General features: G+C 36.2%; 1 protein-coding gene across 1 annotated transcript; it reads left to right on the forward strand.

Annotated features, from left to right (window-relative positions):
- Nucleotides 1–3,870: 3,870 nt before the first annotated feature.
- Nucleotides 3,871–105,676, forward strand: LOC149540582 (uncharacterized). The gene is made up of 7 exons (XM_089801668.1): nt 3,871–3,950; nt 6,589–6,959; nt 7,055–7,448; nt 7,588–7,649; nt 70,609–70,690; nt 104,718–104,894; nt 105,294–105,676. Exons 1-6 carry the CDS (start codon nt 3,917–3,919, stop codon nt 104,837–104,839), a joined length of 1,065 nt encoding a protein of 354 aa, XP_089657794.1. The 5' UTR covers nt 3,871–3,916; the 3' UTR covers nt 104,840–104,894; nt 105,294–105,676.
- Nucleotides 105,677–144,179: the final 38,503 nt, after the last annotated feature.

Below are 144,179 nucleotides of genomic sequence, written 5' to 3' on the forward strand. Positions count from 1 at the left end.
CAAAGAGTTCTTTCTCTTATCCTTTGGTCTTGTTCTAAAGCTATCGATCTTCTAATATCCATCTCGTCATATATCACATGCGGTATTATTTGATTTACAACAAATTCCTTTTGAACTTTAACAAATATATAATGATAGGATTTTCAAGAAAAGCTTGATCATTGTCCTCATACCTTGCATAATATTTTTCAAGCTAATAAATTTTACCTTCATTTTCTATCTTGTTGTGATATTTTTCAAAACAACTTTCCATTTCTTCCTCTCATCTTGTTGGATAACCTACAAAATTTCTGTCTTATCTTTTTATGCTACCTCTTCTTTACCCTTGGTTTCTTAGTTTTCTTTGATTCATCTGTAGTCTTTGTCTTGGTGACCTTAGCCTTCTTAGGACTAGATCCTTATGCTTTAATTTACGTCTAGTTGTTCATTCAAGGGTAGTTTGTATTGGTTTCTTAGTCTTAATTAGAGGGGTTTCCCTTTTGAAATTTTTTATACCTTGGCGAGGTTGTGGTGTAACCTCTATCTCAACAACCTCAACAATAGACGTATCTTGCAACTCATGAGCCTTCATACCCTCTTCAAAACTATCAAAGTTTTGGTATTTGTACCACCAATTTGTGCCTTGAGAATAACTTTGTTGCCCTTCTTAATTATTGTCCACTATTGTTTAGCAATTCCTTCCTTTTTTGTAATATTTTATACAAACGTTTCTAGCTTCCTTTTCCTATAATCTTTGTAAAGTCCTCTTACTTGCCTAAATTTCTCTTTATGTCTTCCCCATCTCTCTGTTGTAATGTCTTTAGGTGAAAGATAACATGATTGTGGCGTACTATTCAAGCATTTCATGACTTACCTTATAACCTAGTGGGTGTATCCAAATTTCTTTTGGTTCAATTACTTCCATGCATGTAAAATAAGTCTCTACCATGAAGCATATTGTCTTTACATACTTATCAACAATTTTCTTTGGAATTATAACTCTCTATTTTATTTCCTTTTGAAATCCCTGGAATAATCCAAATAGATCACTATTAGTGTTACCTTCTTATTATATGTGATAGTATTTTATAATCAATGCAGTTGTTGGTAGATCATCAATCCATGTACAAGAATAGACTTTGGGGAATATATAAATTATGTGAAAGAACATGTGAAAAATTAATGATCCAAATCTTAAAAAATGTGTCTTGTTATGTTTTATCCTTCTCAAATTCACTAATAACATTCGCTTAAGAATCTCACACATCAAAGTGTTCCTCTTCAACCACCATCGAATGCACAAAAGCAAGGTGCATCACATAAATAATGTACAAACAAGGAAAATGATTAAAATGCTAGTGATGAATGCACAAAAATAGTGAATGTGTGCATAACCCTACATAAAATGTATACACACAAATGACCTGTAGATGTCTGCACACATAAAAAATTGGAAATTTTGTGAAATTTTAGGGCTAGGGATGCAAGGTGGGTGCAAAACATGTATGCAAAAATGTTGTAAAACAATAAAATCTTATTACTAATACACTAAATAACTTATATTCAATTTCATATGCATACCCAATGAAGATTACAAGAACAAGCAAACCAAAAATACAAATTCTATCTTAACATACCACTTGTAGCTTATGTCCATTCTCCTCTTAACTTCAAGGGTACCTTACTAGTATGCTCTTAGATATTCAAATGTACTCATTTTTCAGGATTCTACCAAAGTTTTGGAGATTGTAGGATTTAATGCAAAATTAGAATGATTCCCAAAATGGTCAACATGCAAGGTTTATGATGATTAATGGCTAATTGATATTGATAATGATGAACTAGATGATTATAATGACTTCTCAAATCCTCACAAATGTTCATACAAATACTATAATACTCTTAAAATGAGAAAATTCAAGATTGCTAATTAGCTTCCATGTGAGGAAGGATGCTCCTTTTAAAAACTTTTGGGGACCTTAAGCCTAAGTGGCAAGATCTAACAATGGAGAATGAAAATTGGAAAGATCAAGGGCTAAGTTTGACTTTGTTGGAGAGGTTGAGAGGAATATGGATTTAGTTCGAATGTTGTGAGAGGAAGAATAGGGAGAATGTTACCTTGACAAGAAAGAGTTTGATGTGGAATGAAAAGGCACATGTCGTGTGTCTCAAAAAAACCACATAGAATAAGGTAGAGAGACCCATTCCTCATTAGACTCTTTGTACAAGTGTCACATGAGTCACCTCTGTCCACATGAGATGGGTAGAGAAGCTCCTAAATGATAGACAAGGTAGCATAGACTAGGTCACTTGAGGACACGTGGTCATAAGACTAAGTCTCATAAGGCCACATACCCCTTGTTGATCCCTTAGAAATATGACTCGTGGGTGAGGGAAAATAGGTGTATTAAATAATAAAATAAAATAAATTATCTTAGCCTAGATGACATGTCAAATGACTTGGACAAGTGAGGTGGAAGGTAAGGACTTAATTATAGGGTGAATGTGTAATTAAGTAATTAAATATATCACTTAAAAGGATTAATTATAGAACTTAGGATAATAAAAGCACACTAGGTAAATTAAGTAATTTTTTAAAATCATAATTAGAGGAAATAACCATTAATTAACTATTAACTATTTAATTACTTTATCAAGCTAATTTTAAGTGTATACAATATCTATAAATCCTAGCTAATTCCTATTCATGATAGGATATTAGGGTTTTCCACACCAATTGTAGTTTGATGGAGTATATAGTAAAGGACATAGGTAAAAGCTTAATGCAACTTGGTCAATTTTGTTAAGCTATATGGTTACAATTTTTGCTTTTGATTACACGGAGTGATGATATAATTTGGTTTGTGGTTTTTGTTATGTTCAACACTTTGCATTTACAATTTCTCTTAAGGAGATTTTGGACATTACCTATAAAGATCCCAAAGCGTGATAAATTAGATGTTTCCTAAGAAGTGTGATTCATCTAAATACAATTGAGATTTGGGTGGGAGGACAATAGTAACTAGAGTGCACACAACCTCATCTGATTAAAATTAAAATTTAGGGTTTATGATCACCTAATCAATTCTTAATCCTTGCATCCTAGATAAATTATATGATCTTCTAGGTTGGTAGGTTTCTTAAATACTTCAACACAAGCCATGGATTCTTCTTATAACGATTCTCTTTGGTTTCAAACAATTCTATTGTGATGGACAAGGATGCTATAATCACACTTGATGATCACTGATCATATGAAGAAGAAATGTTATACCATTGCTAAAATGTATGTATTGCTTAGTTTTAAAATATTGCATTTATTTCTAAATAATAAATTTTCATCGTAATTTTTTTCGATAGGTAATCGGTTGAAGTTAGAGTTTTTATTATTTATTATAATTATTTGTGGATATTAATTATTATTTTAAGCATGTGTTAAACTCGAGTAGACTTGAATCCAAGACCTCCCATATAAGAAAGTCACAATTTACCTTTGTATTGTAGACTTTTAAAGCTATATTTTTTTAGCTTTAATGAAAATCTACTTATTTTTTATATAATTTATTATTATTATTTTATTTACACTTAATACCATATTTATCATATTTTAAAACCTTCCACCGAATATATAAACTATATAGTAAGATATATTTCTTCTATTTTATTGTTTGGTTGTAAGATTTTATTACCCTCTAGTAAGTAACGTTATTATTAATTTTTTTTATCTTGTGAAATTATTAATTTTTTCTATTTGTGTGTAGGGTGACCGTAACACGGTAGGCTATCGGTCGATTAACTGTCAATCGTCTAAAACCGGTCTAAAAATTCCTTCGATCGTAGGTACCTGCCAAAGTTCAGATATATCTAAATTTTATTATTAGGTTCCGGGTTGCTGCTGCAATTTTTTGTCGTTGGAAGCGGATTGTGGTGCGGCACAATGGCGGACCCTTACTGGAGATTAGCGGGTGCAGGTGTGAGATGGTTTCCTCTTCATCACCCACTCCCTGTAACTACAAACTATATTTCCAGTCTGTGTTGTCGATTAAATTGGGCTTTTTCTATTGCTGAAAAGAGGTCTGCTTTTGTGGGTAGACGTCTCACGGTGGCAAACACTAAAACCGAGCTTCGTACATGTTTTACCGATAAATATTTTACGAGTTCAGAGACATATTGTAATAAACATATACAAATCAAACGTCTTATGAACACAGTGAGGAGGTTTCAAACTGTTCCTTCTTTGCAAGCATGATTCCCATCATTGAATCTATATAATCTCTCGATCGACAAAGCTAGGTGGTGGAAAGTCCATGTCCATAGCCATCACCCAAATTACCATCACACAGCCTTTGCATTGGGAAATTTCCCAGCCTCTAAGCGCTGTAGTTTTCCCTCGTGTATACATTTTGCCCTCTTCTTGAAGCATGAAAATATGTACTACTATTGGGAATGGAGATGCCAATTGGGAATTGTCGAGGTGCAGCACTGGTTCACCTAGCAAAACCTTACATACCAAGCGATTATTACACAAATAGAGAAAAAACAATCTACTCTCTACAACCACTGTTGGCCAAACACATTGCCCTTTTTATTTCTACTCGATTATGTGCCAGGTTTGGGTTTTAACTTCAGCAATGAGTGTTGCTTAATGTCACGTTTGTTCCCTCCCTTTAACTAATTTTCTAACCTTTGGTATTTCCAGTTACTCATTGGTGGATGATAGTTCGAATATTGGTTGAGGTCCTTTCTAATTTATAGGTTTTGTTTTATATCTATAGATCCCAGCTCCTTCCCAATCATTTTAGGATATTAGGGTTTGCCTCGCCATCTTTGTGAATCGAGATGGTTCCAACTGTAGTTTGGCGGAGTATATAAAAGGATGGCGAGGGAAAAGCTCAATGCAACTTCGTAATTGTTCTTAAGCTATATGGCTTCAACTTGTGCTTTTGGTTACATGGAGTGAGTAATGATATAATTTGGTCAGTAATTTTGGTCAGGTTCAGCAACCTCATCTCAATAAAATAAAAAAATTAATGTTCAAGGTCACCTAATCAATTCTTCATCCTTGCATTCCAAATAAATTATATGATCTTTTGGGTTGATAGGTTTCTTAGATGCTTCAACACAGTGCCCATCGACTTTTCTTCTAATGGGTCTCTTTGGTTCCTGGCAATTCTATTGTGATGGGCAAGGATGGACAAGGTTTTGAACTTCAGTAAGCTGCATGGTGCAGATCTGGATGTTTACAAATTTCTTTTCAGGCTTGCCAGTCTTCGGTTACATCTGTTTTTCTATTTTTCCTTGTTATTAATTCTAGACAGTGATTCCCTGGCCGCATTGTTGGAGCGATTCAAGAAAACATCCAGCGCCATCTGATTAGGACTTCAATTTAGGCTCTGTGATCGCATAATCAACCAGAGAATTTCTATGACCTTATAGTTATGGGTTAGTAGTATGAATACATACATCAGCGCAGTGCGCATGGGCTTTTCTTTTAATGGATATCTTTGGTGCGGGGAGATTTTATTGTGATGGGCAAGAATGGACAAGGCTTTGGCATTCACTAAGCTGCATTGAGTCAATCTGGATGTTTACAAACATTTTTTCAGGCATCCAAGTCTTGTGAGACATCTGTTTTCTCAGTTTAGCCTTTTCAATATAAGAACACTTGCATTTGTACAAATGAGATGACAATGTGCATGCCTGCAACAAAGTTTTTTTGATGAATAGTTATTCTCCATTAATATTAATATAAAAGTACATATTCAAAGAAAAAAGTTTGGCATATGAAATTATGCCCATGTTTTCAATCAAGACTATTCCACCGCGACATCATCCACTATTCTTGTTATCAGACTTCTTGTTCAACTTTTCCTCAACTCTTAGGGCAAACTGGTATGCCTCCTCAATACTGGTCATTCAAACCAGACTCAGCTCCTCTTGAATGCTTGGCCTTAACCCATTAAGCTAATGGGCGACTTTCTCCTTTCAGCTTCCGCATGGCCGGTTCTAATGAGAACTCGGTAGAACTCTTTAGTATACTCTTGAACAAATCTTCCTCCTTGCTTCAACCCTTGCATTTTATTTAGAAGATCAAGCGCATAATATATTGGAATGAATTGTTGCTTTAATTTAGCTATTATCCGATCCCATTTGGTGATTTAATCCTTTCCTCTTTTATTTCGCTCTAATTGAATCTCCTGCCACCAGATCTTTGCATGTTCCTTCAGTTTCGCCTATTGCTTTTAGGAGACTACCAGTTTTATTCCTTGTTTGTGCACCTCTGAGCATTGGTATTGTTTCTTTGGTTTTGGATTGCTTTGAGATATGTCTTTAAAGGGAAGGGTGGAACACTTGTGACTTTGCTATGCGATAGCACCTATGAGCATTAGAGATATGTCTTTAAAGGTAGGGTAGAACACTTGTGACTTAGCTATGCAATATTTTAAAACAAGTGACTTCATTCTTACTTTTCTTCCTAATGTGATTACTCTCACGAATTGATCGTGGATTATTGAATATTTTGGTAGTGTCTCTGTCTGACTTTCTGCTAGAAAAGGGTTTACATTTTAAGCCCGTATGAATTTTGTTGTTGATTTCTTGATGTTACAGGTGGTCTGCCACAAACTGGAGGACTGGACGCTCGTCATGATTTTCCCGAATATAATCCTTTTGAGACAGCTGGTCGTGATATTCCTGGTTATCTGCCTCATGAAAGCTCACAGTCAGCTGTTCGTGACCTTTCTGGCTATCTGCCTCGTGATACTGTTCGTGACCTTCCTGGTTATCTGCCTCAGGAAAGCTTGCAGCCAGCTGTTCGTGACCTTCCTGGTTATCTGCCCCGTGAAAACTCACAGGCAGCTATTCGTGACCTTCCTGGTTACCTATCTCGTGAAAACTCACAATTTGATGATAGAATTGGTCATTCAGTGTGGAGGGCACATGACCCACTAGGTCATCCTCCTGAATCTCTACGAGATGGGGTAGTTGTCCTTGCACAACTGTATTCTAGTTTCACAATTCAATTGTTTCTCTTGTCTAATTATCTCTAAAGCTAACATGTTCAAATTCATGGTAGGTGTCTCCATATCGAGCTGCTGGTCGAAATGCCAGTGAGATTGGTGGCTCTGGAGTTGGTTTAGGCGGGGTAACTGGTAGTTTTGGTCTGGGAAGTGGTTCTGGAACAAGTTTGGGTGGGGTAACCGGAGCTGCAGCATCAGCACGGATGATGGCATCGGCCTTGGAAGATCCAGTTCTGATGGCACAGAGGCAAAGTGTGGACCCTGCTTATGCTGGAAGGACTGCAAGCTCAGAATATTATGCCTCAAGAAAAGATGCATCTTTGCGCTTGCTGGATAGTTCAATGCCAGATGCTTCATCAAGGCTACCTGAGAATCTTAGGCCTAATGTAACAACAAATACAATATTTGTTGAGGGGCTTCCCCCTGATTGTACTCGTAGAGAAGTTGCTCGTATCCTTCATATGGCCGTATGATTTATCGTTTATGGCTTGTCTACCCTTCTAGTATGTTTTAGTTATTCAGGAATATAGAATGTATTTAGTTTAGTTCACTTCGTGTTTGAATTTGTTTTCTTAACCATTGATGGCAGATATTTTTCGTCCTTTCATTGGGTTTAAGCAAATCAGAGTTATACATAAGGAACCTCGACATGTAAGATTTCCATATTCTCCTGAAAACTGTATAGATGATGAGATGCATTATTTCATTGTAAATTGGCTCTTAGCTGTGTTACCTGGTTGAAATTCAGTGAGGCTAAAATTCATCGCACTTAATTTAAATTTGTTTTGAAAAATATTAACTTTAATTCTCACATACAAAAATAATTATAATATGTAATATCTTCACAGGATACATTAGAAGTTATCATCCACATATTTGATATTTATAAAAGCTATGTGTCGAAAACTGTAATGCTTGGATGTTCTATTGATCAGCCAAAGAGTTGAATGTATGTAGTTATAAGTAAATAATGCGATAGAACCTCCCCCATCTAGCTTCTTATGGGAAGCTTCACTATTAACTCTAACAATTAAACTGACATAATAATTATGACTTATCAACTATGTGATGTAATATTTCCAACAGCCCCCCATTAAATCACTTTGAAGACTTGATTCAACTAGAAGACACTCATAGGTCACATTCTTAAATTCCTGTTGCATGATATCATTAGTCAGTACTGATCCTCAGTCACGTAACTGTCTATTTTTGTGAATTGAGACATTCCCTACAAACAAGTAGTGCACTCGGTATGTGAGTTGATAGACACTCACTACCCACAAGTACAAACTTTGCTTGTGAGTTGAGACATGCTTATCAGTAAGCATAGTTGTTGAACTTGGACTTGGGCACTTATTTGGCAGCATGAGGTTTTGACTTGGACTTTGGACTTAACAAAAACTTGGCAGCACTCTACAAAATTAAACATAATTACACAAAAAACTGAAATTAATGCATATACATTAGTGTTAATGTTTCTATAATGGTCATTCAGTTTGGATCTTTCGTTTTCATACGTAGTTCTTATTTAGAATTTTTTTTCAGTCTTTTGTTTCTGTTTTAGATAGTCTGCATGTATCCTCTATTTAGGGAGTATTTCTCTCGTTTGTTTAATATGCAATATCAATCTAAGTTACTTGTTTGGGTTTGGGGACGGGATCTCGAGAACGCGAACCTAGTATGTGGGTATGTGATTGTTTTAAGGGTTTGGGTACTTAAGGCACATGTGTGTATAAATGTATGCATTATAGATACAAAAAAACAAAAAAAAAATACAGAATTGTAAAACTAAATCATTTCATATTATTGTTTTGGAGTAAAATGGAAGTCCTTTAATGGGATGTAGGCCTCCACTTTATGTGCACTAAGCCATTCAAATACAGGAGAAAGAGGGGCTTCCAAGCATAACTCTCAATAAAACCTAGATTTGATCAGCAAAACCCAAGTGTAATAAGGGATGCCAATACAAAACCAAGGTCCTATCAAAGAAGTACACTAGCAAGGCCTCTTTCATGCAATTTAGATCTAATTAAAGATGTGTAAATGCAAAGATGCAATTGATTTAATTGAATAAATGAGAAGAGTAAAATAGATCTAGGTTCTAAATGTAAGTAAACAACTCAATTAAGATATAGATTTAAACCAAAAGTATGAAACAAAATGAAATATGAAAGACTCACCTTAAAATGTGCAAATGGAGGATGTATTGAAGCCCTGAAAACAACAGATCCAGGCCTGTTTCTGAATATTTGATTGTGGATTCCTGAAGAAGATGACAAATTGAACAAAACCCAGAAATTGTTTTTTTTGGAAAAGCAACAAGGTCTAGGTTGACTTGGCTGTAACCTGACCGGTTAGGTTTCTGCGAGGTCACCGTGTACCAGGGGCATTGTAACAAAGTCGAACCAACTCCTGTAGAAAGCTCTTAGAAAGTTATTTCTGTATTTGCAATCTATCATGCTCCTACACACAAAAAATGAAGGGTTTTTGTTGTTTCGTGGATGAGAGCTTGCCTTTGTCAAGCCCTAGATTGAGTAATCAACCTTGAATTGAAATATAATTGACAAAGGAAATACTTGCATGTAGTAGGACTGAACAATATCAAGTAAAAGATACAATTACCTCCATAGATGCAATTGCATTCAATATGTGATCAAGTATGTAAATGGAATAGCCTTGACTCAAAGAAACCATAAGGAAATCAAAGAAACCGAAACTTCCTGTATAGGAATGTATGTGACATGCCATGGATGAATAATAGAAGAACTTGAATGGATTGGAATGATGGATCTTCTCCTTAGAGCCAAAGTCCACTACCACCTTGAAGGAAGAAGCTTGATGCAAAAAGGAGATGCTTAGACTTGAATACTTGAAGATGCTTACTTGAAGAAGAATGCCTTGATTGCTTGCTTGCTTGTGGATGTCTTGTAAAGATGAGATGTGAGAATGAAGCCCCAAACCTCCTTTTATACTAGTTTTCAGGCGGGAAAACAATTTGGGCTGACCGGGGTACAAAATAAATCAATTGGCAAACTCGAGGCCTTTCGGCCCCGAACCCCGCAATCACTGGGGACAAGGTTGACCTAGGAGACGGAGAAAACATGCCTCAGAAAGGCCCATATGGATGTGCAGATAAAATTGGAAAGTACAAAGCCTACTAGGAGTTGTGACCAAAAAGGTTGCAAAATAATGCCTAGAAGACCATATCAGAAGGTGAGTGATGATAAAGAAGCATTAGATGGAAGGAAGAAGGAGAAAAGAGACCGAAACCACACTAAGGAGGGCTAAAAAGTCTCAAAATGAAGTGCCTACATTTTAAGAGATACATTTAGCCCCCACTTTAACGAGAGTATGAGGCAAGTCATACTCTCAATAAAGGAAGGAGAGAAGAAAGACAATGTTAAAACAAGATAGAACATCACCAAGCTTAAGGACATAAGCCTCCAAACCTAGGTTCCTAATTCCATTCCCATGTGTAAGAGTAGGAAAACAAAACAAAACAGAACAAAAAGGAAAACAAAAAGAAAACAAAGATAAAATCAAAACCCACAAACTAAAACCCAAATCAACTAGTGAAACAGACCTCAGTTTAAGAAATGCCTCACCCACTAATATCATATTTGGAAGGCTACTACAAAGCATAAGAGATCACATAGGAAAGGCTTGAGCACCATAAAGAACTACGTTCGTCATGACCCTATCCCATCAACATCAGAGAGAGAGAGAGAGAGAGAGAGAGAGAGAGAGAGAGAGAGAGAGAGAGAGAGAGAGATTATCTAGCCCAGTAAGGTTTATGTTTCTTACTGTGAATCACAAAAAGTAAGGATTGAATGGTCTAACCGGTTTGTGTGCCTGATAGTCAATCTTGAAAAAAAAAAAAAAAACTAGGATCAAATAGTCTAACGAGTTTGTGTGCCTAGTAGTCAATCTTGTGTGCCCATCGATGGTTTATGCATGCATGTGTATCCGTATTAGTTACCCCATGGTTGTCAACTATGTACAAGGAGGGCATATATATGCCCCTTTCCTTATGATGACTATGTAGCCATAGACATCATAAGGAAGAGAATCAAGGATAACTACTTCTAGCAGCAAGGAGATATGCTCTATCAACAATGTGTACCATAAACTTAGCAAAGAGAACCTACTCTTATAAGCTAAGAATATAGATAAATTATGAAAGGATATGTCGCTTATGAGAAGAGACCCTTGTAAGGAAGAGATCTTGTGGACAAGACATCTACCTTCAAGAGAGGTGTCATGAACAAAGATGCCAACTTCGAGACAAAAAGAGGGGAAGAAGATCAAGAATGCACCTATTGAATACCCTGTGTATAGGTGGAATAGGGAGCCTTGGATGAAGGATGACAAGCTTTAGAGCACAAAGTAAGGGAAAATGATTATAATGAACACAGCTTTGCAAATAAAGAAGAGGCGATGATCAAGGACATGTACCTCTTGTATATAAGAGAGAGTCATTGTCAAGACACCATTCCTTATAGGAAAAGAATATCGCATGATAAACAAATGCCACTGTACTAAGGAAAGTTAATGCTTAGACAAAGAGAGATAAATAATGTACAAAAAATGTTGCCCCCCAAGTGTGAGGCAAGAAAGAGAAATCTTTGGTGGAGTCTATAACAAAATCTCATAAGATATAAAGATGAGTTGTAAGAAACAACCAATAGACGTGCACAAAACTGAAACATCCCATATCCAGCAAGAAAGAGAATAATATCACACCATAGAGGAAGAAACATCATAGGATATCAAATTCTAACAACATAAGATGCAAGGAAAGGTATCACGGATGAAGTTAACTATAGATGAATTACTAAATGAGAAACATGAGAATCCAAGGTATAAAAAGACATTTGCTAGGCATAGACACACAATCCTGCATGCAACAAAGCTTTTCATAGCCAAAGATAAAAATGGACATTAAAAGAATGCAATCTATAGAAAAATGGAGGAGTAAGATGAAAGGATACCATGTTATGCCCTCTTAGTTATTACGAAAGGAATAACAAAGGAATAACGTATCCTTGAGAGAAAAAAATCCAATATATTTCCTAAATGAGAAATTCTTTATAATAAAGATGCACTTACAAGCATAAGATTTTATACAGGACGCTAATCCCTACATAACACAATAAATGCATGCAAGAGAAAACATCAAATTTATAAGAGAATGCCAATTCATAAAGGATATTGGAAAAAAGAAGAGAAGAGAATCACATTAAACCTCATGTGATTTCAAGCAAACATAAGATTGCACTTGGGATGTTAGTCTGCAAGTAATCACAATAAATGAATGCAAAAAAATATGTCATCATATAGAATGAAAACAAGTCATCAAAGGGAGAAATATGGATCCTATGATATAGATAGAAAGAGGAAATAAAGCCCTTGCCCCCAAGGTGGGAAGACAAGGAAAATGACTATTATGTTACTCTCAAAGTAGAACAATGAGCCCCCAAAAGATAGGCTAACATTGTTACATAGCTAGGAGCAACATAATAGGAATGTGGATTTATCAAGTAAAATGATCATGAAAAAGACACCATTCAGCATTGTGAATCATATGAAACATAACATAAGAAGTAAATTGAAAAGGATGAAGATCTATTAGGTGTAATTAGATGGAAATTTAAAGAGAAGCACTCAATATGCATATACTCCTCAAATAAAGGTGTCGGATGCACAAAGTCAAGAATGGAGAATGTTGGTGTAAAATCTAGGGTTTCCCAATCTTGAAGAGTTGAGAAGCCACTTACAGAGTCAATGTGAGTAGGATCCTTATGAGCTAAGTTTGAACTGGTGAAAATATGGTCATAAAAATCATCTTTGTCAACAAAATTAGAAGAAGCATCAAGGGTGTGGTCCTCTACCACTAAGGCACTCTTAAGGAAAGGACAAACATAACTCATCAAAGCCTCATCTATGGAAGGAATATCAATGAAATGCAGAGAAGTGGTTGATCAGAAGCAATAACCTTATCATCTTCATGAGCAAGGGAATAATGTCCTTTTCTAAGGGTTCATCCCAAATAGGAGAATCATCCAAGGAAGGAGGAAAGCACACATTAGATGAGGAATTTTCATGAGGAAGAGAGTAGTCAATATTCCTATCCAAGGGCTCATCCCAAATAGTAGCACTATCAAGGTTAGGAATATCATGAATCACTAAAGGTTGATTGACATCATCTTTAAAAAGATAAGCCTCAATAAAAGAACATATTGAAGCATCATCATATGCATAAAATGGAATATCTTGAAGATCATGAAGATAACTTGAAAAGAAAGATAACAATCCCATTGAAAAAGAAATGCAATGACTATAAAGAAAATGCAATCTAAAATGAACTAGATGCAATATTTTTTTTTTTGAATTTTCAAAATGCAAATATATGAAATGCAATCTATATGAAAATAATGCATGATGAGATCTAAATACCACTAATGCAAACAATAGCATACAAAGTAGATCTAGATACACCCATAAAACATCTAATGTAAAGAAGGCAATAAGGGAAATCAAAAGATCTAACTCCAAAATCCACAAGAAGAGGTAAAGAAGTTGGGTTCACCAAAATGTTTAGTGGTGAAGCCGATGCAAAAAAAGAGAGATCTCAAGAGAAAAAGATCTAACTCCAAGAGAAGTGGGTAAGATGTCAGGTTCACCAAAATGTTTAGGGGAAAATGGGGGACACTTTAATGGGATGTAGGCCTCCACTTTATGTGCACTAAGCCATTCAAATAGAAGAGAAAGAGGGGCTTCCAAGCATAACTCTCAATAAAACCTAGATTTGATTAGCGAAACCCAAGTGTAATAAAGGGATGCCAATACAAAACCAAGGTCCTATAAAGGAAGTACACTAGCAAGCCTCTTTCATGCAATGTAGATCTAATTAAAGATTTGTAAATGCAAAGATGCAATTGATTTAATTGATTAAATGAGAAGAGTGAAATTAATCTAGGTTCTAAATGTAAGTAAACAACCCAATTAAGATATAGATTTAAACCAAAGTATAAAAGGAAATGAAATATGAAAGACTCACGTTAAAATACGCAAAGGAGGATGTATTTAAGCCCTAAAAACAACAAATCTAGGTTTGTTTTCGAATACCTGACTGTGGATTCCCAAATATAATGACGAATCGAACAAAACCCAGAAACAATTTTTTTGATAAAGCAACAGGGTCTAGGGTGACTTGGTTGTAACTTGATCGGTTAGGTTTCCGCGAGGTCATTGTGTACTGGGGGCATTGTAACATAGTCGAATCAACTTCTCTTGAAAGCTCTCGGGGATTTAAGTCTAGATCCACAATCGCAATTCCGCTATCCTGCTCCTACATACAAAAAATGAAGGGTTTTTGTTGTTTGGTGGATGAGGGCTTACCTTGGTCAAGCCCTGGATTGAGGGATCAACCTTGAATTGAAATATAATTGATAAAGGAAATGCTTGCATGTAGTAGGACTGAATAATATCAAGTAAAAGATACAATTATCTCCATAGATGCAATTGCGTTTGATGTGTGATCAAATATGTAAATGTAATAGCCTTGACTCAAAGAGACCGTAAGGAAATCAAAGAAGCCAAAACCTCATGTATAGGAATGTATGTGACATGTCATGGATGAATAATAGAAGAACTTGAATGGATTTGAATGATGGATCTTCTCCTTAGAGCCAAACTCCACTAACAACATGAAGGAAGAAGCTTGATGCAAGAAGGAGATGCTTAGACTTGAATGCTTGAAGATGCTTGCTTGAAGAAGAATGCCTTGCTTGCTTGTGGATGTCTTGTAAAGATGAGATGTGAGAATTATGCCCCCAAGCCTCCTTTTATACTAGTTTTTGGGCGGGAAAACAATTCGGGCCGACTGGGAAACAAAATAAATCAATTGGCAAACTTGAGGCCTTTCGGGCTTCGAACCCCACAATCATTGGGGACAAGGTCGACCTTGACTTGGACTAGGTCGACCTTGACTTGGACCAGGTTGACTTGGGTCAACCTTGACCTAGGGGAGGGAGAAAACAAGCCTCAAAAAGACCCAAAAGGATGTGTAGATAAAATTGGAAAATACCAGACCTACCACGAGTTGTGACCAAAAAGGTGGCAAAGCAACACCTAGAAGACCATATTGGAAGGCAAAGGATGATAAAGAAGCATGAGATGCAAGGATGGAGGAGAAAAGAGACCAAAACCACACTAAGGAGGGCTAAAAGGTCTCAAAATGAAGTGTGTCTATTTTAAGACGCCACAATTGTAATGCTTGATCATTGATCTATGTTCAGGATTCCAACGAAAATCATTAGATTGAATTAGTTAATTACAAAATGGAAATGTTGTTCATGAAACATGATTAAATGTTGAGAATTCATCAATCATCACAAGGATCATAAAAAAATCATTTATGAGACTTTCAATGGCTACAAGTAGATCTTCATAATGAGTGAGCAAAATGAGAGGTAAAAATGAAATGAAAGTGTGTATGAAGGCCTCTTTTAGGGCGTTTTACGGTAAGGAATAGAATAAAATTAAAAAAAAAGTTCTCTACTCAAGTTTGGGCACACTTCTTTATCTGGGTCGTGGGTTCTCACAGGTTCACCTGGGTACTTAGTGGGTTCGCTCAAGTACTTAGTGGTGCACTGGGTTCGTTCTGGGTGCTCATAGGGTGCACGCTTAGCATTGTGGGTGTGCACGGGTTCGCGGGTGTGCAAACTTGGGGACATCCACAGTGCTGGGTGTGCACCCCGTGCACCCAACATGAACCCACAGATGAGCTTGTATTGGGTTCGTAGCCAAACCTGATGCGAGGGCTCATGGTGCAAACCCATTAATGTAGGTATCAACCGGTTATCATTTCATGGTATCAAAGCCCATAGGTTATTTTTTTGGCGACTATTTAAAATTTGTAGTTTGAATACTGGAAATGTATTTCCAGAAGTTTTAAACATTTTTTTATGGAGAATTGTGAGGTTTATCTAGAAATTTCTTTGAAATTTTTAGAAGATATTTATTGATATTAATGAAGTTTTCAGAACAGATCAAGGGTTTCTTAGTTCCCATTTTTCAGATTTAGCTTCAAATTGTGAGTGGAGGTTTTTGAGAATTGGAGCTTGTAGTTTGTATCTGTTTGAAATTTGCACAGTTTTCTACAAAACTGTGATCTTTTGCACTTGTTTTCCAAATATTTTAAATGGTTTTAAATATTTTTTTCCCTGAAAAATCATGATTTCTTGTTTTATGACAATTTTTGAAGAATAAAAATTGTGGCTTTGGCAGCTTTTCTTTTACATCTGCAAGGGTTTCATGCAAAATTTTTCATCGAAAATCGCGGGTTCTTGCCATCGGAGGGTTCTCTGATTTTTTACCACAAAAATCATGGAAGGGTTTTCTGATTTTTTTCACAGAAAATCAGGAAAGGGCTTTTTGATTTTGTTTACAAAAAATCATTGTGATGGGTTTCTTGATTTTTTTCAAAAAAAGTCATGGAAGGATTTTCTGAATATTTTCCTCAAAGAATCATGGTGGGTTCTCTCTAGATTTCTCTGTTCGTGGGGTTACTATTTTTGGGCAAATCAAATAAAGGATTTTCTGATTTTTTCTTCACAAAAAAATCATTGTTGGTTTTCTCCAGATTTCTGCATTCATTGAGTTTTATTGTTTTGCCACAAAACAAAGGTTTTTGCTGATTTGTTTTACAAAATAATGTGTGATTTCAGCATCACATTGAGATTTTGACGATTTTCCACAAAATCATGGTGCTGTCTTACAACTTTTCTTTTGAAGTTTTTTTGGGATAAAATCGTGGTTTCTTGCTGCTTGTTTTGGGTTGCTCCTAGGGTTTCTAGAGTGAATGGTGTTTTGCAAAAGTTTTTTACAATAATTTTAGAAAATCATGGGTGTTTGCCAACGATTTTTGGCAAAATTGTTGTTTTTTCAGAACTGTGAAGCTTTTAAAGCTGATCTCAATGTCTTTGGATAAAGGGCGGGATAATTTTGTTACCCAACATCAGGTTGGAAGGATTATGGTAAACTTGGTCATATCCACAACATCTTTAACACCAGGGAGGGTCTTAGCAATAGTCTCATGTCATATAGCATTTGGAAGAGAGGGTGGCGACTTTTTATTTATTCATTGCCAAATGACCTATAGATTATGTCAAGTCTTCTGTAGTGTAGTTAGTAGAATCACCATTAAGGGAGGGTGTTAAAGTAATTATGTAATGTTTCTACAATTTTCTTTCAGTTAATACCTTTCATTGTCGTTGTTAGTTATTATTTAGAATGTTTCTTTTGGTCTTTCATTTGTGTTACAGAAGTTTTGCATGTAATCTCTATTTAAGGAGTATTCCTCCCCTTTGTTTAATAATTAAATATCAATTGGTTATCATTTCAACAATTCTATTTTTATTATTAGTTAATCATAACTTAAATACTATATTTGTCATATGTCCTTCAAATGACCAAAATAAAAAGTCTCATGTTTCCAAGTTAAAACAATACATTGTACTACTGGAAAGTTATAAATAAAAACAATGCTAACTATCAGCAAATGTGAGAAAATAGCCAATTGCTTCTACATCCTCTTCTTTCCCCTTCTAGTACTACTACTGTGCATAAGGGTTGCCATGATCTTGTCATCAACTCTAAAACATTTCAAAGAAGTAAAACTTTTTGGGCACACGAGGTATGCCAAGCATAGTAGTGGTAAATGCACATGGGAACAACTCCCTGTTCCATGCTAGTTGGACCTAGTTTATTCAGTAAACTTGTCAAACTAGGTCAAATAAGATACTGGCCAAGAAACAACACAATTATGAAAACATGAATTCAAAACATGTTTAATTGAAAAAAGTGGGCAATTTTTCCAATTTTGTGGGTTCTTTCCTATATATTCCCTAGTATTGATTATCTTGCAATTTTTTTTTGACTTCCAGGTAGCAGTTGAGAAAATTTTCAGAGTTTCTAGTCCATTATACTATAATATCCCACCTCAAGCCATAAGGCTTTAACTATGCATTGGCTGTTGTTTTCTTGGATTATCATAGAGGAAGAGGACTTAGAGCATTATTGGGTAACTGTTAGTCTTTGGCTTATTCTCTATTCTATTTCTAAGCTGCAGGGTTGTTTTATACAGCTGAAGTGATTTTAAGTTGTGGGTATGTCTTTTTATGTAATTAGCCTAAAGACTTAATATTTACCTCTTTTATTTTTAATACCTTAAAGAGATATATTTGAAGTGATTTTTATTAAACATATCTGCAAAACTCAAGGGGGCAGTGGAAACTAAGAAGCCTGTTGGCTCATATTTGGAGCTTGGATTGGGCTTGCATCGAATCTATGGCTGGGATTAGATCATTATTTTGGGAGTAATTACATAACATATTAGGGAACGGGGGTACTTGGGTAGGGTATGGGTACGGGTCTAAATAGGGGACAGGGGTCCTTGGGTACGCCAATTTTTTTAATATAATTTAATATTTTATAGAAAATTGAAAAATATGAGTCATGACAATGGTTTTCCAAAACAAGAACAGTGACAAAGTTTGTAGATGTAATGTATAGTTTTCTGTTTCAGATTTTCAATATGCATGTAATAATAATAAATGCTAAATGTTTAGATGAAAAACAAAGAAGGTAGACTCTAAACATGAACAATAAGATCATAAATCATATAAGAATGAGATATTGCAAATGATAAACTTCTGACTTGAACAATGATAAAGTTTACAGTTAATCAGTATTGTATCAAAGTTTCAAACTAATTACGTATTGGATTAAGCTTGATAAACAACAAGCTAATACACGAAAAAAAACCCAAAACCAAAATCAGAAATCTTAAACAAGGTACTTAGCTATTATGATCTCCACTGAATACCCGGTTCTTGTGTATGTGGGTACTTGTCCCAGGGGTGTGGTATACGCACAGAAATATAGACACATGATTGCTACGTTAATAATTGTAGAATTTAACAATTTACAATGTGTGAAAAATAGTAGAACTGCATTGGAAGATGGCCCAAAAAAGGGGTTGCTAAAATACAAAAACATAGCATGTCTTCCTCATTTGGCAGTTCTTATTTACATCATTTTTAAAAATTAAGTTAAGGAAGATTTTATGCTATTTAAAAAAAATTTAAATTATGGAAGATTTTATGTGGTATCCAGAAAGGTTGGAAAATCAATGCTTTTTGGGCAGGTACGGTATTCGATGTGTATCCACATCATATTGGATATGCATACGAGGATACATGCGCCCAAGAGAGGCAAAACCTTATTTGACCACTTTGAACATAGGCAAAGCCTTATTTGACCACTTTGAACATAGCAAAAATACACTGCCATATAAATAGTTGAATATCATATAAACTCGAATCTCATGCTTTATATTGAAATTTAAAGAAAAACAGTAATAATGTCTTGTTGCAATAATAAGCCATCGTTAATCAAATATCGTATGGCTCATCAAAATTATCATCACCACCATCATCCATATTATATGATCTATGTTGTGGTAAATTAAAAGAGCCACAAATAGTGTCACTAGCACTAGTACTAACACTAACATTGCAACTAGTGATCACATGTTCTCTAGGTGGCTCGTAGTCATCATCGACATCAAGTGCAAGTTGCAACAAAGTGGTAGAGGAAGAATCCAAGTCCATATTCTCTAGGTTTGCTATCCTACTTACTCATCTCCCTTTGTTGTAGCCATTTTCTTTGTAAGGAGCTGCAATTTTGAATGCACAAACACCAAAGTCCTCTTACCTTTTTTTAGTATGGTCTATTGTACTTTATTGAGTGGATGGAGTGTGTACTCCAATTCCTTTTAGATGGAGATGAATTAGCATACTATTAAGACACAATTAGAGAGTTGAGTTACAGATTCAAAACATTAAACTATAAAATTAGAATGTAGAGAAAAAAGATAAAAGTTTTTTTCTTTTTTATAAAACTTGTAATAAATTTTTGATCTCAAGAGGGTGTAGGTGTGTATGTTCCCCATGGAAGTACTACCAGTTAGGAGCATCAACCATATACTTGTTGTGAAGAGCATAAAGACTGCAATCACCGGAGCATGCCAAACCCATGAGCTCAGCCCTCATCTTACCCCACATTTCATGATCACTTGAGCAACTTCAGAGTCTCTACATGTGTCAGATTTTGTGACAACGTAAAGGAGTTGATAACTATAACATTTGGGACACAATTCAAAGACAAGAAGATGCAACCAAAGGATCATTTTGTTTCATCTCTTTATATTGATTTGGTGTAGTTGGATCATTTTGTTTTATTTCTTTACATTGGTGTAGTTCTTTGATTTATTTTTCCTTTTAGGATCTTGCTATTTTTGATCATTTTCATCTTCTTAACAATCGAGTCAATGCCATCATATACCTCACGCAAACAAAGCTTATTCATGTCAGTATAAAATGTCATGATCTGTTTGGGCTCCATGAAATTGAAGAGAATATGCCTAACATGTTCCCTCCCAAATCAAATTTAGGATCATTTGTTTGATCTTGGCTACCCTTGCTGTGCTAGATTGCCTCTACATGGACCACTTTAGGTTGATTACCAAGATAGAAAGTGCCTTATCAAACTTCTTGAGTCGTCTCAACACAATTGTATTGGAGGCAAAATGTCATGTCCCCTTCTCCGCACTAGTGTTATGGCGTCGGGTTAATCTATCTCCACATCTGGATAGATTAACGACATCAACAGTTAGGATGCTTACTAGTCACACGAAAGATTTATCTTAAGTTCATCATTTATTAAATTAAAGGTTCTTTGATAAAGTCACTTAATGTTTATAAAGTCATTTATTTTATAAAGTGACTTAAGTGACTACAGGACAAAATTGTTGTTTTATCCCACATCTCGTATTCCAACGTCTTCCCCTCACTTTGAGGTTATAAATAAGAGAGCTTGCCTTGGGATTTACACACAAGAATTTATGAACTGAATACAATGTCATGTGTTGCTTCAATGTGATAAGGAGATGCTTTTGAAAGCAAGAAACTTAGGGGCAGTGAGTTACTATATTCTACATATGATAAGGAGATGCTGGCCATAATGCATGCCTTAGCCAAGTTTAGACAATACTTGGTGGAAAGTAAATTTACAGTGAGGATTGATCATAATAGTTTACGTTACTTCTTGGAATAGAAGGAGCTGAACGAAAGACAACAAAAATGGGTCAGCAAGGTCCAAGCATACGATTTTGACATTGAATATGTCAAGGGGAAAAATAATATAGTTGCTGATGCACTTTCCTGAAGACTCCCAGTGGTAGAGTGCTGTACCATTTCCGAGATTTCAGCAGATTGGAGATCCCAACTATTAGTGGAGTATTCCAAAAATACTCACGCATGTCAGATTATGGATGGTATACTTCAGGATGATCGATACAAGGTAATGAATGATATTATATATTATAAGAACAAAATCTACCTAGTACCCGAATCTAAACTTAAAGGGGATATTAAGCATACTATACATGATGCACCCTCAGCAGGACACCCATGTTTTTTAAAAAACCTACAGGAAGATTAGAGAGATATTCTCATCGAAGGGGCTAAAGGATGATGTTTTACAACATGTTAGAGAGTGCCAGACTTGTTAGCAAAACAAGTTAGAGCAGGGCTTTCTCGCAGGTTTACTTCAACCTCTCCCTATTCCAACTCAGAGATGGGAGAGTATCTCCATGGATTTTATAACAGGGTTGTCAAGGGTCCAGGGCAGAGATTGCATTTTTGTGGTGGTAGACAAATGGACTAAGTTCACGCACTTTTTTGCTATTGCTGCGGATTGGTTAGTCTCTCAGGTGGCCGAGTTGTTCTTTCGAGAGGTTTTTCGTCTCCATGGATTACCCAGGACTATTGTGAGTGATAGGGACAGCAGGTTTCTCAGCACCTTTTGGTAGGAGATTTTCAGATTGACAGGTACAAAGTTGACCCCCAGTACTAGCTTTCACCCATAGACAGATGGTCAAACCGAAATAGTGAATAAATGGGTGAAGGGGTATTTGAGAAACTACATTGCAGGTCAGCAAAGAGCTTGGGTTAAGTGGTTGTATTTGTGGGAGTATTGCTATAACTCCACATATCATATGCCTATTCGGATGACTCCCTTCTGTGCTCTTTATGGTTACGAACCTCTCTCTTTCATTGATTTGGATTTACAGGACAACAAGGCTCCCTTAGCCAAAGATTGGGTTTAGGATTAGGGATAATATTCAGTAGGCGCAAAACCAACAGAAGCTATATGCTGATCGTCATTGTTTAGAGCGGAGCTTCGAGATAGATGACCCGATCTATCTTCGTCTACAACCATATAGACAGAGCTCCTTGAAGAGAAGTGGGTCAGAAAAGCTTAAATCCATATTTTACGGACCTTATTGCATCATTAGGAGAGTTGGTGAGGTTGCTTACGAGTTGGATTTGTCCGGTGATAGCTGAATCCACAACGTATTTCATGTCTCATGTCTCAAGAAGGCCATTGGCTAGCAGATTGTTCCTTCAGAAGGTTTGCCGCCACTTGATGAGGAGGGTAAGCTTGTTTTGGAGCCAACTGAGGTGATTGAGACCAGGGAAAGGAAGCTGCGAAATAGATCTATCAAAGAGTATCTGGTTCGTTGGAGAGACTTACCATATGAAGACGCCACTTGGGAAGGTGAGTCTATTTTGCAGCATCCAACATTGAGATTGGTTGAGGGCAAGCAATCTTGGGAAGGGAGGACTGTCATGTCCCCTTCTCCGCACTAGTGTTATGGCGTCGGGTTAATCTATCTCCACATCCAGATAGATTAACGACATCAACAGTTAGGATGCTTACCAGTCACATGGAAGATTTATCTTAAGTTCATCATTTATTAAATTAAAGGTTCTTTGATAAAGTCACTTTATGTCTATAAAGTCATTTACTTTATAAAATGACTTAAGTGACTACAGGACGAAATTGTTGTTTTATCCCACATCTCTTATTCCAACGTCTTCCCTTCACTTCAAGGTTATAAATAAGAGAGCTTGCCTTGGGATTTACACACAAGAATTTATGAACTAAATACAATGTCATGTTTTGGTTGCTTCAATGTGACTGGCTACAAAACTCTGAGGACAAAATCCCTCGAGTTATTCAAGGAAGTTGGATGTCACCCCAACTTATGTCCTTGGAACTAGTACATTACACAGGCATAAATTGGCAAGAAGGTTCTGGCACTGAGAACTAAGTACAGTCAGAATTTCATGGTGTGAATCAAATTATTTTATTTTCTATGTGGAGGAATAGTGTTTGATTGATCAAGCCAAGCAGTTCCGGACTAAAGTTTTCATAGCAGAGACCATAGTGAACGTTCCTGCGGGTTAGTAGTATTCGCAGTTTGTAGAAGTTTTGGAAGGCACTTTTGGGTCTGAACTGATATCCATATCTTTTTCCCCAAGGTCATCCTTCTCTCTGCGCAGATGTACAGGGAGCAGCTCCTGTTATATGGTGGTGGACTGACGGCATTATAACTGTTGGATATGTTAGGAGCTACGAGTCGGTTCCCTCTAGTTGGACTCATTTCCAACTCGCACACCAACAGTGAAGGCATGGGCTGTTGGAAGGAGGTGTTACCTCAAACCAAGCCGCATGGTATCCATTCTTGCACGGGTTGAATATATTCACTACCTCAGTGAAGTTAACTATTAACGACACAACATGCAGTTTGAAAGGGAGCAACGACAGTAGCTCCTCCGTATAACCTCAACACGGGTTGGTCACTCTCTATTTGCTCCTTGCAATTTCCTTATTTGTTTACACCTGCCATTATTGTGATATTGCAGTTTAACTTTCGAATAAATGGAGATTAAATGATTTCCTGTCATTACTCTGGGTATAAATATCCAACGTTAGTTCAGTCTGATTTCTTTCCGAGTGGATTTTTAATGTTTTGTCATTGGTTAACTATATCTATTCCTAGTGTTTAAATTCCAAGTAGCGGCTCAGTTAGTTACTAAACATTAATACATTGAAGAGATTAAGTTAGCATAACAAATATTCGATAAAATGTCTCAATCTCAGAACTGAATTTTGTGGTAAGTTTTAGTCAAGTTTATTACACAAAACAAGTCTGAAAACCCTATTTGAAAATAAAAAATAAAACTCCAAAAACTAAAATTAAAAATGTTTACAAGTGAAACATATTTATTATTCAACTTACCTTTAGCACCTTCAATTTTGGGAATATTCTAAATATGCCTTTTGACATATGGTGGTTGGTGACAAACATTTAGATGTCTTTGGCCTCAACATGTGCCTATTTAAATGATTTCCTGTCATTACTCTGGGTATTAATATCCAACATTAGTTCAGTCTGATTTCTTTCCGAGTGGATTTTTAATGTTTTGTCATTGGTTAACTATATCTATTCCTAGTGTTTAAATTCCAAGTAGCGGCTCAGTTAGTTACTAAACATTAATACATTGAAGAGATTAAGTTAGCATAACAAATATTTGATAAAATGTCTCAATCTCATAACTGAATTTTGTGGTAATTTTTAGTCAAGTTTATTACACAAAACAAGTCTGAAAACCCTATTTGAAAATAAAAAATAAAACTCCAAAAACTAAAATTAAAAATGTTTACAAGTGAAACATATTTATTATTCAACTTACCTTTAGCACCTTCAATTTTGGGAATATTCTAAATATGCCTTTTGACATATGGTGGTTGGTGACAAACATTTAGATGTCTTTGGCCTCAACATGTGCCTATTTGATCCAATCAATTTTGTTGCTAATTTTTGTAGCATTAGGGTGGAGGAGTGAATAGCCCGAGGGGCTCAAAAAATGTGTGACTAATGTTCCTTAACCAATAACACAAAAATGCTATATCTTTTGCTATTGTTTATTACAACTTGCACAATGTTTTGAGGGCCCACTTCTCTATCGGCTTGACAAAGCATGTTAGCAATAAATGCATCATCTTTCTACTCACCTTCACAATCCATTGCTCTCAAAAACATTGCCCCTTTAGGAAACATTGCAATACATTGGTCAATGATTGAATCTTTGCATCTTTGTATCCATCGAAAATGATGGACAACCTTGTTTTGATCCACGGATTCCTTATAGGCTTCAAAGAGTCCTTTACAAATTTCATTCTTTATCCTATAAGGTGCTACACACCTTTACAAAACTGAGAACCCTTTTGGAGCCTAATTAATTAATTTCAATATTTTTGGCCAATATGTTAAGTAAATGGTATTGAAGGCCAATCCCTTCACATGGGCACATCTCGCTATATCTTGATCAACAATCTCTTTAGACACGTTTCAAAATGCCTTTTCTAGTGATCCCTTTGATCTCATGTGTAGAGGCTATAGGGCAGCCTCAAGTATGGACAAAAAATGATGGCTCTTTTAATGTTCAAAACAAGGTGGTGGTGGTTATCCTTGGAGATCCTTTCTTTAGGAAAGGATGATTTGATTTATGCCTTGATATGTGATTTTCTTTATCTTGCTCCTTGATAAATACCAAGACTATTTCATTTGGAGGGATTTTATCATTTGGGCCTGGACAAAATTTGATGCCTTGTTAGGGAGCTCACACAGAGGGCTCTTTACATGATTGTGTGAGCTTGAGTATCTAGCTTTATAATCACTATGATTTTAAATTTAACCTTCACCACTTGGAAACTGTTGTACCATTTCAACATTATATCAAAAGGGAGAGCTTGGGTATGTTTTAAAGCAAGGTTGGTACATAGAGCTAGAATCAGTTACCATTGTAATACTCTAAACAACTTCAAGTATCAACAAATTTGAAGAATTAAAACATACAAAGTTTGAAAACAAAATAATAGTAAAAAACCTTAAAAGCTAATTATTTTAAAGAAAGTCATGTTTATAGATACCTAGAATCATAAAAGCATAAATCATTTTGGGAATTTTTTTGCAAACTTAAGAGTAAATTTTTTTTGAAAAATTGCGGAAAAAATTGGATTTACAAAAAAATATAAAAACTTGTAGAAAAATAGTCAATTTTTTTCCTAAAAAATTAAAGGGCATTTCCACATCATAGATATATTAAGAGCAAATAAAATCTAAAGTTCAATCAATAAATTATAGAGAATAGATTTTTACATCATTTATATCCATATTGTTTATAACATTGTTCAAAACATACTACAATAGCATAAAAGATAACTAGTTGGATACAATGTCAATGTCAATTATATATATTTTGCCACTTTGTACAAACACAACCTATAAACTAAGTATGAAGTTCTAAAAACTCAAATGTAGCCATTGACATGCAACGAGTCATGAGGCTCAGTTGATGCTTCTTCTTGAAAAGTCCCTAACCTAAGTCCTTCAAGAAGACTACTTGAAAAGTTGTCTCTTTCCATGATTTTCAAATCTTCATGCTCAAAAATTGATGCAGGAGTATCCTTGGGTCGTTGGCAATCTTGCATCACCCTAAAATATTTCCTTTCAGTTTCTCTGTTTACTACTTATTTGGACAAATTTCTTGTTGTTTTAGGTTGCGATCAATCCAATTAGTCCATTTTCTTATGCGATCCTTATGGCTTGGGCTAGGCATCATGGAGATTCCTTGTGTAGCATCACATCTCATTCCAGTGTTTCTAGATGATGTTATCTTAAGATTTGTCTTGTCCTATATTGACTTTCCTGTTCTAACGGTCAGGGTGGGAGTTGTGGCTTGCGATGAAGATTCTGGAAATGTGATGCGAAATGGCATATTGTTCTATGTTGTAAAACATTTGATAGACCCTCTTGTATGTTTGCACGGCATGATGTATTGATTTGGGGTTGTTCTTATGAATTTGGGTCATAACCTATCTCTTGTATGTTCACACGACATGATGTATTGATTTGGGGTTGTTCTTATGAATTTGGGTCATAACCTATCTCTTGTATGTTCGCACGACATGATGTATTGATTTGGGTTTCATATGAATTTGGGTCATAACCTATCTGTTTGTAATGCATTTCCTTTGTCTTGGAAATTAATGATCAGATAAGATGACTTGTGGTTGGCGACCTTGTATAAATGTAGGATAGTAGTTCTTGTTGAAGTAGTGGTAGATGACAAGGATGCTAGATAGGTAGAAGGTATTTAGTAGAAGCAACTGGGATAACTAGTGTTTGTTTGAAGTTGCATAATTTTGAGGGATGATCAGTTTCAAATAAGTTGCCGAAGGCAGTGAATGCACCAGTTGTATATGACAATGGCTATGTAATGTTTGTATTTGTAGGTCAACTTGATGTTAATCCAATGATTTTCTTCCTTTGTTGTTCATTGCTTGTTAGCTTGTTTGGGCATTTCTACTAGGTTTAATCTGGCTGAGGTCAAACATCTCCTTTGGGTATTCTATTCCCTTGATTGCGTCAATTGGTATCAGAGCAGAACAAGCACTTGGAATCCGGTGTCTCTAACTTGCATGCTTCATTGTTGTGGAGTGGCAAAAGATGAGATCCGATCCACATTTACCGAAGGATAGTGCAAGGTGGCAAGAGGAGGATTGGTTGCTGGAAAATTGAAGATCACACTTGTGTAGCTAGTTATTGGGTGGTAGAAGATCAAATTTGACTTGCAATTATAGAGGGTTGCCAAGGAGGATTAGTTGGTTGACAAGTTGATAGTTTCCTAATTAACGAAGAGACCGAGTTGCTTGAGGCAAATTGTTGGTGTTCGTAAATTATCAGATTGGATTAGGGTAATTGACACTTCTAACCAGATTGTCGAACCTGAGGAATAGAAGATTGGCATCTTGGTAAACATGTAGTCTGGAAGGATGAATCCTAGAAGACTAGAGCAAATGATGGAGGATTTTCGAAATGAAAGGATTGAGATCTAGAATGCTTTGGCCTTGCTAGGAGGAATCTTGAAACTAAAGATGAATTTGAGGAAGCTGCTAAAGATCTTGAGACAACTGAAGTTGAGATTCCATTGAGAGCTATGGCACAAATGGGTAAGAGTCATAGAATTGATGTTGCATGCTCTTTTGGTCCTTTAAATTCGAAGGAATTGATAGATTGGATTAATGAACAAGAGGATTACTTTGAGCTTGAAGATATTAGAGATCCACATAGAGTTAGGTTAGCACAAATTAAGTTGAAGGGTTATACTACCTAATGGTGGAAAGAATTGCAAAAAATAGGGAAGATAATGGTGAACCTAAGATCACTAGATCGAAAGTAAGGCTAAGTTCATACTAGAGGATTATGAACTGGAATTATTTAAGAGATTGTAGAACTTGAAGCAGAAGGATTTGACAGGTAAGGAGTATATTGAGGAGTTCTACAAGATGACAATCAGATTTAGGCATTGAAAGTCATCCAAGGAAAAGGTGGCTAGGTATGTTAATGGTTTGAGACTTAACATACAAGATAATTTAAGTATGTTGGTGATTAGTACAACTGGGGATGCTTATCAGAATGCTCGGAAGGCATAAGATAATATGAATAAAAGACAAGCTACCCCTAGGGTTAGTGATAAACCGATTGTTGATAAGGGCAAAGACAAACTTGTGATTGAAGAACAACTTGATCAAAAGATTCATGGGAAGGGCAGAGGCGATAGTCAATTCAAATGTACTTGTTTCAAATGTAGGAATGTTGGTCATAGAGCTTTTTAATGTTTGGTCAATACAAGCAAAGGAAAACAAAACCTAGTGGCACATAAGGAATAAGAAGAGAAGGACGAACTTGTTGAAAGAGAAGCTGCACATGATATGGGAGAATCTCTTATGTTTAGGAGAGTCATGTTGAGCAAGAAGGAACTGGAGCCTATGCAGAGAAGGCAGTTTTTTTGAACTATTTGCAAGTCTGGAGGCAATTGTTGCAAAGTGATAATGAATGGTGGAATGATAACCTTGTATAAGAGGAAATGGTACAGAAGTTGGGATTAAGGAGAATCAAACATCCTTGCCCCTATGGGATAAGTTTGTTTCAGGAGAATCATATGGTACAAGTGAAAGAGCATTGTTGCATTAATTTCAACATTGAACCTTATAAAGATGAAGTATTGTTTGATGTGGTTAACATGAGTACTCCCCATGTTTTGCTGGGTAGACCTTGACAATATGATGTTGCTAATAGTCATGATTGTTGAAGGAATGTTGTTTCTATCATCAAAGATGGTTGAAGATATACTTTACTTCTTTTGAAGGAGGAAGGAATGAAAACCAAGAACCTAGGTAGTACAATTGTTGAGAAATTTGATGAGTGAATGTGAACCAGTGAAGTTGAATTCTAGTGACAATCCGATGATGATGCTACAATAGGTTACTAGTGAAATGGTATTAGATGAGCAACAAAATCTTATGAGTAGATTGGATGTCAAAGGTGGAGTCCAACAACAAAAGTTGAAGTAGGTGTTAGTTGGAGATTTTAGAGGTGACAGAGACCAAAACATTTATAGTAGTAGCATTAAGAAGCCTAATGATGGAGTGTGTTCTTCAGGATTTGTGGATTTGCGTAGTCGACACAGTCATTTCCTTCCTAATGGGGAAGATGTGTGGATCAAGAATGGGCATGGGCTTTATGTTCCAAATTCTGTTAGATGTTCATAAGTTCCTCTTATTGAACATCATCTATTCACTTGGATAGCTAATGCAGGAGCATCCTTGAGTCGTTGGCAATCTTGCATCTCCCAAAAACACTTCCTTTCGGTTTATCTATTTACTATTCATTTCGACAGTTTTCCTATTATTTTAGGTTGTGATCAATCTAGTTGGCTCGTTTTCTTATGCGATCCTTATGGTGTGGTCTAGGCATCATGGAGATTCGTCTAGCTTCGTGTCCTGTTCCAATGTTTTCGGATGAAGTTATCTTAAGATTACTCCGATTCTATACTGACTTTCCTATTCTGATGGTCAAGGTGGTGAGTTGTGGCTTGTGATGAAGATTCACGACATGTGATGCAAATGACGCATTGTTCTAAGTTGTAATATGTTAGATCGACTCTCTTGTATGTTTGCACGACACAGTGTATTCATTTGGGTCTTGACCTATCTATTTGTAACACATTTCCTCTGTCTTGAAAATTAATGGTTGGATAAGTCGACTTGTGGTTGACAATCTTGTATAGGGTAGTAGTTCTATTTTAAGCAGAGCTTGATGGCAATGATAGTAGATGGTTAGAAGTTATTCTGTAGAAGCAGCCATGGTAACTACTATCTGTTTGAAGTTGCATAATTTTGAGGGATGATCAATTGCGAATAGGTTTTTGAAGGCAGTGCATGTATTTGTCTTATTGCAGTTGTATATTGACAATAACTATGTAATATCTGCATTTGCATGCCAACTTGATGTTAATCCAGTGATTTTGTTCTTTTGTTGTTTATTGCTTGTTAGTTTATTTGGGCATTTCCATTGTGGTTTAATCTAGCTACTAGGTCAAACATCTCCTTTGGGGCTTCTTTCTCCTTGATTGTGTCAAAAGCATTATCATCAACATCATCATCATCACTTTGAGGCGCTCTTAGACTTTGGATCTATCTCGTTAAGGTCAATTGGGCAGCCATCTTCATTAGTTCCTTTTTTTTTAATGTAGAAATTAGTCTTTTCCTACAAGTGTAAAACACAATGAGTCATTAAATACAACTTCAATTTAGTGCAAGTTATGAGAATTCCTACCTTGAGCTTTCATTAGCTTCAAGTGAAGGTTGTGTTGAACAAACACCGAGTGATTCATTCATTTTTGTGTTAGAGGGTTTTGTTTCTTGGAATGCATGTGTACAAAAACACTCAAATTACACTCACAATAGATGATCTACATGGCTGGTTCAAGATGTGTATTGCCATACACCTGAGATTTTTGTATTCATGACTGAAAAATTCCTACCTCTGAGCTGAAAAACTCATTATAGGGAGATGATATCACGTGATCATGTCAACAAAATAAATTAACTATTGGTGAATTTATAATGAGCCCTATGATTATCGGGCATACTAAGCGATAATCATCTACAACTTCCAATCTGTTATGTGAAGTAAATCATTCATTCAATCCGTACTGAAGCGTACAAGGTCGATAATGATCAGGGATAAGCAGCCCGATCTAAGATAAAGATATAATCAGATTTTCATACTTGGTTTGATTAGATTAATACAAGGATGATCTCAAAAGAAGTTTATGGCAGGATAATTTAATGTGTATGTATATGTCTGTAGAGGTATGTTAATCAGTTCACATGGTGAACTGATATACATACACGCACACACATATGCGTACAATTTACCAGTTGATTTTTCCTTGAATTTTGATCAACGCTATCATGTCTTAACACTCCCTCTTAGCTAGGGAAGATAATAAAGTATGAATTGGTGTAATCACCTAACTTGTGATATCAAGGAGTATACAAAACAGACATTTGTATATCCTAGTTATGGTTTGTTACTGACATCACGTCACATGATGTCTACCATAACCTATCATGGCATGTCCGCGGATATTACGTCACGTAATATCCACCAGATAATCTCATTAAGAACATATTGATACACAACTGATATCAAGCTAGCATGATATCTATCCATAAGTTCAAGAGATATTAACTATCAAGACATTTCCATGAATATCAAGTCAACATGATATTTGTCATGATAGTGAACATTGTAAGGTCATCACCTTACAATGTTGAATACAAATGTATATTGTTAGAAAGATCGTCACCTTTCTATACAGGGGGCTCATAAAGTCATGGAGTCACACACATGACGATGAAATATTCTACATGGAGTCACCATGGATTCTCTCACATGGTGCTGTCATGGCGTCATACACATGACATCCACCATGAACCATATTAGAGGGTGGTACAAGGGTTCCACTTTAAGCTTCTCTCTCGTAGAGAAGAATCCAATAAAGTACATTTCAAGTAGTTATTGATGCCAAGACTCCCTCTAAGCAAAGGCTTTATTCTTCACAACTCCAATCTAGTCTCCAAATGTACAAACTAAACTTTGGTAAGAGACTCGGTGAGAATAGCATCGGTTGTTAAATCTTCAGTGATAATGTACTCTAAATGAATAGTATTTCAAGTATCCATCTATGGTTTAGGCATTTGCATAAAGACCTTTTAGTCTGCACATATGGAAGCTCCTCTCATGAATCATAGTCCTCGGATTGCTACAGTTTCTTAATCAGTAGAGAATCCATCTTGACATGGTCTACTCCCTTTGAATAAATATGATCAAGATCCGCAAAATATCAACTGAAACATATCCTCTATTTGCTCCCTTTGTCACAAAAGCATACCACCTTGTCCAAGGTTGCCTCTAATGAAATGTCAAGCTCCCTCTTGATTTAGAAGGATATACTCATAATCTCAATCATCAAAGATATTCGCTTCAAGAGCTTCTCTTTATCTAGCATGGTCATCAAATGACTAATGAATTCTAGATCAAAACTTCTTTGGATGTATTGTCATAAGATATAGTCTTGCATCATATATGGTAGCATGCTTGATGTAGCTTTTGTCTTTCCCTGCAATTACACCCTCAGAGACAAAGGAAAAGATCAAGGTACAATAACTCTTTTACTACATATAGAAATACAATTAAGAGAGAGAGAGACTGCAATGAGTAGATAAATGTAATACTCAAGGATAATAAATACTTATCCGCACATCAAGATCTTTGATACAAGTTGCTCCAATGAAGGTCCATATGCGTCAAATCAGAAACTGCCTCGATATAAGAATTTGTCAAATAATGAGAATGGAGTATTGGTGATTATTCCCCTCCAGAATGTAAAATTCCCACTCTTATATCATTGAGCAATTTTGCGTCACATCAAATATGGAAAACCTCTTTCTATTCTTTTTCTTCTTGGAGCTCCCCTTCTTTTCCCTTTCCATTGTTTTCTATATTAATATTGTTTCCATGATCAGATGAAGAGGGTGGTCAATGGCGCTCAACTTTTTTGTCGCCTTGGTGCAACAAAAATAATTACCCCCATAGATAAAATAAACACCCTTGCCCAACTTAGGAATAGGCCCATCAAGCAAATTGTCATACGCACTAAATTAGCCAGACTCTGCAAAGAAGCTAGAGAGTAGTTAGAGTACTGATACTTCTAAGATCATCCAAGGTACCCCTCAATTGTGACCCATGGGAACTATGGGCACTCAAAACCTGCAAGCTGTTGCTATTCTGATTCCCTCTACATTCCTTTTCTGTTGCAACAGACCCATTGGATTGAGACACACCAGAACTGAACTTTGATGTTAGCACAATATCGGATAAGACCATTGGAGACTTGTGTTTAAGCACAACCCACAATCATATTTTTGCTCAAGCAATTCTCTGTTTTTAAATTTGCAGTTGGACTCTGTCTACACGTCTCATTAAGGTTTCCAATTTTTCCTCATTGTACGTTCATGAATCTCTTGACTACGTATAATACAATATTTTAAAAATTAATCTTTCCTGCGATATAGGGATGGATGTTGTGTCACAAATTTCACTCAGTGACTATACAATGTCAAGTCCCCCAAAGACACTCTGAATCATAATAACACGAGGATGCCCCCCCATCTTGGAGACGGGGACACATCGGGACTTGGAGACTTCGTTCCCTGTCTCCAGCGGAACCACTAGATTTTGCCACCTCTGCTGAGGATGGGGGGACATCCCAGTGTTGATTATTTGCTGATTTGACTATTTATGTTCAATGTTCGATGTTCTAATTCAATGTAATGTTCAAGTATTTACTCTTTTACATCTTTATATCTTATATTGCAATATATCTTTTCATAACTAGCATTTTAACTACCATATGTATAGTATATACAACCCCTCCCGTCCCACACCATTGTCCCCCCTCCGTCCCCCTATTGCCCCCAAATTAAGGCTCCTCTATCCCTTCGTCCCGAAAACTTGTCTCCGCGTTTTGCCATTGCTCTGTCCCCCAGGGTGGTGTAACTATGCTCTCAATGATCAAGCCAAACATATATACTATCATTATGCCAAATTTTTGAATCACCATTTTGACAACAAAATAAATGCATTTATGTCATCCTGTATATAAAATTGGCAAATAAGATTATTAATAACAAGATGGTGCCATTATTTACTATTTGTAATAACCTTTCAAATTGACATTTCCCCAAATATTTGGAGCATAGCTTCTTGATAATCCATAAACATTCCTCAACGTTGGTTGTACCAATCTTAATGGCTCTTCCATTCTTCATGAGTATCCCTATGAGACGTGCCCATTTTGAAGTAGAATTTAATAATAAGTAATAAATGAACAATAGAATTTTAAATAATAATATAAGAAATGTTTAATAAATAAAATCAAATAATTCATCCATATATATATATATATAATAAATTCAATATGACAAGAAGTTGATGAAAGCATAATAAACAAATAAATAGTATTTATGATACAATAATAATAGAAAATACTATAAAAAATATATAAATAAAATATATGCTAGGGCACCCTATTGTTAGCACCTTCCCAAGGCTGTAATTAGGGGAGAATTGCTAGGGCACCCTATTATAGTAGCATGTTAGGGAGAACTGCTACAAGGGCACCCTATTGCTTTATGATTAAGGGAGAATCGCTAGGGCACCCTATTGCAAAAGAGACCTAGGCTGCAATAAAGGGCGAATCGTGAAGGGCACCCCATTATAACAACAGTTAAGGGAGAACCGCCTAAGGGCACCCTACTGTGATCTAAGTGAGGGAGAACCGCTAAGGGCAACCTATTGCAAAAGTAGTTGATGGATAACCGCTTAGGGCACCCTATTAGAGTAGTAGTCAAGGGAGAACTGCTAGTAGGGCACCCTATCACGTTGTGATTATGGGAGAATTGCTAAGGCACTCCACAATAGAGTAGAGATTATATCTTAGAGGCCTTAGTATGAGATAAAGTCTATCCTAAGGATTCAACAAAGATGGACAATCCTAAAAGGATATCCATAGAGGCTTAGGACGAAATAAAACTTCTCCCAAGGATTATGAGATGAGTACATCCTAAAGGGGTGTTCATAGAGGCCAAGGTGATGGATGTGCCCTAAAGGGTATCCATAAGGTCTTGGAAGAGATAAAGTCTCTTTGAGAAATCATAAGGCTACTCATTAGGACCCATTATGAACAAGGCAATGTAGAGCAATAAGATTGGAAGTACCATATTACATCAAGATAAGTTTCATCTATCCATTATTCTTAGTAATTTTAATTATGATCTTCAGATTTAATTAAGTTTATACATTTAAATATATAACAGTTCTAACCCTAACTGGAACGATCATTTCAGGATCATATCATATCATATTGAAGAATTGCATTGCTTGAGGACAAGCAATTTTTGGGAAGGGTGGACTGTGATGTGCTCGTTTTGACGTAGAATTTAATAATAAATAATAAATGAACAATAGAATTTCAAATAATCATATAAGAAATATTTAATAAATAAAATAAAATATTCATCCATATTAAAATATATTATATATATATATATAATAATAATAAAAAATTTAATATGATAACAAGTTGATGAAAGCATAATAAACAAATAAATAGTATTTATAAAAAAATAATAATACAAAATACTATAAAATATATATAAATAAAATATAGTATCGAATGAGGCACTACCCCCTCTAATTGAGTTACTATAGTCAATTTTCATAAAGCCATACAGCCGATAATATCCGAAATAATAGCCTTCCATGGGAATGACGCGGTCCATCCAGCACCTATGCGGCAGTACTAACTAAGACAATGGCATGGAATTTGCATGTCCAAAGCACTGACAAGTCTGAATTATCGATAATCAACGATTAAGTTAGTATTGCAGTTTGGATAGCACAATTATGATGATTTAATTCAAGAGACATAACGCTTGCAAAGAGTCACAATCTTCCAAATGGAGATAGCAGATACAAGAAGACATTTGAACTCATTAGGAGATTTTCATACACGGAAAACAAAGGGTATATTTCAACGCAGCAGACACGTCTGAAACCACGCTAAAATCAGTAGCGTATAAGTAAGGAGGAAAGCTACTAAAGAAAGGATATCAGCGACCAAATCGGCTCCCTCACAGACATCGAATAGGAGGATAGGAGATCAAGAAGAAGATTTTTTTGGAATACTCTCGAAGGAAGCGATTACTTCACTGGCACAATTCAGTTGTGGAATCCTAAATACATTATTAGTGTTACTGTTGAAAGTATTGTAAATTCCGTGCTTGTTGATTACATCTATATCATCGGAGCTTGACCTTACATATCATTAATTACGAAATTGGAGGTTTGTAGGAATTGTGAAATAGAATAGAAAGGAAATTATAAACAATTACATCTTCATCAGTTCTTCCGTTGTGTTCATATCATAATTATAAAATTCAAAATATATATATACAAACAGAAAGAAGTCTACATCAGCGCTTATATGGAGGAACCATTTTAACAGATGTAACAAGAGGAATTGGCAACTACAATCTAACAAGGCATTAAGATTACGGTCCAAAGAGATATATTTAAAATAGACTTCATAATCATTGAGACTGCAGATATAGATGCTATCACAGATTACCATACAGTGACATTAAATGGAAGGAAATGAAATATAATTGCTGACAATAAAAAGTGTAGTATAATCAAATACTTCCACTTCCAAGCATCAACCATATTGATTTGCTACAGTTTTTGAGATATTGATAGCCTGAAGTCAAGAAGTGTAACAGATAATAGTACTGTATGTATTTGATAGAAATTTTTCTATATATTTTTATATCAAAGGAAACTTTCATAAACACCAAAGTTCTTGTAAACTAATTTTTCATCATCTAAGCATTAGAGTTAATCAAACTCTTTAATTCAGAAAAAAATGTATTGACTATAGAGGAAGTCCTTGAAATTAAATTTAGAAATTTTGTCCTTTAACATATAGGATTGGGAAAGGGAGAATACAGTGGTATCAGAGCGTAATCCTGCCATCCTTTGAGTGAAGGCTTATGAAAACTTACGAGCGGAGAACAAGGAAAACTACAATGAACGAGCTAGCAAATGAGATGAGATCCTATATGGAACAAACCAACCAGACCAACCAAGCTATATTGAATCAAATGGAAAAATCAAATCAAGCACTTCTCTAAGTATTGCAAGATATGGGAAATTCTATCAATAATTTGAGAGGTCAAACCAACCCGGCAAGAGATATTAGTTCCATTCACTTAGAAAATAATAATGTGTTTTCTGCAACCGGAATACCACAACCATCATTCCTACCCAGAGCAGAACTACCAAGAGAAGGAGGAAAAGAGCAACCAATCACTAGAACTGATGATATTGCAAGGGCATATGCAGCTCTAGAACCTAACATTAGAGAAGTGGTATCATTCAGAGAATTTTGTGAAGATAAATGAAGGGGGACACCCAAAAGGCTTGTAAACGAAGAACTCAAACATAAAATCAATAAAATCAAAATTCCAAATTTTGATGGGTTGGAAAAGATTATACCACACCAATGGTTAGAAAAATTAGACAGATTTTTTACTCTAAATCCCATGACGGAAGAAGATGCCTTCCAATTTGCTGTAGTCCATCTAGAGGGAGCGACACATGATTGGTGGATCCATGGATGTATCTCGTTGGGACACAAAGATGTAAATCTTATGAAGAATTCTCCCAAAATCTCATGAACATATTTGAGGATAAGGACATTGAATGGTATTTCCAAGAACTAACTCAACTCAGACAAACTGGAAAAGTTGTAGAATTCGCTCACAAATTTCAAGATATATCAGTGATGATCCTAGACCTTTCACAAAAGAGACTTACTCATATGCTTATAGAAGGATTAAAAGACTCCACCAGGTACTCTATAAAACCACATGAACCTCAAAACTTGGAAGAAGTAATCAAAAAAGCAAAAATGGTGGAATCAAATGCTTTATAAGAGAGATCTAAGAGTTTTTCAGCAAAGACGGAGTATATAAATGAAGACTCGAGAAAAGACCATAGAGAGAAAGAATGTTATTCTACAAAAGGAAATGGAGCAGATGACACCAATGCCTGAGCAAGGAAGCCCAAAAACAAAAAGAGGACACATTGAAAAAAGGCATATGCTTTAGATGTAGAGGCCCTTGGGAACCTGAACATAAGTGAGAGAAGAAAAGTCAACTTCATAAAATAGAAGCAACACTGGAAATAGACAAGGAAGAAACTTTAAACAAGAGTGCAATGTGTGATCAAGAGAATCTCAACAATATCTAAGGAGAATATGGGAATGGGGACACATTGGAGCTTTAAGGAAGTTCAACCTTAGTCATACCCTAATTAGGAGATGTAAATATTAAACAATACATGTATGCAAATATTTTCATGATTATTAATGGAAATTTAATATTTAATTTAAATCAATGGAAAGAGTGGCAATTAAGGGAGAATAGTGGGGGCACCCTATTACAGTAGCAAGTGGCACCATTATAAGGTTATTCTACTGCACTGCAAATTAGGGAGAACTGTTAGGGCACCCTATTGTTAGCAGCTTCCCAAGACTGCAATTGAGGGAGAATTGCTAGGGCACCCTATTATAGTATTATGGGAGAACTACTAAGGCACTCCACTATAGAGTAGAGATTATATCTTAGAGGCCTTAGGATGAGATAAAGTCTATCCTAAGGATTCAACAGAGATGGACAATCCTAAAAGGATATCCATAGAGGCTTAGGACGAAATAAAGCATCTCCTAAGGATTATGAGATGAGTGCATCCTAAAGGGGTGTTCATAGAGGCCAAGGTGATGGATGTGCCCCAAAGGGTATCCATAATTTTTTGGAAGAGATAAAGTCTCTCTAAGAAATCATAAGGCTACTCATTAGGACTCATTGTGAACAAGGCAATGTAGAGCAATGAGATTGGAAGTACCACATTACATCAAGATAAGTTTCATTTATCCATTATTTTTAGTAATTTTAATTATGATCTTCAGATTTAATTAAGTTTATATTTTTAAATATATAATAGTTCTAACCCTAATTGGAACGATCATTTCAGGATCATATCATATCATATCTATGAATTGCATTGCTTGAGGACAAGCAATTTTTGGGAAGGTTGGACTGTGATGTGCCCATTTTGAAGTAGAATTTAATAATAAATAGTAAATGAACAATAGAATTTCAAATAATCATACAAGAAATATTTAATAAATAAAATCAAATAACTCATCCATATAATAATATATATATATAATAATAATAATAAAATTAATATGATAACAAGTTGATGAAAGCATAATAAGCAAATAAATAGTATTTATAATACAATAATAATAGAAAATACTATAAAATATATATAAATAAAATATAGTATTGAATGAGGCACTACCCCCTCTAATTGAGTTACTATAGTCAATTTTCATAAAGCCACACAGCCAATAACATCCAAAATAATAGCCTTCCATGGGAAAGACGCGGTCCATCCAGCAACCATGCAGCAGCACTAAGGAAGACAATGGCATGGAATTTGCATGTAACTGACAAGTCTGAATTATCTATAATCAAGGATTAAGTTTGTTTCACAGTTTGGATAGCATGATTATGATGACAATTCAAGAGATGTAATGCTTGCAAAGAGTCACAATCTTCCAAATGGAGATAGCAGATACAAGAAGACATTCGAACTCATTAGGAGATTTTCATACACGGAAAACAAAGGGTATATTTCAACGCAGCAGACACGGCTGAAACCACGCTAAAATCAGTAGTGTATAAGTAAGGAGGAAAGCTACTAAAGAAAGGATATCAGCGACCAAAACGGCTCCCTCACAGACAACGAATAGGAGGATAGGAGATCAAGAAGAAGATTTTTTTGGAATACTCTCGAAGGAAGCGATTACTTCACTGGCACAATTCAGTTGTGGAATCCTAAATACATTATTAGTGTTACTGTTGAAAGTATTGTAAATTCTGTGCTGGGGAAATACATCTATATTATCAGAGCTTGACCTTACATATCATTAATTACGAAATTGGACGTTCAAAGGAATTGTGAAATAGAATAGAAAGGAAGTTATCGACAATTACATCTTCATTAGTTCTTCCATAGTGTTCATATAATAATTATAAAATTCAAAATATAAATATTATTATATACAAACAGAAAGAAGTCTACATCAGCGCTTATATGAAGGAACCATATTTACAGATTTAACAAGAGGAATTGGCAACTACAATCTAACAAGGCATTAAGATTACAGTCCAAAGAGATATATTTAAAATAGACTTCATAATCATTGAGACTGCAGATATAGATGCTATCACAGATTACTATACAGTGACATTAAATGGAAGGAAATGAAATATAATAGCTGACAATAAAAAGTGTAGTATAATCAAATACTTCCGCTTCCAAGCATCTACCATATTGATTTGCTACAGTTTTTGAGATATTGATAGCCTGAAGTCAAGAAGTGTAACAGATAATAGTACTACAAGTATTTGATAGAAAATTTTCTATATATATTTATATCAAAGGAAACTTTCATAAACACCAAAGTCCTTGGAAACTAATTGTTCATCACCTAAGCATTAGAGTTAATTAAACTCTATAATTCAGATTAAAAATATATTGACTATAGAAGTACATGAAGTTAAATTTAGAAATTTTGTCCCTTTAACATATAGGATTGGGAAAGGGACATTACACCCCAAATCTGCTTGATCATTGATCGCTATGTTTATCTATATAATATATACTTATTGCTACTAAAAGCAACTAATATAACTGTCTGACCTGCACAATCATAGAATAATGGTTCAGGGTTTCTACAATAAATAAGCTTAGAAGCATGACATATCTCTATGATTTATCAGACAAGTCTTTTGCAGTGAACACTTCTGTGATTATCTCCCATGGATGGAAGTCTCCAGTCAGCAACATTCAGGACCGGAATAATGAATTCGGCAACAACAGAACCATTCTCTATCACCGCCTAGAATATTTGAAGGGAGGGTGAATATGATCATGGCGATTTCTTAGCAACCTATGAACACTGACATGACAACCCCATAAGTTTTAATTACTCTTCGAAATATAGTCACAGGTCTTATATATATTCAAGTCTTTTCCATCTCTTGCTTTATCTTATGTTTGTTGTGATTTGGGTCCCATCCCTTAAATAGTGTTATGTGTCTTCAGTATTCACAAATGGGCTCGTAGTTCCTACAGTCGGTGCATTAAATACGATCAGGATCATCCATTATACACGTCTCCTTAATACTTTGACTTTTCTCTCCTAGTTCGGTGGTTATCATGCCATTCACCTTTGTCTTATTTGTTTGTATTTGTAAACACAATGAATGTTGCAGAAAGAAGAGATCATACTAATAGTTTCATGACTTCTTCAGCATTAACATATACCTTGAATGGAGGAATATTTCCAATAACCAAGTACAAATAAATAGTCACACAAAATTACAGGTATAATGATTCCATACTCTGAACTTTTTGCATCCCTTGATCGATGCTGAAAGAAAAAACACAATATTACCAAATGTCTTGATATCGAATTATTTTGTTACCCACAAATTTGCAAAGTTCAAACTGGCGCTCCTCTGTTTGGGTTTGTGGATGTGCATCCAGTAAAAGGTAAAATTCACAACCTGGAGAAACTCACCACCAGAGAGCTGCTGAGATGGTATTTAGGGGATATGCAGTTAAACCACAAAAATTAACAGATAGGTTTCTTGATGCCCAGTAAGAACCACGACGTTAATAATCAACAAACCTTTGAAGAATCATTCTAGTTCTGGTGATATTCATCCATGCAAGGGTCTGTAGTCTCTAGAGTTGTCACGCTAAAACACTATACACGACATGTGAAAATATATTGATCACCAGTAATTCCTTTCTTGTGTATTCTCATTTGAATGTTGCTCAAGATGGACTATTCTCTGGCATATGGTGATTGTCGACAATAGTGGGACTCATAGACCGTAGTCATCTTTCTCTGTGGTTCTTTACATGTTCTATATATAATTTCCACCACCAAAGATGATACTCTATGTTGCAAACAACTTTAATATTTATTTGCTATATGAAGCTTTAAGCATTGTAATAAGTTGTCTTGCCTGAACACAAACATTGCCCAACACAACTCGTCAATTCCAGAGATATACATTCACAGCTCTGATACCATGTGAATTTATAATAAGCCCTATGATTATAGGGCATGCTAAGCGATAATCATCTACAACCTTCGATCTGTTATGTGAAGTGGATCATTCACTCGATCCTTACTGAAGCACACAAGATCGATAATGATAAGTGATAAGCAGCCCAATCTAAGAGAGATATAATCAGATTTTCATACTTGGCATATCAAATTTATACAAGGATGATCTCAAAATAAGTTATTGCCAGGATAATTTTATGTCCATGTATATGTGTGTGTATGTATGTATATTAGTTCACATGGTAAACTGGTATACATACATGCACACACATATGTATATAGTTTGCCAGTTGATTTTTCCTTGAATTCTGATGGACATATCATGTCTTAACACTATGAAATTGTTTTAGAGTCTACTTGCTTGGTTGTTTTGCCGTGCAACCCTAGATGAGAGAAAACCATGAGTTGGCATCATGTAAAAATATCTTCAAATCTTAACAATTTTGCTGGACATGCCAACAAACTAAATGGACTATCAAACGTTTATAGAGTCTGGCTGGTTATAAGGTTGCTTTGTGTTCCTTGACAACCCTAGAAAGAGAGAAACCCCTTGCTTGCTTATATATTTGCAACTCTGACATAACAACCTTCAATTCCTTTGTCCTTTGAAACATTTTTTCCATGTACTTGGACAACCCTTGTGTGATCACAACATCAATCTTTTACAAAATTGTGCTGTAGAAAAATGATGAATTGAGAAAATATCCTTAGAACATGAAGATGGAAGTGCATATGTCCGTTCCATGTCCTATCAATTATGTCCCATGATGGCTGATACCTCATCCTATCATTTTCCAACCTACCCTTCATCATCTCCTGGACCCTTTCTTTATCTTCATACAAATATCCCATCGGGGACTTATCCCTATCTACGAGTCTCAAGACTTATACTAGAGGCTTTCAGAATTATACCTCCTGTTCAATTGGTTCCCAATAATTGGTAGAATATATGTAATTTGCCACTCTCATACCATTTGTTTGAGTTAAGATGCTTAAGTCCAGCTACTCGGCTGAAACAAACATGCGTCTCAAGTTCATTTTTTATTGAACTAAAGTTTGTAGTGCAAGCGTGTTGCATACCTTGTCACCCCTGGTTGAACCAACTCTTTGTGCCTCGTGAATTGGTGCATGATAATCAAAACCCTTGTGTGATTGTAGATAATTTTGGTAATAGTGTGAGCCTTTTGCAATGCCTCCTTCACCCATTTAATTTTTTCAATGCCCTCTAAGGTTAAGCCAAGGTAATATGTTGCTCATGAGGTAAAAAACACAGAGGGATATTTGTTTGTCAGGAGTTTTTCAACAACAACACAAATAGCAACATTGTTTGTAATAAATTGAACCACATCTTGTGGCCCCACATCCATGACTATTGAGTCATACATCTCGAACAATGCAGTTGCAGTTTTCGTTACATGTGATGTGTAGAAGTTGTCAATCCAACTTCATGAAGCCAAGAATCACCTGCATGCAAAATAACCTGTCACAGGGAAGAATGAAGTAAAAGGCAAGAAGATGGCTGTGAAAAATATGAAAGATTTATTTCTCAGAGAATGGAATCAATGAAAAATACAATGGATTAATCCTTACAGAAGGAGATCATGCAACCCTAAAGGGAAAAATATTTAATAATTAAAAACAATTATTAAATGTGAACAATGCATAAAGTGATATCTTAAGAAGGCATAAAAGGTAAATTAATCAAATAATTAAGTTAAAACCTTTTACTCTTAGACCTCCCTTTAAGATGAGGGATACTGCAGCTACAAACAATGCATGAAAAAAGTAAAGTAAACTATAATGCAGAAAACAAACTTGGGCTATGACAACATGGCCCCATGAGGTACCCAATCAAAAGCAAATCTCTGGAAAGCGGACAAATTCATTAAGGACTAAAGAGACAATCTCAATAGTGTGATGTGGGGTTTATTTTAAGAAGTTTCAGTAAAAAATGCTTAAGAGGGAAAAACTTCCTGCACACAAAGACATGTTTTCTAGTAGACACCAATAGTGTATCATATTTGCAGTACAACCTAGGACATATATGTTTTGAAACAAGGAAAATATATGTTTCCTAGTTGACATCGATAAATATATTATACAAGCAGTACAACCTAGGACATTCTGGTTACCATCAATAGACTATGAAGCTGATGAAGACACAGTAAGGATATATGCTAATGAAGTGTTGTCAAGACCTGTATATGTCACAACTTGGAGGTTTGGATGAAGAAGCATTTGCAAAAATCAAGATGGAGCTGAAGAAACCAATTATATAAAGAAAATCTCAAAGGAAGATGGGTATGTTGTTGCAAAGGTTTGGGAGTGCAGAACCCAACACACCAATGGTCAAAATTGAAGAACCTGAACAAACAACTCCTATTGACTTGACTGGCGGAGATGTCGAAGAAAAAGATACACACTCAATAGAGAGACCTCATCAAGAGAAAGGTAAGGGAAAGACACATGGACCCCTAGGAACAAGAAAATCCAAAAAGGTCGATAAGCAAGAGTTCAACAAAGAAGAGGAGGAATAACACACGCTAGAAGAGACAGGTGCAAAGGATGTTGAAGACGATGAACCTGATAAAGTCAAGGAAAGCAACACTACTACATTTGCACATGTAGATTTTGTTGTGAAGGATATCACAAAGAATGAAAGACTAAATGATATAGCAGGCAACTATGAACTCTAGGATGATAAGGACAAGAGAAAGATAGAGGAAGCAATTGTTAGACATATGGATGATTTCGAAAAGACACCAAGTGAAATCTATGGGACAATTCTCAAAGAGCTCTACTACAAGATTGAGGGATGCATTGAAGATGAATAAGGAGATTCTGGAAAGAGCACTCATGGAGTTAACTTCTGAATTAAGCAAAGAAGAAATTGAAATATTTGTTGAGGCAAGTAGACAAGATTTCAATATCAGAGACAAGGCTGCAAGAATTATGATTGGAGATAGTTAGAATGTACATGATAAAACTGAGAATAGATGGAAAGAGGTAATGGCAACACATGAAGAGATAGATGGAGAATAAAATGAAATGGACAAAACTGGTGAGAGCAGGTTGGATAAACCTATCCTACCTCAATCTTACATTCCATCAGAATTACTTGGACAAGTCAAGGATGATACATACAAACAACAACAGGTCAAGCAAGGGGAAGAACATACTGGTGATGATACAGTAATTGTAGAAGACATACCTATGAGGAAATTGATCATACACCTAAAGCTCAACCGATCCAATCGGTTACAAAACAAAGTGTCAAGACTGTAGAAGAATCAGTAACAACAAAGAGAAAGCTAAGTCTCTGTAGTACAAGTGAGAGAAAGAATAGTAGATCTATGACAAAGGTTGTCATTGTTAATGTTTGGTAGCTTCAGTCGGTTAAACCTATGAAACCAATATATATATATATATATATATATATATATATATATATATATATATGTATGTATGTATGTATGTATGTATGTATGTATGTATATGTATATTAATATATATTTAATATATGAGATATTATATATTTATTATTTTATTAATTATAATGGAGAAACATATCTCATGAGGAGACATGTCTCTCCATGTGTCATTTGCAATACATATAAGAGCAGATTGATGCATTTGAAAAGCATATACCAAGATGGCAATGCAACTACATTTGCAATTGATCATAAGACAACAACATGGTATCAGAGTCAGGTTGCAAATGAATAGAATGAAAGAACTATTTTGGGCATGCTATAAATGTGTTCCCAGATTTGACTACGGTGTCTAGTGAGGAAGAGCCAGTTCGTGACGTGGTTGAAGAATCGAATGCAATGTCGGACTTCAGGCTAGATCAATCCATAGACCCGAGTGATTATAAATCTCTCATTTAGGTGACAATAGCACTTGCAATTGCGGGCGCAAGCTTCCCTATGAAAGTTGGCGTGGGTTGGGCAAGGCTTAATGCACTGCAAGTCGAATATGACAGACAATGCACGAAAGGAAGAAATATGAGCAAAGAATCAAATAGTATTGGAATTCTGCCACGTAGGAAAGGGAAAAGCCTATATTCATTCAAGTCATGTTGGAATGATATTCAACACAGGACATAAACAAGTTACACAAATCACGAGGATTTCCATCAAATAATAAATATGGAATGAACATGTGTTTGAATATTCTTTGCCGTTAGAGGAATATAAACGTTAGAATAAGGAAGCAATTAATTTAGAGAAAATGGACTTTACTATGGTAGGTGATCATACACACCGAAATTAGATAAGTTATCAAGAACTAATAATGATAAGTATGTACTGTAAGACATTAGACACCGATAAGGTATATTTTATTTATAGTATTTATTCATTTCATACATATTGATATATTATAGAATAATATAAATCAAATATAAAAGGTTGACATTATTTGTGAATAATTTATTAAGGAGGATATTACATTTAAGATATGAATGATTTACTTAAGAGTATTTATATTAAATAAATGAAAGTTATGTTAATAATAATCATTATCTTGTGAAATCAATCAATTAAAATTTTAATGTTCTTATAATTATTGAAGATATTTTATTATAATTATAAGAATTATGTGCCTTGATCTTTTCCTTCGAGAATGTTATTGTAGGAAAATGAAGATTGATTCAAAGGGAGATTGAGATTCAAAAGGAGCCTGACTTTTCAATGGGTGCAACTTTGAAAGAGAGGGAGTAGATATAGGAGATGGTTCCATCAAACTTCAGTTATCTCAGACGTATTGATTAAGAGGGAGTAGATCATGTTGAAGATGGATTCCCTAGTAATCAATAAATTGTAGCAGTCAAGAGGATTGTGATTCTTGAATGTTCTTTAGAACTATATGGGCCTACCCTTGTATATTGTGAGGAAGTGACGACTTCCAAATAATGTCACTGGTATTTGCAGAAGTTATTGAAAGGTGACGATCTTTCAATAACCTAATCTATTATGATGGATATCTTACGATGTCTATGCAGATCATGATAGATTATACTTTGTATGTGGATGTTCATATGGTAAGCATTATGAGAATGCATGTAAACATATTTTATGAACATTTTGAGTACATGGTGAATGTTATGCAAACTGATGTTCAGGAGGCCATTACACAGAGTACTTGGTGAATATCAAATGAGTTGACATTCTTGAGGCCATTACTCACAGTACTTGGTGAACATCTTGCTGCTCGACATTTAGGAGGCCATTGCTCAAAGAGTACATGGTGAATGTCAAACGAATTGACATTCAGGAGGCCATTACTCCCAATATCTATAGATTACATTGAGGTAATATATGGTTATATGTTTATCCTCCCTAGCTAAGAGGGAGTGTTAATGTTTGGTAGCTTCAGTCGGTTAAACCTATGAGACCAATATAAATATACATATATATATATATATATTACATATATAAGTGTGATATAATATATATATGTGTGTGTGTGTGTGTGTGTGTGTATTAATATATATTTAATAATGAGATATTATATATTTATTATTTTATTAATTATAATGGAGAAACATATCTCATGAGGAGACATGTTTCTCCATGTGTCATTTGCAATACATAAAAGACGAGATTGATGCATTTGGAAAGCATATACCAAGATGGCAATGCAACTACATCTACAATCGATCATAAGACAATAATAGTCATAACGGAAGAAGTAGAAAATGAAGAAGATGAACTTGAAAATGTGGACATTTCAAAGCTAAAACCCAAAGAGCTACCTAAGTGTTCTCCAAAGCTGGAAAGAAAGGCAAACTAGGGACAGGCTAAAGGTTAAGAAGAAGAAAGCTAGGATAATAGAGGCAATGAGAGATATTCCTGGAGAATTAGTACCAGATGTGGCATATGATCTGAATGAAAGCATCATTGATTAGATGAACACATTGATTAAGACAATTGTTGAACAAGTACTAGAACTAGAGACAACTGCACTAAAGATGGCAAAAGAGAGTTATGAGAGGAAGAAAATAGAAAATCTAATGGAAGCCATAGACAAGGACATGGTAAATCTATTAGATGAAGTCAGTGAAGCAAAGACAATCAAAATATCAAAATTGTTAGAATTCATAGATGCTCTGGATAAATGCAAATATGCAACACAGAAGGAGATGGATTCATTAATTGAACAATTTGAACCAATATCAAGCTCAACAATGGAATTCATCTCAAAGGTAAAGGTGATCACTCTAAAGATCAGACAAATACAAGCTGAAGAAAAGGCAAGGATAGCTAAATTGATGGAACTACAATCATATTTATCCCCTACATTAGAGAAGATAGAACAAAGTGTTTAGAATGCAGAAGGCATACTTAGCCTACCAGATATGAGTGCATTGGATTCAATGGAAGACATAGAGGAAAATTTGCATGAATAGTTAATTACACTGTCATATCTGAAGAAGTAATTGAAAGACTCAATGGAGAACCTAGACAAAATTCAAGGAAATATTTGAAAAACTGTGAAATACCTTTGTCATTGATGACAAAAAGGAGGAGAGAATTCTATGGAATAGTATAGAAAGGGGGAGAATACTACAAACATAGGGAGATCATGGAAAATAGAATGAGAAAAGATTATGATCTAAGGGGGAGAATATCCACATAGGGGAAGCAACTAACATGCAAGAAAAGCAAGGTAAATGGTTTTGTCATCAATGCCAAAGGGGAGGGATTGTTGGCATTTGGCAAAGACAATTTGATTGACTGGAAAAGTCAAATAGGTGATAGGTTTGGTGAAGCCAAATAAGTTCCGTGAAGCCAATTAAGTAACAGGTTGTCATTGATGGCAACTTAGTCTCAGTAATGGAAGGAATTGATCAATATTGGTGAACTAAGGCAAGACAAATGATCGGTGACACTTGGTCATGACAGTAAGTCAAGGACAAATGATATGTAATCATGAGGAAGTACAAATATTATGGATTGATCGCAAGAGAAGATGAAATGGTGAACAAGTTTGTGATAGCAAGTTATGATGGTGCAAGGTAAACCATAATCTACGTGTTAGAACATGATTAGCTGACATGTTCAAATGTTACTTGTGATAAAAGAATGATAAAAGGATTTGTATAATCGATGCGGTCAATGACAAAATAAGTAATGACAAGCGTGTTGATTAAATTGTTGTAAACCCAAGTAAATCTTCCTTATTATTTTGATGTTTCCCCTCATCAATGGGATTGAGATAAAGGTCAGAGAGTAGATTGAATAATTCCCGATTTGGAATCTCCTTTTGCACAATACCTTCTAGTTGGGACCATATTTGATCCGTTATGGTCTTGAGAAGGGTGATACTAAATTAACAATTGGAATATAAAGTAAGACAAGTAAGAAGATTCAAGAGGGAATGTCATACGGGTCAAACACGTTTTGATTTATCCGGGGCATTACACAAGAAGATCCAATGATGAACAAAGACAAAGATTGGAAACATGTCAAGAACATAGAGATATGTGAAGAGAGAAAGGTAAGAGCGCGAAAAACGTTTAATTTGAATGTAGGGATGAGATTAAGCAGCAAAAAGAGACGAAGCGACAAAACAATGAGTATAGGTTAAGGAAGACAATCAGTGTGGACAGAGACATAGAGAGAAGGTAAGACACAAAAGGAAAACCATTGGTGAGAATAGACAAAGAGGTGATAATAATAAAGAACTATGAACTAGAGAGAAAGGAGATAGAGACATGAATGCATTGTAGAAGGAAAGGTTGAGCAATGGATTAATATAGAACTGAGTAGAACAAAAGGGATTTGACTAGCAAGGAGTGCTCAAGATAGGTCAATCAACTTACTGATACCTAACAGTTTCAGTAAGGACAATCCCTTAAACGTGTGGACCTTAACCAGTCTCTTTATTGTAAAATCCTTTAACAGGGTGGACTCTCAGAAGGAGTTCTAAATCCTTTAATTGAGGTAGATCCTAGCGGATCTTCTTGTACTCCTAATAGTGTACAAAACACTCCTAATAAGGTGAACCCTAGAAAGGGTATTTGTAAGCTCATAACAGGGTAACATGTTAACTGCAGTGAAAGGCTAGTGGGTATTATCCCCACCGCAAGTATTACCTGTTGGTATTTTTGCCATTGCACCAAAAGCTCGAGCTATCAATGGACATCACAAACACCAGACTTACCCAAATCCATGAGAGGCGGTTAAACCATGTTTCGAACCTCGAGGGAGGTGCTGACCACCAAGTCAACATTACCTTCTAACATGGGGTTTCTATGATACCAAAGTACTAGTCTTATGTGTTATGTGTTGTGAATGAGCGATGAACTTAGTTTATTTCATTTTAGCAGTTATTTGGTTAATGTTTAAAAGAACAGTTTGATCGGTAGTGTTGAATTGGTAGTTTACCTATTGTACTGATTCACCCCCCCTCTCAGTACCATTTTATACCAACAAGAAGTGCATAATCTGTACTAGTCAAGTACAACTTGTACATAAGAATGAGGATTCAACCTTGTCAAGTACGATGTGTTTCGGCAAAGGCCAAATGAGAGGGTCAAGTGGTAGGACAAAATACATAAAATATAACATTTAGGTATAACCATACTTTAAGTTATATTCTATGTATATATAGTTAGGATGATTGAGAGTGGTTCATATCTCTAGGAGTATAATGGAGATTCTTGAGTTTAGAAGATTCTAAAAATGTTTAAACTCCACCAAATTTCAAGAATCAACATGTTTCCATCACTGTTCTCTTTTAGGTTAAAACTACATCTCTTCTTGCTTTGCTTCTTCACTTCATCCTTTTAAACTTTGACAATTTTATTTCTTCATAAATCTCTTGGCTTCAATTCCACATCCTTGACTAGCTTGGCACAAATCTCACTCATATCACTAACAAAGTTGGCTCCTTTTTGAGCCAAAGTAGCCCAAACTCATCTAGACTCAGGGACACGACAAGTGCCACTAAATTAGGACTACCTGGGACAACTACCCCATTGCTAAGAAAAAAGAGGGGGTCCTCCTTTCCAATGGTGTGATGGTATGAAAACCTCACAACATGATCTAGCTCCAAATACCTACTGCTAGTAACTTAGGAGTGGGCAAAGTCTCCATAAATGTCAACTTTGATCATTTGGCAATACCTTAATTGTACTTATAATTGTAACAGACACAAACCTCTTGTTCCCAAGTACATAATGCACTAAAATTATCATTCATTTTGTGTGAATTTTTTAAGTCTACTTAAAGGTCATTTCATCTAAGAACCACAATATGCAAAATTAAGTTCCACAATGTGTTTGCTATTTTGATTTTTGTATTTAATATTGATTTGTATAGGAGACTTGGAAAATGAGTTTGACAATATTTAATAGAGGACTTAAAAGTTAATGCTAAAGGGGAACTTGAGTTTGTTTATCATTTATGTCTTGTAATTGAAGTTTGGACTCAGTTTCTCTTTATATGCACTCTACTTGGCATGAAATAATATTTATCTTTTTTCCCCATGTTTTATAACTTTCAGTGCCTTTTATTTATTTTTGGTGATTTTCTTGTTTAAACATGTGTAATTGAATTCTGTTCACGTGCACTTTTGTTTTGATGAATGAGTATAATACTACTATACCAAGGCTAGTATAGTGAGCTTGTCTATGGATGATTAATGACAGATCAAAAATTTGCACAAGTTTTTTATTACTAACATAATGATGCCAGATGCCATTTTTGGCCCCAAGCGTTTCCTCATAAAGCTGCCATACAGACATATCAGTCCCATCCACCAAATATAGAACCTTGACCAAGGCTCTGAAACTTAAAAAGTAAAACTATAGGAAGTCAAAAGTAACAACGAAAAACAAAATGAAGGAACAAATACATAATTCATTGTTAAACTTATGCTTATAATTGTTAAGTATCACCAATGTATGATTGATAGCCACCTCATCCAAAATTGCTTTTGTAACCCTCTTACTTCTAGGTTCTTTGGAGAGTCCATTTAGGCATTGTTCACAATCATCTCCACCAGAGAAGGAACTAAAGCCATGATGCTTTTGTTACAAGATTGAAGAAGAGTTGGCAGATTAACGGATTTTCGGATGATTGATTGATTAACAGAGGAACAAATGTGTTTCTTATAAAGAATTACAAGGACGACTAAAGACGGAATTAGAAACAAAACTAGAGACATGATAGGAAACATTCCTATTTGCACTGAAGAAAAAAGAGACGGGATAGGAAACATTCCTATCTAGACTGAAAGACAGACTACAGACAAGTAGTTGACTATTATAGAAAGTATAAGATATTATCTTAATACCCTCCCTTAATGGTCAACGTACGGATGTCGGAACATTCTGTGATAACTGAGACCCTCCTTGGATCTACAGAATGCTGAAACCAAGAAGCTTTGCCAGAAGAGTGCTATGACTCAAAATAAGTTGCATTTACAAAACTTCGTTTTTGTGGGAAAAACGGTAAAACCCAGAATCTCACGCAACCTTGCGTATTACATACAACTTGAAATGATTTTTGAGGAGAAAATCAACAAACCCAGAAAAATAGAAACAGATTTAGAAGGCGTAAAATGCAGCTTCGCCTTGATCAGGACCCGGAGAAGTTGGACGTTGCTTAACACCCAGAACAAGTTGATCAGTGTTTCAATATTCGAAGATTGCGATGATGCGCTACTTCCAGGTTCCATAATTGCGACCATTGAATTTGGAATTATGTTCGAGTAGAATATTTGTCAGAGATGCCATGGCATGTTTCTTAATGAAAAACTGTGAAAATCTGTGAAGGCACGTTCTTCGAGGCAAAAATACGGAAGACTCAGAAGAATCAAAGAATGACCCAGAAGAGAGCTCGAAAAACCCAAAAGGAATCTGCTGTCATTTTCTGGATCCGCTGGCTCGAAAATCGAGGCACAAAAATCGAGGCACCCAAAAAAACGGACGACAACCCAGTTGAGCTCTCGGAAAACCCATCAAGAATTTGCAAACAAAATATTTTTTCGACCCCAAAAATTAGGGTTTCAAAAAAGAACGGCCCTAGCTGAAAAAAGCTTGAAAAAACTTCAGATTTCTTGATAAAAAATGGCAGATTTTTCTTCAAGGATCGATGTGCATGGATGAATGGGGCTAGAGTGTGCTGAACAAACACCAAAAAACGGCGTGAGTTTGCAGAGCCGAATGCAAAAAACCGTCTGCAAAAAAAAAAAAAACGTTTTAAAAATAAAAATAAAAATTATTGCTTTCGTCTTTCACTGGCTGAGGGTCTCGGTTTTGCTTTTGCCCTTGAAAAACCGTGGACTTGAACACGCAAGCCATCTCTCACTGAGCCGAAATCAGAAAACCCGTCATTTTTTTTTAGCACAAAAAAAAAAACGTGAGTTCCTCAGCCACAAACGTGAGTTCAAAAAACACGAGTAGGAAAAAGAAAATTGCGAGTTGCAGATGAAATCGTCCACGATTTCCCTCAATTTGCAGATTTTGCAAAAACAAAAAAATCTTCCCACGATATTCAAAAAAGAGACCTAGCTGGATTTCGAAAAATTTGAGCAAATAATTTCGAATGAAATTATAAATTTTTCAAAAAGTTCAAGAACTAGGCTTTGATACCATGTTACAAGATTGAAGAAGAGTTGGTAGATTAACGGATTTCCGGATGATTGATTGATTAACAGAGGAACAAATGTGTTTCTTATAAAGAATTACAAGGACGTTGTTTCTAAAAGAAACAACGTAGACTAAAGACGGAATTAGAAACAAAACTAGAGACAGGATAGGAAACATTCCTATCTGGACTGAAGAAAAAAGAGACGGGATAGGAAACATTACTATCTAGACTGAAAGACAGACTACAGACAAGTAGTTGACTATTATAGAAAGTATAAGATATTATCTTAATAGCTTTGTCAAGTGAGGAAGTTCGTGGTAATTAGTGTTGTCTTTGAACACAGAAGCTCCTTGCCAATTCTAGATAAATTCAATTGTTCCTTTTGTGTTTTCAATTATAGATTGACTCATTCAATCTTCCTAGTGCCTTTAAACATCAAAGCCAAGCAATGTGTAGAGCAAGGACTTTGACAAATAGTCGGTTGTCTCTCTTGAATAAGATTCATAATGCTATTGTGTTGTTTACAACGATATGGACTAACATTCTCTACACCAATCCTTAGATCACCCTCTCTAACAAATTGCACAAAGTCTCAACATTCTTGACTTCATGTGAGGCATCTGCAATCTTCAAGAAAATGTGTGGACCACTCAAGGCCACTTAAAGTTAATCAACATCTTATTTCTGTCATTTAACTACCATCTAATATAATGTTGCAATATTTTTCTCTATATTTCCCTTTGATCATTAAACACAACCTCTGTCTTTTTGATTGCTTTCTTGAAGAATGGGCCATCAAAATCCTTAGCTAATATTAGAGTCATAGACCCTACTGTTATAAATTGCTAATGCACTACGAACCCTTCCCAATATTGTTTGTTCACTACATTGAAGGGAATATTATTGTCACACTAAAAATTTGAAATGATTGAGATAATTGATACTTTAAAACCCTCCCTAAATGCTTATTCTATTAACTGCAAGTTTTTCTCAAATTATTACAAACAACAAACACAACCTATGATCTTCAATGCCAATCACAATGGTTTTCTTGGATTCCTTATAAATAATGTGACTCTTATGTTCATTGAAGGTGATGTGCAACTTCAAACAATTGCACATAGTCTTAACTCAAGTAAATTTAGCTCTATGACCAAAACAAAGAATGCATCGAGAAACACAAGATTTCTCGTTATAGAGGTTAAATGAACAAAGCCCTTATCAATAATTTTGTACTCTTGAATCTTTGATGACCACTGAAGATTATTGAATCAGATCATGAACCAATCTCTTCCGTTTAAAACACTAAGATGTGCCAGAATCAACATAGTGTGCATAATACTTGACTTGATCTATTGGTCTTTTGGCCATGAATGCATAGAATGTCGACACCATTGAATGCTTTGTGACATGAACTTGTTGTTGAGACCCTCCCTTGTTGGATTTTTTATTAGATTACCGCCCTCTAAAGATGACAAGGTTTACCACAATAGTGACATGTGATAGATTTGAACTTTGTCCATTTGCTGAGTGGGCTTGCTTTTGCCTCTGTCTTTACTAATAAAAGCTTGTTTGACATTGGCTATCTCGTTGTTGCTACCAAACTGTTGCTTCCACTTGTCCTGCCATAAGAGCTTGTTACCAGATCATCAAACCATCAAACTTTAGATCAACATTGGCAAAGGTAATCTTGAGAGTTTTGATGAAGTGCTCATAGGATCATTTTAAGCTTATCAATGCGATGACCGCCATATCCTCTTCTTCCGTGCAACCAATGGCCTTCAATTTATTGTGAATATTTTTGATCTTCATTAAATGATCCTACAAAGATATCTTGTCATTCATCATAGTTGAGAACAATGTCCTCCAAAGATATCTTGTTGTTCATCATAATTGAAAACAACATATTTTTAAGGAAGAAAGCTTTGTTGACGTCTCATGCAAATTTTTCAAGCGAGTCCAAATCTCTGCAATAGTCTTGCAAGATGGCACTTTTGGAAGCTTCTCATTAGTGATAGATTACACGAGCAGCTTAATTGCTTCATGATTACCCTCATCGAACTTGTTCTGGCCTTTACTTGAAGTTGTGGAAGAGTAGGCTTAGCAAGAACAAGTTGATCAAGACATTGATACTCAATAATGGTGAGCATCCTCAGTTTCTAAATATTGTAATTCTTTCTTTTGAATCTCTAGCTGCCTTCTAGTATGATGTTTGTTTGTTCCCACTATCCAAAGTCATTCAAATCTAGTTTGACACGCGCTCTAGGGGATTGAAGGACAAGGGAATGACAATTAGAGTTTCGGGGATGGGTGATAAGGAGGTCTAATTTGGGGGATCTTGGGGGGTGAAGATGGGATAAGGTCCAATTTGTGTATCTTCAACTTGTACTTATTGCTTAAGGAGCTTTCGTCTCCAATGTAATATAATCAATCAATTATCATTTCACCATTAACTTTTTCTTGATTCACATGCGCTTTTTTTCCATCCTCCATATCTTCTTTCAAACGAACTCCTCTCGTTTATATCTTATGTTTGAGAATTACAACTCTTCATTTCATGCTTGTTTGAGCCTTCATTAAACTTAATTAAATTTCAATTATGTTAATTTTTTATTTTTATTTGTTATTTATTATTCAATCCCATTTCAAAAAGGGTACATTATAACATATGTTGCAGCTAAAAAACAAGCCTAATCACATTTCTGCTCCTGTTTTTCTAATATTCTTCCAACATTGTACTGATCCATTGTAAGATTCTCAACCAAAGAGAAGCCAATGTTCTGATCAATGAAATGGTCAACAAACAATGACTAAATCTATTAAAACACTTCTAAATCTATTATCACACCTTGAATCCTTTAGGAACAGAGTCATGGTCAATCCGCCCTTGTTTATAAATACTTAAAAATTAATTGTCACATAGGAGATTCTACTTGATAGAGCTAAAACACTGGACACTACTAAAGGTTTTTACTTTTTTTTTGGGTATATCATCACTTAGAGCTGCTTTTGGTATATCTTCTAATTGAAAACCCCTACCACCCAATGCTCTTCTAGCAAACCCCATGCAACGTCTTCCGCACAATGAACAATTTTTCTTAGATAATTTTGTGACACCGAGCTATTGTACTTAATATCCTTTCACTTATCTATGCTGCACTTGCTTGCTATGCATTTACCCAAAGTCCAAAATATCGTTATCGATAACTTATCATCAAGGGCAAAAAGAAGATATCAGGCAATATCATAGAGAAGTTAGGAACTTCTCGAGAAACTATTGGGAACTTAAAAAAATTGCTTAAATTTAATTAGAAATGCATTTTTTAGCAAAATTCAATAAGGAGATGCATTTAGATATATATAAATACAAATAGGGTATAAAATTGCATCCTCATGCAAATGCTGATGTTTGGTAGCCATAGTCCAATAGTTTGAACCTTAAAGCAAACAAAAAATAGAAAATTGTCATTGTAAAACTATAAGCAAATACAAGTACAACATTAAAATAGTCTATATCTTCCTCTTCCCCCTCCCAATAGCTCTAGAAATAACTACAGGTGTAGGAGGGGGTCTACCCCTAGAAGTCTGTTGTGGTTGTAGCTGTGGCTGTGCCTCCTCCCTTTGCACAATTGGCTGTGACTCGACCTCCATCCTGGATGTAGATGGTGCTGACAATGGAAATGACTCCTCATCATCTGTGTCCTCTCTCAGTGTCCTCATCCTCCTCTTGAATGTCATCTAATTTTGCTGTAAGTCCCCTCTCCATAGTCTACCTCTCCAAATCGTAGATTTCAGCCTCTATGAACGATGATTTGTGTCATCCAAATCAAGTGGATAAACTGGTGCTAACTCTACCTTTCTTATGCACAACTTATGGTATTATTACACAAAGACAAGGTCATTGAGACATTTCTATGCTAACTTGTTTCTCTTCTTCGTGAAAATGGCCTTGAGTAAGCTCCAATTATGCTTGCAATTAGATGAATTACACGATTGGCATAAGATGCAAATGGCAAGTTTTGGTAAATTTGGGACATTTTCACCCCAATTTCGCCACCAAACATCTGTAAGATAAATATTAGAGGGTTAGAAAGCAAGGTGAAAACATATTTAGTAACTTGTTTTTTATCTACTAATCATGCATTCAATGAGCCACCCTTGGGGTTTGAGTGTTTCTTCCTCTTCTTGCCAAGTTTGTGCAGAATTAGCGTGCTCGTTGTATTTTGGTACACTTCCATCTTGGCCACAATGAGGCCTCTCACCTTAACCTTGGGTACCATCCTTTGCATGCATTTAGTAAGTTCCCTTGTGACCTCTCCACTAGGATCCCCATTGGATGGAGAGAAGCTAAAATAGGGGTTGGGGAAGTACCTCGCCGCATGAATAGGTTGGTGGAGTTGATTGTTCCACCTCTTATCAATACTTTCCCATATGGAATCATATTTGAGACTGACTGTAATAATTCCAACTCGTTATAACTTCATCAAAGACGAAATTATTTTATAATTCATTTGTTTGACATTTCGTCAAACACTTTGTAAGCAAGCTTTGATACCATTGTAATGAGCCTTGTTGGCTCTCAAAGAATCTGTGCCAAAGAAATGATTTCTTTTTTTTGTTTTTGTGGTTTTGCAATTTATGATACAACAATATAGCAGCAAAATAAAAGATATTACAATAATAATTTCAACTCAAATATTTGGATATTACATAGGAAATATATAGCTTAAAATTTTTAGATTTTAATATCAACTTAGATACTGAGTATTTTCACAAAATACCAACAACCCAGTTGATAAAATATCCTATTATATAAAACAACAATACCAAGAAAAATTACAATCCATGAACTTACAGATAAGACATGCCTTGAAACCCTTTCAAATGAAGTCTAGCAGTAGCAAAAGAATTCTTCAACAAACAAATGCAACTGCAGATATGTTAAAAATGCCTAGCATCAAATATAAATGGGTGCTCAACCAACTCCAAATTAATCAGCACCCAACCGCTTCTCAGCATTAGTAATAGTAGTATAAGAAGATGCCAAATTCCAAATTCCCAACACCACCGTATCTCCCAACCACAATGTATACAACAATGGAGATAAAGAACAATTTTCAGAAAACTAATTCACAATACCTTAGCTATGAATTACAATGAACTTCTCAAGAACAAACCCTTATACTTCAGCAAGAGCACAGAAAAATCAGACTTCAGAAACGTCACAAAGACGACAAATCAAAATAAGATAATCAAATAATCTGATGCTTTACTCATCAAATGGGCTCATATTTATAATCTCCAAATGGTACAAAGTTTTCCAAATGAATTTCACTTAAGAAGCTTCCCACACACAACATTAAAATATAATAAAGTGCCATTAATATAATTTTATTAATTGCTTTTGGCTCCAAAAATGACCTTTTCCACCATAACTTAATATTTTGACACACAAGGCCACTGTTTCTTGTTCCCACGATTTAAAACTTTTTGTCCCGGTTCCAACGAGCTATGATACTGAGGTGAACAACCAACAACACTAACAAAAATAACAAACTCAGTGTATTTTGATAAATAATAATTATAATTCACCCTACTTGCGAAAACAACTGAAGAAGCATTAGAATCGAAATTTGACAACACCAAAGTGATTCTGATAATGAAAGACGATGAATGACCTTGACAAGGTGACTTACTATAAATAGATGCTCCCTCCAAGATTCTTGGAGCAAACTGGAAGCTCGAAATAAAAACTAAGAGCATCACACAACTCCTCTAACTCAATTGAGCTCATAGAAACCAACAGTTTGGCTTACTATAAATAGTAGGTCTCTCAAATGGAGTCAAAACACACCATAGGCTACTAAAGAGCCTATAACCTCACAAGTGAGACCCTCAAATCCTATTGTCAGCTCACGTTGCGATGGTGCACTGACCAAGCCAATTGCAGGAACTTGCTAAAAATAGGGACATTATAGTCGTCCCTCCCTAAGACTGCTTGTCCCTAAGCAATCTCGGAGCAAAATGAACATCACAGTCCTCCTGGATCCCATGGGGTGAACTGCATACAATCCATGTCATGTACAAGCAACTCCTATAGCACCAACACCCAAATAATGAACATCACCATTAGAATCATCTAAAAACTGACCCTAGGCGCTAATGAAAGCAATAACTCATCGGAACTCAACCCAACTGAAATACCAACTCTGTCCACACTTGAGTATCCATCAAACTGACACTCACACCCAACTGCACTGTGGAGACAGTAACAACCATAGGTACCTGAATCACTATCATCAACTTCAACCACTAATAAAGTGTCCTAGGTGTGTGGATCCTGCAAGTGGTCTGACTTGCAATTGTTGATCCCATCCATAGAAGATGGTGCTAACCCATCCTATAATAGATGGTATGAAACTAGAGCCAACCCACACCGGCGTGAAATCAAATCCTTTACCTGTGAGAAGGAAGCAAATCACCATGAGAGCTCGTCTCCACTGATGCTCTCACCTCCTTTGTACCAAAAACACCCATATGTTGGACGAATGTGTCGGCCACATTATCACGTCCATCATTCCCAACTGTAGAAGCAAACTCACCACCAACCACAATATGTAACTGAACAGGGTTTAGGGCTGGTGTCGACTGTACCTGCTCTAACTCCACGATAACCTCATCTAATTGTGACTGTGACTCTTGAAGAGCCAACTGAGAATACTGAAGAGAGTCCACAGTCACCTCAATCTCCTGGGTGAGCTCAACCACCTCCTCCTCTTTCCCTAACAACGTGTTGTAGCAGGTGCTACCTCACTCCAAAAGGTAATCCCTGTCAGCATCATAGACACCCGTTGGAGAAAACTCAAGCTTCCTTTTCTCTAACCTCGATGTCGGCCTTCTAAAGGCAGAAACCATATACCTTGCTACCCTCTCAACTATCTCTAGATCCGACAAGCTCTCCGCGAACCTCTATGATGAATCTTAAGTTTCTCTATACTCTCCTGCAAAGTATTCATTTTCATTCTAACTTCCTCATTACTCCACCGACTTCTAGAACTACTAGTCCTCCTATGTCTATTCATGGCTAGAAAATGCTAGAGTGCTGGTCACAACAAATGCAACAACAAATCTGAAAATAAAATAACTTTCCTACCCCACAAGATGACAGGAAACCGCTCTGATACCACTACAATAACCCCACTACCGGTTATAACTTCATCAAACAAAAAAATCTTTTATAATTCAGTTGTTTTCGTCAAACACTTTGTAAGCAAGCTTTGATACCACTGTAATGATCCCTGCTGGCTCTCAAATAATCTATACCAAAGAAATGATATCTTTTTTAATGTTATTAAGGTTTTGCAATTTATGATACAACAATATAGCAGCAAAATAGAAGATATTACAATAATAATTTCAACTCAAATATTTGGATATTACACAGGGAATGTACAACTGAAAATTTCAGATTTATGTATCAACTTAGATATTGAGTATTTTCACAAAATACCAACAACCTAGTTGATAAAATATCCCCTATTATCTAACTCAACAATACCCAAAAAAAAATAGAATTACAATCCATGAACTTACAGGTAAGACATGCCTTAAAACCTTTTGAAATGAAGTCTAGCAGCAACAAAAGAATTCTCCAACAAACAAATGCAATTGCAGATATGTAAAACATTGCTCCCAAAGTGCAGATAGAAAAAAACGCCTAGCAACAAATATAAATAGGTGCTCAACCAACTACAAATTAACCAACACCCAACCGCTTCTCAGCAACAATAATAACAGTATAAGAAGACGCTAAATTCCAAATTCCGAACACCATAGTATCTCCCAACCACAATGTATATAACATTGGAGATAAAGAACAATTTTTAGAAAACTAATTCACAATACCTTAGCTATGAATTACAATGAACTTCTCAAGAACAAACCCTTATACTTCAGCAAGGGCACAGAAAAATCAGACTTCAGAAAAGTCACAAAGACAACAAAGCAAAATAAGATAATCAAATAATCTAATGCTTTACTCATCAAATGGGCTCATATTTATAATCTCCAAATGGCACAAAGTTTACCAAATGAACTTCACTTAAGAAGCTTCCCACATAGAACATTAAAATATAATAAAGTGCTATTAATATAATTTATTAATTGCTTTTGGCTCCAAAAATGACCTTTTCCATCATAACTTAATATTTTGACACACAAGGCCACTGTTTCTCGTTCCCATGATTTAAAACTTTTTGTCCTGGTTCCAACGAGCTATGATATTGAGGTGACCAACCAGCAACACCAACAAAAATAGCAATCTTAGCGTATTTAGCTAAGTTGCCAGTTCGGGTTCGATTCCAAGTTCAAAGTTCGAGAACCAGTTCGCAAGTTCGACAAAATTTTGGAAAGGGGTTTGGGTTCATTTGGGTTCTTTAGTACAAAAACATGTAAACATTATTGTTAAAGTTTGATTAGATTTATAAATATAGATTTTTGTATGCACTAAAACCTTACACTTAGAACCCCACTTTGTAATAGCACTTTGATATTATGTGTGTTTCAAAGCTGGGTTCTTACTCCTATAAATATATTTGAAGGGATATGTAAATAACATTTACCAAGGGGCACATCTCATTAAATACAACCTATCGGCATGAAACCAATAGTTAATATATGTATCTATGCAATCTATATATATTAATATATATTTCATAGATCTATATTGTTATATTTGTGATAACATTTAATCAAGGAGATGTTCTTTAGGTTAACACTATCTTTTATCCGACTGACACTATAAAACATTAGCAATTATATATATATATATACACACACACACACACATACACATTTTTATGAAGCATCGAGTTAAAATTAGAATGTAGTATAGTAGCATAAACACATTTAAACAACAAAAACTTTAAAACACCATAAACAATAACATATCATAGTGATCATACCATCATATAGTAACATAGTGCAATCAACTTCAACATCAAAAATTCAAAACATTGAAAATATCAAGTTCAAGTATCATTGTTTCACGTTAATTGTTTAACTAATAGAATGAAAATCTATTAATATTCAGAATTCTAAGTTCTAAGTTCTTCAATCTTCATCTTCTTCTTGATATTCATCTTCTTCTTCTTCGTCTTCTTTTTCTCCACCTCTGGTATTACTTGCACTAAGGCCAATGGGATCAGCAGCATAATCAACAATGGTATTGACATCGAAGTCATCAAAATCATCAATTGTAAGCTGAGCAGTGGAAGCATCCAAGTCTGCAATCTCTACACCTACATCCCACTTCTTTGTCTCCCCTTCTTTGTATTCTTGACTCTTGTGTGAAAGAAGGCGCAAGTTGTTATGCACAAATACCAAGTTCTCTGCTTTTTTTGATTGCAACCTATTGCGCTTCACCGAGTGGATGAAAGAATAGGTGCTCCAATTTCTTTCTGATGCAGAAGAACTAGCAACCTATAAAGAAAACATAGGGTAAGCAATTAAAAAAGCATTAATTCAATCGTATAAAAAATTTAAAATCACTCTCTAGTCATGATTTTTGAAGATAAAGTGAGCTAATTTAAAAAAAATAAAACTTGTGATATAAATTTGATTGCAAGGGGCTGCAATGTTTGGAATTTTTGGCCATGGAGGTACCACCAACCATGAGCATCCTTCTTGAACCGATGACGAAGAGGATCGTTAGTTAGACCTCTAGCATTGACAAACTTTATGAACTCATCCATGATTACATCTCTCATATCATCATTAGGAAATATTCTTCTAAATGCTGCCTTGTACCCGTCAGACACTTCCATATCTCTATATGGTGGCAACCTTTCTAGTAAATCACAATGTTGTGAGCTATAGTATTTGGGGGTCAAGGCATAGGCAAGCAAATGTAATGAAGTGGTCATTTTGTTCCATCTTTCATTAATAATTTTTTGCACTTGTTTGAAAAAGGTCTCTTGTGGATCTTGCTCCTCATTTATAACTTGCTTGATCTTCTCAATCATTGAGTATATGCCATCATAGATCTCTCCAAGGCAAGGCCTATCCATGTCAGGCGTACCTAAGCATGCTCATAATGGGCTTGGTGATCTTAAAGAGATATTCCACACATTCCGACCATGACTCAGCCAATAACCTATCCTTTATTTTGTTTTCCCTTTCAGTGTTCTTTTGCTTCCATACACCCCAATTGTGGCTGATTACCATACCTTGAAGTGCATCTTTCACTTGCACAAGTCGTCTTAAGATGATTATATGTGATGCAAAACGGGTCTCAGCAACCTATGACATAAATTAGAGCAAAAAACAACTATTAGATACATATTTAGAAAAGTATACATATTGGCAATTGCACAAGTAAAATATGAAAAATCAGAAATTGTCAAATATTAAAAATTAAATTACTAACTTGAGTTCAAGTTCATTTACCTTCAATAGCTCCAATTTAGAGTAGTTCCTAAAAAGAGATTGAGTCATGTGGTGGTTTGTGACAAACATTTGTATGTCCTCAGTCTCTTCACATACTATTTTGATCCACTCAATTTGGTTCCCAATCTTTTGTAGCATAAGATTGAGTGAATGGACTGCACAAGGTGTCCAAAAGATATGTTGATATCGTGATTCAACCAACAAACTTGCTGCTCTACAATTATTTGCGTTGTCCATTATGACTTGGACAATGTTTCTTGCACCCACTTGTTCAATGGCCCCAATTAGGATATCAGCAATAAATGACCCATCTTTTACTTTGCCCTCACAATCCACCGCTTTCAGAAACATTGCCCCTTTAGGGGATACCAGAAGGACATTGATCAAGGGACGGTTCCTGGAATCCTTCCAACCATCTGAAACAATTGTCATCCCTATCTCAACCCATGAGTCCCTTATGGGGTTCAATTGATTTTCAATCTGTTGGACCTCGTCATCCAACAAGGTGGTGCACACTTTCTCATACTTGGGACCATTATACCCTTTTGGAGCTTCATTGGCACCCCTTAACATGTCTTTCCAAAATGGAGAGTGGACAACATTAAAAGACAACCCATTTGCATACAGACATCTTCCCACCTTAATGTTAGCAATTTTCCAACCCATATTTTGAAAAGCAGTTTCTAGTGGCCCCTTTCTTTTGTGTACGTTGCGGTATTGAAGAAGGGTTGGTCTTGTACTATAACATCTGAGGGGGGTTGCATTCCCTTTGCTCTTTTATTTTTATTGCTACTGAGTTCTGTTGCCCTGTGTTCTTCTCTCTCTTCTGCTGCCTCATGCTCTATATATATTTTAACACAGTTTGATTTGGTATAGGGGCACCTTTTTTGCTAGGGCATTTATTGAATCCTCTTCCAGTATAACCACAAATGACCTACCACACAATAAGAACTATTTCTTTCTACACCACATCCCCAACATCTCCAACGGAATGCACCACCTCCTAGAAAGGGTTTTACAATGTCTACATACTTCCATAGAGGAGAATTAGAGTTGGGTTCCATTCTTTGTTCAGTGTTGCCTATTGATGAAGAGGTAGATGGCATTCTTTTCCCTATGGCAATAAATTAGATACATGTTCATAATTTATATGCAAGAAAATGACAAATTTTGGAATAATGGAAAAGATTCAAGAACATATGAAGATTGAAAGAGAAATGAAAAAATGAAAAGACTAGAACAAAAACAATAGCAAATGAAATAAGATCTTACCTTTTCCAGCCATTGCAAGCATGCAAATGTGTATGAATGATGCACAAACACTTGAAAAACACCAACAAATCAATCTTCAAACTCCTCATTGCACAATCGGATGCTTGCTCAAAAACTTATGTGCTCTCCCTTAAGACAATAACCTATTTAGAACCATAAAATGACAATGAGAGGGCACAAAACCAATTAATAACACCTTTTTAGGTTTCATGGACGCCAAAAAATTATAAAAAATTGCAAATAAAACACTTTAAATGTTGTCCATAGTAGTGGGTTCGAATTGGGTTCGATTTTTTTAAGGTGGTTCACCTGAGTTCGAACCAAATTGAACTAGGTCTGAAAAAAGAGGACCTTGGTCGAACCAAGTTCGAATTGGACCTGAACTTATCTTGGTTCGGAGGGGGGGGGAGGTACGCGTGCAACTTAGGTATTTAGATGAGTAATAATAATAATTCACCCGTCTTGCAAAAACAACTGAAGAAGCATCAAAATCGAAATCTGACAACACCAAAGTGATCCTGATAATGGAAGACGATGAATGAACCTAACTGAGTGACTTACTATAAATAGACGCTCCCTCCAAGATTCTTGGAGCTCAAACTGGAAGCTCGAAATAAAAACTAAGAGCATCACACAACTAACTCAACTGAGCTTATCGAAACCAACAATTTGACTTACTATAAATAGTAAGTCCCTCAAATGGAGCCAAAACACACCATAGGCTACTAAAAAGCCTAAAACCCCACAACTGAGACCCTCAAATCCCACTGTTAGCTCACGAGGGTCGCGATGGTGAACTGACCAAGCCAACTGCAGGAACTTGTTAAAAATGGGTACATTACACTGTCTCCCTTATAGTAGTATTTTATAGCTTCTTTGGCATTGTCCCTGGCCTCATAAAGATATGCCATTGGGGTTTGATCCCCGTCTACCACACGGAAGGCTCTAACCAAGGCCTCTGTCACCTACAATTGAAAATTAGAAAAAGATCATCATTATTCATTAGAGACCAAAGTTACAAATTAATAATGAAATGCTTGATTCTTGTATACAAAAAATTTATATGTTCAACGTTTGAAGTTTCCTAGTTAACTTCACAATTTATGTAGTAGCTTCTAAAAATTGGATGCCAAATATGTTATATGGAACACTCTCTCTATCTGGCTTCTTTCAATAAATTGAGTCTAGCCATGCTTGATTCACAAACATTTGCTTCAAAGAGGTTAAAGAAGTAATAACACTCTGCAACATTAAGAAAATTGTTGCAAACTTCGTGACTACATGTCTAACCAACTCCTTCTCATGGGTGTGTTCTCTCAGCAAGCAGAGAACCCAAAAGTGATTGTAGATATATTTTGTTATCTTTCTTGCATCCTCTACAACCGGTCTCACCCAATCCAATTTGCTTGTGTCCTCCAAAACAAGGTCAAGGATATTGGTTGTACAAGGACGCCAAATAAATGTGTTATGCCTCATATGCCATTGCATTGTTGGTCATGATTTGCACCACATTATTAACCCCTGCCTGCATTGCAATTCAAGTTTCAGCTACATTTACCTTGTCCAAGGCATCCAAGGATTTCATAAAAACACTTGATCCTTGCAAGAAACCAAAACATCGATGGTGGTATAGTTTCTTCCATTCGTCCATCCATCTGAAAGTATGGTGCAGCCAAATTGTTTCCATTGTGATTTTATGTCTTCAACCACATCTTTGGCCCTAGAAACATTTTTGAGCATTTTACAAGTACAAAGTAAAATTAAGTACACAATTTTGATAAGAAAAAATTACATTAAACAAAAATAAGTAAATTGTAAAATTGTTAAACTTTTAAAAATTAAAACAAGTGAACTAACATCCCATTCAAGTCTATAGGAGTAGTTGCCTTGTAGCTCTTTCTTGCCACAATAATTCTCGTCACAAAATTTAGGCAATAGGGACTTGTTGCAACATTGAAGGATATGTTGTTAAAATACCAAAAATTGGCACATTGAATGTTGACGATACAGATCGCTATTCCACCCAATACCCTCCAGTGATGACCATGCTCCATGTGTGTTCCTGTGCACAAAACAATTATCTATAGAGGATGTGTGTGACACAGATGATGGTGGTATACTAGAAGCAGTAAAAGTGGTGGCCAAGGGGATGGTAGATTTGTGGATTCGTGGGCCAAGAAGAGAGCCCACTATGCCCTCAAGTGCTTCTTCTTTAAGGGTAACTAAGATACTTGGTCACAATCCACATTATTTCATTATGATCATTGTTTTAGCAAAATCCAAACTAATAATGGTGATTAGAAAATAATTAATGAATCTTAAAAAGGAGACAATGTGAGATATTTTGCAAGTTAGAAATGGCTTCCTTGATGGCCAATTTTGCCCTTTCCCTTTGCAACTTTTTCTTTTCTTGGGCAATGAGCAAGGCATTCATCTCTCTCTTTATTTCAGCCATGGTGAATTGACATACCCTTGTATCATGCTTTGTGATCCCTCCAAAGTGATAATTCAAACGAGATATGCCTTCACGAACTAGTTTCACATTTTATGCATATCGCAATATTATATTCGGGTCCTTCAAAAGCATATTTCCATGCCTTGTCTTTAGCTCCTTTAGTGTGGGTGCCTACATATCGAGATGGACATGCGTCTACTGGGGCATTGGCAGACGCTGTAGCTGACCCAGTTGTAGAGGTATCCTTATTTGGCATTTTAATGACAAATCAATCTACACATTCAAATTGAAGGCACAAATGTAAAAATTTAATAAAGAAATATAGAAATGAGCTAAATTGGTTTAAAATTTTAAATAAGTTTAAATATAGCTGAAACTTGGAAGGAAAAAAGGAAGTAAGTGTTAGGTTGTGAAATTTTTAAGAAAATATGAGATTGATAAATAGGAGATAATTTCCGCAGCAAGTCAAATTGTGATATTGCTATCAGGATTTAACTATGTGATTTTGAGTCAAACTCATTGACCCATGTTTCATGAGTAGTGATTCAACATGAATCCATCTCTCATGAGAATAAATGGAACACTTAGCACTCATTGGATCTAGGTGATACTCACAGGGGTGAAGCACTGGGACCTCCCGGGAGGTCACCTATCCCAGTACTACTCCAGCCTGAGTGCGCTTAACTACGGAGTTTCCTCCATGGTTAAACCAAAGCTTGCAACCCCATTTGCAAAACCTTCACTAAACCCCATTTGCAAAACCTTCACTAAGTGTTGTGCCTTATGAACTATTCATTAGAAAGCCCCTTAAGCTCATCAATTGATAAGTAGGAGATAATTTCCGCAGTGAGTCAAATTGTCAAAATATGAGATTCTTGAGAAAACTATGATTTTTTTTGCAAAAGTTGCTAAAATTAGTGTTAGATCTTGTCCATTACATTCTAAAATGAGCTAGAGTACATTGGAAATGGTATCATACAATTTGTATAAACTTAGATGCAACTAATACAAGACAATGATAATTTTTTTTTTTTGACAACTTGTGAATCCGAATTTGCTTGAAAAATCTCTTTGAATCCATAGGAAATTACTCTAGAACGCTGCAAATGACCACCTTTCTTCTCCAAACCCTTTCTCTCTTCTCCACACCTGTTTTGGCAATAAAAAAACTTTATGTTTTGCCCTTTTCTGGGCCCTAGCTGTGTATAGCAGGCCGCAGGCAATGAGTTTCAAACTTATTGTGATAAAATGGAGATTTATTGCTGATAAGTTCTTAAAATATCTGTAATATTTTAAAAAGTTTTCTGCAATACGTTGTCGTGCGAAAATAACGTAACTTCTTGCTGAGTTAATTTTATTGCGATAAGTTGATTTTACTCAGATATATCTGCGATAATTTGATCTACGTGTTTACCAAAAACCCACCAGTACCTGCAAGAAGCCCTCTCAGAAAAGGCAAACACCCAAAGAAACATTTTTTCTCAAGCTAAAACTGATATAATTATACTGTGGCCTAATACCTCAAAATGCTGGAATGCCTTTAATTCCCATGCAAATCTGTAACTCACATTGGGCATGCAAGAGCTGAATTATGACCAATCCCCTATGGACTAGTATAATTCACTATTACCATGCATAATTTCACCTTAATTCATATCTCTATATGACAATGTATTAATGTGAATCAAACATTTTGCAGAAAAACTTCAAAAAAACTAAGATGTGATCAGCACTAAGATACACCCTTCCTAATTAAGCATGAATCCCATATAGAGTAGTGTAATTCATGATTACCATGCATTATTTGATGTTGATTGATCTCTCGTTGAGACAATGTTTTAAATTTAAGTGAAACATAGTCTGCTGGAAAACCTCTATCAAGACTAAAATGTGATCAATACTAAGGTATGCCATTTGTAATGAGCAGAGTGCTTTCAGAATTATAATGGGGATGACTTAGTTGCCTATCTGTGCTCTTGCAAAGTATTTGTTTGATGAATATCACATATCTAAGGCAGTGTTGAAAAACTTGAAACTGATTGCAGAGAAGTTTTATTTCAGACCTTGCACCTCGTCAACAAGGTGGTTAAAGCCTTAGTCAGGGCTTAGACCTTTTGTAAGAGCATTTTTCACTATGAAAAAACCTCTCACTGGTAACAGATTTATGGAAATTTGAGTTGTTGCTATCCCAATTCCTATTATTGCTGCCTCCCATTCTGCCTTAATATTAGTTTAAACTCTCTGTTAAAGAATAAAGATTCCCCCCTCAAGGAAGCTACCACTAGAATCTCTTAAGAGTCAATCCAGAACCTGCTTTGCTCAGTTTCTTTTCTACTTTTAGACATTTATATACTATAAAAATGTCTAATTATGCCTTATTTAACAGCACTTCTAATATCAATATGGATGATTGCAAACGGTCATATTGTGATGGTCATCAGTATTACAATTAAATCAGCTTGGTTGTAGGATTCAGTCAAATTTCAAAATATTCTCTGAAAATAAGGAATAGAATTATAAAACGAACAATTACCAATATTTTCTATGTACATTTTTCGAATTTTTCTGTTCTGTGAAAGACTAAAACAATATGTCTATATTTACAGGCTGGAGGAGAATCCTATGTTCTATGTTTTGTGGAGTTTGCTGATGAAAAATGTGCAGCAACTGCATTAAAAGCTTTACAAGGTAAATTGATCCTCTGTAGAATGATAATTGATATACTTTTCTTGATATTCTTATTGATTATAAGATTAATATCCCAGTATGATCATATAAGCTGTAAAGTGACACAGTGATGACGGGGGTATTATTAATTTATTACAGTTCCCTATCATGCAGCCGCCACAATACTATGGGACACAATTAATAAACTTAACAATCTATAACAAGAATATCTATGTCCACAACAAGCCTCAAACTCGTCTATTCATCAGCAATCAGAAATAAATATTTATAGTGATTATAGGCAACACGGGTCCCATTAACAATATTGGCATTTAGGCCCTTACAACTACTTGGGCCTTACAACCATCACAAGAAACCTCCTTTTGTTGATCCTTTCTTCCTGTGTTCTGCCACTTCTCTCCAATGGAAAACTTGTTCTCTCAATTGCCTTCCAAAGTCTTCACAGTCTCCATGCGTGTCTTTCTCAATTGGCCAAAAGACCTTTGCTGCATGTTCTTCCTTGAGTATTCCACCAGTCGGGTTGTTTTACTGTTACAAACGTAAATGGTTGCTTCTCATTTTTTCTCCCTTATCCACGTCATTGTTCAAATCACTCAGCTGTTTGTTTCATATTTTCCTTGACCCTTATTCTTTTTGATGGTTGTTTACCGTATAGGGTAAAAGGATACTTATCGCATGTAGTATAGCAAGATATAACACATAACTGATACTTTATTCATATACGCAATATGCACTCCAATGCTTATAGTATGATTATGATTACAGTGATGATGTTCCAAAGTCCCTTTCGGACGGTGTACATATACTTTCCCGAAGGGGTGACTCAACCGTCACGTGCCCTTTCAGATACAATTCTACCCGTTGGCTACAATACTTTTTACTAACAACACCAAAAAGCCACGAACTGCCTCAATGAAATCCAAACTCAGCCAAAAATATTGATTTTAGTCGCTACAGAGGCACCCAACAATTGGACTTCAAGATAACAAATACCCATATTAAGATTGAGGGCAGAATACCTAAATTGATGCATCTCAAAATTTTCTTCCTTTCAAAACATATAATGAATCCACCTCATAAAGATCCCATTTCACTGGAATATCATGTTTTGTTCAGCCATGTTCCTCTTTGAGGTATCGACAATGTCTTTTACTTGCAACTTTCCTGTTTTCATCTGTCTTTCCAACTCTGTGCATGCTTGCTGCAACCTCTCCTTTTCTTCCTCTGCATCAAGGTATTTTGCCTTCTTAGCTTGGTCACGTGTAATGGCTAGTATCTTCTCATCACATGCTTCTATACTTAGCAAATTTACCCCCTGCTCCGGGCATTTTGAATCATCATGGTCTCCTGGACCACACCATTTGCATAACAACTGCGACATCTCCTTCATGGTACAATCTCTGGCGAAGTGCCCCCAGAGGTTGCATGCACGACACTGTATCATTGGCCGTCCACTCGCGTCGTACTGTATCTGACTCTGGCCTCCATTGTTATTATTGTTATTATTATTACCACCCCTTCCACGCTGGTTATTGTTGCGATATCCTCCTGAGGTTGCATCGTTGTTCGTGTTTGTTCCGGTGGACACTTCTTGTGTCAGTAACACTTGCTGATGTCCTTTTGACTTCATATTAAACGGGCATTCCTTTATGGAATGTCTCGCAACCTAGCAGATATCACAGAATTATTTTTTCGGGCATGAGCCCTTTGTGTGGCCTTCCTCTTTACAGTCCGTACACCACAATTCTTCCTTCACCAAGTCAGGATTCTTTTTCAGATTTTTAAATTCTTTCATCATCTGTAGCATATCCTTTTGCAACGCTTGAACTTTCTTGCTTGATTCTTCATTGCTGCTGCTGCTACTTTCAGACGATGAATCATCTAACTCCAACAATTTGTGCTTCTTTTTCTTGCTTGTTTTCTATTCACTCTCTAGATCCATCGCCCGATTATACACATCTGCATACAATGTTGGAGGTACAATCTTCATTTTCTTCTTCAGAGCCGGCTGTAGGCCCCCAACAAACCATCGTTTTTTCAATCCGTCAGTTGGTGGGCTCTCCATCTTCCCACCAACTCTTTTAGCCTTCTAGCATAGACACAGATCGTTTCGTTCTTTCCCTGCTTTGTGTTGTATATTTCTGCTACAATTTCATTGTCGTCCCTTAGTAGTCGAAACTCGGCTATGAATTCCTTCCAGACTTTTGCTCATGTTGTCAGTTTCGGAGGATCCGTGTCTATAAACCAATCAATTGCTACGCCTCGTAGGGTTGTTGGAAACTGTCGGACCTAATCATCCTCATTCGTTACACCATTCGCTGTCCATATTGTTTCACACGTCTTGCAGTGTCTAATCGGATTTGCCGTCCCGCCACCATTAAACTTCGACACGTTCTCCTTTGGTCCTGCCATTACTACTTTCTTCTGATTTTGAGGTACTTGCTGTGTACCCGCGCTGTTCTGAGCACCCGCGCTATTTTGAGTACTTGAGCTGTTCTGAGTACTCGCGTTGTTCTGAGCACTTGCGTTGTTTTGCACAACCGCGCTGCTTCGGACAACCATCCTACTTCCAACAACTGGGTTACTTGGTGAGAAAAGATCTTCCTCAAGCGAAGTTGTTTGATTCTCTCCTTGTATCCATTTGTCGGGTGTATCGGGAACAAAGAGTTCACTCCACACTCGTGCTCCTTTGGCACTTCGAGCCGTGTGAGTTACTTCCCTTCCGTCCGGATTGTCTACCCTCGACGTATACAAGTTAAGGAACTCCTCCCTTGTCTCTTCCACCAAATTTAATCACTGTCGAGTCTCTTCTAGCAATTCCTTGGCACTCCTCGCTCTGTTAGGTGAATGCAGTCCCTCCGTCTATACTCCTTCACCCCCTCAGTGTTCGTCGGTAATCTGCTGAAGCTTCTGTCTATGCTCCGCCTGTTGTGTTAAAATTAAAACTTCCTGTGCTGTGCGTATTTCATCCTTATCTTTTATCTTATTCCTATCCGTGTTATTCGGCATTAATCTCTATCACACTTCCTTTGTTCCAGGTTCGACTGGCAACGACACTGCCCTTCGACCCCGACCTGTATTGCGACAGGGCGCGCACCTGGGGCTTTGCCCCAGGACCTCATAGGGGCGCTGCCCCTCGACCCCACTGGGGGCATTGCCCCCTAGACCCCCGGTCAGTTTAGTTGTCAATCGTGGAAAGTGTGACCAGTTGATGAGACCTGGAGCTGCTACAAGCATGGAGTGTCTATGTGCCAGAGGTGGAGAGAACACTAGAGCAATCCTTTTGAGAGGGATGCTACGCTTTGAGGCACTTGGGGTAGGTGTTGGTTGGACTTGAGGCTGTCTTGGTGGATGCATAGAGAGCTCGGGAGGAGCTGACCATCCAATTGGAGGTAGTAGAGCGACACTTGGCTCAGGTTCCTTGGCCCTTATTCTTTTTGATGGTTTTGTGTTTCGGTGAACTAGCAAGTTTGCAAACCTTTGACTTTTACGCTTTCCCCTTTTTGCTAACTTTTTCCTTTCTATTCCTTCTGCAAACTTCTGTTTACTGACCTTGATGATGCATATCTCAGCCAGCTCAAAATCCTCACGAAGCAGGTCGGTGTGAAACAACCTAAAACAGGCACATAAAAAACAAACTGGAAAAGAAAAATTGAACCTAAAATATTTTAGTTGATGCTGATTTCTTGTGCACTCAGATGCTTTGGCATCAGACACTCTGAGTAAGGAAATTTGCTAATTTGGGCTAACAAAATTGGGTTGAGTAGTAGAACTACTCTTCTAGGCTGTAAATTGGGATTAAGTAGTTGAACTACTCTTTTAGGTTGTAAACAACCTACAACAGACCCATATACTGCTTTATGTGCATCAGAAGTCTTCTTCGTTCACCTCTTCCATCATCTAATTTGGACATAGAGTGCCATCCTCCAGCAAGTTTGTGCTTTCTTCCTCTAATAGGTTGTGGCAACAATGCTTGCGATATATCTCCATTATGTTCTTGAATTTAGCAAATCTTTTCTGATATAATTTTAAAACAGATTATGTGTTCTATCTGTGATCAAACAATCTCTTTTCCTTCCAATTCTTGTTTTCAGTAGCATTTCACAGAACTAGAGTCTGAGCAATTTGCACAATTACTTTTTTATTGTAGTGTTTTCTCTGTTTTATTGTTGAGTATTTACTGAATACTCAATTTGCACACTTTTTTGTTTTTTCCAAGTAGTTTCAGTCCAAATCATATAACTTTAGTTAATATGTTTTCTATCCCATATGCAGGTCCAGATTTTAGTTCAAGGTTCTTCACACATCAGGATATTACTGCATGATTGGAATTTATGGTTGTTCTTATAATTTCTGACATAGGACTAAATTGGATTTCGATAATAGGCTTCATGGGGAGGGATATCATTTGGGATTCTAGATTTGATTTCAGTAATAGGGATTTTTTTGAGAGATTCTTCTGGAGTTCACTTGTCCATGGATTCATTTAGTTGGGCATTAAATGTTAGGGTGTAAACCAATAGCTGGGTAGGATGCACCACCTCATTTTGTCAGCTTGGGATGAATGGTCTGTTTCTACACATTCTTAACTAGAAATTTGATGCTGATTTAACATTTTTAAGAATGGTCAGAAACATTCAAGGTAGATTAGCAGACTCCCAATTGAAATTAAATCTAGTTTTTAAAGGCACAAAAGAGATATGGCCTGTTAAATATGAGCAGGGCCAGTCAGAAATATGTAGAGAGCTTCACCTGGTTTGAATTTGGCAGTTCCATTTTTGTGAACTTCAACAATTGTCTTGCAGAAAAAATCAATATGATGCTTAACACATTCAAGGAGTTTTAGATTAGGTTCTCTTATTGGCAAGTGTGAACATCTCTCAAGGTAATTTGGGTCAGGTTTGTGTTGGAGGCTAGTGTAGTATGTACACAAGCTGCTGTCCTATTTTCAGATTTTGTTGGGGGTCTGTCAGAATTCTAGTATATAGGAAGTGCCTTCCAGCTCTATGGAAGGGAATTTCTTGCTGCTAACTATCATCTTTAAAGTACTGTTATCTAATTTGACTATGATTTTGACATTGAGTCTTTTTTGAGTGACCAATGGCAAAAATTGTGTTCCTCCCCAAGGACTTACCCAGCCCCCCCGCCCCCAAACAATAACTTGATGTCCGACAATCTTTTTCAAAGATTTGAAGATGTTTTTGGGACTTCTCCCTGGTTTAGGTATATTGGTTCAGTCTCTAGACAGCCTGGGACTTGGTTCAATTCAGATTGGGTTTGGTGCTGCATTTGGTACCCTGTGGGTTTGGGCAGTGTGCCATCCACAGCTTGTGGATATGTCCCAAACTCGAGGAGAAATTTGGGCTTTACACATCAAATGGGCAATTTTATTTTTCATTTCAAAAAAAAAAAAAACTTGTTTTTCAAACTCTTAAATGGCCCCAGATCCTGAAATATGGCATAGAAAACATCCAAAAGGAAAAGAAAACTCATTTTTCATATTGTGTATGAAAAGCAAAAATATTTTCCTCCATTGCTGAACTTATCTTTTTGCTTTCATATGCATTTGTTGGAATTCATTTATTGTCAAGGACATCATGGAGAAAGATTTCCTATGACTTGTTTTATTTTGAAGTTTTTGGTTTATTTTCATTCTTCTGTTCTAGGTATTTATAACACTTGCTTGATCTTTTAAAATGAAACACCAATTAAATTTGAATTTTATATATTTTATTTTCAAAATTCATTTGTTTCAATTTTTTTCCTGTGTTTTTTAACTGAACTTGTTGTCTTTAGGTGTTACAATGACAATTGGTTCTAGCTTTGGAAGATGACCTGACTTCAAAGCAGGCCTAAACTTCCCCCTTGGAAATGTGTAGAAATTGTACAACTTCAAGGGGTTGAGGATTGTGTTTGGATTTGTGGTGAATATAAGTTTGATATTTGAACTCGTACAATCAAGTGAATGTCCATTTGTGCAAGATCCTTGCATAGGGCATCAAATTTAGCCCGGGCGAAGATGCCAATGGCATTCAAAAAGCACAAGGCATGAAATATATTAAAGAGCAAGAAAAAGCTGATCAGGTAGCAGGCTATAAATCAAATCATCATGTGTTAATGAAAGGATCTTGAGGGATGAGAAACCCTCAACTGCCTTCCCATTTTCAACCTATAGAGAGCCATTCATTTTTGGCCACACTTGAAGAACAACCTGTGGCCTCTACATATTGGAGGTTGAAGGTGTAGTCGGAATAAAGTAACTATTATGTTAGTACATGTTAAAGCTAGTCGGGTTGGGTAGTTAGGTGGTAAGGAAATGCGTCGGTTGGTTTCCAACTAATTGACCCTTCAATAAATGTCTAGAACATTGGTATTGTACTCATGTTGGTTTTTGGTATTAAAAAGAAATCATTTCCTTGCCTACTGGTATTATGATATGAACGGTATGTTCTAAGTTTCACTTAATATGTATCAATTGGATTATTTTGTATATCTGTGAGAAAGTGTGTGATATTCCTATCTACATTTTTGGCGCCGTTGCCTAAGTCCAAACTTGGAGGTCGGTAGGATGGAGTAATGGGAAGGCCCTGTACCGCTCATCCAAGTAACAAATAGTGACGGGGAAGAGGAGGAAATAACCAAGGAAGATCAGTTGACACATGCTCTGGTAACAGCTTGGGAAGTTGTGGTTGATCAGTATGTACAAAGGGAAGCCTGTGAGAGAACGGTCCCTGAAGGTACAGTATGCGACGAACTTTCGGTGCCACCAGTAGTGTATGATCTCTTGGGAGAGATCCCTTGCTTGTTAGCATGAATTTTTTTACGAGTGGAAGACGAAAGAGTTGAGACACAAAGAGAAAGGAGGAGACAACAAGTACTACAACAACTTGCAGAAAGGAGAACGAGGAAGTGCGAGGAACGTGAAGATTCCAAAAAGGGAAACAAACGTTAAAATGGTTCATGCCCTTGATTCCAAATATATATCCCAAGCGGGCACAGGGAGAAGAAATTGAGGAAGAAGTCGCCTTGAGGATACTACGTCTCCAGTAGCAGGAGGAAAGACGTTGTAATTGGAAAGGAGGACAAGGGGATTTGAAGAGAATCAAAGAAGGGTTTATGGAGCATACAATTGAGGGCATAGCAAATTTGGTCATAAAAACCCAGAGACACCAACAAGGAAGTTGGGATATAAAAACCTAGAGACACTGGCAGGAGGAGACTTCCGATAGGAGCAAAGCCAAGAAGAAGAGGATACTTTCAGTAGTTCCTCCACGAGAACGAACTTCCAACTGGGAGGGAGTGTTCCATTGGGAGGGAGTATTCCATTGGGAGGAAGTGTTCCATTAGGAAGTGTACCATCCGAAAGTGTTCCATTCGGAGGCGTTCCATCAGGAAGTGTGTTCGGAAGTGTTCCATTGGGAGGTGTTCCATCAGGAAGTGTTCCATCGCGAGGTGTTCCATTAGGAGGTGTTCACATAATAGCAATCGACAAACAAAAATCACCAAGGTTCACAAGGGACGGCTCAGAGGACCCTGCTCACCATTGTAAAACATGTATAACAATATGGCAGGCGAATGGACAAAATGACGCGACAGAATGGCTAAAAGCCTTTTCGGCCACATTAAGGGGCATTGCCATTAATTGGTATACAGATTTAGAAGCAGGAAAGAAAAACACATGGAATAACATCCGTACAACCTTTGAGGAAGAATTCAGACTCCTGAGAGATGACAATGAAATAGTAACCAAAATCTATAACACAAGACAAGGGAAGAGTGAATCTGTCAAGGCCTATAGCAGAAGAATGAAAGAGCTGATAAGAAAACTAGATAACAAGCCGATAGATGGACTAAAGAAATGATGGTTCATCAAAGGATTAACACCATCTCTCAGGAGAAAGATGAAAATAGTTCCACCGTCTACCTTTGCAGATGCATGTAGCCGTGCCATGGACATAGAGAGCGAGAGTAAAACTTCCAAAGCAAGAAGGCATGGAAGTTCAAGTGAAAGCTTGGAGGAGAGCGAAAAAGAATCTAAAACCATTCAAGACCTGAGAAAAGACCTGAGGCGTTTGATGAAGGAAGTGGCAGGGAGCAAGGAAGAAAAGAAAGAAGGGAGAGAACTTTGGTGTACTAAGTGTGAAAAAGAAGGCCATACTAAGGGAGCATGCCCGAAGAAAGCATTTTGTGACATCTATCAGGTACTGGGGCATGAAATTAAAGATTGCCCCTATAATTTGAAAACAAGGATCGTTCAAGTATTCTTGACCTAAGGGGGACAATCCACACCTTCTTCGACTCTGCCAAAGAACACAAATATAGAAGCCTCCCTAGGGGGATACAGAAACAATAGGAGAGGAAGTAACAATAATAGCAATAACAACACACCGCGGCGGCCATTCCAGTATGATTGCAAGGGGAGGCCGATGATTCAATGTAGATGTAATGAATGGTAACACTTTGCACGAGATTGTCAAAGCGGAGGAGGACAAAATGGAGGGATGCTCTGCAAATGGTGTGGGCCAGGCAACCATGAGGATGCAAATTGCTCGAGACAAAAGGGAGTAAATATGCTAGACATTGATGATCCAAAAGGTAAGACTCTTGCAGTCACCAAGACGCAGGCCAAAAAATTAACCTATTCGGATGCTACTATAGAAACTGAAAGATTTCAAGAAACAAAGAAACACATTCAAGATAGCATGAGCGAGGAAGGAAAGGTAAAACCGGAGAAGCCTACTGCGAATAGAGGTGTAATGAATATTGTGCGGCAAGTCCTGGAAACTACTATCCTAGTGAAAATAGGTGATCTATTAGAAACACTATCCCAACTGCAGGTAGTGCTAACACGGGGGGTAAACCCGAAAGGGGTAAACCCAAAGAAAGAAAAGGAGGGAGAAGTACGCACAGAGGACAATACATTATTCACTATAAGGATGGGGAGAATACTTGCGGTAGTAGAGATGGAGATACTAGGGTGTAAACTCTCAAATACTATTGTGGATGGAGGTTCCAGTGTAAATGTCTTATTAGAAGAAACATGGAAGGAAATAGGGAAACTTACACTTTGGCCTCCGACATTTCAACTAGTGGGAGCAGACCAACATGGAATCAAGAGTATAGGGATGCTGATGGGACAAAAATTCATAGTTGGTACGCAACAATTCCTTATTGATTTTGTGGTTATCACTCTAGAGAAGAAAGGATATGATGCCCTATTAGGGAGGGGATGGCTGGTTGCAGCAAAAGCTACCCATAATTGGAAGCGAAACACTCTATCTATTGAGTCGGAAGGAAGAAAGTACATCATAGACCTCAAGAACCAGCCAATAAGTCAGGACTTGGCTTCAGACTCCAAATAAGAAGACTATGGAGGGATGGAACTAGATGAGGAAGGAGTACTGAGATTAGGGGAATGCTCAAAAGATGACACAAGTTCCCTTAATGGATTATTTCATTGGCAGATGGGAGACTATGAAGTTTTCCATGCCGAATTTAATATGCTAGAGGTACAAGAATTTGAGTCGGAGGAACAATACCCAGAAGGGCACACAGAGTATAAGGAAGGGATGGCAACCCTCAAGAAGACACCTGCACACATTTTTGAATAGAAGGTGGAATACGAAGAGACCAAGCTCCAGGCATTGAACCTTGGTGAAGGAGATCAACCCAAGGAAATATGGATAGGAGATGATTGGGACCTAGTATTGAAAGCGGCAACCCTTAGAATCTTCTTGGAGTATAAGGATGTTTTTGCTTGGACGTACAAAGACTTGAAGGGAGTACCTTCGGAACTGTGTACATCGGATCCCATTGGTACCCAGAGCAAGACTAGTACGGAAAAGACCTTATAGAATGAATAAAAACTATGCAGAAAGGTTCGAGGAAGAAATCACAAAGATGTTAGAAGCAGGGATAATATTCAAAGTACAAATGAGTGAATGGGTATCTCCTATAGTCATATCACTCAAGAAGGATGGCGCCCAAATTTGGATGTGTCGATTTCAAATGTTTGAACACGGTAACAATAAAAGACCCATTTCCCATTCTGTTTATGACTAGCATTTTGGAGGAGGTAGCCGGTCATGAGATGTATTCCTTCATGGACGAATTTTCAGGATATAATCAGATTAGCATTGCGGAAGAAGATAAGCTAAAAACTACGTTTGTTGTTGAAGAGGGGGTCTATGCCTATAATAGGATGCCCTTCGGTCTATGCAATGCACCAACCACGTTCCAGAGGATAATACTACATATCTTTTATGGAATGTCTGTGGGAAATTTCAAAGCATTCTTAGGTGACTGGTCGATTTACAATGGGTAGGAGCAACACCTCAAAATTCTGGGAGAATGCATGGAGGAATGTCGAAGAGCAAGATTAGCTCTCAATCCAAAAAAATGCAGGTTCATGGTTCCACATGGGAGACTGTTGGGCCATATTGTGTGCAAAGAAGAATTGAAGACAGATTCCAATAAGATCAAGGTGATTTTGGAAATGGAAGCGTCGTCCAATGTAACAGGTATCAAGTCATTTTTGGGTCATGTAGGATACTACAGAAGATTTATAAAAGGATTTGCCGAAGTATCAATGCCATTAGAAAGATTAACAAGGAAAAGTGAGTGGTTTGGGTGGAAGGAAGAGCAAGAAGAGGCCTTTGAAGAACTGAAGAAAAGATTAGTCGGGGCCTCTATTCTCATATATCCCAACTGGGACAAAGGATTCCGTGTCCATGTGGACGCCTCCAATTATGCAATAGGTGCCACTCTGGCACAAACAGGGAAGGAAAGGTTGGATCATCATGTATATTTTGCAAGCAGGATCCTATCTAAAGCAGAGCATAACTACAGTACCACGGAGAGGGAAGCATTAGGTATGGTGTATGCAGTGTAGAAATTCAAACATTACTTACTAGCTACACCCTTTACATTTTTCGTTGACCACCAAGCACTAATGTATTTAGTGAATAAACCGGTGATTCAACGGAGATTAAGTAGATGGCTAATTCTATTGCAAGAATTTACATTTAAAATTATAGTGAGGCCGGGAAAATCTCATGTGATTGCTGACCAGTTGTCAAGGATCAAGTTAGGGGAAGCTTCGGGTAGTGGGGTGTGTGAGGGTTTTCTAGATGCACACCTATTTTAGATTGCAGTGTTACCTCAATGGTACGAAAAAATTGGACACTACTTATCAACAACCTTTCCGAAGGAAATACCTGCATCAAAAAGGAGAAAAATTGCCTTAAAAAGTAGCACATTCCAGCCAATTGAAGGGTTATTATATAAAATGGGACCGGACGAAATATTGAGATGTGTAATGGAGGAAGAAATTCTAGGGGTCTTGAGTGAGGCCCATGAAGGACTGGCGGGAGGTCACATAGGACTAGATGCTATGGTGAGGAAGGTACTTTTGGGAGGACTATGGTGGCCGACATTGTTCGCAGATGCGAGGGAATAGGTATTGAGTTGTGACACTTGTCAAAGAGCAGGAAGGCCACTCAAAAGAGACTTCATGCCATTATTTCCATCCAAACCACAAGAATTATTTGAGCAGTGGGGGCTAGATTTTGTAGGACTCTTACCGGTAAGCAAAAGTCAGTGTAAGTACATAGTGGTGGCAACAGAGTACTTAATGAAATGGGCTGAAGTACGGGCTCTTCCAGACAACACGACTCTCAGTACGGCTAGATTTTTGTATGAACAAATAGTCACCAGATTCGGGATCCCACTCTAGCTAACAAGTGATCGAGGAGTACATTTCGTCAATCATACCATCAGAAGGATGACAAGTCAGTATAAAATTTTTCATTCTTTCTCCAGTCCTTATTATCCAAGAGCAAATGGCCAAGCAAAGGCCACGAACAAAGTAATAGTGGCAATCCGATATAAAATTTGTGGAGTAGAAGGGGAGGATTGGGAAGAACGAATCCCGGCTATGGTCTGGGCATACAGGACTGCGTATAAGGCCATTACTGGACATACTCCCTTTTCCCTTATGTACGGACAAGAGGCTGTGGTACCAAGCCTACAGGTGGCAGTCGAAAACAAATTGGGGGATGAGGAGAGCCCCAAGGAACGATTATGTTCTTTACTCAAACTGGATGAAAAGAGGACATTTTCTCAATGGAGTACAAATATGGCCTAGCAAAGACAATTTTTTTGGCATGAGAAGCATTTAAAGATGGATTTTAAACAAGGACAATTGGTACTGAGATATAATGGGAAAAATGAAATAAAGCCAGGAAAACTTAAAGTCCGATAGCTAGGACCATTTAAAATATTAGCAATAAAGGAGAATGGAGCAATAAAGTTATCTACTTTGGAGAACAAACTTATCAGAGACCTAGTAAATGGGTCTAAGTTAAAAGTGACGAGAGACGGAATAAAGTGGCAAGTAGCTATTTTATAAATATAAAAGAGGAAAAAGGACGAAAAGCAAAAAGAGAAAAAATCGAACCAAGTCCTTATAAAGAGATGGAGTCAAAACATTACTTGGAGAAACAGAGAAGGAAATGACAAATAGGAAATTGCAGAGAGTGACAGAGAGGAAATTGCAGAGATAGCCGTACAGATGGCTGGACCTAAGGGGAGAGAGGTCGTACGAACAACCATACGAGAAGGAAGGATAACCAAGAAAGCCGTACGACAGCAGGGTAGAGTACGACATCATCAAATCAATTTCGTACAAGAACAAGATAGAGTACGACATCCCCAAATCAAAAGAAGGCAGCAATATGGATTCATCCTCTTTGGACTCACAGGAGGTGGAGATCCGCTTAAGTCATCTATAGGGGACTCCACAGGTGGTGACATTTTTACCACCTACAGAGGGGCCACTTCCAACAGGGGTAGCATAACCTCCTAAAGTTTACCAGAAACCGCCTAGTGATCTTGACAAAATTTTGAGGCAATAGATACTTCCAATCCAAATCAAGCAGGAGTCAAGGAAGGAACAGGTGGCCGATAACAAATTTCGACATGGGGGGCTTCCAGAATATCAGTTTTGAAGATGGCACCACTTATCTTTTCAGAACAGTCATCCTGTACTAAAGTCATCAATTTGAGGTGCCAAACAAAGTGTGCCCATAAAGTGAGGTTACAAACACCTCTTGGACTGAAAATAGTCCATCCGGTTGCTCTTGTAGTACAACCAGTCGGAGGAGAGGAGAAAATTGGGAAAATGCATACCTAGGGTAGCATGACGACAGTAGCTGGTATGGATGTGGTCGAAACAGATACTGTCCTGGAGGAAGTGGATAGGTTACTTGAGGAAGAAGGCATGGTATCTTCACCCATAGAGACAGCTGCTGAGGAATAGGTAGAGATACAAAGTGAGCACGGGGAACCACCAGACACAACCTCTTTTGCAGCCAAGGCTGAACTGTTCCTTACTAAGCTTCAAGCCATGGAGCATTCTACTAGGAAGATTGTGGAGCAAGCCATGGCTTAGAATCTAGATACCATCATTACTGCAGCAGAGGCATTGGCCACCTTTATGCAGACTGACTGCCACACAAATTGGGGGCTACTAGAATAGGGTGGCTATTAAGAGGAGAACATGGCTAACACATGGACAGGGAGCTCTATCATTTCCATGGGATAGGAACAATCGCCTCTCCTAGAGGCGTTGATAGCAATGGAGGTTGCCTTTCGGGGAACCTTTTTGAAACTTCAAAAGGAGAAAAACCTATCTAAAGTCTGGGGCCTAGAAAGAAAGTCTTCAACAGCAGTGGGCAGCGGAGAAAGTTGCTATGCAGAAGCCTGGATCAAAGAAAAAGCTGACTTGGAGAACAAGGTCGCCGTGGCAGAAGCTAAAAAGATGGACGCGCTACGGGTATTGCAAGGCATTCGGACAAAGCAGAAGATAGCTGAGTGAGACCTGCAACGACTGAGGGGAACTCCGAGCACAAGGATGTCCTCCTATTCTTCCTCTTGAAGTCAAAGTTTTTTTTGTTAGTTTTATGTTCTATAGTCGTTTGGAAGAAGACTTCTTTTTTTGGGGGGATAGATGTAGTCAGAATAAAGTAACTATTATGTTAGTACTTGTTAAAGCTAGTCGGGTTGGGTAGTTAGGTGGTAAGGAAATGCATCGGTTGGTTTCCAACTAATCGACCCTTCTATAAATGTTTGGAACATTGGTATTGTACTCATGTTGGTTTTTGGTATTAATAAAGAACTCATTTCCTTGCCTACTGGTATTATGGTATGAATGGTATGTTCTAAGTTTCACTTCATATGTATCAATTGGATTATTCTGTATATCTTTGAGAAAGTGTGTGATATTCCAATCTACAGAAGGGATCATTCAAATGGTATTTCATAACAAGTCTGGAGAGGTTGCTGATCAACACATAGTGAGGTGTGTCTGTGTTAATGTATCGGCATTCAATGTTTTGCTTGCTCACCTTATTGGTAACAAAATGTAGGAGCAATAAATGAGGCTTTAAGGTACAAGGGCCAGGGTAGAAGATTGCTTGGAGCCCATAAAGGGATTCTTGGTTTTAATTAGGGGTATCTATTGTTTCTAATCGGTAGAAAGATGCAAAAGAACAATTATTGATCTATTATTATTGTAGTTGAAGGATGGTGCATTTATTGCTAACATTATTTGTTGAGTCATTGAGACAGTGCCAAAAATTGAAGAGTGGTTGGGTTCTTGGTAGAGCACTATTAGCACATCTTTTGGACACTGTGTGTGCTGTCCACTCCCTTAGTCTAATGCTACAAAAAGGGCACCAAAATTGATTGGATAAAAAAAGTGTATGTTGAGGCTAAAGAGATCCAAATGTGCGACATCGACCATATTTCACAAGACATATAAAGAAGATTTTGAAAATTGGAATCATATTTTGTTTAGTTATGATCAAACTAATTTTTTTATTTTCATTTTCAAATTGGTTGTCGAGATCCAATTTGCTTCAAAGACAATTGTGTTCAGATGACTTGTGAAGGTTCGTGAAGCACTTTTTTGTAATGCCCCCTACTAAAAGTGGAATATTTCCTAATAATTGACACACCATTATAAATGATTATGCCAAAATCAGATCATTAAAACTAGAACATTTATTGTTCCTAATATAATCTATAAGCTTCAATCCTTCCTTCCTTATCATCAACCCTAACTGAGAATGGGGAATTACTTGTTAGGGTGGTAGGAAACCCTCTCCACAAATAGGCCCACGGGTTTGAGGAATGGTAGTCCAAATCACCTCTTAGGGCTCGCCTATTTTAGGTTGGAATTACTATCGCCTTTCCCTAACAAAACCAACCCATCCTCATGAGCGACAATAGAGAATGATTAAGGATTAGGCTACAAATATCTAATTTCCTCATCTATCTGTCTATCTATCTATATGAAATTGATATTTAACTCTCATTTTTCTATCAAAAGATATAAATGTGACAGTATGTAATTGGACCATATATTGGCCCCTTAATAGAATTCAGACATAGCATTTTGTAGATCAGTACTTAATTCAGAGATAAGTTGCAGCATACCAATTTTCTGTCTCACGATGCTTGCCAGCAATATAATCTGATTTATTTCCTTTCTGATCTCCTTTTTTTGATGAGTGCCAATTATAAATAATAATTCTGGTTCTTTGATGCTTTGTGGAATTGCTTTGTGTGGTTGTCAATATGTCTCCCTTGTTGGTGGATGGTTGTGACTTATTTTCAAATTGGTGACCATTGGAAAGAGAACCGTCTCTTGGCAAATCACATGTCCTTTCTTGACTAGATGGCTTCCTCAGATTATGGTATTTTATTCTAACTAATTGCCAATCTTATATTAAAGGAGATTGCATATCTCTAAGGGGAAATGAACAATCCATTCAATCAATTGGGTCTGCAACATTCCTGGCATTGGAGATTAGTGATTATAACATGTTTCAGAATCAATGAAATGGTGAAGTCTTATGTTTCAGGTAACCTCGTCAAACATGGAAGCAACCTCGAAGTGTTGGAGTTCCGCATGTGAGTCTGAATCTCTGGAGAAGGTCGGTTTCCTTTCCAATCTGAATGCAATGTTGAACCAACCCAACACTCAGAACTACTTTTAGCCTATTCTAACAGCTTGCAGAGAAAAGGGGAAGAAAGAATGCAAGAGTGTAAAAGGGAAGTTGATACATCATATTGAAACTTTGATCTCCTTCTGTGCATGACTGCACAAGACCTCAATGAAACTACCCACAATACACAATTTCTCGAGTTTATCAGTTCCTGGAACAATATGAAAGTTAGAGCTCAATAAATCTTTGATAGGAATCTAAACATTCACAAACAAAGATATATCCAACATGACAACACAATCATACAAATCGGGAACAAATGAAACACATCCAAATAAGAAGACAAGTAAATTTGTGCAAGGTATTTGGACTTAGAAACATGTAGACGGTAATTTTGTTTAAGTAAGGCAAGGCAACTTGTAGTTGGAGAAAAACACATCTTTGTAAGAGAAACAAGAAGATCCCAAAAATATGGACAAAATTGCCTTCATATAGCAAGCATAATTGAAGTTTTTCAATGGCTTTCAATTTTGAACTAACTGAGGCAAAGATTACAGAACAACAGATAATGAATCAGATTGGAAAACAATCTCTTGGTATTCATCTGATCCATGAAGTGACCAAAGATAGGCCCAAAAATGCAGTTCGACATTATATTTCTTGTGCTTGGAACGTCAGCCACGGGTAAAAAAATCCCATCAAGCACAAAAACATATGATGTTATCTATATTGCCCCATACAAGTTTTCTCAATCATCCTGTGGAAAAACTAATTTTTTTGCCAATGACCATGTTCCCCGATGACTCTCCACACACCTGCACATGATTACTTTTTAGGCGAAAGCACCGCGGGGATGCTTGGTACAAAACACAATGTTTTCGCTTTGACAATGTTCCCCGCATGCTTGCATATAAACTTATTTTTTATGAATCTTCTGTGGGGACCTGTGGTGCCAAAAACACACAATGTTTTCCACCAGCCTTGTCAAAACCCGTGTAGAAAACACAATGCTGCCATCAATGTAGAAAACATACTAAATTTAGCCCATGGAAGCTCTCTCAGATCGAATATATGTTAATGGCCTAATGGTGGCAAAAATAGCCAACAACTTCTTCTCCTTTCCACATGGCGTCTTTCTTAGGTAGACCCTTCTATTTGATCAAGAATTGAGGAATAATTCAATTCTTCAATTGTTTTCCCCTCATGTTCAGAATTGCTTCCGATTCAAAGATTAGCTTACCCTTGTCATTAAATGGTGGTAACATTGCATATGGAGTAATTTGTTGTGCAAGGACTTTTTAAAGTTGAGATATGTGAAAAACATTGTCAAATCTATTGTTCTTAGGCAATTCCAATTTATAAGCTACCTTCCCTATCTTTATTAGAACCTTTTATGGCCCATAAGAGCTGGGGCCTTAGCTTTTTCACTCCACTAGTCTTAATTGAAAACTGCTTATATGGTTGTAGCCTTAAGAAGACCGAATCTCCAACTTCAAATGTTCTTTCAGTGCAAATTTTGCATGGCATAAATTTTTTGTTGGTCTTGAGCATGGTGAAGATTGTCCTTGAGAGTGTTCATGATATCTACACCGTGTTCTAAAAATTCTTGGCTATCAGTACTTGGCTTTCTTGAGGAGCCAAACTTTCAAAAGATGGTGCCTCGTAGCTGTATAAGGCCTTAAATGGACTCATCCCAATTGACATGTGGTGAGCATTATTGTAGCAATATTCGCTAAGGTGCAACCGTTTTATCCATGTGTTCTGTTGACCAATGACATAATTCCTAAAGTATTTGTTGATCCACTTATTCACGATTTTTGTTCGACTATTGGTTTGGAGTTGATAACCTGTACTTGGCATTAGTTAAGTTCCTGCTAGTAGGAGGAGCTCTTGCCATAATAGACTAAGAAATCAACCATAATACTTCTTTGGAATACTTCTTGGTAATCCTTGTAATTTGAACATTTCTGTGAAGAAGACTTTAGCTACCCGAGGCACCTTGTACTGTATAGATATGGCCATGAAATGAGCATACTTGGTTAGTCAATTCACTACTAGATATATACAATGTTTTCCTTGAACTTTAGGAAGCCTTGTTATGAAATCCATAGAGGTACTATTCCATATTTGATTCGGTATAGGGAGGGGTTGAAGGAGGCCGATTGGATGTGTTTGCATTATTTTTTCCCTCTGACATGTCATACACTCTTAGACATATTTGAGCATTCTTCTTAAGTCCCTTCCACAAATAATTTTCCTTTGTTATAAGTTTTGAAATAACTTTGGTAGGAGATTATCATGGTATTGTTTGATGAGTTTTGGCTTCATTTTTGACCCCTATCCAAGATATATCCTATCTTTATAGAGGATAAGTTCATCTATTATTTTATATTCTTCATTTTGTATGTTTCCTTAAAGGATAATTTGCATGTGGATCTTTGGCATACTTAGCATTAAGGGAGTTCTTCTAATCCATTTTAATATCCATTATGGTGCACAAATAGGGTTTGCAAGACAATGCGTTTGCTACAATATTATTTTTCTTCTCCACATTCTGTGTCAAAGTTATAAACTTATATTTTAATCACCCATTCTTTTTGGTGGTCTACTAGATCTTTTGCCTTAGGAAAAATTGCAAACTTTTGTCGTCTTATTTAACCACAATATTCCATAAACCAATTATTGCCTAAATTTGGCTAACATGCATAATGGCTAACATTTCTTTATCATATATAGAGTAATGTAATTCAGTTGTAGTGAGTTTGTGACATTCAAAAGCATTTGGATATTTATTTTGCAAGAGAATTGCTCCAATGCCCTCTCTAGAGGCATCATATTTGAACTCAAATGGTACTACTAAATCGGGGATCGCTAGAATGGGACAAGAACTCATCATCTCTTGTAGCTACTTATTCCAGTCAAAATTGCTTTTCTTTTGTTAGGTCTTTGAGGGGGGCTGCACTTTTTGAGAATCCCTTTACAAATCTTCTGTAATAGCTGCATAAGCCTATAAATCCCCTTAAATGAGTTAGGGTTCTAGGTCCCGGTCATTCTTTAATAGCCTGATTTTCTCTTCATCTGGGCTGATTTTATGACTATGATAGAGAATCTCCCCCAATCCAAACTCGTACTTAGAAGCTTTAGCATATAATGCTTCTTGCTGAAGAATTCTTAAGACTTCATCAATATGCTTAAGGTGATCCTCTCATTGTTTGATATAAATTAAGATATCATCAAAGAATATTAATAGGAATTTCCTCAATTGTTTTCTGAAAGTATGATTCTTGCATTAATGAAAAGTGGTCAAAGCATTTGTTAATCCATAGGAAGGACCAAGAATTCCAAATGTCCATAACGACATCTGAAAGCTGTTTTTTGGAATGCATTCTTCTCTTGTTCTGATTTGGTGATAATCTGACTGCAAGTTAATCTTGGAGAAATATCTGGCCCCATGTTCATCAACTCTGGGGATAGGGTAATGGTTCTTCATAGTTTTCTTGCTCAAAGCTTGGCAATGTACACTTATTCTCATTGTGCCATCCTTCTTTTTAACAAGCACTACCAAGGATGCAAAATGACTTGAATTTGGTTGGCTGTGGCCCATCTCTAAGATTTCATTAGTAGTTTTCTCTCTCATCTTTGAACTTTTGTGGATGCCTATTAGGAGTAGCGATTATCAGTCTTTCTTTTCTTTCTAATTCTCTGTGTTCAAATCCTCTATTGGGAGGTAAACCTAATGGAATATTGTCAAACACCTTTTTTATGCTTCCATATGATGGGGTTGCATATCAATGTGTATAGATGAGTTTTATGAAGTAGACTTGTCCAAGATCATACATTGGGCAGCCCATTCACCTTGTCCTTGTTTAAGAAGCCTTTCCATTGTTTTGCAAGAGATTACGGGACCCATCGAGCAACCCTTTCATGCTAACTTCTTGCCCATGTTAAAAATGGATTGTCAAGTTAGGGAGGCTAGACATGAAGCATCACATGGAGTATCTCCAAGGGTGCACATTGGCATCTAATGGGATCACATAAATGTCCATTATTGTGTATTGGACTATTGCTCCTATAGGCACAGCTGTAGTGTCCCTTCTTTGCATCTGATCATCATCAGAGAGATGGTCCATTAGCTTATTTTTGAGTCTCGATAGGTTGAGTGGTGTTTAGACTTTGTGTCCTGGTTGAGTTTGTGCAGGAGTTTTCTAAGTTGTTTGATAGAGGTTTATGTTTTTAGCTGGAAGCTGTTTTGAGTACTTAGAGATAGTCAGTCATTGGGTTCTTCAGCAGTATGGAGCTTTGATTTATGTTTTTGGCAAGATTAAAGGTTTTGAAGAAATAGTCGACTAATTGTCCTTTTTAATCTTTTAAAATATTGCTTTTAATCTTCTCAATAAAAGCACCCCGTGTCTGAAGGCTAACATGCCTTGGAAAATGGACGCATAAGGGAAAATGCAAATATTTTTAAAAAGTATGCATTTTGTAAGGGCAAGGAGAATGGATGACTAGAAGAGGTAGATTTAAGAGATTATTTAAAAAGAAAAAAAAAACTCAAAAGGTGGCATGAGTTGGAGGAATAGGGATTTTGAAACTCTTGTTGTCCTTATCCTTTCTTTCATTCTTTAAAAGGACACCCTTGGCTCTCATTTCATTATCTTGTGTTTGTCAATGTAACGAAGTGCTGCTAGAGTGATTCCAAGAAGAACAATCTGTGGGTTTGAGGAAAAAAACCGAAGTTACCGATTTTGGTTCTAATGATGATGCAGGTGCGGGGTGCCGATGCATGAATTTTTTTTTTGGGGATTTTGGATGCGTTTGGGTGCGTCCGTACATAAGTATATATATATATATATATATATATATATATATATATATTAAAAAAAAAAAAAAAAAAAAAAAATATAACTATATATATATATTAATACACATATTTATGTAAAGTTAACTATAATTTATGACAATGTATGCAAAGAAATACAAGAAATATCAAATATACAAAAATAAACCATTCATTGGATCATTATCATAATCAAATTGAAATAACAGTAATCAAAACATCAAGATTCCAATGCAATTTGAATTACAAAATCAAAAAATAGTTCATGGTTCAATGTTGATCAATCAAGAGTCAAGGCTCAAGATTCACAAATCACATTCAATCATTCAGAATCAAAAGGATTCTCAAAAAAATCCACATTCTCATCATCTCCTCTTGCTGCAACACTTGCAAATTCTTTTGAACCATGCATGGTTCCAATCTAAGTCACAAGGTTCGAGTTCGAGTTCGAATTCGAGAACTATAAAGTTCGGATGAAGTTCGACAAGTCAAAAAAATCGAAAAAAATTCGACATTAAATTTGCCTTATGTAATTTCCAAAAAATATAAATATATATTATTAATATTCAAAATATTAATAAAGTAATATAATTATAAATAAATTATAAATACACGAATTATTAATATTTAAAATTTTAATAATAAATAAGCATAAAAAATATTAATATGTAATTCCATGTTTCCTTTGATTATAAAATAACAATATTACAAATAAAATAAAAATATTACAAATACAGTAATACAATATTTATTAATAATAAATAAACATAATATTAATGTTTTAATTAAAAATATACATATTCATTTTATTTTATTTACAAATGAACTTAAAACTTTAAATAAATCACACTAAATAAATCTTAACCTAAAAAAAACTCAATAAAATTTAATCTTTCAAACATTAGAATTAAAATTGTCGAGACTGTGGACGGGATGGAATTTCGAACATTGCCATAGAGCTATGATAGACTGCAATAGTGCGACAGAGCCACGACCAGTAGATGAAGGTTGTGAAATGCTGCAGAACCACAACAAACATTGAGGAAACACCGTTGAAAAATCATGAACGAAGGGCAATGATGAACCGAAAACATTGGATCAGGAAAGCAATGGCCGCCACAACTGATTATTGCAAACAATCAGATCGAATATATTTGCCCTAGCTCTCCGTCTGTGAAAATATTCAATCGATTGATGCCATTTCGTGAACGCAAGGGCCATATTTATTATTATTTTATGTCGAGAACCCTAAAAACAACAATAAAATATATTAAATAGAAATGACCACAGCTTTATCGCCGTACGAATTTATGGCGAACTTTTACGAATTTTTTAGAAAAATCATAGGTTTGCCAAAATTCGAACCTGGAGCCGAAAATTCGGCGAACCTTGTGACTTAGGTTCCAATTGTGCTAGATGCATGTGCTATGATGTTATCAACATCATCATCCGTCATCACAGTAAGATCTTGAAGTGTTGCATCTGAGTTTGCAGATTTAGGGGCTACATCCCAAAGCGTGGTTGACCCTTTCTTGTATCCATCCTCCTTACGTGACAAAAGACGCAAGTTGGTATATATATAAACCAAGTCCTTAGCTTTCTTTGAGCCCAATCGGTTGCGTTTCACTGAATGGATATAGGAGTATGTACTCCAATTCCGTTTAGTAGAAGAACTTGCAACCTGAATAGCGTTCATAAAATTTTAAAATTTTGAAATTAAGTATACAAATGAAAAGAAAATTAGAGAATGTTAAACACTGAAGTGTAGAATACAATTGCTAGAAATAAATAAATATATGAAAACTTACTTGTGAGAGGATCTTGATTGCAAGAGGTTGTAGATGCTTGAATGGCTGACCATACATGTACCACCATGTGATAGCTCCCATGTCATTTTGGTCCTTTATTGCATATGGAGTAAGTTTTGATCCTGAAGCAAATAAGCCAAATTCTTGCCTCACCTTTTTTGTGTATTTCATCATCTGGGAAGAGTCTTGCAAATGTAGTGTAGCACCCAGTAGCAACTTCTTCATCCGCATATGGTGCAATTCTATCCGGCTTAGCAAGTATTTCCTAGCTATAGTACCTTGGAGATAAGACATATGCAAGGAGGTGCAATGGGGTAGTCATCCTCTCCCAACGATGATGAATGATATCCTCCACCTTTTTGCACAAGGCTTCACATTCTGCTAGGTTAGTCTCATGTGCTTGTATGGAAAGCTTTACCTTTTCTACCATGGTGTCCATGCCATCGTACACATCCCCCAAGCAAGGTGCATCTGTATCGGCAAAGCGTAGCATAGTCATGATAGGCTCGGTGAAATCCAAAACAAATTGCACACAAGCCCACCAATGCTCATCCAAGATCATACTCTTGACCTTCAAGGCTCTATCTAAATTTGAAGCCTTCCATATAGCCCATTGGTTACAAATAACCATTTGGCCCAATGCTGATTTCACCTTGAGGAGTCGTTTCAGAACAATAGTATGAGATGCAAATCTAGTCTCAGCTACCTATAAGCAAGTTGACAATATGACATCAAATATAAAACGAAGTCATAGACAAGAAATTCAATATTGAACATGAATATAAAACTTATTCAAAATAAATAAATAAATGAAACTAAATAATTACAATTTTAAATCTACCTTCAACAACTCCAACTTGGAGAATGATCTGAATATAGATTGTGACATGTGGTGGTTTGTCACAAACATTTGTATCTCCTCTCCCTCTTGGTATTTTTGCTTCACCCAATCTATTTGGGTGCCAATTTGTTGCATGACCAAGTTGAGAGAGTGTACGGTGCATGGTGTCCAAAAAATATGGTTGTATCGAGACTCAACCAAAGCACCTGCACCCCTACAATTCGTGGCATTATCTGTGACCACTTGGACCACATTCTCACTACCCACCATCTCTATTGCCTCAATGAGAATTCTAGAAATGAATTGTGAATCCTTAACTTGTCCTTCACAATCAATAGCCCTCAAAAACATTGCCCCTTTGGGGGACATTGCAATCACATTTATCAATGGTCAGTTTCTTGTGTCTTTCCATCCATCAGATACAATAGTTATGCCGGAAGTTTTCCATGATGTCCTAATTGGTCGAAGAGCTTTGTCTATAGAAATATTTTCTTTTTGCAAAAGAGTAGTACGCACGTTTTCATACCCGGGGCTAATGTAATCAGCTGGTGCTCTAAGAATGGCTGCAACTATTTCCCTCCAATATGGCGATCTTACCAAATTGAAAGGAAGATCATTGGCATAAAGGCAATGTGCAATTGCTTCATCAACAATCTCTCTTGCCTCCATTTTGAATGCTTGATCCAATGGACCTCTTTTGTGAGTAATAACTTCTACTTCATCATCCTCCTCTCCCACTTCCAAGAATGGATGTTTGGAGGATGCAACATGATCAGTGGGCACATTCACTTTGCTCTTTGTAGATGAAGGTTTGTACAAACTTGCTTTTGATTTGCTCACTAAACGATCAACAACCTCTTGTTGTTTTATGAATCCAACTAACTGTGCATCGCTCAACCTTTTTCCATCTTTACTTCCCTTGCACAATGTTATTCCTTTACCAGTAGGGCCCATAAAATGAGCTTTGTCCCGAGAATATGAGCTGTTGAATGGTTTACTATGACATATATTGCATCTCCAAATGTATGACCCACCTCCGAAAACCTGTGATAATCTTGTGGTGTGTCTCCATAATGGAGATGCTACATCAATATTGAAGTTATCACTTCGTTCTTGCCTTGTTGTTGAACTTTGACTATCAGTAGTGGCCATTCTTGCACAATAGAAACTATGAATCTAATAAGAAAATAGAAAAAACTAACTTAGAAATGTTTAAAAAAACTTACTCGATTTCTTTACAAAAAAAAAAAATCTCGAAAAATTTCTCCTAAAACTTGAAAAAAACTCATGAAATGGATCGAATGCTTACCTTAGATGCTTATTCATCCTTTGTGGAAGCTTAATAGACACTCTACGAATGATCCTCTTCAAAACTAATGACCTTGCTTTCAGAATTTCACAATGGAGACCAAATGAGAAGAGAGCCCAGCTAAAAACAAAATTGGAAGAAGGTTGTTTCTTTTTGTATTTTTCAGAATATAGGTATTACAATGAATAGATAATAGTAACTGATAAAATAGAAGTGATAGAAATCATATGCAGCAATACATACTATTCTGAAAATTATTCTAAAACTGTACCCGCAGAGTCTGATTTATTTCAGAATAGTACCAATACAGATGTACTTCAAACAAGGTTGACGCCAGCTGAAGATGGGAACTAGCTACAACCAAACAAGTTCAAATGATACAGCCCAAGTTGCTGCAATAAAACAACTCCAGTCTGCTGCAAATAAACACTCCAGAATTCCTCCTACGAGCTGCTATAAGGAAAAGCCAGGCTGAACCAAAGTGGCCGCCTTCCCAATAAATTCACTGCCTGCAAAGTGTCACTGCAATACTAGAAATTGATCCTTTGCTGTGATCAAACTGTATGCATAAGAACCTTCAAATCTGATCTTGTTGAGGGCTACGTCCCAACAAATCTACTCTCAACACTAGGGTTTGCGTCCTAGGTGAGGAATGCTCTTCGAGAGCAATGGCATCCAAAATAGGTTGACAAAATGATAAAGATACTGATCTTTAGGTTGCCTTCTCCTTATATCCCCTCTCCAAGGCAATTCAAACCCTAAAAATACCCTAAAGTGGATTGCATTTGAACTTTATAATATAACATTATTTTCCCAATAAAGGCATCCAAATAGAAGGAAATCATTACTTTATTAATGAAAAATAGCTCCAAGCATCAAATAAGTCCCGACAAGTGATAATCAAATACTAGACATTGAGCTCTTTCCAACGAGCTATCACACATAGGCAAATCGATCCAAATGGAGCTAGAAAACTCCTTATTACCCCAAAATGGCTAAACACATAGCCTTATTTAAATTATTAAAATGCTAACTTAGGAGAATATTTAAATATATTAAAATATTTCCCAAGTAGCCAAGGAACAACCCAAACACCTCTAAAACATGAAATTGAGTTTGTCATTTGCCTGTGACTGATGCTGGACAACCTGGGCCAACTGGCAGTCACACCCTCAAATCTAGGGATACTCCTAAAATATAGGGAACACACCTAAATCTCTTGAAATTGGGACCAGGGGGTGATCTCATAGAACCTCAACTCTGGAAACATCACCACCTCCCAAAAGGTAGGAATCTCTTCCTACAATTAAGGAACTACCTCCTAAAATCAAGGAACTGCTCTCAACTGATCTACAATTGCCTGTAATACCAAATCTGGACGCTGAAAACCCTGACCGAGTCCTTGATCACCACTACGAGCCTACGAGACTCCATAATAGGCTAACTCTCATGTTACTGCTAGACAGAGCTAAGAAGGGGACATGACAGGTTGCAGTGTGTCGGTGTTTACTTTTAGTTTGGAGTGAGTTTCCAGTGTGTTTTGGCTTGGGTTTTTTGTGTGCTGGAGCACAATATCAGTGGCCGGTGTTTACTCAAGGAGGATGAAACTTGTTTTTGATGAGAACTTTTAGGGAGATTAAAAGTGCTTCTGGGTATTAGTTTATTGAATTTCTTACAGCAACATGATGAGGATTGATGGAGTCCACTATGATTTATCATTTGGAGGAGGTTTGCATTACAGTCTAAGATTGCTGATTGCAGACAGAGAGCCATGGAGCAGGTCTGGAGCTGCTGGGCACATAAACATCATCTCAAGGACTCACCTTTGTCATAGCCTGGTTCATGGTGTGCCTATTTTCTAAGTGTTACCTTCATGCTGGGGAGTCTTAGTGAGATCTGCAATATGCTTTAAACCTGGTTGTAATGTCCTTAGATGAGATTAATAACGATTGAATGAAGATTATTAATTATTAGCCCTTTACTTATAAAATATGTTGCAATATGTTATGCATATGACTGTTATTTATCATTGATGAGGACTGATTTGTATTAATCAACAAAATACCTTCATTGGCTCTATAGTCTTCCAAAATATCACGTCAAAGAAAAAATCAGGGGTCAGCCATTACGATAGCTTCTGTGAACCCTTTGAAGTCCTTGGTTTTGACTTCCTTCTCGCGATCAATCCTTTGTTTATGAAATTGAGAGATGCCACACTATCCACAAGGGCGATAACTCTTTTTGTCCTTTGAGGGTACTTTTGATGTGGAATGTATGATGTTTGGAGGTTTGGGTGATTGTGGCTAAGGTTACTCCTTCCTCATCTTCATACCTCACTTTCTTGCTGGAATTCTCCTCAATTTCTTCATTAGGTGTTGTATCTATCTTTTCGGCTGGACCTCTCTTTTCACAACTACGCACTGGTTCCCATTTCTCCTTACTTGTAGTATAAGTTTCCATTTCTTTGTCCTTTATGGAAAAGGTGCCCACGTTCCCAAGGTTCACTGCATTTATAGCACAAGGATTTTTAGCTTAAGTTCATATTTGGAAGGGAAGACTTTGTGGAATCTATCTTTCTTGTGGAAAGGCTTTGTATGCTTGTTTAAGGATCTGCTACTTGTAGATGATAATCTCTAGTCTCAAGGTCATTTCAATGATGTCCTCTACAAAACTTAGATTAAGGGCACTTAGCAATCCTCAGAGTGAATCTATCAATCTTTCAACAAATAGACGGGTTAGTCAATCTTCCCATTAATTGTAGGATAGCAAATTGGACAGCGTCTTCTTTTGTGATTGGTTTAAGGGTAAAATAGGTTTTTAACTTTTGTAACCATGCATGGGCTTGTGATTTTCTCAAATCCATCAAAGTGTGGAAGAGTTACCTTACTTGGGCGTCTCTTTCGTTTTCCAAGTGCCCCATGCTTCTTTGCTTCACAAGATTCCCTAAATGATGCAATACCCCTTCCTTGAGGATCTAAATTTATGTAAGCTAGAGCAATTTCCTTAGTGCTATTTGTGGTTGGATTAATGTTTTTCTTTTCCTCCCTTGGTGTATTTACATTGGTAGGAAAGATGGTTTTTCTTTCCTAGATGTGGTTGGATTAATTTCTTCATCCTCCCTTGGTGTATTTGCATTGGGTAGGAAAGATAGTATTGCTATCCTAGATGTACAGGGTTCATTATTGTTTTCCATATGATTTGGGCCTATTTCTTTTGTGTTTGGGGAATTGGTCTTAAGGTTATTGAGTGAATTGCCCATGTTCTGTAAGGCCTGGATAAGTACTTGGCTTTTCCTTGGTTCCACTAATGCTTCCATAAATGTTTTCAAATCATTTTCCATTGGTTTACCCATAGATGGACTACTGGCAGAGTACTCTCGGAGTTGCAAAAACTAGCCGAGTTTTCTGGCTTGGCAATTTTTTATTACTTTTACTGGTGCCAAAAACTTGCAGAGTTTTTGGCAAAAACTTGTTGAGTGCTTGCTAAGTTTTTGTTAAAAACTTGGTTGTAGTTTTATAATAGCAGTTAAAGGCAAAAAGTGGCCCAAATCAGTTTCATTTCTCATTTCTTCACTTGTATTTTGCTGAGAGGGGAAAAGTCTTCCAAACACTTGCAAACTGATTTCGATCGATTTGAAGCGGACTTCAGGCGGGTTTGAAGCACATTTGCAGCGGGTCTGGAGTGGAGTTTTTGAAGAGGATGACATCAATGATTTGAAGAGGTGGGCTATGGAGGAAGGCGTGGATTTGGTTTCACGCGGGATGACATTGAGTTGAATGAGTAGTCACTGCTAGTGCCAGGAGAAGCTAGAGGCAGAGCTATATCTAGGATTGAGGACAAGCCACAAATTGAGTTAGACATACCAATCAAGAAGGCAATCATAGCCAGTGCAGACTTCTAAGATTAGAACCTCTAGTTCTATCTCTCCCTTAGTTTTTATTAGAACTTCGTAGAGGAAGATGTAACTGGAATGATGTATTTACTATTAGTTTTACATAAATTATTTACTATTATCCTTCCAACCAGGAATCTTCCTCAGGAGAATGCGATTTTTAACCCACTTTGTGTTTAAATATATCTAGACTAAGCTTGTTTGTTTTGTGTTCTCATTCATTGACTCATTGGATGTATCTTCTCATTGAATTTTGCAAAAAAAATGCATTTCTATTTAAATTTAAGCAATCTTTTAAGTTGTCGAGTTTTTGCTGAAAACTGGCCGAGTTTTCCCCAAATTTATTATTCAGACCTTGGCGAGTTTTCCAACTATGGGTTTACCCTTGTTATTTTTTTTAGTGGGGTTATACGTTGCTGGTAGTCTCTTTCTTTCCCTTTCAAAGGCTGTTTGTGCCCTTTGGCTGTGTTGCATCATGTTATTCGTTCACATGATGATAGGATATGGCTGGACACTTAGCCATGATACCAATTGTAGTGTCCTCTACTAGAGGCTGCCAATTTCTCAATAATCAACACCCATCATTTTATATTGTTATGCCAAGATCAAATCATTAAACTAATAACAATTAGTATTCGTAATACAATTCATAGCAACCTATAGATATGTCCCAATCCTTACTTCCTAATCATCAAGCCTAATTGAGCATGGGGAATTACTTGTTACGGCACTAGGAAACCATCTCCACAAAGAGGTCCACAAGTTTTAGGAACCCCTGTCCATACCACCTCTTAGAGCTCTCCTATTTTGGGGTGGAATTACTATCGCCTTTCCCTAACAAACCAACTTATCCTCATTATATATATATATATATATATATACGATTCCACTTTTTATTATTTTCAACAGAGATAAATGCTACAGTACATACATAGGACCATAAAGTGGCCCCTTGATAGAATCCAGATATAGCAATCTTTAGATCAGTATTTACTATTTAATTTAGAGAAGTTACTGTTAAATATTAACCCGATATTCATGCTGGTCTGAGAAGCGCAGACCACACCTTAGTCTTCTCCATTATATCATACGATAGCCTATATATGCACTAGACTTGGCAATGAGATAGGTGGCGATCCTTGGAAGAAATTACACCTTGTACTAACCATAACAATTTGTTATGTTAGTTTTACATTTAATTATTTCCTTGAGATGCTGATTTCTTCAAGTGGTGTTTGGGCCGACCTAGAGAAGGTCATGTCCCTTTAAGGGACATGCCCTTTGGTCTTGATATAAAGAGTAGGTATAATTGTAGTTTGAGGACACACAATAATCACGAGTCTGCTTCCTCAAGCAATACTCCTATACAAATTTACTTGCAGATATAAAACAAATTCAGATCAGACTTGAAGGTAACAACTCCTCCTGTTTCAGAACATCAAGAAGATCATCTTCAGCAATAAAAGGATACTGTAAAAGTCTGAAAAGTTTTGAACAGAATTTGTAGAAACTTTACAGTTACAACATACCAATTTGATGTCACACAATGCTTGCCACAAATATAATCTGACTTATTTCCTTTCTGGTCTCTTCCTTTTGTTGAGTGCCAATTATAAATAATAGTTTGATTCTTCAATGCCTTTCTGGATTGCTTGGTGTGGCTCTTTATACCTTTCCCTTGTTGGCGGATATATATGTGTGTGTGTGTAGTAAATTGATACATAATTCCGGTTTTCATTATTTTTAACAGATTTATATGCTACAGTATATATAGGACCATATATTGGTCCTTTAATAGAATTCAGATTTAGCATTCTGTAGATCAGTATTTAATTAATAGACAAGTTACAGCATACCAATTTGCTTTCAGAAAATGCTTGCCAGTGATATAATCCGATTTATTTCCTTTCTGATCGTTTTTGATGAGTGCCATTTATAAATAATAATTTTGATCCTTCAATGCCTTGCTGGATTGCTTGGTGTGGTTCTTTATACATCTCCCTTGGTGGTGGACAGTTGTGACTTGTCTTCAAGATGGTGACTGCTAGAAAGAGAAGTGTCTTTTGGCAAATCGCATGTTGTTTCTTGACTAGAGTGCTTCCTCTTATGGTCTTTTATTTAACTAATTACCATTTTTGTCTTTTAAGGATATAGCATGTCTCTAAGGGGATAGGGACAATCCCTTCAAGCAATAAATGAGTCTAATTGTATTGGGTCTTCGACATCCCCAACTACTGGAGATTAGCTATTAGAGCATGTTTCTGGATCAGTGAAATGGTGAAATCTTACATGTATAAGACCATTTCATCCTTTGGTTTTCTGTTCCTCGTGTCAAATCAGGGGCCATGACATTTTGAACACGGTCGTTTGCCCAGATTGGTCCATATAGAGGCAATCTAGGTGTATAAGGGCATCAAAGGTTAAGCAAATGATTGTAGATGACATTTGGTAGAAGTTTTCAGTATCTTTTTAGTTTCACCAAGCCCAAATTGAGCATGATCTGCTATACCAACATGGATAGGCCTTGTTTGGGTGAGCTATATGATTTCATTCACTCAAATTGAGAAGATAAAAGTCAATATAAATGTAAAAGAACAAGATTTTGAAGAAATATTTTTCAAATAACTATACAAAACCATTGAAGAGAGATGAAGCAAAATGATCAATCCATCTTCTTGCTTTTGCATTTGAATCTCAAATATTATAGCACTCAGCTTCTCCATGTGGCAACAATAGTTGCCCTGTTTAGAGATGTTCAAGTTAGTCAAAGGTACAAGGCAGCATTTGTAGACTTCATTGATCGTGACATGTGGAATCCAGTGAGGGTCCAGTTCATGGATTTTGTATGCTCCAACAATTATGGTCTTGATGCTTTTTGGGACACATATATGCTCAATGCTCGCAGTTGGTGGTACTTCCATAGCCAATTATTCACACACCTGCAAACACTTGTGATAAAAAATTATCACAAGCAAGTTTTCTAAAAAAATATTTAAGTTTATTTATATTTTAAATTTGTCTTAGTAGGTTAGTAGTTATCTGCGTCTGAGAAGAAATTGACCACATCCTCCCAACTGGTTAAGTACAATACTCTACAGTCAAATAAGGCAGAGGACTTGGTGCATATGTATTCAAACTCACACAAAGTGGCTACAAAGAAGGGACAACATACTGACTTGGATGCTTCCACTGCCTTCTTTGCTGCACTTGATGTTGATGATGACTGAGCCAACTAATGAGCACGAGAGTGACAACCCTACTGCTAGTTACAGTGCCAGAATGGGTGGTTATATGTTTTTAATGATCCATATGCAGTGTTACCCCAAAGTTGCTGGGACGAGGATGATAGGGGACAGGGACGAGTTTCTGGGATGACAATTTTGTTTTGCCAAGTGTGGGGACAGCAAGGGGACGGTTATATAAGATATAGGGTAAATTTAAAATATATAGGGAAATTTGCATATAATCATATAATACATATGAAAATATGGATAAAGCATAAACATAATAGAACCTCAACGTTCAACATTTCATTGTTTCAATGCTAAATAGTAAATAGTCAACTGATCCAATACTTAATATGCATTCATAATTTGGAATTCTTTGTCACTGTGCTGCTCATTTTGATTTTCTTTGACATTGAAGCTTGAACAATGAATATAATACTGAAACAACGCAAAAAAGTAAAAAATACAGACTTCTTCAAGCTTCGAGCTTTAGAAGAAATTTCAAAATAAAATATTGAAAGAATCTGGAATCACAAAATGCAACTTACCTCTTTTCCTTCTATCACTTGCACAGTTGCACTTTCCTGTTCTTTCAAAGTTGAATCAAACCCTCTTTGCTGCTAGTTCTCAAATAACAGACCCTCTTTGCTGATGCTGGGAGAGAAATGAAATACAAGTAATAAGCTCCAAAACAATACACAATGCCTTTTAGGGCGAATTAGGGAGGAGGCTCCCACATAAAAATCACAAACAATTTGCATTTTGAAAGTTTTTGATGTTCAATTTTTTTTTGCTGCTGCTCTTTTCCACTGGGGACAGCTGTCCATCCTGGGGACAGTCGAGGGATGGCTAAGGCATCCCCAGTTGTCCCCCCAATTTATTGGCAACATCCCTAGGTTTCCGGGATGCCCCTATCTTTTTTTCAAAATTGGGGACGAGGTGGGGATATCCCCTGGCCACCCCCCTGCCCTGGAAATGTCCCTGGTACAGAGACAAGGTTTTTGTAAGGCCAGGGATGCGTTCCTGGGTGATATTTGAGCAATGTTGGCTGATTGTTGACACATGACATTCAACTTTGGTTAATATTTGATGATTTATATGGTGGTGTGTTTTGTTATGTTATTTGAGTATTAAATTATTAATTTGGTGGTGTATTTTGAACTTAATTACTGCTGACATACATATATATATTTGATTTTAATATATTTGTGTATGAATGAACCCAAGACAAACCCAACTCCATGTTTTTTTTGATCGAACCTGTGAACAGAACCCTTGAACTTGAAGCGTAAGCAGTAGCAGGACTGGTAAGTGAACTTGCTATGTAGTCTGCTCCCGCATACAGCAGAGTTTTTTATCGAGAGTATGCTTGCTCTTATTTATATGTACATGTGGCTATCTGGTTTATTGTGGTTGCTGTTTTTTTTTGCATCATTGTTCAATCAAAGTTTAAATTGGAATTTTATAAATTTTTGGCAAGATTCAAGGATCTTTTGAAGGATACAGAATCATCTGGGAAAGCGTGAACGTGTATAATTGTATTTTTGACCTTCCATTTATTTGGTTAAAATAAATGATCTATGACATAAATTTGGAAATTATCATGGAAATTAATCCAAACTGCAAATAGGATATCAGCATCATGCTTTCTTCAAAGAGTGCGCTCCTTGCAAAGTTGGAAAATATTAGCACTTGGTAGAAATTTTTTGTCTATTATTTGGACATAAGGAGAATTATTTTCTTATTAAATGGCTTCAATAATTATCAACCATGGTTCTAATCTGGACCGGAAATTTCCATTCACTTCTGTCATTCAGTCATTCAGCACCTTTGTATATGTATTGCCTAATCATTCACTACTTAATCTATGCACGAAATATAACTTTGATGCATTTGTCAAATTTGTATGAGTTGCTCTGCCATTCATGACTGCAAACTGTGTAGAATGTCCTGTTTTTTATTATTCTTTGTGATTATCCCAAGTTTGTTTTATGATTGCTTTGGTTTAATATAAAACTTAATTATTAGAAAGAGACTTGTTGGTTACGATATATACATGTGAAGACTTTGCTGAACTTTGAGTGGAATTTCATTTATGCACAGGTTACAAGTTTGATGACGATGATCATGATTCAAATCCTTTGAAACTGCAATTCGCATATTTTCCTGGTTCACATCCAATCACTGCTCCTGTTGCCAGTGAATTGCCTCGTGGAGCATTGTGAAGCTTCAGAATTATCACACTAGTGATCATGATTTATATTTGGACATCGAAAACAGGTATGCAGCAACACTGATCTATAAAATAATTACGTAGTAGGATTGTTATGATTTAACTGTAATTTTATTGAATACCGACATGTTCTATTCCTCTTTTCAGTCCTAAAATTATCTAATCTTTTAGATAACAGACTAGCTTGATGCTCTCCGATTCTAAAATCAGCTGACGTTATAAACTGACTTCATATTTATTCTCTTAGTAGGTATTCTGATTCAGCGCTACATGGTTTTACTTCTGTCACATTCAAGATACATGAGAGTTTTCATTGCTTGTGATTCTAGCAGTGTCACTTTCTATTATTTATGCTAGTTTAACTGTGTGTTGTTAATATTTGTAGCACACCTGCTTCACATATTAAATTAATATTAAATAATCAGATGATTTGTTGTGTTTTGTAGACTTTTCTTGGAGGACTGCTGCTATTGGATGAAAATGCCAAAGTACTTATGTTCCGAGCAGTATAATATAATACTAAGCAGATTGAGTAACGTCCTCGGATATCTGTTTCACGAGTGGTCGTGCATATTTATCTGGGGGCATGAGGTGTCAATGTAGAATCGCTGTTCCAGCTATATGTACACCGTTTTTCGCAATTCTAATAGGGAACGTGTCTGGATGATTGAGATCTATACCATATTTATCACATTTGAAACTGAAATACGGTGAATTAGTTGTCAAGGTCAAATGATTTGGAGATTTTATATAATTTAATGTTTGGATATTTTCAGTGTAGAATTTAAACAAAAAAGCAAGAATTATATAGACAAAATTTGAAGTCTAATTTTGAAATTGCAAGGTCTGGAAATGAAATTTAATATATCACCTCTAAAAATGTTTTTCAAACCTGAATCAACTCTCATTGCAAATTCTAGAAATGCAAACAAGTTTTGAAATTGGCCTACTGACTATGAATTCAACCCTCTTCTTCAGGCTGGGTGCATCCCTTCTTATTGCAGGTGCTCATTTTTTTGTTTTTTCTAAGAAAATTGCTCAAGTGTCTACTCTAATTCACACTTTATTGGGCATGATTATGAATTTTATCTCTCTAATTTCTATGTTCACAGCCCCTATGAAAAGGATCAAATCAAATTTCTGAGCTTATTGCCTGCAGTACACTCATTTTAGATGTCAATACTCATTCACAATTGCCTCTCAATTTGCTTGTAATTCTTTATTTGCTCTCTACTTAGTTGATTGATGCTTGAACTGGTATCAAAATGATTGGGTTTGGTACTCTCTTGTAGGCTTCTAATGAAGAGTCAGCTCTTGAACCTATAAGATTGGCCCTATGTCTTTTGTTTCATAATGCTTTGTCTTGAGCCAATTTTGCATTGGGTCCCCTTGCAATTTATTTATCTTTTCCTCACTTTTAGAACAAAATTACTCCAAGTGGAAAGTCAACCAGCATGTGGACTCAATAATTTTTCTTTTTTCTTTTATTCCTTCCACCAAATGGAATGGTAGAAAGTCAATGTCTATAGGGGAAACCATTGTCTTGCAAGTGAAAACTTGATGGGTATATGAACAAAATAAATCCCATGGAGTTTAATCAATCTATTTATGTTCTCCACTTGGTGGGCATTCGATGAGGATACATAAAATTCAACCCCTATTTGTAGTCAACTTGTACTTTTTTTAAAAATAGTTTTTTACATTGTAGAGGTGGAAAATTGACATTACACGAACAATTTTAACCTTTTCACATTTGATTATGTGGAAATTCAAACTCCATAGGGAGAACATGGAAAACCTGATCTCCATATGGTCTAAGTAGTCCCTAAATTTTGTCCTTAATTTCATTGCAACACCCCATAGGTACTTCAATTTTGGTTGAGTGAAAAATCAAGCCTCACAAGGACTTCCCAATTACCAACTTGTGTCCCAACTTTTGATAAATATTTTGACATTTGAAGTGAATGTGGAAAAATGCCCTTTTCATTATATATATATTTTGTAAATCGACCTCCATAAGCAAGTTTACATTGAAATGCAAAATTTCATCATTTGTGTTTGATTTCAAAGGTAGAGTGGAAATTTAACACTTATGAGGATATATTGACTCATCAAATCACCTCAACACTTGGGAATATTTTCTTGGGATTCAACAACACTTTGTATTTTTTATGAAGGGTGCTCTCTTTAATACCACAAAAAACAACAGAAACTAAGAACAATACAAATTGTGAGAACAAAATATGGGCTTCTTATTATCGCTGCAAATGTGGATTTACAAAATTACAATATGCAACCCTCATTGGCACCTTTCTTACAACAATATGCAATATAGAGTTGCGACTATCACCTAGAATTGCCCTAAATAACTCATGTGCCTTCCTTATATAGGCACTTCTTACCGCCCAGGAAGGTTCTAGACACAACTCTAATCGTTGAGGCTGACCAAACTCATATTATGATATTTTATTTCACTTTATTACATATGATCGACTAAAGACAATTTACAAATTACATTTTCGGATGGGTCCACTTCTGAAGACCATAACTAGCAAACCGTTGACCCAATGGGCTATTATAACCTCATTTTAGAATCCTCGGCTAGCAATCTACAGTGGCTAATGACACAAATGTTCATCAACTGAGATTTCACCTCGTTTCAAAGCCATCTAGGCCTTCATTGCTGGACTTGAAGTTTGGATAGCCAAAATTCATATCGAAAATCTGCAATAATTGCACCAATACATATGATATGACAATAAAACTCATCCAACGAGCTAATATGTTAAAGATAAACCTCCATTTATGAGATTAGAACAATATGAGCACATAATACCAACTTACTAAAACCAGCAAGCTCTCTCAAATATCAACTATGTACATGAATAACCCTTATTAAAAGCTGGACAATTGGGAATAGAAATATTATTGGGTGATGCAAGATTGCCCTTACACGTAGGATGCTCCTATATTTGACACCCGAGGTAATTTGAGAAGTGACCCTGTCACATCTCAAGTAGTCAGAGGAAAACCAAGATGGTTAACCTCCTCTTCTACTAGCCATGGTGAATCCTCTATTGGCCTCCCTTTCCATTTGACTAGATACTCCTCATATGTTATGTTCCTTGTGCTTCTTCCCACACGATTGTCCAATATCTCCTCAATCTCCTGTATAATTGAAGTAGATGACATAATACTCCACCGTGCTTCTGAAACTTCATCTCCATCACCTCCCTCATGATATTTTGTCAAATCTGATATGTTTTTGATTAAGGAAAATAGGTTTTGAAGGGTGCTTGAAACCTTGTACACAGCTATAGATATCCAATGATCGCAGAAACAAAACTATGGCTAACCAAAGAGGAACAGGTCTCCCCCCAAAAGGGTAAGACCGAGGTGACAGAGAAACCTATCACCAGTCGGAACCAAGAAAGGAAGCAAAGATCCGAAGAAAGGACCTACTTCCAAAAAGGCCAGGCACAACAAAGGAGCTCAAGATACTCCCTTTGATTTGGAGTCTCCCTTGCTAGATCGGAGATACATATCAAAAGGCAGAACAAAGGGCTTAGTCTTTTTTCTTTTTACCTCGATCCAACCATCCTCCACCCTAGCCGCCACACCAATCCAATCCCCAGAAGAAACAGAAGAGTGGAAGCCAAGGGGAGTAGGACCAACAAAAAACTCCCTAGTAGAGGAGGGTTGGTCTCCCACTGGAGCAACAACTGAGACAGGGGCAGGGCTAGGAGAGGGGCTAGAGGCTAAACCCAAAAACCTACCAACCTCAGCAACCACTGGCATCGAGTCAACAAGAGGAGAAGGCCTGACATCCATGGCCACCTCAGGCTCTAGGATGTCAACAACACGGGGATCATCCTCAGCCTCTGAGGAAACAACTGAAGACACGTCCGAGGGCTTAAGCACCATGTAGTGTTCAGGGGAGACCCCAACCCACTAGGAGGGTGGACGCCTTGGGTTAGACTTTTGAACAACACAAGAAGCAACAATGTGTCCTGTCATATGACATTTTCTGCAGTAGAAGGGGATACCTTCGTAATCCAACATTTGAGTCCAGGAGCCTTGCGGATAGGCCAAACAAATCTTTTCTGGAAGGCCCTTTGAGATGTCCATCTCAACAAGAATTCGAGCACACGTCGAATGGAGAACATCGGAAGTGGCTAAGTCGACATATAAAAATTCACTGAGAGATTCCCGATAGTTTCCAAAACAGAGTCTATCTAGAGATGCATTGGGAGGTTCGGAAGCCGGACCCAGATAGGAACCTTGTTAAAGGATTCAGAGAGCGGATTAAAATTCATATGCCACGGTTTGGCCATAAGTGCATATCTGTCTTGCCATGAAAAACAGTTATGACACAAGATGGACATCCGATCCTTAGCACTAGCAAACTTAACAATGAAGAAACCTCTGGCATTAGGAAAAATCTGAACACCATGGTCTAAAATAGGTTCCCAGTGCTTGGAGATCCAAGCGTGGAGATCAGCCAGAGAGGGCCAAAAACCTCGAAAACGGAAAATGGCAGTATTAAGAATATCTGCAGTGGTATCAATGTCTAAAAGGACCATGATGGGTTTAGAAACACATACAAGAACAACCTTACGATGGCGAGAAGGCCCAGAACCAACGCGAGCAACACCATGAAGACCCGCTTCAAAGGCTGCCACGTCGGCATAGGAAGTAATCCTACCCCCGAAAAGTGCAAGAGAAGCCATCCCAGAGCCATCGCCACTAGAATGAGCGGCCAAGGGAGAGCCGACAAGAGGCCCTAAACCAACCCCCGAGATAGACCCGCTTGGCAAAACAGGCACATCAACGTGAGCAGACACAGTGGCAGCCAAGGAGGACGGGGAGGAGGCGGAAGGCCTTGGGACAGGCGCCAAAACAGGCCCACGAGCTGCAAGTCCAAACGCAGGCAAAATTTTGGGCGGAAGCAGGGAATGTGTGAGTGGGAGCGACATTTCAAAATTTTGCGTTGATATGCAATGAACGGTTCCCGTCAAATCTGATATGTTAAACACTAGTGAAATATTCAGTTCAATAGACAAATCTACTTCATAAGCATTTTTAGAATCATGTTTTTTCACCATCTTGCATGGTCCAAACTTATTCATTTTCAACTTATTATATGCACCCACTGGAAATCTCTCCTTCCTCAAATGAACCACGATTTCATCACCAATATGAAGTTCTTTATACCTCATTTTCACATTTGCCTTAGCCTTATACTGTGTATTCATCTTTGTAATGTGCTTCCTCACGTCCTAATGGATGTTCTTCAAATCTTCTGTGTCGATACTACTTATTTCCCCTTTATCTAACTAACTCAATTTAGAAGCATTTCTGAGATTGCTACCATATACAATCTAGAATGGTGATTTACCAATACTCCGATTGATAGAATTATTGTATGCAAATTTTGCCTGTGGTAAAATCAAATCCCAACCTTTTGGCTTATCTCTAACCAAACATCTCAACAAATTCTCCAAACTCTAATTTACAAGTTTTGTTCATCCATCAGTCTATGGATGATGTAATGAACTAAACTTCAATTCTATCTTCAATTTCTTCAATAATGTAGGCTAGAAACACCCAACAAACTTGGTATCTTGACTAGAAATTATACTCGTTGGAAGACCATATAGTTTCACCACTTCTCTGAAAAAAAACTCCACCACATAGACAACATCACTAGTCTTCTCACAGGGAATGAAATGTGTCATTTTTGAAAATCTTTCAACCACCACAAATATCGAATCATGCCCTCATCGTGTCCTTGGTAAACCAATAACGAAATCCATGTTGACATCTTCCCATAGCTTCTCAGGTATAGGTAATGGCTGATATAACCTTGTATTTCGCTTTACTCTTTTCGCCATCTAACATACTCTGCAACGCTGCACAAACTTTTTCACATCTTACTACAACTGTGGCTAATAATAATTCTCAGTAACCAAAGTAATGGTCTTATCTCTACCAAAGTGTCTAGCCAATCCTCCACTATGCTTCTCCTTGATGAGATTCTCCCTCATAGAACTTCTAGGAATGCACAATTGACTTCCTTTGAACAACATATCATCTTGGATTAAAAAATCCGACCACATCGTCCTGTCAAGTGTGATAGGTTCTGTACAAGCTTTCTAAGCTTCCCCAAAATTAGGATCCTTCAAGTACAAATTCTTGTGTTCCTTGAACCCAACCACTTCAATCTGCATTTCTGGCAGTAAAACTTGTCTTCTACTAATAACATCTACAACTCTATTAGACTTCCCACTCTTGTGTTTCAAAACAAATGTATAACTCTGCAAAAACTCAACCCATATCAAATGCCTTCGATTTAATTTTCCCTATCTATTTAAATATTGCAAAGCTTGATGATCAATATATAAAAGACACTTCTTAGGAAGAAGATAGTGTCTCCACTTCAATGCCTAAACTATATCATACAATTTCTGATCATAAACATATACTTTCTTTTGACATCATTCAATTTCTCCCTGAAATATGCAACAAGTCTACCTTGGCTCAAACAATCTCCTATTGCAGTACCACTAGCATCATAGTCTACTTGAAACATGTTATTAAAATTTGAAAGTGCTAAAATAGGCTGCTCCGTAACTTTATCTTTCAATAGATTAAAACTCTTATCTTCTCCTACAGTCCACTTAAATCATTTTTTTTAATCTCCTCTCATTGTTTTAGTCAAAGGTCCACAAATACAGCTAAAACCTCTGATAAATTTCCTGTAAAAACTAGCTAGTCCATGAAAAGATCTTACCTCAATTGCACTCCTTGGAGTAGGCCATTCGAGGATAGCCTTCACTTTTTTAGGGTCCATTTTCATACATTTTGCTGATACTACAAATCCCAAGTACAACAACTCCATCACAAAATTACACTTCTTCAAATTTATTAGCAACTTTTCCTCCCTCAGCTTATCAAACACATTATGAATGTGCATTAAATGGTCCTCCAATGTCTTACTTAAGATCAAAATATCATCTAGGTAAACAATGACAAATTTGCCTAGAAACTCTTTTAGTACCTTATTCACGAGTCTCATGAAAGTGCTCGGTGCATTGGTTAGCCCAAAAGACATGACTAACCATTCATACACTCCTTCCCTTGTCTTGAAAGCAATCTTCCACTCATCTTCTTCTCCGATGCGAATATGATGGTACACACTGTTTAGATTTATCTTTGTGAAATACACAACTCCACTCAAAGAGTTCATAATATCATCCATTCACAACAATGGAAATCAATATTTGATTGAGATTTTATTGATAGCTCGAGAATGTACACATTCTCCACTCTCAATTTTTCTTTGGTGCGAATAGTACTGGTACAACACATGGACTCAGACTCTCTCGAGTCAACCCCTTTTGCAACAACTCATGGACTTGTCTGTTCAATTCTTCACTTTTTGTTGGTGTCATTATGTCCACTGCCTTGTTTGGAAAATTGACTCCTGGGATCAAGTCCATCTGGTGACTGATCTTCCTCATTGGGGGTAATCCATCAGGTACATTATCTGACACAATATCAGAAAACTCTCCCAACTAATTTGCATCTTCTACAGGTACCTCTTCTACTTCTTTACCATCTTTTGGAATTACAACAAAATACATATGCTCACGCCTCATATCCTTGAGAAACTCCATCAACAAAACATATTTTGGCAGCACTGCATGCCTTTTCTTCTTTCTCCTTTAGTTGCTTCAGCTTATGTTTCACTCCATCTTTGTCAGAGTGTAGGTATTTTCTCGCCCATCATGTACAACATGCATATCAAACTGCCACGACCTACCCAACAACATATGACATATGTCCATAGTTATGATATCACAAAGCACCTCATCTTGGTAGCTTCCAATCTTGAACTTCACTAGGCACTACTCATTGACCATGACCTTGTGGCCATCCTGCACCCAGGCAATATGGTATGGATGCAAGTGCTTCACATCACATCACTTATCTTCACATTTGCACCTTGTGCAAAACAAACTCCTCCTTTGATAAGATTCATTCTCACCACAAGACTCTTCTGTTGACTAGGACTTCTCTTTCAACATTTTTAGAATGTGATGGTTTGACATCTTCATCAACATGTGCTACTCTAGGATGACCTTCTGTTCTTCTATCGTTCCTTCCTTGGCATTGGGAATATTCAAATGCTTTATGCCCTTCTTCTCCGCAGTGGAAACATTTTCCATAGAAGCCCCCACTTCTTGCCCTTGCCTCTTCCTCTTTGATCTTTATTATTCTGATCATCGAAATGATTGGAATTGTTTCCCCTTTGACTGCTACTGCTTGCCTCATCCTTGTTCTTTGATCATCATTTTGGCCTCCATGATACTATCCGCCAGATCTTCCACCTTGACCTTTGCTGCTATTTTTGTTATTAACTTTTTGTTCAACTTTTCCTCAACTCTTAGGGAAAACTGGTACACCTCTTCAATACTGGTCATTCAAACTAGACTAAGCTCCTCCCGAATTCTTGCTCTCAACCCATTAAGATAACAAACAACTTTCTCCTTGTCAGCTTCTGCAGGGCTTATTTTGATGAAAACTCGATAGAACTCTTCACTATACTCTTGAACAAATCTTCCTACTTGCTTCAAACCTTGCATTGTCTTTAATAGATCAAGCTCATAATCCACGAGAATGAATTGTCACTTCAATTTGGCTATCAGCTAGTCCCATCTCTTGATTTTGTCCTTTCTTCTTCTATTTGGCTCGAACTAGATCTCCTGCCACTAGATCTTCGCATGAACCTTTAGTTTTGCCTTCACAGACTTGATCCTATCAGGATCCTCAATATCTTCACACTCAAAGTATTCCTCCAATTCATTGATCCAATCGATCAACTCCGCTGGGTTAAGATTTCTCAAAAATGTGGGAACCTCAAACTTAAGTCTTTTTCCAATCTTGGATATGTCCTTGAAACTCTCTCTTCTTCTAGGTTCAAAACTGTCTCTACTTCAACATTTCCATCTTCTTCTTCATCCTCACTTTCATCTCTTACGACAATGTTTATTCCTTCTTGTAATGCTTGCATCTGTAGTTGGATGACTCTAAAACTCTCAGGCGTAACACCTATGACTCTTCCACCTCGCTCTCTTCATGGAAGCATTTTCGTGCTTCCATTGAAATTCTAGTGCAAACTAGCTTACAATCGGTGATTTGTCCACAAGCTTAGCCCAAACCATGGTCTTGGTGCAAACTACCTTCCAATCAACGATCTATTTACGCACCCAAGAACTCCCTTTCTGATACCACTTGAAGGGTGCTCCCCTTAATACCATGAAAAGCAACATAAATAAAGAAGAACAACAATTATGAGTACAAAATATAGGCTTCTTATTATCGCCGCAAATGCGGAATTGCATAATTACAATATGCAAACCCTCATGGGTGCCTTCCTTATAAGAGTTTACAATACATAGTTGCAATTATCACCCATAATCGCCCTAGATACCCTGTAGGCCTTCCTTATGTGGACTCTTTTTACTACCCAAGAAGGTTCTAGATACCAATCCCTAACCCTTGAGGCCAACGAACCTCATATTATAATATTTCATTGCATTTTACTACATAAGATCGACTCAAGACAATTTACAAATTACATTTTTGGATGGGTCCACTTCTGAAGACCATAACTAGCAAACTGTTGATCCGATGGGCTATTATAACCCCATTCTAGAATCCTCAACTAGCCATCTACAATGATTGCTAGCACAATCATCTATCGAACGAGGTTTCACCTCGTTTCAGAGCCACTTAGGCCTTCATCAGTGGACCTGAAGTTTGGATAGCCAAAATATTGAAAATCTGCAATAATTACACCAATACATATGATATGACAATAAAACTCATCCAACAGGCTAATATGTCAAAGATGAACACCCATATATGAGATTAGAACAATTTGAGCACATAATACCAGCTTACTAAAACTAGCAAGCTCTCTTAAATAACAACTATGTACTTAAATAACCCTTATTAAAAACACAAAAAAAAGAAAATTGGAAACATAAATATTTTTGGGTGATGCAAGATCGTCCTTACACCTAGGATGCTCCCGCTCAATTTTGACATTATTGACTTTATCTTACAGTCTTATTCATGTTTGCAATTTAGAGAGTAGAAAGTTCAATCACACCTCAAGGAAAAAGTTGGGCTTTGGAGCTCAAAATTGACACTTAGGGCCCGTTTGGTTGCAAGCATAGGAATGGAGAATAGGAATGCATATTGGGAATATGAATGGTTATTCCAATAACAACTATTTTTTGGAATGGGCATAAGCTCATATTAGAAGGAAAATGAGAACATGTATTCCTATTCCCTATTCGAGTTGATGTACCAAACAAAAAATAGAGGGAATAATGCATGGATGTCTAAGTGCACACCACACACATTTGTAAACTTTTTACATTCAAAAAACTATTTGTCCAATATTCCCTTACAACACTTATGTTTTTCATAATGTTTGAACTTTCCCTCCTAATTTTGGATGCCTAGATTTGACTTCAAATAAGCTATTTAGTCCATTTTAAAAAATGATCTTACACATATCTGCCATTTAATATACAACATTTATAGTTTTAAGAGAATTTGGGAGGATTGAGTAGGTTGATTTTCTTACTTGTCATAACCCAACTTGGGTTTCTAAAATATCCATGCAAATATGCCCCATGAAAATTTGTGTTATATCACAATAATTTTTTTTTCTCCAATCATGGATCTTACATACCAAAGTATTCATATTTTGTCATAGATTCTTATAGGCATGAGATGTTAACACATGGCTGAAATGTGTACTATTGTAGAATTGGATCACTATGTAATTCCTCAATTAGCATAGCCCCATTTTAGCATGATTGAGCTCCCATGTTGAATTTTGGTACTTCAACTAGGTTTCACTTTGCATTCCAATATCCTTTAAATGAGACCCACGAGCCAAATTTCTATGATTTTTTTTTTGGATAGGGAAACTTGGTTGACCTATTTCTAGGAATAGGTCTATCCAATAAATATATACCTTAATGTTTCCCCTAAAATTTAGTCTCAATGGTTGAGTGAAAAATCTAAATTCTTGTTGATCCTCGTAACTTTTGATTTCTCAAATGCTTGTGAGGGGTATATAAGTAATCTACCTCTCCTAATTTGGCAATCAAATCATAAGTGTTCAAGCTCTCTCCTAAAATTTTGTATCTCAAGCATTGTAAAGAATTTTTCACGTATTCAAGATATTATTGATGCAATCTTCTCCATTATAGCAATATTTAAGGCCAAGTAGTGGAGATCACAATCAAGGAAGAAGATAGTCATTCATCCCTTCAAGAAATCAAAATTTCATGTATCCATTCTATCCTCCTTAATATCGAACATCATGGTAAACTACAATAATCATTATGCAAGGCATGCCTTTTTTAATTTCCTTTTAAATTTTTGTGTGGAGTTAAGCTATTGCATCGATATTTCTAATCACTTTCAAAGAAGCCTTTGTGCTTATATGGTATAAGGAACTTCAGGTCTCAGATCTAGCCTCTTCCCTATGTTAGCACAATTCCCTTTATTTTAATACAATTTCATGGTTGATTCCAAACTAGGGTTTGACTAATGCAAACCCATCCCTACACAAATAATTATCTTCTTTTTTGTGTGCAAGAACAAGTAGTACCATTTTTAGATTGGATTGGGAAATTACAAGAACATGAATATAGTATGCAACTAAAATCTTCATGAAGTGTAGGAAATAGACTGACCCAATTGAACTAGTCCCTTCAAAATAGCTTCAAGTTAGATCCATTGTTTAGTCATTCTCTCAATATACTATTTTTGACATTATAATTGGTCTATTTGGTTTCGATGAGTTTGTGTACACATAAAGTCATTCATTTCCTTCATTTAATCATAGACATTAAATCTTCCTATCAATTATCCTCTTTTCTTTTTTCCATCCAATGAAGGATCACTACACCCATTTAATGCTTGAAGAGTTTTAAGCCTGTTACATCATCTTCCCTTTGAATGTGATTTAGGAAATATGATTTCACCCCCCTTGATCCCCATTTCTAATGTTACATCTTGGTCAAGCTGACAAATGAAATTTCCATTTTGATTTGGTCTTTCTAGATCTTATTTGTATGGATTGCATTATTTATTTTAAGCATTCAACTCCTTAGATTCATCTATGGTACATCTTGGTGGACCTGATGCATGACATTTCTATTCTAATTTCGCGTCTAGATGTGATTTTCTATACAATACATTCCTAGATCTTATTTGGGTAGCCTTCATTATCATCATGAAGCTTAATAAATTTGTGTAATATTTCATATTGTTACATTTATTTTATTTTATTTTATCAATCACATGAAGTAGACAATATTTTCTTGCATTTCATGTTATTTGATTTCTGTCATAGTAATCTTCTACATGATATCATGAGAAATTTAAATGTTCTTCCTCCTTACTACATACTTTTCAATACTTTTTCCCATATTTCATGTCGTTTTCTCATACATTTCTTAACAAAATTATTGGAATACGTTAATTACATAAGGGTCTTTGTTGAAAATGACGAACCTAAAGATACCATTGCCATAAATTAAGTTAATCCTTCTCCTATGGTGTTTCTTAGTAATCAAGATACAAATTATATGTTAATCTCAGATTGGTTTTGACAAGGCAGTGACAAAACACTTAGTCATTATTCTATTAGTATTACAGTGCAAGTCGAGTGATCAGAGCAAGCCGAGCAATCAATGTGAGCCAAGTGATCAAAGCATGCCGAGGATAAGTTGCTAGACAATACATGTCGAGTAATATATATAGTGCCAAGTAGATAGTTAGTGCCAAGTCACTCATGAGCTGAGTAAATAGAGTATGCCGAGTCATTCAGGAACTGAGTTACATCATTGAAGATATAGTGAATGCCAAGCATCAGAGACTTCAATTGCCGAGTGAACAATTTTGGACATAGTTGTTTGTAATGGCACAAACTTCTATGTAAACCATTTTTGGGCCGACTTAATGATTGTTTTATGATTCTAGAAGATGTATATAGATGCATATTACAAATCCCTATGCAGTACATGCAACCAATTAAATTGAGGGATGTTCTAAGAGACAAAATGGATCAACCTCAGCCATTGATTTTAACCTAACCCTAGCCAACTTAAGGAGACAAACCCTAAAGAGTTTGTAAGTGCCTGAAGGAAGGGAAGAACATGCAAGAGAGATGAATGCTAAGTGCAAAGAACATTCATAGTGGCTATGGAGGTTGTGATAATGCTATGAATTGCATAATCAGTTAGAGAGAATAGAGGAAAGCAGAGAGAGGATAGAGGAGACATATCTGATCAGAAGGATCAAGTACACACCAGGAAAGAGAAGATCTGACATCTAGAAACATAGTACTAACCGAAGGATCATGGTGCTGAATCATTCTAACAAGTGATGTAGAGAAAATATCCTAATAGAGTAGTCTTAATAGGCTTGTGTAAATCTCTTAATCAAGTGCTTGTTTTATTGCAGGTTTAAGTCCTCTAACAAGGCACACTTTTAACAGGGTGTTTAAATCTTTTAACAGGGTGAGACTTAACAATCTTTATAAGCCTTTAACAGGGAAGACCTTTCATAGGGTAGATCATAGTTTATGGTCAAACTTCTTGTAACCTTAATTGGCTACACTTTACAGCTGTAGTAGTGAAGATTTTTGGGTATCATCCCCACCACAGTTTTACCTTCTTATTGGAGGGTTTTTGGGTAACAAATTTATTGTGTTATGTGTTATTTGTTTCATGCTATGGATGAACATGTGTAGTTAGCTATTTTAGTTTACATGTTAAATTGTGAGATGGACGTGTGGTGAATGTTTTATGGTTAAATTTTTGAAGTACTGATTCACCCCCCCTCTCAGAGTTTACTTTCCCATTGTTATTTCCAAAAAATGGTATCAAAACCTTGTTCTTTGGAAAGGAAAGCTTTGCAACTTTGAGGAAAGATCTTGAAGATGGAAGTCTACAAGTTGGGAAAGACTATTGAGAACCTGAAGATTGAGATCCAACTTTCCCTACACCAACTCATGGAAGCAAGAGAAGAACTACATCATTCATCGAGGAGAAGAAAAGAGATAGCTATTGAGAAAAATGACGCTCATTATCAAGAGGAAGACACTATTGAATTGTTTACAAATGGAAACTCAAGTGAGTTTGATGTAGTTGTTGCAAATCTGATGGAAAAGAATGACACCCTATCTGAAGAGGTCAAAAATCTTAAGATAGAACAAGAAGTCCAATCGGTATTGCTATGTGAGGTGACCGAGCAAACAAAGAAAGCTGAGGAAGACAAAGTCATGATTAAAGATGACAAAAGAACTCTGACCAATAGTTTGGAAGAGAAGATATCAGATGTGCAAAAGATTGCCAACATGCAATTGTATACAATGAATCAATTGATGATTGCTAATCATGAATTGAATGGAAAGGACATTGAGATCACAACCCTAAAGTTATAGAATGAACAACTAAAGAATGAACTGAGAAAAGAAAAGGAATTTGCTGATAGTTTCAACAAACCTAGTGAAGCCATCAAATACTTTGAGAAACTGATGAGATCTCCTACATCTAACAATGATATTGCTAGATTGGGATACACCATTACTGAGGAAGGAGAATCATCTAAAAGTAGTGAACAAAGAGACAAAAAAGGTAAGAACTACAAATCCACTTATCATAATTGTGGAAAGTTAGGTCATACAACAAATGTTTGTAGGAGTAACAATGCAAATTAGAATCCTAAGTAGAAATTCAAGGGTTACTGTCATAAGTGCAACAAGAAAGGACATCAGACACTTGAATGTAGGACCAAGACCTTAAGCACACATAGATTTGAAGGACATTGCCACAATTGTCAGAAGCATGGACATAAAGCATATGAATACAAATCTAATGCCAAGTGGACATCAAAAAAGAAAAAAAAGGTATCTAGTACACTATAGGTCAAATTTTGACCTAAATTTTCAACTAACTCGGGTAGAGAGTTGTTCCATACCTTTTCTTTGATTTTTATGCCTGAGTTGATCAAAATTTCAACCAACTTAGGGTTTCCCAAGTTGGTCAAAATTTTGACCAACTCGGGTTCAAATAACAAAATAAAAAGAAAAGTTTGTTTTTTACTTGTTTATTTCATCTTTTCACCTTCGCGTGCTATTGGATCTGTTGGTGCTAAGAATCTAGTGTGTGGTAAGTGTTATTTATCATTCATCGAAGCTTCTAGTACTAACTGAGCTATTGACACTGAGAATTTGGTGTAGGCTAGGGACTTACGAATGTGGGAGCTAAATAGTCATCTCTCGTACGTGCTAGAGCAAGGTTTAACGACGATTGTGGGAGTTGTTTCTTGAACTTGTGGGAGGTATGTGCATCATGAGATTGATATTCCTTTGTGGTCATGTTTCCATTCCCAACCTCTAACATGTCAGGATCTGATTCATCAATTGAAGAACACGTATTAATATAAAAAGAAATTAAATGTTGTAAATTATAGTTTTACATTATCCTAAAACTATTTCATATTTGAACATACCATTCCATCCGTTAGGGCTTGCATAAGCAACCCACTTATCATTCTTCACATGCTACAACTATGTGTCCCATGAGATGCCCTTTTAATATGAGGAATTTTTTCAAATGGTTCATATGCCTACTCTATTTTTAACTTAAAAGAATTCTACATACATATTTACCAGTGTATTACTTTTCTAGTTGCATGTTCTAGAAAAAGTACCACTCTAAAAATACCTATCATTGCTTGCATATTGTCCAATGCAATAGTGATAGGTTGTAGTTGATTTGTAGAAACTCTTTGAAAATCCTTTGAGGATTATCATACAAAAATGCATAGAGAGATTTAGCCCAAGGCACATGCAGACATTGACGGCTTTTGATACCTCTTTAATAGATATATTAAAGTACCTCTAATTGATGAAGCCAAAAAGATTCATAAATTTGGAATGGATTGAAGAAGCCATGGAATTGTTATGTTCAACACACGAGGATTTGAGGTCCTTTATTATGGATTTACTCTTTCCATTAACAAAGTGGATTAAGAAATGTATTGATAAGTATCTAGATGGATATTTTAAATTTTTTGACATTTGTAATTTGTAACAAAGTATTTTGTGCTAAGTACACCCTAAAAGACTTGACAGGAGAAACTAAACAATAGGAGAAAAGTGACAAGTCTAAAACATTCTCTAAAGTGTCCAACCCACAAACTCACAAAACCCTCAAAGAACTTGGACAAATGAACTTTCCTACACATTTACCTTATCAAGAGTGTCCAAAATTATGACTTTTTGGCACCTAGCCACTCTGGAGATGACTGAACCTTCAAACCCTAGCCTTAATGAGGATTTCATTGATATGTTAAGAAACTACTTCAAACCTCCATTATCTCGGTTGCCCAATTCTTTCAATGGATTCTTCAGCATCCCATGAGTGACTGCAACCCTCCGAACACCATGCAACTTATACACAAGCCTCTGCCACATTTCTTGAATGTTGATACCTTTTATTCTTCATGTAGCAACAAGTGTCTTATAGACTCTTGACCAACTCCATTATAAAGAGCATGGGTATGGTGTCAAGCTACAAGATGGAAACCTAAAACAACAAAGAAAACCTTTCAATCTTCCCTAACTTCATACCATGAGAACATGCAACCACTGTGGCACTTTACCCCAAAAACACATGCAATCCATCTTAACCTAACTAATAAAAAATTCAAGCTATTACTATCACTACCAAAGCCATAATTTATATTTCCCTATATTAAGACAATAAGATTAATACAATGACAAATATCAGTTTGATAATATCACCAGAACTAACCAAGAAATTTTACCAATTTTTAAAAAAAACCTATATCAGATCATTTGAATTTAGTTATAATCATGTCTAATTATAATACCATTATATAATTATCTCTCTCACCATAACTAAAGGAAACAAACATTAAAAATGATCATATACATAACTAGATTGTCCGCAACAAATATGATGGCAGCCCAATCATTAACATGAACAACAATATTCCACTGGGGAGGGTCAACCAAATTGAACTTTAGAGGATCCCTACACGGATCATAATTCCTCCTAATCTTCCTCTAGAGATTCATACCTATGCCATAGAGTATCATACCATCATTCTAGACCTACAATGGATGCAATTGATTAATTAATGAAGGTATGTTAGTTTGAGATTCACTTGGTTTCAAGAATACTTTAATATTCTCTACTTAACAAGGCCAACCATGTGAAGGTGGAAGCTCATTTGGCCTCACCTGCCTCCCCCTAACATCAATCTAAATTTCCCATTATCATCTAATTACATACTTCATTCATTCATCCATCCATCCATTTATGAATTATAACATTCAATCAATACAATCACATAACATTCATTGATATGGGATAAAATTCATTAATACACAATACTAATCAAGAATTCATTAACACAGAACAATATTCATTAACATGGCATAAAAATCAATATTACTACACAACATTCATAGATAATTACTTAAAACAACGTTATTTCATTTTACAACAACCTAGAAAGAGTACCTAAGAAGAAATGGATCTCACATTCATTCATTAATAAAATATAGCATTCATTCATTATCACATGAGGTAAAACAAAATTATGAGCATCCATAAAATAATCTCATAATGTCCAAAGCTAACATCTAACATTAGTTCATCCTTTAACATTCATTAACAGTAGCACATAAACACATAACATTCAATAACATGTGAAAAAAGGCATTTAAACATGCCTCAACCAATTATGATTTAATTTTGGAGCACCTACCTAATTAGTTTGGAATTTTGTTTTCACCAAAAATCATAAAATGTAAGAACAACTGTGCCAAAAAGAGCGTAAAAAGATGATTATCATGCACCAATCATGTTTTTTTAGCTCTTTTGGCACAATCGTTCTTACAATTTTTTGGCTCAATCTCCAACTAGTTAGTATGTGTTTTGAAAAAATTATTCTTGGACTATGAGTTAAAAAAAAGAGAAATATCAAACTTGAAAAAGATGTACATAAATGCAATTAATTTTTAAACTTCAATTTTATAAACTTACAAAGAGAACCATAGAATTATAAGAAACTATTGTGGTTTGTGCTATTTGAAAATTATAGTTACAAGTGATAAAGTTATATACCTTTGATTCAGAGAGTGTAAATAATGGAAATGAAGTATTGCAAAAGGTGCAAGCTCAACTACCCCCCCTCCTGCCCCATGTGGATGTCACTTTAAAGTAGAGAATAGTTATATCCATCAATACATACATACATAAATACATACATACAAGGTTAAGTGCTACCTAACTATGTCCAAGGCATTTTCATACTAGAGGCATACTTTGCCTACCAAGTTGCCTACATACCTGTATCCATGGGATGAAGACCCTCAAACTACTCACTCTAACAAATATGTAGTTCTTGTTTCTAATTGTTTTGATGTAGTTGTATTCCTATAGTCACTAGTGAGCTTTACTCACCTAATACAACTCTTCACCATCATACACCCACTCAGGCGAATTAGACGATTTTCTATAATTACAATCTTTGTGTTATAGTTTACAGTTAGTGTAAGGTTAACTTATATATGTCCTAACTCACTCCTTATATAGTTATGTTTAAAATCTTGTGGCAATAATCAATAGGTCTAAATAGACTAGTCAAGTTAATGCTGAAACACAAAGTTTAGCGTTCTGTTTTCAAAAGCCAGGTACACTAGGTACATATAATGTCTTAAAATACAAGCCTCATGAGTTAACATATAATTTTTAAAAATATTTAAGTGCTACCTAACTATGTCCAAGGTATCTACACACTAGAGGCATACTCCACCTACCAGGTTGCCTACATACTCGTATCCACGAGATGAAGACCCTTGAACTACTCACTTTTATGAATATGTAGTTCTAGTTTCTAATTGTTTTGATGTAGCTATATTCCTATAACTATTGGTGTGCTTTACTCACTTAATACAACTCTTCGCCATCATACACCCACTTGGGTGATTTAGGCAATTTTCTATAATTACAATACTGTAATACCCCGGTGCAACCTTTGTGTTGTAGTTTACAATTTAAGTAAGGTTAACCTATATACGTCCTAACTCACTCCTTATATAGTTTTGTTTAAAAGTTTGTGACAATACCCATGGCCATGCTACTTGTTGAGTGAGTTTTTTGTTTTGTTTTTTGTGCCAAGATCTCTCTGTTTATATACATACATACATACACACATATATACATATACATATACATATACATATACATATACATATACATATACATATACATATACATATACATATACATATACATATACATATACATATACATACATACATACATACATACATACATACATACATACATACATACATATATAGAGATCACAAGGGCACGACAACGAGATGTAGAAATCACAAGGGCACGACAATGAAATGTAGCGATCACAAGGGCACGACAAAAAAATCTTAGATCTCCACTGATCTCCACAATCCACAAGATCTCTCTCTATACATACATACATACATATACATATATACATACATATATACAAGCATACACACATACATACATACATACGTCTGTATATGCAATTTTATCACCTTGAAAAATTGTATTTGATCCTGCTAGCTAGGAACAACTAATTGTTCATTTTATTGTACCTAATCTGATGAAAGTTCTACATGAATTTGTAATCAACCCAGCTAATCAACAACTAGACCAATTTAACTAGGTTATGGCTTGTTTCTTTCTAAAAATGTCTTCTATGATATGTTTTTCTAAAATTTCTTGCCCATTTTTCCTGGTCTGCATTATTTTTGTGTAGGATCTTGAGCTAAGTCAGTTAGCACGAGTTGAGTGAGTTTTATTATTTTATTATTTGGATTTTGGAATATGGGCTTTGTTTTATCATCGACTTTTTTCAAGTCCTAATTTAAGTACCAAATACATATGCATCGAAAAGACTTTAGGCAATACCTAAGTTAAATGAATTGATCTAAAAATAATGACAAAGACTAAGGAATCTATGTCATCATTAATTCATAAGCCAAGTTAATTCATCAATAAATCATATTTGTAAAAAGTGTGCGAAGGATAGAAGTAATCGACTATCAGTACATCGTGGGACACAAAGTATAGATGGGAAAAGATTTCACCCCATATATGTAATAGTTCAAAAGATTTCTACCAAGTTGAATGGAGCCTAGAATCAATACTAATACTACTTGTGTGCCTAACCTCATTAGTTATTGGTCTAGTTATCTTTAACCACTTATTGGACAATAAATTGGATGTATTTTTGAGGTAAAGGACTACCGTGGTTGCATATTCTCATGGTATGAAGTTAGGGAATATTGAAAGGTTTTCTTTGTTGTTTTAGGTTTCCATCTTGTAGATTGACACCATACCCCTACTCTTTATAATGGAGTTGGCCGAGAGTCTATAGGACACTTGCTGCTGCATAAAGAATAAAAGGTATTAGCATTCAAGAAATGTGACACAGGCTTGTGTATAAGTTACATGGTGTTTGGAGGGTTGTAGTAATTCATGGGATGTTGAAGAATCCATTGAAAGAGTTGGGCAGTTGAGACAATGGAGGTTTAAAGTAGTTTCTTAAAATAGCAATGAAACCATCATTAAGGCTAGGGTTTGAAGGTTTAGTCATCTCCACAACGACTAGGTACCCAAAAGTAAGAAGTTTGGACACTCTTGATAAGGTAAATGTGTAGGCAAGTTCATTTGTCCAAGTTCTTTGAGGGTTTTGTCAGTTTGTGGGTTGAGTGTGTCTTTAGGCCTATTAGCCTAGATCAAGCCCTACAATTTGAATGCCTTAATGAATAGTTGAAAACCTAAGATTTTGAAGATTAATAGAGCTTAGTATTGGGCATTTGAATGCTACTTTAGATTTGGTAGTTCTTTTGAAACATTTTGATTTCTTCTTTAAAAACCCCAAGACAAGGCTACAAGGAAGAACCCTCATTAGGTCAGTTTGTTAGGATTGGTGTTTGGAGCCCACTAAGGTGCATGGAACCTTAAGAATGTTTGAAAGATACATAGATGTTGAGAAGCTAGAGATGATGATGCTAATGCTGAAAATCATCTACCTATCACTTGCAGGTCACTGTTGATGTATGAGAGGATATTATTGTACGTTAAAAGATACAATCAAGTATGCAAACTCTAATTGTGCACAAATTTGTGTTCAGATGGACCTCTCTAATCATTTCCCATTTGATATATTTTTAAAGTGGGAAAGATAAATTGGTATCAATAAGTTGATTATGAAAGGAATTATTTCAAATGCAGATTGTGGTTTCTTGAAAAGCAATCGATAGGAGGAAGCAAAATTATCAGGGCCATTTAGCGAATTTCAATGTTATGGAATTTGGAGTAGTTCGTGATGGTTCACATAAAATTAAGATCTCTTAGATAAAAGGCTCATAATCTATGGTTGTGTTGTAGGTTATTTCCTAAATATCACTATTTTATTTCTTAAATACAATAGTATCATTTTTTACAATTTTTTTTTGACAAATTAGATGTTTTTCTGCCATGTTTCAAGCAGTGTCTATCATAAAATGCACAAGCGTTATGGTGGAAAATTTGCAATTTTGGAATTGTCAAAAAATGCACCTTGCTTTAATCTACTCCTCAGAAATCCAAGTCATGGGATTAAAGATTAGAGCTCCTAAGTAGAGCCCTAATATAGATGGAATTCATCTCCAAGGAGCCAAGAATGTTCAAAAAAGAAAAGAAGTGACATTGGAACAAGTTGCCAAGTCTAAATTACATATTACTTTGTCATCTATAGAAAGAAAATATTTTGTATAACCCAGATTGTCATAGTTATGATATTCAATTCACAACATAAGGAACACTTGGCTTCTTTTTGGGTCTCTCTTGACAAGGCTCGCCATTCAATTTTAGACTTGTCTTGACAAGGCCTTGAATATATGGTTGTTAACTTAAAAGATTTCCAAACTATGCTAATTATAAAAAGATTATGTGACAATGTTCTTAATAAATTATGAAAGGTCTATAATTCATTCTAATTTGCTAATTCTGATTGTTGTTGATTATGAAGCAGGGGATGATTGTATCTCCATTGTATCCAGAGCCTCCAATGTTGATATTCAAAAGATCACATGTAGACCAGGTCATGGCATCAAGTATTTAAGGACTTAATCATGAGATATTACATGTCTAAGGAATGATTTTAATATTTTGTTGTTGTTGTTATTTTCAGCATTGGGAAACTAGGAAAAGATGGGGAAGAAGCACTAGTGGAAAAAATCGATGTTCATAACATTCTGTTTACCGAAATCGAAAATGGAGCAAGAATCAAGACTTGGCAGGTTGCTTAAATTTAAAACATCAAATATTATATTTATTTCACTTGTCATGATTCAAATAGCTTAAAATTCACACACTAAAGCTTAATTCCTAAACTAAAATTGTTAAATAGTCAAAATTGACTTATCCTTTTTAAGCTTAATTTTTTTCCATCATAATCCTTAGCAATATTGCATTTATCTATATTTCTTGAACACATCTCTTAGTTATACAAGAGTAAAAAAATCTTAGTGTATTTAAACTATTACATGGAGTCAACTGAAGATTAGATTGTATTTTCTTAAAATATGAGCTGAGTGAGATTTATGATCTTTGTAAGATGAATGAAGAAAGAGGAAGGATACTAGAGGTATTAATAAGGTAACAAGTAGAGGAAGAAGATGAATAGAAATTGGGTAGTAAAGAAGATAAAGATGTTGAGGAACCTATTAAGGCAAAGGATCAAGCAGATGGAAAAGGGATGGGCACTGAGATAGACCAAATAATAGAGCCAAGGGGAGAACAAATATCTAAAATAGAGGACATTAATGGCAAAGAGGACACACAAGGAGAGTTAGAACATGATAAGGCAATAAATCCCCTACATCATGAAGGAAACATGGAGCGAACAGTCATCACTATGATTGTAAATGTTGATGACAGTAGTAAAGGGAAAGGCCATTTGAAGATTGGATTAGTGAAAGAGGTAGAGAAGACCTCAATCTATGTGGAGAATAGGGACATGGCCCTTGGAGAGGCTAATTTTTTTCTATTATTGGTAAGCAATATTTGGAATAAGACATAATGCAATTAGAGGAATGAAGTTACAAAAGAGGTTCATGATGACAAGAAGATGGTGATAGGTCAATGCAAGACCATAGACAATATAGAATTGGAGTCTCTTAATACAGAGGCAATGAGTTACCCATGGACAATAAACACAATTGAAGTGCATAAATATGAAGTGAAAATAGTAAGGTTAAAGTTGCTGAATTGGATAAAGCCATCATTTTTGGCAATTGGTATGTTGAGAAATCAAAGTATGGTATATATGTCACCAAGGATAGGTAAACCTTATGTAAAGATGAAAAAGATTGGTTCATGTGGAGCTAATGTATCTCAGATAAAAGAGGCACCAGACATTGATACAATTCTGATTATTCCTATAATCCAAGATAGGGTTGAAGAAAAGAAAATCACAGTTTGGCCTCCAAAATGAATAGTAGAGATCAAGATCATTTGGAACAATGTGAAGATGAAGAAGAAAAATGACAATGGTTGGAAAACATGCCAAACAACTAAACAAAGAGGCATCATCAACATCAAAAAAAGTCCCTAAAGAAAACCAAAGGTTATGTTCCAGTCAATGTTGGTCAAAGTAAGTCAAAGACCCTAAAAAAAAAATGCCATGCAAGGCCATAGATGGAGTTGTAGACGTTTAAAATCGTCCCTAAACACTATATTAAGTAATTTAAATATTTTTCGTGACATTGTAATTAATTATATTGATCACATTCCTCTACTTATTTAATTAAATGAGTTCATTCTCTTAAGTATTTAAATTTGATTTAAATACTTCTAGCCTTAATGTGTTAAATTAATTTAAAACATGATCCTCCATGTTTCCCCATTTTAAAATAAATTTTATTTATTTAAATCCTCACATCCTATTAATTCCTCTAAACTCATGTTTAAATTAAATTTTATTTAATTTAATCTTAAGCCTAACCCAGAGCCTAGCCTATAACCATCATTTTCATCCTCTTAAGCCTACTTCTCTAATCCCACTTAATCATTCTTAATAATCTCTCTAATCCCCCTCATTAGCCCAAGTGTGTGCTCACACACGTGTGAGATGGCATGCCTACACACTCCCCTTTGCACTCTTGTCTCCCACTCTTCTTCTCAAGTTTGCTCACACATGTGTGAGCAAACTTTGAATTCTTGACCATTTGCATGACTTGCATGTCACCTTATGTGGCATCTACATGGATGCCACCTCACCAAGCCCTCTCTTGAGCCCACAAATAGAGGCCTTGTCTCAAGCATTTGACATCTCCCATTATTGCATTGTTACCATGCCATTTTGAGTCTTGAGTTTTCATGCTAGGGTTTTCATTGTAGTTTGAATTTTCATAGAGATTTCTAGGTGAATACTAACCATTTGGTAGCTGGTTTATCTTTGCATTTGCATTATTAGTCTAGTTTACATGTATTTTCTCATCTCCATTTCACTTACATCTTAGTTTAGTTTGCATATCTAGTTAGTTTCTTTGTTGTATTTCATATTTTCACCATTGAATGCTTTCAAGTATGACTTTCTCTATAACCATCTCTTGAAGTATTCTTCATTTCATGTAGTTTAAGATCATATTGCATCTTCATTCTCATTTGCACATTCATTTAAGAGATTCATCATTTTGTTGTGTTTGAGAGGGCACACCAAACATACTCCCATCTTAACACACCAACAAGGCCTCTTATGGGTGCCTTTATTGAGCTGTAGAGGTGGCTGGAAGATTGGTTTTGTTGGTTGCTTAGAGTTGCAAAATTCAAGCAAGCATTAGTTAGCTAATGGTCTTTTATTTTGTTAAATCTTTGTTGCATATTTGAGGTCTTTAACTAATGTTTTCTTGTTGATTCGTGCTCTCAACAGGTCACATTTTGGCACATCCAGTGGGATCCACATCCCTGATTTTATTTCAAAAATTTGCAAACAAACCTTGTTCAGTCGCAAAATACTGCATTGTCATCTCTGTTGGTTGCAACATTGTCTGCGTTCTGTCGTCTCTGTAGATCAGCGTCTGTGCATATTGGTGTTTGCGCATATTGGAATCTTCGCATTTTCCCTATTTTTTTTCAAAAAAGTTTCTATTTTGTCGTCCCTAAACTTTGTTTTGTCATCTCCGCTTCGTAGATTATCGTTTGCATTGTGGGCGCACTAAACTGTCATCTCCGCCTCTGAGATTGTTGTCTGTGATTTTTTGACGACATTATTCTGTCATTTGCGCTTTTTCGGATACCTATTTTGTCGTCTGCGCTTTTCTAGCAACTAGCTAATTTATTGTCTGCACTTTTTTGTGACTTTCTATTTTGTTGTATGTGCTGTTCTGTCATCTGCACTTCTGTTGTCTACACATTTTGTCCTCTTTGCCTGCATTCTGTCGTCTGCAATTTATTTATTTATTTTAAAAGTATAAATCAAATTTTGATTTTTTATGGTTCCGTAGGAATTGGATCATTCTAAGCTTATTTACATATAGAAAAAATAACAAAAAAAAATAAAAAAATATTTTTCCCATAGTAAAGCATTCATTTTTGAGTTTTTTTTGTGAGGCCAATCAAGTTTATTTTTTCTTGCAGATTGGAGCATTTAAAACACCTAACCGTATTTTTCTTTTTCAAGTTTTTCTTAATGTTTTATTGCTCTTGGGAATGAACCTTGGAAAACCTTAAAAGCAAAACCAATAGTAATTTTCATCACTAAGGGAATTTGAAGTGATTTTTATCACTTAGACTCAAAAGTTAATGAACTTGTATGGCTTAATCACTTTCATTTGAATGGATGAATCTTAGCATAGAAAACATTTGGACTTGGTGTTTAAAAATTTGATATGAATGTTTAGGCTAACACGCATTTAGAATTGGTGCTTAAAATGGACATGTATGCCTAGGCTAGATCACATTTGGATTTGGTGCTTAAAATGAAGTCATACACTCTTTAATGCCCTAAAGTAAATTGACTTTATTTTTTGCATTTTACTTTCGCACACTCGCTTTACTTTTTTGTTGATGAATCCACATTTTTCATTTACATTGGTGCCATTTCAAGTTGGAAAGAATATTGTATGCTTTAAACACGTGTGTCTTCAAGTAGATAGAAAACCTAAAGCTTCATTGGGAAAGAATGTGTGTCTTTTTAAACCTTGAGGCCACTTACGTATTCTCTCCCCTTGCGCCTTCGGGTGATCTTGGGTGCACAAGAAATAAGTGGTCTTGTTTTTCTTTTTTAGGAGGCCTGCTTGGGGATTTCATCACCCCTTGGGACGACCTCAACTCCAGTGTTCTGGCAGAGTATAAATAGCGAGAGGTGAATCGAAAGACACCTCTCTTGAAAGAAAAATATTGTCACTCTTGGCTATGCCTCAAATAAATTTATACCTTTGGGAAGTGAAGGAGGAGATTTGAGTTACCGTCTCCCCCCAGTTGTGTGGCAGTATTTTCTTTCATCTACAGATTTGGGCCTCACATACCTTGTGTATATCGAGGACGCCCTCTAGTTGATCCTTGTACATCCTAGTTGCAACTTTATAGGTTTGTTGGTGTGTTTTATGTGCTTGAATGTTCAAAAATCTCCCCATTCGAAGGGGACAAACACCATCTAAACTTTTCTTGTATATATTTTCTTGTTTGATTTTGCATTCCAAATTTGAAAAATCCAAAAACATTATAAAACACAAAAATCCAAAAACACAAAAATTCAAAAAATTTGTAAAAGTTCAAAAATCCAAAAAAATCAAAACATTTCAAAAACAATAAAAAAAGGAAGCTCTCATTTTCTCCATCACTTCTTCTATCCATCCATCTCATCATCATCATGCAGCTCTTGTCTTGATCACCTTCTTAATCATTCAAATCATTCCTCAAAACCTTAATCATCTCTATTCATCCAAATCATTTCCTCATTTTTTTAATCATTTAATCAAATCCATAATCTTCACCCTAATCATGGTTCATAATCCACATCAAGATCCAATTCCTTTGCTCAATGATTCATCCTCATGATTCTTAATCCAATCCCTTGTCAAATTCATTCCTTTCTAATCAATTCTTAATTCAATCCATTTACATCTTCAATTCAAAGTCAATCAATATTTCTTCATCTATACAAATCTTCTTCTAATTCAATTTTTCACTTTGGACATAGGAACATGTTCATAAACATTGGACTTTAATTCAAATTTCACATTCACTCATTTGGAATATCATAGGGTTTTTATCAAATCAAATCAAACCCTTATCCAAATCACATCAAATCAAATCAACATCAAATCAAATCATATCAAGTCCAATCCATTTCAAATCAAATTAGCATAAAGCTCCTAGTCCTAAGTTTTTATCCCATCCATCATCCATCTTTCATCATTCTTCATCTAACATCTATGGATCTAAATTTGGTTAATCAAATGACAATCTTCAAAGACAGTATGGAGTTATACCTCCCGTTCAACCTGCATATCAAATTCATCCTCAACATTTCATATCCAACTCTCATCCATCTCATGTCCAATATTCTTCTACCTTTGACAAGGGAAATCCACCTCATTATCCTTCCACTCCATACAATTCCATTCATAGCCCACACACTTCCTCAAACACAAATTCCCTTGCCATGGAAATGGAACAATTAAAGAATTATCTCCTAGCAAGTCAACAAAAAGAGTCAAACTTCCATGCCATGTGTCCTCTTCCCCCATGTTTCGAAGATCATAGTCCTCATGTCCCATCCAACCCCAACCCTCCATGCAATCCTTTAACCATAGTTCCACCTTCACACGATCCTAATCCTCCAAAAACCTCATCCCCAACTCGTAAGGGATTTTTCACATCACTCTTGGCTAAGTGTAAAATTCAAAATGAAGAGAGCCAATTACCCAAAGTTCTTCCTCCAAAGCATGTCACTATAGATTCCTCTTCTCCTCTAGATCTGAGCATTTCTCCATCCCATCATTGCATTATCCCTCAAGATCCATTTATCCCTCCTAGTCCATCTCACAATTCCCTTCCTAATCAAGATCAAGACATTCCATGTACCACAGCTCTTATCGATTCCACTCCACCTTAAGAATTTTCATTCGTAGCTCCTCCAATCCATGTAGAAGTTCCTTCCACTTCATCCACTCATACTCCTCCATGTCAAGATCAAATCATTCCATCTCATGATCCACTCATTCCACCACATGATCCTCTTGTAAGTCAAGATCAAAGCACCCCTTCCTTTCCCTTTCATGATCCCACCCCATCTCAAGATACCATTAGCCCTCATAATCTCCTTCATGATCCTAATCCTCCACATGATCCTATCACACCTATCCAATCCACTCATGAACCCCATCTACATGGACTCGCATCTTGTGTTGAAAATGATAAGCATCCCATTGAAGAAAACATGGCTCAAGATGTTGGTACACCTTCCACTCCTTTCAAACCTAAAATTCCTCCATCCAAATCCCAATGCTCCCATCCTCCATATTCCAAGTCCATTTTTGGACCTTATATCCATATTTTGCTTCCTTCCTCACTTCCGTCCATTCTGGGTCCTTATGTTCCACAACCAAATCCTTCATCCCTTCCTTCCATTTTGGGTCCTTACATACATCCATCCACCATATCCAATTCTTCCACTTCATCCCCTCATGGTCTTAGTAAAGATCAACAAAGGCACACATCCTTGAATTCCTTCCAATGTCCACCATCCATTTTCTCTTCTTCATGCACCCCTACCATAGCCAATGGAAGCAAATTGGATGCCAAAGAAAAAGAGAATAAAGCCAAAAATCAACAAAAATCCAAGGATCAACATGTCACCTCTAAAAGACATGTTCAAGAAAAGAAAAATCTGATCCAAAGCAAAATCAAAAGGCCACAAAGGCTAAAAATAAAAAATGCAAAATTTTTGTGGATCCCAAAGCTACTTAATGTAGCAATTAATCTCAAAGAAAGATTCCAAATGACATCCAATTTGGCTAATCCAAAGGCTTCCACATCCATTTTGGGTCCTTATATACCCAAATCCACCATCCTAAATCTATCGTCTCCTTCCTCCATTTTGGGTCCTTATATCCCAAAATTTCCACCTTTCCATCACCCTTCAAGGTGTGTGCCAATGACAATCTTTCCACCTCCTTCATCCATTCATTCATAAGTCTTCCAACCTAGCATCCATCAACCATGTCTTCCTCCCACCCACTCCACCCCATTAATCCAAACCTTTTCATAAGTCCTTTTCCTCCATTCCCCAATCCACTTCATCCTTCTTTTCACTATCCTACCAACATCTATGAGCAAATAGTAAAAATTGCTTGAAAATCAAAAAAGAAAATAAATAAATAACAAAATCAAGGGATACCATCCATGAAACTAGATGCTTGAGTCCTCCCTTCACTCTCCTATCATGTATCCATTTCCTTCCCATTCCACTTATCCATCCATTCACTTTTCCTTCTTCCACTTGCACTCTACACTGGGGGCAAGCTCCCTCCCTACCACACTTCCATACATTTCTTCCATGCTTCCATCTACCGTTCATCATCCATTTCCATCTTTGTTCTTGACTTTCACTTTCTTTTCATCCATCCATATGCACTTTCCATATCCCTTGTGCATTATCCATACATTTTCCTACATACATCCATAAATCTTCCATATATTTGATCTTGACATGCTATCCATATCTTTTATCCCATTGTCCTTGTCATTTGTCCATTTTCCATCCACCTCCATGCTTCCATCCTTTTTTTCATATGTCCTTGATCTTGGTCATCCCTTCCATCCCATTCCCTCCATATCCCACATTTCATGCATTCCCTTCATATCCTTATCCCTTTTTCACACCCTCCCTCCCATATCCCTTATTCATTCCCCTTTCATACCCATGCTTGTGATCGATGCTAAAGGCACAATACCAAATGTTCATACATGCTTTGGAAGAGCACATGCCTTCTCTTCCTCCATACACTATCCTTCGCACCATCTCCTTCTTGTAAGCCTTTTTCCTTTCCTTTTCCTTCCTGTGTCTATTTTCGAGAAAATGGGGGCAAAATATATTCATTTTCACCCCATTTCCTTGAGGGGGCACCCTCCTCCCATGTCATCGCTTCAGCACAACTCCTAGCACTCCTATCCTTCTCTGGGGCAACCTATATTTTCTTTTATTTGATATGATGTCGTCCCGACATCACATCAAAGAGGAGAAAAATGTAGATGCTTAAAATCATCCCTAAACACTATATTAATTAATTTTAATATTGCCCATGACATTGTAATCAATTATTAATTAATTAATTATATTGCTCACATTCTTCTACTTATTTAATTAAATTATTTTAATTAAATGAGTTCATTCTCCTAAGTATTTAAATTTAATTTTAATACTCCTAGCCTTAATGTGTTAAATTAATTTAACACATGATCCTCCATTATCCCTTTTTTAAAATAAATTTTATTTAAATTCTCCACATCCTATTAATTCTTCTAAACCCATGATTAAATTAAATTTCATTTAATTTAATCTTAAGCCTAACCTAGAGCCTAGCCTTAACCATCATTTTCATCCTCTTAAGCTTACTTCTTCTCTAATCCCACTTAATCATTCCTAAGAATCTCTCTAATCCCCCTCATTAGCCTAAGAGTGTGCTCACACATGTGTGAGATGGCATGCCTACACACTCCCCTTTGCACTCTTGTCTCTCACTCTTCTTCTCAAGTTTGCTCACACATGTGTGAGCAAACTTTGAATTCTTGACCATTTGCATGGCTTGCATGTCACCTTATGTGGCATCTACATGGATGCCACCTCACCAAGCCCTCCTTCAAGCCTATAAATAGAGGGCTTGTCTCAAGCATTTGCATCTCCCATTATTGCATTGTTACCATGTTGGTTTGAGATTTGAGCTTGCATCCATAGTTTGAGCTTTCATGGTAGTTTGAGTTTGCGTTAGTAGAGTTTTCATGGTGATTTTGTAGATGCATACTAACCATTTGGTAGCTGATTTAGTTTGCCTCATGCATTGTTAGTCTAGTTTCTTCATGTATTAACATCTCCATCTCATTTACATCTTAGTTTAGCTTGCACATCTCATTAGTTTCTTAGTTGCATTCCATAGTTTCATTCTTGAATACCTTCAAGTATGGCTTTCTCCATAGCCATTTCTTGAGGTGTTCTTCATTTCATCTAGCCTAGATTCATATTTCATTTTCACTCACACTTGCACATCCACTCAAGAGATTCACTCCATTGTTGTGTTTGGGAGAGCACACCAGACATACCCCCCCATCTTAACACACCAACAAGGCCTCTTATGGGTGCCTTTGTTGAGCTATAGAGGTGGCTGGAAGACTTGATTTGTTGGCTGCTTTGATTTGCAAAATTCAAGCAAGCATTAGTTTAGTTTTCCTTCATTGTGATGAATTCCTATTACATGTTTTGGTTTGAACTAATATTTGCTTGTTGATTCATGCTCCCAACAGGTCACATTTTCTAGCACATAGGAGTAAAACTTAGTGTTAACATGTTCATTATAAGCCTTTGGACCTATTTAAGGTACCAAGTAGGTATGTGGTAGCATAAAATGAAAAAAATGCAAAAGAAGTGTAAAATGTTGCTATGTTGTCAAAAATGTTGCTGACAACATTTTGCAACATGACAGTTTTTAGAAGATGGAAGGTCAACCATCTTGGGGATGTGAAAGGTCATTCTAGTACTTAAGCAATTTAATCTCATGTAGAAATCAAAGAATGAAATGTAGAGAGGAGAGAGGAAGAGTATGGTTTGGGTTTGAATAATAAAAATCATTTTTTGTGAAATTTTTTGGCTAACTATACTTCTCGACTCCCTCGTGAAATAAGCTTGTGAAATCTAGAACCCAATATAGTTAGTTCATTACATCAAAGATCCAAAAGAGGGGAGATATTCAAAATTAATCCCCAAATCATTGCCTAATACCCGACCTACATAATGTATTATATATGCTGATTACATTATGATTTACAAAAGAGCCCAATGATCATATGAAGACAAGTGTTAATCCATTCATTATTTAATGACAAAATGAACACTAGAGAGCCAATCCAAAAATGGGCATAAAAGCCACCCTCATTGATTTTAATCTAGAATTCAAATTGTAACCATGACGCTAACAAAAGCCATCCGATGTAAACACAAACGAGATCCCTAAGCTGAATACAATATCTCCAAAAAATAAGTGAGATCCATAAAATTAAGACATGTGAGATCACAGAGAAGCCATGATTTACTGTGAATCCATTTGAAGCTAGCAATTACCAAGGTAGGCACATTCAGAAAAAAATGCAAACCCAATCTAACTTCTTATTTAGTGTACAAAAGAAACCCATAAAAATCAGGCGTATCCAACATATTTTAAACTCCAACATATTTTAAAAAAAATTATATACAAATAGTCTTCAAAATAGAAGTCCCCTAAAAATTGGACTACATTGCAGCATGAATATATAACATCTGAACTTAAACATAAGTATCACAATTCAAAAAATATCACATGACCAACCATATCAAAACTTACATAAAAAAGAACGACCAAGTTCATTCTATTTCTATTTGTTTAGAAGAATCTAAAAAGTCTTCCACTTCCATATCAACATCATCAAATGATAAAGATGGAGGGGGAGCCATACAAAACATAGATTCCTAAACATATTCTGCCACAATTGGAAAACCAAAATCAATAGGAAATGGGGGTTGAGTATGCAACTAATCGAATAGCTCCTCAAAAATAGGGGGGAGGAGCAAAAAGGGATATTTGGACACAAAAAGATGGTGATGTCTATGATGCAAATTAAATGCACCTTTACTTGATGAAAATTTATAACACTTCCACTATTTAACATTGGCTACGGGTGCATACAAGTTTCCTCGTAGCCACTACCCAAAAATATCTACCCACACAAAAATGATTGCCAAATGTCATGTAAAGTACCAAATGCATATGCATCAAAAAGATTTTAGGTAGTACCTAAGTTAAATGAATTGATCTAAAAATAATGACAAAGACTGAGGAATTTGTGTCATCATTAATACATAAGCCAAGTCACTTCATCAATATATCATATTTGTAAAATGTGTGTGAAGGATAGAAGTAATTGACTATTAGTACATCATGGGACATAGAGTATAGATGGGAAAAGATCTCACCTTGTGTATGCAATAGTTCAAAATCTTTCTGCCAAGTTGAATGGAGCCTAGAATCAATACTAATACTACTTGTGTGCCTAACCTCATTAGTTATTGGTCTAGTTATCTTTAACCACTGGTTGGATAGTAAATTACATGTATTTTCATGGTAAAGTACCACAATGGCTGCATGTTCTCATGGTATGAAGTTGGGGAAGATTGAAAGTTTTTTTTTTGTTGTTTTAGGTTTCCATCTTGTAGTTAGACACCATACCCCTTCTCTTAATAATGAAGTTGGCTGAGAGTCTATAGGATGCTTGCTACTGCATGAAGAATAAAAGGTATTAGCATTCAAGAAATGTGATAGAGGCTTGTGTATAAGCTGCATGGTGTTTGGAGGGTTGCAATCATTCATGGGATGCTAAAGAATCCATTGAAAGAGTTGGGCAACCGAGATAATGGAGGTTTGAAGTAGTTTCTTAAAATAGAAATGAAACCCTCATTAAGGATAAAGTTTGAAGGTTCAGTCATCTCCATAGCAGCTATGTGCCCAAAAGTTAGAAGTTTAGACACTCTTGATAAGGTAAATGTGTAGGAAAGTTCATTTGTCCAAGTTCTTTGAGGGTTTTGGGAGTTTGTGGATTGGAAACTATAGAGATTGTTTTAGACTTGTCACTTTTCTCCTATTTTTTAGTTTCTCCTATCAATTCTTGTAGGGTGTACTTAGCACAAAATACTTTGTTACAAATTATGAATGTCAAGAAATTTAAAATGTTCATCTAGATACCCATCAATCCATTTATTAATCCACTTTTTTAATGGAAAGAGTAGATCCATAATGAAGGTCCTCAAATCCTTATGTGTTGCACATAAAAATTCCATGATTTCTTCAATCCATTCCAAATTTATGAATCCTTTTGGCTTCATCAATTAGAGGTACTTTAATATATCTATTAAAGAGGTCTCAAAAGCTTTCAATGTCTGCATGTGCCTTGAGCTAAAGATCTCTATGCATTTTTGCATGATAATCCTCAAAGGAATTTCAAAGAGTTTCTACAAATCAAGTATGAGCTATCACTATTTCATTGGACAATATGCAAGCAATAATGTGTATTTTTAGAGTGGTAATTTTTCTAGAACATGTGACTAGAAAAGTAATACACTGGTACATATGTATGCAAAATTATTTTAAGTTAAAAATAGAGTAGGCATATGAACCATTTGAAAAAATTCCTCATATTAAAAGGGCATCTCATGGGACACATAGTTGTAGCATGTAATGAATGATAAGTGGGCTGCTTATGCAATCCCTGATAGATTGAATGGTATGTTCAAATATGTAATTGTTTTAGGATAATGTAAAACTATAATTTAAAACATTTAATCTTTTTTATATTGATACGTGTTCTTCAATTGTTGAATCAGATCTTGACATGTTAGAGGTTGGGAATGAGAACATGACCATAGAGGAATATCAATCTCATTATGCTCATACCTCCCACAATTTCAAGCAACAACTCCCACAACCCTCATTAAATCTTGCTTTGAAATGTATGAGAGATGAGTATTTAGCTCCCACAGTCATAAGTCCCTAGCCCACTCTAGATGCTCAGTGCCAATAGCTCGGTTAGTATTGGAAGCTTCGATGAATGATAAATAACCCCTTCCACACACTAGATGCTTAGCGCCAATAACTCCAATAGCATGTAGAGATGAAAAGATGAAATAAACAAGTAACAAACAAAAATTTCTATTTGATTTTTTTATTTGAACCCAAGTTAGTCAAAATTTTGACCAACTTGGGAAACCCTAAATTGGTCTAAAATTTTGACCAACTTGGGCATAAAAACCAAAAAAAGGGTATTGAACAACTCTCTACCCGAGTTGGTCAAACATTTTAGGTCAAAATTTGACCTATAATATACTTGTGGAGGGTTTGTGGCTAACAAATATATTGTGTTATGTGTTATTTGTTTTATGCTATGGATGAACATGTGTAGTTAGCTATTTCAGTTTACATGTTAAATTTTGAGATGAATGTGTGGTGAATGTTTTATGGTTAAAGTTTTGAAGTACTGATCCACCCCTCCTCTTAGAGTTTACTTTCCCATTGTTATTTCGAACATTATATTACTAAAAATTCTATATAAGTAAGTCCTAGATCCTCCCTCCCTAAACCTACCTTAAAAAATGAACTCAAGGAAGCTCATGTATGCACTTCTTTGGATGATCTTAAACATTTCTCTTTATTATCAATTTTTTTAAAGAATCCTAATGTTAAACATCTCCTTGATGACTTTTCTCCCAAGATAACATTAAGTAAACATGAAGATCTTAATAATCCACCTTCTTCTTCCCCATCTAAAGAAGATGTGAATAGTGATAGGTATATTGATTTCTCCAAAGAGAATAATTTTAAAAAAAATTCCTCTTTATACTACATATTTCCATAAACCTTAAGATGAATTTATTTCTCCTTTTCAATTAAAAGGCTAATTAGAATGTGGGTTATGATATTACTTCTCAACAAGCTTATATTAGACAAGTTTGGATCATATAAATCCTATAGATCCTTCTACACAAATAAATACAAATGGTATAAGATATGTATCTCAAGACAATATTCTATTGTCTTCTTCCAATCCTACTGATCCTTCTTTCTAGGAACCTTAATGTCCTTTATTAAGAATCCTTTTACAAATACCATCCATTGCTACACCTTCTTTTGATGATTGTTTGACTTTAGATAGGACAATCTTTGAATAATTAAAGATGATACTAAAATTTATTTGAAATTTAGAGACTTTCCAAAGAATTATGATTTTTATTGTCCTTTTCATTAAAGTGATATTCATTCTCTTGTTAATTGTATTGAATTTAAATAGTTTGTTCAAGATTTAGTAGATAGATCTCTTGTTGTAATATTGCTATCAAGATTTAAATGTGTAGCTTTCAAGTCAAACCCATTGACCCATATTTCATGAGTAATGTTCACATGAATCCACCTCTCATGAGAATAAATGGAACACTTAGCACTTGTTGGATCTAGGTAATGGTCACAGAGCTGAAGCACTATGACTTCTTGGGAGGTCACCCGTCATAGTACCACCCCAGATTGAACATGCTTAACTACAAAGTTTTCTCCTTGGTTAAATCTACTCTTCTTGGGACCCCATTTGAAAAACCTTCACCAAGTGTTGTTCCTTATGAACCATTCATTAGAAATCCCCTTAATCTCATCAGTCGATAAGTAGGAGGTATTTTCTATAGCAAGTCAAATTATGATATTTCTATTAGGATTTAATTGTGTAGTTTTTATTCAAACTCATTGACCCATATTTCATGAGTAGTGATTCACACAAATACATCTCCTATAATTGGACCTAGGTGATGCTTGCAAAGGTGAAGCATTAAGACTTCCTAGGAGATCACCCATCGTAGTACCACTCTAGCTTGAGCGTGCTTAACTACAAAGTTTCCTTCTTGGTTAAAACCACTCCACTTACAACCCAATTTACCTTCACTAACTGTCATGACTTATGAACTAGTAATTAGAAATACCCCTAAGCTTATCACTTGATAAGTAGGAGGTATTTTCCACAACAAGTCAAATTGTGATATTGCTATTAGAATTTAACTGTGTAGTTTTTGAGTCAAACTTATTGAACCTTATTTCATGAGATTCACAAAAATCCATTTTTCATGTGAATAAATGGAAAAATTAGCACTCATTGGATCTAGGTGATGCTCACAGAGGTGAAGCACTGAGACATCGCAAGAGGTCACCCATCCTAGTACTACTCCATCTTGAGCACGCTCAACTACAAAGTTTCCTCCTTTGTTAAAATCATTCTACTTGCAATACCATTTGAAAAACCCTCATAAAGTGTTGTTACTTATGAATCAATTATGAGAAATCGCCTTAAGCTCATCAATTAATCAATAAGAGGTATTTTCCACAACAAGCCAAATTATGATATTGCTATCAGGATGTAACTGTGTAGTTTTTGAGTCAAACTCATTGACCAATATTTAATGAGTATTGATTCAAAAAAATAAATATCTCATGAGAATAAATGGAACACTTAGCACTCATTGGATCTAGGTGATTCTCACAGAGTTGAAGCACTTGGATTTCTTGGGAGGTCACCCATCCTAGTACTACTCCATCTTGAGCACACTCGAGTTTCCTTCTTGGTTAAAACCACTTTTCTTACAACCTCATTTGAAAAACCTTCACCAATTCTTGTTCCTTATTAAATATTCATTAGAAATCCCCTTAATCTCACCAATTTATAAGTAAGAGGTATTTTCCATAGCAAGTCAAATTGTGATATTGCTATCAAGATTTAACTATGTAGTTTTTGAGTCAAACTCATTAACCCATATTTCATGAGTAGTCATTCTCAAGAATCCATATGTCATGAGAAAAAATAAAAAAATTAGAAGTCATTGGATCTAGGTGATGCTCATAGTGGTGATGCTCATAGAGGTGAAGTAGTGGGACATCCTAAAAGGTCACCCATCCTAGTACTACTAAATAGTTAAATCTTGATAGCCATATCACAATTTGATTTCGTGTGGAAAATAACTCCTACTTATCAATTGATGAGCTTAAGGGGATTTCTAATGAATGGTTCATAAGGTACAAAAATTGGTGAAGGGTTGGAAAATGGGGTTCAAAGCAGAGTGGGATTAACTAAGGAGGAAACTTTGTAGTTAAGTGCGCTCAAGATGGAGTAGTACTAGGATGGGTGATCTCTTGAGAAGTCTTGATACTTCACCTCTATGAGAATCGCCTAGATCTAGTGAGTCCTAAGTGTTCCATTTATTCTCATGAGAGATGTATTCTTGAAAATCACTACTCATGAAATATGGGTCCATGAGTTTGACTAAAAAACTACATAGTTAAATCTTGATAGTAATATCACAATTTGACTTGAAGTAGAAAATACCTCATACTTATCAATTGATGAGATTAAGGGTATTTATAATTAATAATTCATAAGGAACAACACTTGGTGAAGGATTTTCAAATGGGTTTTCAAGTAGAGTGGGTTTAACCAAGAAGGAAATTCCATATTTAAGAGTGCTCAGGTTGGAGTAGTATTGGGATGGGTGGCCTCCCAAGAAGTCCTGATGCTTTACCTCTGTGAGAATCACCTAGATCCAATGAGTGCTAAGTGTTCCATTTATTCTCATGAGATATGGATTCATATGAATTACTACTCATGAAATATGGGTCAATGAGTTTTACTCAAAGAGTACACAATTAAATCTTGATAACAATATCACAATTTGACTTGCTATGGAGAGTACCTCCTACTTATCAAGTGATGAGCTTAAGGGGATTTCTATTGAATGGTTAATAAGGAACATCACTTGGTGAAGGTTTTTAAAATGAGGTTATGAGAAGAGTAGGCTTAAACAAGGAGGAAACTTTGTAGTTAAGCACACTCAATCTAGAGTAGTAGTGGGATGGGTGACCTCCAATGAAGTCCTAGTGCTTCACCTCTGTGAGCATCACCTAGATCCAATGAGTGCTAAGTGTTCCATTTATTCTCATGAGATATGAATTCATATAAATCACTACTCATGAAATATGGGTCAATAAGTTTGAATCAACACAACATTTGGTGAAGGTTTTGCAAATAGGGTTGCAAGCATAGTGGATTTAACCAAGGAGGAAACTCCGTGGTTAAGTGCACTCAAGTTGGAGTAGTATTGGGATGGATGACCTATTGAGAAGTCCCAATGCTTTACCTCTATGCGAATAAACTAGATCCAATGAGTTCTAAGTGTTCCATTTATTCTAATGAGAGATGGATTCATGTGAATCACTACTTATGAAAAATGGGTCAATGAGTTTGACTCAAAAAGTACATAGTTAAATCCAGATAGAAATATCATGATTTGAATTGCTATAGAAAATACCTCATACTTATCAA

The sequence above is a fragment of the Cupressus sempervirens genome, chromosome 9 (assembly GCF_028749045.1).
Source record: "Cupressus sempervirens isolate cs-2001-9-10 chromosome 9, ASM2874904v1, whole genome shotgun sequence".
Classification (NCBI taxonomy): domain Eukaryota; kingdom Viridiplantae; phylum Streptophyta; class Pinopsida; order Cupressales; family Cupressaceae; genus Cupressus; species Cupressus sempervirens.

Coding starts and splice junctions, on each gene's coding strand:
- LOC149540582 (XM_089801668.1), top strand. CDS start 3,917: ATGGCGGACCCTTACTGGAGATTAGCGGGTGCAG. Junction 3,951..6,588: donor CTGGAGATTAGCGGGTGCAG/GTGTGAGATGGT, acceptor TTGATGTTACAG/GTGGTCTGCCACAAACTGGA. Junction 6,960..7,054: donor CTGAATCTCTACGAGATGGG/GTAGTTGTCCTT, acceptor AATTCATGGTAG/GTGTCTCCATATCGAGCTGC.